At 39.4% G+C, this 101,790-nt stretch overlaps 3 protein-coding genes and 1 long non-coding RNA gene across 5 annotated transcripts; 2 read left to right on the top strand and 2 right to left on the bottom strand.

Moving 5' to 3' along the window:
- Positions 1–4,688: 4,688 nt before the first annotated feature.
- On the top strand, positions 4,689–28,085 carry podxl2 (podocalyxin-like 2). The gene is made up of 13 exons (XM_006782986.2): positions 4,689–5,005; positions 13,421–13,761; positions 14,302–14,644; positions 15,504–15,613; positions 15,772–15,964; positions 17,886–18,035; positions 18,190–18,446; positions 18,553–18,627; positions 20,546–20,702; positions 21,918–21,979; positions 22,815–22,994; positions 23,858–24,031; positions 24,202–28,085. The coding sequence occupies exons 1-13, from the start codon at positions 4,975–4,977 to the stop codon at positions 24,259–24,261; spliced, it is 2,133 nt and encodes a 710-aa protein (XP_006783049.1). The 5' UTR covers positions 4,689–4,974; the 3' UTR covers positions 24,262–28,085.
- LOC102777416 (uncharacterized) lies at positions 17,550–29,810 on the bottom strand. Its single transcript, XR_436643.3, has 4 exons — positions 29,575–29,810; positions 23,937–24,043; positions 22,807–22,977; positions 17,550–18,451 (listed from the first exon to the last, which is right to left on the bottom strand). It is a non-coding gene; the product is annotated as an uncharacterized LOC102777416 (long non-coding RNA).
- Positions 28,930–31,971, top strand: blcap (bladder cancer associated protein). Its single transcript, XM_006782985.3, has 2 exons — positions 28,930–29,053; positions 30,724–31,971. Exon 2 carries the CDS (start codon positions 30,908–30,910, stop codon positions 31,169–31,171), a length of 264 nt encoding a protein of 87 aa, XP_006783048.1. The 5' UTR covers positions 28,930–29,053; positions 30,724–30,907; the 3' UTR covers positions 31,172–31,971.
- Positions 31,972–34,340: 2,369 nt separating this feature from the next.
- On the bottom strand, positions 34,341–91,504 carry ripor3 (RIPOR family member 3). Of its 2 annotated transcripts, XM_006782988.3 has the most exons (27): positions 91,207–91,504; positions 77,809–77,901; positions 72,310–72,410; positions 62,421–62,519; positions 57,713–57,868; positions 57,184–57,262; positions 57,062–57,085; positions 56,881–56,934; positions 56,391–56,540; positions 52,813–52,876; positions 52,648–52,691; positions 51,212–51,337; positions 50,838–50,983; positions 49,176–49,302; positions 48,777–48,937; positions 48,244–48,480; positions 47,469–47,565; positions 46,418–46,672; positions 46,183–46,328; positions 45,939–46,104; positions 44,789–44,918; positions 44,431–44,595; positions 41,639–41,803; positions 39,426–39,628; positions 37,936–38,019; positions 37,716–37,806; positions 34,341–37,617 (listed from the first exon to the last, which is right to left on the bottom strand). In XM_006782988.3, exons 4-27 carry the CDS (start codon positions 62,516–62,518, stop codon positions 37,517–37,519), a joined length of 3,069 nt encoding a protein of 1,022 aa, XP_006783051.2. In that variant the 5' UTR covers position 62,519; positions 72,310–72,410; positions 77,809–77,901; positions 91,207–91,504; the 3' UTR covers positions 34,341–37,516. The 2 variants fall into 2 exon arrangements, with proteins under 2 accessions (XP_006783051.2, XP_006783050.2); XM_006782987.3 differs by lacking the exon at positions 72,310–72,410.
- Positions 91,505–101,790: the final 10,286 nt, after the last annotated feature.

Raw genomic sequence — 101,790 nt, 5'->3', positions numbered from 1 at the left:
TAGTCCCCCACAGTTATGGCAGGTCTGCACAAACAAATATTGCTTGGTGATCATTTAACCAATGATCTACATCCTCCCCATTTAGCTGGTAGCACCTAACAAAACTAATTTACTCACAAGTTTCTAAACAGTGCTTCTTAACACAACTTTAACTTAACAATGTTTTTTGCTCGGAGTAACCCCACACCTTAACATAACAGCAATTATGAAAAATGTGAATTGCCAGCAAGCATCATATTTCAACATACTGACAACAAACTGATTACACCTAAGGCATCCTAGTGTTTTCCATTTACATGTATCTTGGGTTGGGTCTGCAGATGCAACCTGCATGTGTAGTGTATGGTGTTTTGTTCACAATGTTCTGGCCAGGCACCTGCACAGCAGGTTGGGGCTGAGGAGAGGATGTGTTTTGTGAATCTTCGTTTGAGCGTGTGTGTGATTGCGGTGTGAGTGTGGAACTGTCCATTGTAGAATGGTTAGTGTCCTGGCACTCAGGGTCATAGTCGTGGAGTGGTGGCGGCGGCGGTTCTGCCACCGGGAGGATGTGGCGGCGATTCCTCCTGTAGGTTCTTCCATCGACCTGAATGATGTAGGATCGTGGCTCCTTGCTCTTCCTTTCCACAATTCCCAGCTTGTCATAGCCTTTCTCTGTCTGCACGCGGACCACTTGTCCTTCTTGCAACGGCTGTAGCGTGCGACTAGACTTATCATAGTGACGCTTCAGTCTGAGTCTTTTGTCGCGAAGTCGGTCACAGATCTGTCCTGTGTCTTTTGCAATGGGTGCCAACAGCTTGCTGCACACAGGAATGCCCGCACGTGTCTGACGAGACATGAGGCGTTCAGCAGGTGAGCCTAGTTGTGTGTCACGGGGAATGTTTCTAAGGTTTAGGAGGTCAAAAAACACGTCAGTTCCATCTCGGTGATATTTTTCCTTGAGCTGTTTTGCGCTTCGCACCGCTCTCTCAGCAAGACCATTTGACTGTGGAAACTCTGGGCTGCTGGTTGAATGGGTGAAGTCCCACTGTTTTGCGAAATCAATAAACTGTTGACTAGTGTATTGTCTGCCATTGTCAGTGAGGAGTGTGTGCGGTGTGCCATGAACTGAAAAGTGTCTCTTTAGCTTGGAGATGACTGCTGCTGTGGTCAAGTCACGGAGAAGGTCAATCTCAATCCATCCTGAATAGGAATCTACAAGGACCTGGTATTGTTTTCCATGCCAGGTAAAAATGTCAGCAGCCACCGTTGACCATGGGAGGTCTGGAACAGGGTGCAGTTGTAGCGGTTCTCTCTGCTGATGTGTCTTAGTGCTGTTACACTCAGTGCAAGAGAGCAGCTCTTCTGCGATGTCTTTTGACATTGCTGGCCAAAAAATGACACTCCTAGCTCTGCGCTTGGTTGCTTCGGTACCTGGATGGCCTTTGTGTACGATGTTGATGTACTCTTTGTGCAGGGACTGGGGAATGACAGTTTTGTGGCTTTTCATGATGATCCCATCCTCCATGCTGAGCTCATCTCTATATGGAAAAAAGGGCTCTTGAAAGGGTGTCGGCTAGATACATGTATTTCCCCTTTTTGTAGACCAGACTGATGTCGTAACTCTGTAGTCGCAGTAACATCCTCTGGAGCCGAGCAGGGGCGGCATGGATTGGCTTTTTCATTATGGTCACCAGGGGCTGGTGGTCGGTTTCAATGATTGTTGCTTTGCCATAGACATAATCTTTGAACTTCGTGCAGGCAAACACCACGGCGAGGAGCTCCTTCTCTATTTGAGCATAGAGAAGGTCAGTGAGAGCACGCGTCTCGGTGTCAGTGAGAGCACGCGAGGCGAAGGCTACCGGTCTGCCATTTTGCAAACACGTGGCACCCAGCCCATAGCATGATGCATCACATGTCAGTGTGACTGGCTGCTTGACGTTGTAATACGCCAATACTGGCAGGCTGGAGAGGCATGATTTGAGGTGGTCGAAAGCCTCCTGGTGCTGTGGGAACCAGCGGACGCCCAGCGTTTACGCTACGAAAACACGACCGAGTGTTTTAACCTGACAGCCTGAGGTGTTCTTCAGTAAACTGGACTACCCGACAGAAGGACCCGAGGCCCCGCTGCACTTTTTCGGTAAGTTAAACGTGTTTGTAAGCTAATCCGTAACTGCCGTCCTTAGCTAGCTCCTGAGACCTAGCTAGCTAAAATGAGCACTCGGCTGTCAGGGTTCGTTTAGCTGTGCAGGTGAATGAATTTACTAAAGAAATCAAGAGAAACGCCCCGGGCTGCTCAGTCACTAATTACTGTTACTGTACTTTTATTACAAGTATTATACTGTAAAAGCAACAGGCTGCACCCTGCTGCAGCTCCTGTGCAGAGCTGAATATTAAATATGTGCAAAAAACAGCATGTTTTCAGTCTCTTGCCACATCTGTAAAGACAGTAACAATTTTTTAAAAGCTTGTACTTCAGTAACTCCTCATTAATCAGGAACTATGGATTAAAGTACTCTAGTGTACTGTAATACTGAAAAAATGTAAGAGAAGAACTTCAGATCCTGAGTGTGTGAGGACAGAAGAATCAGCTTTATTTCAATATTGAGGGATAAAATTTATATCTGAGTTTGTGATGATTCTGTTGTCTTTGTGATTACAGGAGCTGCCCTCAGATTCAGAGCTCAGCCCCATCGAGTGACAGCAGACAGATCATCCAACATGTTCACATGTTAACTGCAAAATGAACTGATGAAAACAGTACAAAGGTTAAAGTACCACACGTGCTGTAGTGAAAGCTGCAGCTGTTTTATTGATAAAGTTAAAGACAAAAAAACAAAAGGATTAATCACTCATGTAACTGTGTCACTATATATCAGCATTAACAGGACCTCAGTTTGGTGTTTCACAAAGCTGCTGATCTCAGACCTGCACAGCTTCCGTTTTAAACACTTGATGTACTCAGCTGCATGAAGAGCATATGAGATTTTGTCTAACACAATTAAATAAAACCTGATGAAGGTCAAAGGTCGTCACTTGTATGTTGAACTACAAACTTGTCATCTGGAATTTATTCACAGTTTTTTTACACATAGTGTGTTATTTACCATAAAGTGATTCAGAGTTATTCATACCAGAGTAACCAGAGAGGATCACATATTTTTCAATATATAACTTTCTACAGGACTGAATATAATATCTTTATGTAAAAGTCCGGAGCCTCTGGGAGTATCTGAGTATTTATAACATTACACAAACCAAAGGTCTCATCACAGTGTTGATGAAATGCTGGGTTTATCCATCTCCTGGGGCGGGCCTACAGAGGAGTGCTGAAGATTTCCCTGTGAGGGAGCTGCTGGTGAAGATCATGAGTCCTGCTTGATCCATGCCATGAGCTTCAGTCTTCCTGTTGTTTCTTAAATGATGCCTCTTACAGCGGGTCAACAGAACTTATGGCACAGGACAGCTGTGATGAAAGAAAGGGAAGAAGTTTCTCCAAACCTCTGGACCCAGGAAACCCAGCTTGGTCCTGATGGTCTCCCTCACTAGTTTCTCTCCAGGGTGAATGTAGCTGTTGATATAATATGGACTATTATTCAATTAAAAGAACAAATTAGACTACACTACTGAAACGTTCTGCTGATGTTTTTAAAGTCTCCATGTTACCAGGCTGTAGAGGGCTCTGAAGATTTAAACAGTTTTAGATCCATTACACTCAGTCTTATGTTAAAATCTCACAGGACAGCATTATATTTTTGATATTAACAGTAACTCTGGGCCTCTGTAGAGTGTGCAGCTGATCTCATCGCTGTCTAAAAATGGATAAAAAAAAAACATAAGTGTTGAAGACTATTAAGAGTAGCAGGTGTGTAGCATCGCTAACTAGCTAGCAACAAGCCTCCAACACAGTGCGTATGCTAGCGGCTAATCTAACTAACGAATTAACAACAGAGTGATTTTAGAACTATAAGATGATAAGCTGTGTGTCTTTTTTATAACAGTGACATGGTTGTATTTACCTTAATTAAACGAGTCGTCAGTCGTGGTAAACCAGCACAAAAAAAACTCCAGCCGCTGGGCTACGTAAAAAGTGTAGAGGGGCGTGTTTGCGGTCACGTCCAGCGGGTGTGTGGGCGGGAGCGTTACACAGTCGCTCCACCTCAAGTCACTACTGCGCAGACTCTCGCTCCAAATTTGCAAGATGGCAGCCTCCACAAGCGGGGTATTTTGGCTTCATTTTTGCACAATGGTAGGTAGGAGGCGGGGTCGCGTCGTCCATGTTTTCTACAGTCAATGGTCTGCACAAACAAATATTGCTTGGTGATCATTTAACCAATGATCTACACAGTCTTTTTGTTCAACATACTGAATTAAAGCTGAAAGTCTGCACTTAAAATGCATCTGAGTTGTTTCGATTCAAATCCAATGTGGTAATGTACAGAACCAATATTTATATTTTTAAATATTTAGGGACCTAACTGTATATACAAACATGATTCATAAAGACACAGGCACAGAAACGGGTAACTGTATAAGAAAGCCTTTGTTGCATAAAACGCTGCTATTTTCACAACTTCGTTTTCTTTTAGTGGTTTAAAAACTGAACTTGACGCGCAATAAGCTGCAATAACTTTCTGAGCAGCACCTGAATGCAGCACTGAACCAGAACCCACTCCGTCTGCTGTAGCGGCATCTAGCGGTCAGAAGTTCGAACAGCAGTTAAACAGACAGACGGATAATCTCAGCGTCGTTGGTGCAGCGGATCAGATAGACTGACCGCAGCGCGCACATACAGACACACACAGAATCTGCCTGTCTGTCGTTCTGTCTGCACGGATCCGCAGACGGTCAGCTGGTGAGCCGCACACAGACAGGACACGAGGCGGCCATGAACGCAGCGTGTTTCTGACAGCCTCCATCCGCATCCAGAGCGCAGCCGCTGCTTGTATCAGAGCGATCTGTGCTTTCAAAACGGAGGAGGGGAGCACTGCAGCAGACATGCCGGGCCTGCTCCACATCACTCTGACCGGTGAGTCTCATTCTTTAATAATGTCTGATCTTTTTATTTCATGCAGCTATAATCACAGACCGCGACAGCATTTTGAGAACGGTGGATATCCTACAACAAACACCCTCAATGAAAATATGAGGCTGACAGAATTCTTGGGATACTTTGAAAACATCACAGACGAAGACGAAACTCACTACTGAGCGCCAAATGTGCGTTTTTTATTTAGTGCTGCAGGAAATGATGATGATAATAATAATAATAATAATAATAATAATAATAATAATAAATGAAAAAAGGGTGTAACCAGCAGCCTGGGCGCGATCTCCTTTAATGAATCGCTCAGGTTAAATCCTGCGAAGTGGATGCAGGCTGGCAGTGTGTAGGAGGCGCGCAGTGCACTTAAATCAGTGGACACACACTGCAGTGTTTGACACACACACACACAGAAGGCAGAACCAGCTGCACCAGACCAAAATCTCCTAGATATGTTTGAGTCAGTTATTAACATGATCATATCATTTGACAAAAAAATGACTTTGATCAAAGTCAATTTAGAAACAGAATAAATGTGAATTTAGAGTCACAATATAAACCCGAATTGTTATTTTGTGGTGGCAGCTGCAGAAGAACCCCTGCCCATGTTTGAATTTCCAATATTTTTGCTTTTGTTGGATTCATTTTTGTCAGAAGACACATTGCATCTTTTTTTTGTGTGAAATGTGGAGGTTCATCTTTGTGTCCGTGCTTAAAAAACTACAGGTATTATATGGCAGTTTGTTAAATAAGAAATAATTCTTTATGGGGTTGGAAAGATTTGTGGGGTGGGCACAGGTCTTATAAGCTGATCTAAAGCTTAAAGCACGGAGGTTGATGGCTTAAAGCCAATTCCCTGGGACATTATGTAGACTGTAGAGTAAAAATGTCCACTATTAGATTTTATCTGCCATGTCAACTTAAACTGATGGCATCCAGCAGTTTTAAAAAAGCGTAACAACAAAAGTAAATATGAAAAAATTTGCTTATATCTGTTCAAACATCCATAAATATGGATTGATGGAGTGAAATACTAAACCTCTATTCAAATTTTGAATCAAATTACACTAATTAGTTAAAGATAGTATGCATCTTGAGGAAACTGACTTATAGTAAGTTAATGTTTTCATAGTGACATATTCCCAGAGCTATAGTACTGCTTGGCCTGTTTGTATTATTGGCAACATACTTAATCACACAAACAAAAGTTAGATATTAGTAGATATGATTTATGGTCAGTCCTAGATAGTTGCTAGGCATGTACAATTACATTTTTGTAGATTTAAATGAGATCTCATTAAAAACTGTTAAAATGAAAACGACAAGATGCTTTCATAGGGTGTTATAGGTGCTTAAATGCTATTAAACCAGTCATATTAGATCCGTGGTGAGAAGAAGGGAACATAGATAAAGATTTTGTGTATTATAGAAAGATAACTCTAAGAATTAGCTTCCTAGATTGCAATGTAGATAAAGCTAAAAACAAAAACAACCCAGAAACCTAAAGGCCTAGTACCATAGTGTAAAACAATTCGTTCCTAAAATTCTGGCATGGAGCACAGCATTTTTATTTAGAAAAATGAATTTTAGTTATATATCATACTAGCATGCTAAGCTTTGATGAATTGTATCATTACAATTAATGTGGTACATTAGCATCTCAGTTGGCTATATTCTCCAAAATGTAAGAAACTGGTCAAATTTACTCACATAAACAATCATGTAATTGAAAATAAATTTCAGTTTATTGCTAACTTTGATATTATAAAAACTAAATAGGCATGAACATAACGTTAGTTTGACCTGGTGTTCACTGCATCAAGATCCGGCCTGTATAAAATAAATTAGGCCACAGCTGTAAATTCTTCTTTAGTACAGTTTTTGCCAGCTCACAGCCATCCCATCACTCTGCAGCTACAGCATTTTAACTCACACGATAACAAAGTCCTGCCCAGTTGTTGTCTTCAAATCACAGTGGGCATAGTTACAGGACATATATTTATTCACAGGATGAGTCATCAGAAACCTTTATTTTTGCTCTCACAGCTATGTTATCCTCAGAATGCAGCTGTTAAGACAAATGCCGTTCTCAACATTTCTTATTACACTAGAGTGATTTAAACAAATAATTGCACATCCTATCTATTTGTTATACTGTACCATGCAAGCTAAATGCGATATACATACTACACACAGCAATACCTGGATGGTTTCTTAGCTTTAGGTTTGCTACATTAATCAAGAATGATGGTTGGTAATTTCTCACATTCAGATTAACCTCTTGAGCCCCAAGCCTAACTGATCTCCTGCCTTTTGCCCTCGTATCAGGGGGCGTTGGGGCTTAAGAGGTTAAAAACTTAAAGTGTAAAATCAATATTACATGCATGAGATCACATGTAATATAATCTTTATATTTTTTCTTATTATTCTTTAATTAGACATATAACACTGCTCTATTTCTTTAATTGTGGTCTAAATATTTAAGTTGATCGTGTTGCATGTAATTTGGGATGAACTGATTGGAGTACTGCTCCACATTTTAAGGAGCCAACTGAAGTGGTGCAGGGATCTGACCAGGATGCTACCTGGTCAGGTAGCATCTGCCCAGGATGCTAGGATGCATCTGACCAGGATGCTACCTGGTCAGAAGCATGTTTTTCCGGCATGTCCTGCTGGTAGGAGCCTCTGAAGTAGACCCAGGGTACATTAGAAAGATTACATCTCTCAGCTTCCAGATGAGATGAGGAAGTGTCTGGAGACAGTGACGTCTAAACATCTCTCCTTAGTCTGCTACCCTTGTGACTTGGACTCAGATAAATAGATGGAGCAGTGACTGAACTCTTTGTATATACCTTTGGGTAAATGGACTACTAATGCAGTACCAGTGTGAAGTGAAAAACTTGCAAACAAAAGCTGAGGCTTAAGACCAAATACTGATCAAATATTGATCTCTTAGCTCATTATAATTCATGAGCAATGAGCCCTTGATGTCAGAGCATTCTTTTAGAAAGAAAAGAGTTGGTGCTTTAGAGCTTGCTCTTAGCTTCTCGACATGCAAACAGCTACTTTGTTTTGTGTTTCAGGGTTGGAAATGTGAAGGTGGTGCTGTAGGTCCTTAATTCTACTTGGTGGTTTAGCATTTGATTGTAAAAACACATCAGATTGAATAGAAATCTATCCGGTCTTTAAGTGATGACGTGACGAAACCTGCTTCCGGGCCTAAAGTAGTCTGCGTTTAATATGGCTTTTGTGTTGTTAACATGTTTAATGTTTTGTATTTTCTTCTATTTAATCTCAAAAAGCTCCTAAAAACAGTCAGTGATCACTGTTGGCCTCACTCGGCTCTTATTACCCCTAATCATTTTAAAGTTTAGTTTTTAAAACCTTACTATGTAACTACAGCCCAGCCCATGCAGCAGTGTATTAATGACTAACCTCGTATTGTGGATGGATTATCTCAGTTGTTCTCCTGGCTGAAGTTTGGTCCGTTTACAGCATCCTGCCATGCGATTACATTTGTTCCTGACCAACGAGAATCCTCACGTTAACTTTTATCGAGTGGAAAAAAGTTCGCGTGTTTATATTATGCTAACATAGCTGTGTCGCTAGCGGTCACATAGCACATCATTATATACCAGCTAGTCAAACTTCAGTAACCCTACAAACATCACTGCTGTTTAGTTTTCTGTCTTCATTTATGTTGGCAGTGATGGCAGAGCTGTACGTTTGAATTTGTTTCTAAAATCCCTCAGTCAGGACATGCTATATTGTATTTAGATGGAAGCTAGCGAGCTAACTTCCTGCTAATTTCTAACTCTGTTAAATGTCATAAATTCCATTTTCATGGATGCCTGGATGTTAATCTCAGTTGCTACACCTGGTAGAGCAGAACGCTGATCATTTTATTACAGATGAAAGACTTTAGACAGTTTTTCAACTCTCAGTGATGCCTTGATTTATGGACCTGCAGCGGAGTTTGAGCCCAGACACGGCTAGTGACGTCAGACTTAAAGACCGGATTGGAACGCTGCTCTTGATCAAGTGTGTTCATTTATAAATACTGGTTCCTTACATCAAAAGCGGCCTTTGATAGCTTTGAGTGGTATAAATATGTAAAATTGTGTTTTTTTTAAAAACCAAAGATACCTTTAAACATCAAATGCCAATTAATGTCCATTTATTAAAGGACAATAAAGCGTGGCGTGTGATCCCTCAGTCCTCTCAGTCACAACATGTAGTTACAAAATACCAAAGCATTCAGCTTGTGCCTAGTAGATGAATTCAAGGTGGTTACGTCCATGTTTTTATATGATCTGTAGGTGTAGCCACCTAGGAATATATCATGGTACCTATACTTATACACAGTTTATGATTTCAGCATTAAGTCTCTGTTGTTGTTAGAGGAGAGTTTAGTAGAAAGAACGTACTCTGATACTGACAGTGTTTGAGGTTTCAGTCATTGTGGCCTGAGGTTTTCACTTCTGCTGCATTAGCTCACTTGTACGATGTATATTCCTGTTGGGTATGTGGCATAATAATGCAGCATCTGTTCAGTAAGACTGAAAAGAACGCTGCATCAGTACCAACATAGCAAAATTTAAACTCACAAAGCACTGTTTTATATCTTTATGGCCAAATATTAATTGATCAGCAATGAATCAGGGAGTATCAGTTTTACATATGTTGTTTTTCTGCTGATTGTCTTAGGTTTTCCTGGAGAGCGTTAATTTTAACTAAATATACTGCAACTCACATTATCTCAGGATAAAATAAGGACTGTTTCCTGTTTGGATGCTTATGGATTCACCACAGTGTTGACTTGGGAATTTGGAAAGTACAAAGGAAAAATCCCAAAAGGTTGAATTTGTTCATCTGGACATAACGTTTTCAGTAGGAGAACGCTACGTTTTGTCACTCACCCAAGTGACTTCTTCAGTCACTTGGATTGCTTTAATAATAAGGAATTGCAGCGACAGAAACAGAGTTGTTCTCCTCATCTCTCCCTCCTTCTGTTCCTCCCATCCACCACCTCACCATCCTCTCTTGCATATTACCTCACTGTCCTTGGAGCTCTTCACTGGATCAGTAACTCACAGTGAGAAGGGGATTTCATGGTCCATTCTTTTGAAGCAAAGCGCTTTTTAAAATTGCAAAAAAAACCCAAACAAAATCTGCAGATAAAAAAAAACTAACTTCTTTTGTGACATTTTCTCATTTTTTCTAATGATATATTTTGTACTTATTCACAGAAACACATCATCATTAGTGTTCCAGTGTTTTTAAAATAATCACCATGGTTGCTTTGGAAGTGTATGGGCTCCAGTGAGTTTTGACTTTGCTGTACATTGTATGGTCATTGGGCTTACCTAAATTAAGCCCTGGGTTCCTCCATCCCTTCTCACTTAAACTAAGAAACATCTCAACATTGAATTCAATCTAAAGTTTGCACAGACATTTGGGGGCACCAGCAGGTCAGGTTTGTCGTATTCCTTCCAGTTTTACTTTGTGTTTAATATTAAATAGAAAAAAGTTTACTTTTCCTGCTGCACTGACGAAGGTAAATGTTGTAAACTTTATACCAGACAGCAGCAGTGTCTGAAGCATTCCCAGCTAAGAACAGATGCTCAGCAGCTTCACATTCAGAGACACAGACCTCTCCTAACAATGATTGCTGAAGGAGTCTGCATAAAACTTCAGCAGATGAAGTCCATCCCCTTTGTCAGAGCTGGAATGGACAAATCCAAGAAATCATCACCATCACACATCCTGACTTCAACAATTAGTGGACCTCAGATAGCAGCTGAAGTTCCTAAGTCACATTGCAGCCACCACCCTGCAATCAGCTTGAAATGGGCTTTTGGGGTATGACTATGCACTGAAGTACGAATTTGTCTGCTTATAATTTAAGTAGTAAGTCTGTGCCTTAAGTCTATTCACTTTCCTGTCATTTCTGGCCGTTAATCAAAATATGTTTGAGTACACCAAAGAAACAACATCTTTGTAGGCATGAAGGCGACCATCTTTCTATGCAGAAATAGCCCTGCACATTTAGTCATGGCCACAGTATACAAAGGAACATGAAGATCTCTGGAGATGGACTTGTAGACTTGTTGATATGTTTCCACAATTTTTGTTCTCAAGTCCTCAAACAATTTTCGGCTCTTCTTTCTGTTCTCCATGCTTAGTGTGGCTCACTCAGACACGCTACAGAAAGGTTGAGGGAAATTTTCTCCATTTTAGCTGGCTTCAGTTGTCATTGCTATATTGCCAGCACATGTTTCTTGCCAAAGGTAAGTTCAAATGAGCATCGTATGCTTGACATAAAACAATTTACCCACAATTTTAAAAAGGTGCCAATAATTTTGTCCAGCCCATTTTTGTGCGAAACACTTTCAAATCTGGCTTTTTTCTCTGTTTTTTGTGTTGATCCACTGCACATAAAGGAATTAAACATGTTTATACCGAAACATTTGTAATTTTAACAATTTCTTAGGAGAAATTGGGCATTTTCTGGAAAAATTCTGATAATTGCATACTGTACACGCACACACACACACTGAGTCCAGGCAGTGAGCATCCAATGTATCTGACTTTATACAATATTTATAATTGTTCAGTTGAACTAAAATGCATCACTGGGGTTGTTTTTTCTCTTTGGTCTGCACGTTTAAAGTTGGCTTGAGCCAGCAGGAGGGAACTGGCGGATCACGGGGTGGAGACTGTGGGGTTATGGTGTTGGGCTAGAGAGCTTAGCATGCTGCAGACATGTTTGAGATATGTTGTCTATGATATTGTAATCTGCTCACTTAGCCTTTGAGGTCAGACAGCCATCTGTGGTCTCAGACGGCTACATATGGGTGGTTACAGTGAGGGCTCCCCCTCCATTAGGGATTAGTGATGGATGCATAAGTGATGGATGCAGGAACTGGTCAATTTATATTAAAAAAAGACCGCTGGAGAAGTTAGCAATTAAACAACAAACGGATGAGCAGGTGATAGTAGCAACCCTAAATGATGAAAAGGCACAATAGGGGTGTGTAACACATTTGGCAGACTGCTGTGCCTTCATTCTAAAATTAATTTATGAGCTCCTTATTAGCAGTTGCAGCTATAAGCTTGAGTTTATCTATAAATACTTACTAATAGCCAGCTACAGATGACTAACTGTGAATTAAAAACAAGAAACCAAGACAGTATTGTAAAAAAAAGACACACAAACTAAACAGCTAAAATGTGTTCTTATTAACTGGTTCAGTATTGTGAAATAGTTACAACAATGGCTCTTGTTGCTGGACATCAATGTTCATCGGATTGGTCTCATGTACTGATCTGTGTTCATGTACACATTCTCTTTCCATTTCAGTTGTTTTTTAAAATTGTTTTCCATCACTGAAAGCTACCTTGCACAGTTTAGGCATCAGAACTGCTCGGTTACGGTTAGAAAACACAACTGTTGATGCTTTTTGTTCTCCTCTGAAGATTTTCTATAGTCATGCTGACTGTAAACAGGACAATCTGTCAAATTGCCTTTTTTCTGACTGCTTTACCAAAGCCATTCATGACAGCTTATATACCATTTATAAATAGTACAGTATTCTATTATGCAGGTAGTGATAAACTGTAATTAAGCCCTGCATTAATTAGTGAACACTCAAATGAATAGTGAATCAATTAGCAAATGAAGGAATTAGTGCAGTAAGATGTCATGGGAGTCCGATAAGATACTGAGAGAAATTTAAATACAAAATGAAAGAGCTGTCACTGACGTTCCAATATGATGAATATAACACTTCTTTGATTTGAGAATATTTAACAGTAAATGAAATCTCTTTAATGTGCAATACAGTCTATAGAGTGCTCCTATCTCTGCTCTGCCCCTGGACTGCTGTTCTTCAAAGTGTGCTGAGTAACAAAACAAGGAGTGCTGCAATTCTGCATCGGGAATTAGTTAAATGGATTTCATCTGTCAGTTCATTTAATTCTAATTATTTTTTTAATAGTTTTTACTTTATTTTTCCATTGTGAGCCACTGTAAGTTTTTTTTTTAAAAATTCAACATATAAGAGCAGATGGTGTCCAGATGTTCAGAGCAGAGGATCAACAGCTGACAAGCTGTAATTGCAGCAAAACCTTCATAACAAGTTTTATTCCATCTAAGCCAGAAATGTGAACTTCAAACATGTGAAAATCACACTTGTGTGTGTGTGTGTGTCTATCAGGAAAGCTTTATAGAGATTATGTTTGATTTGTTTCCTTAAATTCTGTTTTCTTTACACATTTTCTCAGTATGCTATTAATCAGTGGCAGTTAGTTTCAGGCTAAGCTACCGCTCCAGTGTGATTAACTGCAGTGGTACATTCTAGTATCAACTCCAGTGTTTTTTTGCTTTCTTCCCTGTAGCTCTTCTGGCCAGCTGTGATGCCTTCAGGCTGGGTTCTTCCCACCGTGTAATTCCCCTCAATGCTCCGGCGGCTCATCTCTTCAGGGATGAAAGTCCAGCCAAGTCAAGTTTCATCCTGGAGTTAGTGAGAACCAAACGTCATTTGGTCCAGGAGTTAGTGCGAGCCCAGCCTCATTTGGTTCATGACATGGGTTGGCCAGAGATACATGAAACGTCACGCTCACAGACCAAGATGGAGTCAGCTAACTCATCTCAGTTGAGCGCACCACCATCTGCGAGTCAGGTGGCAAGAGCTCATGCAGCTGTGGATGACAACCTGGATGTGGAAGATGAGATGGAGGTGAGGGCACATTGCTTTTGTGTTTTGTAACAGATTAACTGAAATCCTTTAGATGAATTACGGAGAGCTGAACTGGAAAATAACCACGCAATTTAGTTTGGCCGTTTTGTCTTTGCTTATGTGAAAAAAATCTCATCTTTTCATGACTTGCAGTATGTTTTTTAAGTCTTGCACAAATAGTTACAACATGAAAAACATGAAGGCACCGCTGCTGCCCTTTAAATTACACTCTGCAGGAGCAGAAATCGTGTAAATAACAACATGAAATAATGATGAGTCATTCCTTTGATCATTCTGAGCCCAGCTTTTTTATTTATTTATTTTAATGCCAGTTAATCATCATTATTAAACCTGATTTTTTTTTGGAATCAAGGAAGAGAGGCTGAAAGGATAAATAGTTTGGAAAAGCTCTGAAACAATGTTGTATCCTTGCTTTCATTTAAGAAATATTTATGCCTAGTTCTTGTCTAATTTCATCTGCTCATCATTTATTAGTTTGTCTCAGCGTGTCTGTATATCTGACCAAATATTTGCTTTCAGCGTATGGTTCATCTGGCAGTTCCACAAGATGCAGAAAGCTACACGGTAAATCCAGACTTCACTGACCCAGAGGCGGAGCCTCTCAGCGGGCCAGGAGCTGGCGATTCTTCCCAGGAAGCTTCTGGGTTCTATGGAACAGATATGGAGGACAGAGACAGAGGAGAAGAGGGCCCAGAGGACCGAGAGAGAAGAGGAGGAGAAGACGAGTGGGAGAAAGAGGCAGGGGAGGAAAACGAGAGCAAGGGGAAAAAGGAAGACGAGAAGGGAAGAGCGAGAGACGATCAACATGTTTTGGATGCCTTTGAGGTCAACCACACAACACCAGATCTCGATGCTCTGATTGGTTAGTAAAAATCGTTTCTCTTATTAAAAAACACATCCTCATGCAGCTTCTTTGTGTTTGGGATTTAGTTCTCTACCAAAGCCCACTGTCATTCAGCAGGAAGTTGCATCTTCAGAGACTTTATTGTTATTCCACAGATGTCTGGGACCAAATGTTTGCCTGGGAAAAAACAATTTTAAATCAACATTTTTACAGACTGTGCTGCTCCACTTTGGTGGGCAAACATTATGTCTGCATCTCAAGCTGTTGTGGGAAGTGAGTTATGATACTGGTTCTTAAATATTAATTTTTGCAAAGGGTAAACATTCAGTCTGGGTATATAGAAATGTGGGAAAGCACCTGAAGATATAACCAACTGCTGGAGAAGAAGAGATAAAAGCATAGACTGTATGTAAAAGATGGGCATATTTTCTGGGTCTGAAAGAGATTTTTTTTTCAGGTTTACTTCAGGTATTTCACAAAGAATTTGAGGACTAATGACTTCTTCCTCATATTCAAAGTCAAATTTGCACAGTTCTCATATATATATGTATATATATGTATATATATATATATATATATATATATATATATATATATATATATATATATATATATATATATATATATATATATATATATATATATATATATATATATATATATATATATATATATATAAACATATATATATATATATATATATATATAAACATATATATAAACATTTAACAACCGGCGTAATTAATTTTGTTCCTTTAACTGGTTCTGTATCTCCTGTGACTTTGTGTCTTTGATAAGCTGCCAAATCCTCAGCACTACAGCTAGCGGACTCAAAGAAACAACATATGTTTGTGACATGTCTCAATGTGTCACACAGGCTACAGTCCATCTTTCAACCCCTCCTCCTCCGAGCAGTCCAGCATCTCCATCCCAGCCGAGGGACCTGATTCTGGGCCAGAGGAGCATCGCGCATCCCCCGTTCTAAAGGTGAGGATAGAGAAATTAACCCATTTAACTGTATCTGTGTGAATGTAACTCAGACTGGTTATTAAGCTGGGTGGTTACCATAAACTTAATCATTTAACTGAACTTACAGATTCAGGAAAAGCAACAAAACAAGGACTAATGTGATATTTGCTATACAGGTGGGTCCTTTAGATAAAGAGCTGTGGGAAGCAGAGCAGGAAGAAGATGTCCTTTCTAGCGGATATGGAGGCCTTCGCTCCTCCATCACTACCACTACTAGCACATCAAGTGCTGCTGCAGATGCTGTAGGAACAGCCTCCCCAGAGACCGACACTGGCACAGACTTTGGGCTGCTGGGAAGTTATACAAAAGGTACACTAAAGCAGTTTCCTTGTTTTATGTTGTTCCCTGTTCCCCTGTGAGATATCAATGTTTGTTTTTGTAATGTTCTTTCATTTATGTACCCTTGTGCTTTGTATTTGCTGTTTACGTGGGATAAAATGTTTGTGCTACATCGGACATTTCGGGAAATCCAGTTATCGCCTGAAATTTTTGGATAGTGACGCTGTTTTTTATTCTTTTGTCTCTGTATGTTTATTGAGGCGTAACATTAATTAATAACAGATACAGATTTTCTGTATCTGTTCATGGTCCCGCCCACAGACCATCACATTACCAAAACCATATTTGCTGCTGATATGATGTTCACTGTTAGTTTTAAACCACATGTAACGGGACTCAAAGCTTTTTTCTTGTCAGTCCACAGAATATTTTCTCTTGGGTATTATCAGTATGTTTTGGGGTAAATGTGATGCGTTCAGCAGTGTTTTTTTTACCTTGGAACTGTCCCATGGATGCCATTTTTGCCCAGTCTCCTTCTTATTGTGAATCATGAACTTTGAGGCAGGTGAGGCCTGTGGTTCTTTAGATGTTGCTTTGGGTTCTTTTGAAGATAAGTCGTTGATGCACTATTGGAGTAATATTTGTAGGCCAGTCAATCCTGGGAAGCTTTCTCTGTTTTTCCAGTGGTTCAGTGGAGTCCCCAAGAATTACAAATACGTTTTAAACCCTTTCCTGAGATATACAGTCCTGATCAAAATTTTAAGACCACTTGGAAAATGGCAAAAAATCATACTTTGCATTGTTAAGTCTTAACAAGGTTTCAGGTAGAGCTTCAACATGCAACAAGAAGAAATGGGAGTGAGCCAAAACATTTTTTGAGCATGAAATTCATTGAAAACAACGCTTAAACTGAAATGGGCTGTTTTACAGCTGATTTAGGACCACACCTCCAAAAAAAAAAACAACCCAAAACAGAAATCAAAGTTTAAGCCTTGTTTTCAATAAATTGCATGCTCAAAAAATGCTTTGTCTCACTCCCATTTCTTCTTGTTGCATGTTGAAGGTCAACTTGGAACCTTTTTAAAATCCAACCATGCAAAATATGATTTTTTTTTGCCAATTTAATTCATTTTTCCTTTTTAAAGTTGGCAATTAAATGTGTGAATGACCTTGTGCAGCATTCAGTCAGTCATTCAGCAGAAAAGGTGTAAGCACAAGATAAGCTGTTAGCGGAGATTGTAAACTACCAATAGTTAGAAAACTGCCACAAGAAATAAAAACAAAAAAGATTTAATTTAAGGGATGATATTATTATTGTTATTAGTGATGTTTTCTGTCTGATCTTATATTTGTATTGAAACATTGTGTCTTAAAAGCCTAACCAGTTGACAGTTAACTTTGGTTAGAAGGGGTATAGACACTGCATGGTTACATTTTGTTTAAATGCATCAATGTTTGATAAACTGTCAAATCTTCTGTTTTATAAAAATATAAAATGCATACAAACTATAATCTTCTCAGGTCAGATGTTTGTGTGGACTAAATAAGAAGTATTCTGATCAACAGATGTTATTGCTTTAAGATGGAGCCAGGACAGATGTTTAGCCTTATGTTGAAGTGAGGTAACCATCTGCTGACTGGCATTAAAATGATATCAATTCTCTTAAGGCTAAGTAGATACACGTATTTCACAAAATCAAACTATTCCTTGTATCCAGCACTCAGCAGCTTTGCTCTGGTGTCATTTAATTTAGGATGTCTCTCATTTTTATTTGTTGTTCACTGTAATGACTAAAAGATGCAGCTTGTTCTAGAAGATTTGGTGAATTTGGCAGCAACATAAACCCAAATTGCACATTTAGATGATTGAAAAGGTGTTAAAATGCTTGAATGTAAACCACGGAGAAGCTTCTGTGTTTTTATCTCTGCTGCCCTGGTTTTGTTTCTGCAGGTGAGACAGAGGATGAAGAGGCTGAGAGAGAGGAAGAGGAAGAGGAGGAGATAGGCCTTGTACACATAGGTGTATTTACCCACAATCCCACTGTACCTGAGGTTGGCTTGGCTCCCAGCAGAGAGCCTCTGCAGCCTAGTGTGGAGAAAGGTGAGTGTCCAGTAATAATCAGTATAAAGCTTCTCTAAGCCCCTCCCCTTAGAAGGATTTGTTCAGTGATAGCACAGCAGGTCTGTCAGTTCTTCAGTGTTATGATCATAGCAAGCCTGACTAAAGCAGACAAATTGCCTCCTCTGTACTCAAGAATTTAGACCAAAAGACAGAAGTGACGAGGGGAAGGAGGAAAGATGGAAAAAGATGGAGCGTGAAGAAACAAGAATCAGACACATCATCCCACTCACTACTGATTCTTCCCCCACTATTGGGTTCACCGACCCATCCTGGAATTGGCTGGAAAAGACCACGCCTCTGGAGTCTCACAGGTCAGAGGTCAGGGGTGGTGGGGTCGCAGAGGTCCTACTACCAGACAGCGATCTCAAAGGAGTAGAGGTGACACACCAGGTAAACTTGCAGACAGTGGGAACAAACGACAAATATAAGTTATTTTTTCCGATCATAAAATTCTGGGATTTATAACGCTATTTCACTTTAAATCCAACTCTTTCAGGTAGTTTGTGTTGACTGGAGTGAGCTGACTGGACGAGGCTATGTCGTCCTCAACATGACACAAAACATCAACTGCGTGAGTACACCCAGTGTTGCCAACTTAGCGACTTTGTCGCTATATTTAGCGAGTTTTCAGACCCCCTAGCGACTTTTTTCCAAGAAAAGTCGCTAAAAAAAGACGTGAAAGCGCATATCGCTTTTACTCTCAACAAGCAGCGGGTGCTGTAACGCAGTCAGTTCTTCTTTTACTCTTATGCTGTTTTGTGGATCAGGTTTAAAACTACTTATAAACACACACACACACAAAGTAACTCCACCAGAGTGCCTATTTCGGGTCACTTTTGCCGGTCCAAGCCCGGATTGAGGAGCAGGGTTGGAATTGTGACATTAAAAAAAACAATAATTGCTAAAAGAAATTTAATTCGTAGTTCTAAATAAATTCTAAATGCATTTAGGATGTTTTTTGCTCACTTTATGTCTCGTCCACGATGTTATTTCTCTCTCCAGCAGCGTAGGTTACAATTACATTAGCATGACCAATTATGCAAATTAGGTGATGACGTCATTTAGCGACTTCTAGCGACTTTTAGGACAACCAATAGCGATTTTCCTTACTGAGGAGTTGGCAACACTGAGTACACCTCGACCTGACTTATGCATTAGTAGGAAATCATTTGATATGAGGTTTATGGTTATGGTTTCAGGGAAAGAAGTTTGGATGATGCCATGATCGCCTTTTGGAATCAGAAGTAACCAAATTTGGATGAAAGAGGATTGGGCTAATAAAACCCTAGAATTTTAATTGCAAAATGTGGAGCACAGACTCTTTGGACCATCTGGATCTCACAGAAGACTTTACTGTTTATTTCAAAATTCCATTTAAAATGCTTTACAAAACACCAACACCACAAAATGATTGACAGATGCAGTTTTGTGACTCAGTTCTCTTTTTGGAGCCAGCCTCATGTGGCCATTAGAGGAACTGCACCTGAAGCGGTTCCTCTAATGCCCCTTTGTTCAGTCAGGGGTCATTTTTAGGGGTTAACTGCCACGTCAGTGATGTTTATCAATCTGTTACAGTTTCTGAAAAACTACAGACACCGAAACATCCCTACAGTGGTTGGAACTGATCTGCAGTTATGCAATTGTATGAAGCTGAAATTAAAGTTTAGCTCGCTAAATTCACTTCATTACATGGCGACTTTGTACATCTGTAGTGGTTAGAGATGGATCTGAATCCTGTGCACACGATAAGTATAAACTTTATTTCATGACTGCTACTTAGAAAATGTCTAGTGTCTATTTGTCTATTAGTCTAACGTCTGGTTAGAAAAAGTCACATATAAGTTCACATTTCTAATAGAAATATTTAATATCAGAATATGCACTTGTAATTCTTTCAGTTCTTACTATTATAAGTTCATATAATACCAATTTTTTCAGCAGTCTGATTCTGTTTCAGCTAATTAATTTAAGAAAATTCAGTGCAGTTGATCTTGGAGATAGCTGTGACCAGCTGTGGTTTGGGCACACAGTTTTGCTTTTACACGACAATAAACCACTAAAATCTGCTTGCAAGCAGACCGAGACACTCATTCTCAGGTGGTCTGTTTGGTCTGAACCAGTCCAAACAGGTCAGATATATGAACACAATTTTGAAGCCAATTATTCATCCCAGAACCAGCACACGCAGCTGTGACGTGTCCTTCTTTGAAGAAGGAGCCAGACTTTTCTCTCCCACTGCAGTAGCAAACATCAGGTGAATGAGTGCTGTAGAGCTTTAAAACCCGGACTGCTGGGGGCTGCTTGTATTTGTGTGTGTCGGTGAACGAACATCTGTGTCCATGGCACCAACACACCCTCACCACCACTGCAGTACTTGTAGAAACAGGGATGGAGTCAAAGCTGAGCTACTGTAGTTTAACTCCTTTTATCCTGTTCCCTCACCTTTGTGTGTGTGTGTATGTCCGCGTGTGTGTGTCTGTGTGTTACAGGAGGATTTCCGTTTAGACCAGGGTGTGCGGTTGTTGACGACTATAGAGCGAGTGTTTGCTCGGAGAATGAGTAGCCCTGAGGGAACATGGGTAATCTACCTCAGCAAGCCTACACACCAGCAACACCAGCTGCTGATGAACGTGGCATCTGTGCATGGTACACCCACCTACACACGTACCCACACACACACACACGTACACATGTACCTTAAAATGCAGAGAAAATAGTAAAACACAATAAGTACAAACAAAAATGTTTTTAACTGTTAAACTGGAACACATAGCACACAGCATCAGCATCCCTATTTATAGCCAATAGGGGGAAGAAAGACTTGTTTCCTAGTCAACAAAATACAACATTAAAATTACAAAACAAAATTACAAAAAGTACAAAATCTAATGTAATTATAAAATAAACGTACTCACTGTGCTGTAAAATGTCATGTGTGACAGATATTATGTTAGCTTTAACTGCTTTATGCTGAATGAGGTGCATTAAAAAATTCTGGAGTCAAAAATCAAAAACGTCCCTGACTTCTATTTGGCCTGTTGTCCTTTAGGCTGTGTGTTTGTCACAGCTTCCAGCACTGCTGGATCAGGCCAAGTAAATCCTTTTTTTTGACGATTCGACCATGGGTATCAACTTCATGCTAACGACAACATCAAAATCTCTGTCAAACTGACCTGAACTTCCGGTTGGGGATTATCTGTGATGAATAGAGTTGGATCTCTGGCTACAACTCACAACAAGGGTCATAATTACAAACCTGAACAGGAGCATGCTTGTCATTTTTATATGCTCAAGCAAAAAAGTAGTTAGTCTGAGATATTAAACCCAACAGAGGATCCCTGTTACTGATTTGAGTGCACAAGCATATTAATATTCATCCACATAGCTTGTCCAGACTGCAGTGGCTGCTGGCAGCTGTGTGACAACAATGTGCAGACAGACATGAAACAATAAAAACAATCAGCACAAATAAAAATGTATCAACAGAAGTTATCCCAGTCTTCATACTTTAACTCTGAACCAACAGTGCACCTTGAAATATTCAGTTGTGATCAGGGGTCTCAAGCAGTTTCTTTGTTCTTTGGATAAAAATAGATGGTCTGCTGTCACATTAAGTTAATTTTTAGCCTCCTTCAGGGTGTGTTATCTGAAAGCCTTCACAAATATCAAACAGTTGCAAATGTCAGGCTTCAGTATCAGACAAAGAAACACGATATAAAGAGATCCTTTAAATGAGGCATTTGATTCAGTTCTGACCCAAAGAAGAGTTTAGGAGCTTCTCAGTAACACACATATTCAAGCACACACAGGCATTGTGTTGGCTCGAAGGACTGTGTCTGACAAGATATGTTTTTTATGCAGGAGTGATCCCGACCAAAGACATGCTGGGCATGCTGGCAGAGATCAAGACATGTCTGACTGAGGTACAACATCTAGAAACTTTTTAAATTTGTTGCAGCAGTCTCCAGCAAATCAGATTCAAACATTTCTGCTAAGATACTGAAGAGAACACAGTGAACGTGTGTGAAATGAAATGGAAAAAAATGCACCTCTTTCTGTGACTAATCGTCGGTATGTCACACTTTTGGCCACCCAACACGTCTCTTTGTTACGCGTTCGGAACCGTCAGGAAACATGAGAACCATTTGGAATGAATCTACACATGTACGTGGGTTACCGGTTCTATTGTATTCCATCCACAATCCTGCGTGGTTCATAGGTCCGCCTCGGGACTTGACAAATCATCGGTATGTTATGTGTCGGGAATGAGAACGGCCTGGTATTTCTTACAATATAAGCCCAAACATTCATGGTGACAGATTTCTTTTATTTAATACTATAGCATTTCTTTTCCAAGTGGTAAAACTGAGACATGCACTTCTTTTTCCTATATTAAACCCCTAAAGCCTGAAATCTGAAATAATTCTGCTCCATATATATTTGCTACATCTGGAATTTTGTTTAAATTGCTTAAAAATGTATTGTGCTTTTAGTTAGGTTTTTCAGGGGTAAAAAATCACACTGATCATGTAGAAGTCTCAAGAACTCACAGAAAATTGTATGTGTCAAATATGACACACTAGGCATTAAGGAGTTAAGATATCTCAGGGAGTAAATGTGCAGTTACACTGCTGTTTACTGACAAAAAAGGGGACTTTCACTGGTCCACTTAAGAGCAAGGTGAGCTGTCACAGTGTGAAACGGGTTTGACCTGAGTTTAAACTAATGGTTGATTGTTGTGCATGCGTACCTTTTCAGGTGGGCGTCCAGAACTACAGTGCTGCCAGCAACTGCCCGTCTCGGCCCAGTCACACACGCAGTGACTACGGCAAGCTGTTTGTGGTTCTGGTTATCATCGGCTCCATCTGCATGGTAATCATCACATCTGGATTCATATACATCTGCTGGCAGAGACGGCTCCCTGCAACGAAAACTGCGGTAAGCACAAACACAAACCATCGCCATGCGCTAACTGTGGCCCGTGCTGATGTGCAGCTGTGCTGTCAAGTGTTTAAGACCACAGATTTTTGTCAGTGTTTACAGTATATATATTATATCCTCTATACTTAAGTAACTTAACCTAATGTAATATGGTGTCTTGGAAGTTGAATTAACAAAGTCTGCAGACACGGTCAGCGGTAATCAACACCTTCCTTTTTTCTCATCCACACGAGAGAGAGAAGCGGCTTCAGCAGGGCGCTGGTACACAGTCTCTAAAGACGAATAGCACAGCACTTCTTTAAATACAGTTCAGACCAAATTAAAATAAAATGAATACATTTTAAAGGACATTAATTGAAATGTGCTTTCAGAAAGCTGATTTCAGTATATAATCTGATCCATTGGTGATGGTTTTTTATGTAGCGTGCAGGTTGTCCAAATCCAAATATAATATTACTAATAATATGAAAACATTATCATAATTGTATAGGTTTTAACAGTAAAATAACTATGTACTAATTTAAATGTATTAATTTGGTTAGCTGTCATATATTGTGACCAGAATGAAGGAGTTAGATCAAACATAAGATGTTGGGAACATGGATCATGGTTAGGGATGATATTCATCTTAGTTTAGGTTTTGTTAAATCCCTCTAGCCTGTGTTTAGGGCTGAGGTGTATCAGCGTTTCTTTGAGGTGTTTATACTTTGCCAGACTTTTCATTGGTTTCCTCTCATTCATTTTATTTTTTGCTGCTGAGTTCATGAGAGATGAAGGTATTCATGTCTTTGAGCTGCCAAACTGGATAAATGGACTTATATCACTCTTTATAAATCTTTTGCTCCTTCTTTTCCACACAGTTTCGTGCTGAGGAGCTTCACTTTGTGGTGAACGGTTGCCATGATAACCCAACACTGGATGTGACTAATGATGGCCAACCTGAGATGCAGGAAAAGAAGCCAAGTACCAATGGGCTTGCTGGAGGAGGAGGAGGAGGAGGAGACAGAGGTGGGGAGGACAGCAGTCGTTGGCAGGTGATTGGAAGACTAATTGAGGGATAAAAAAAAGATGAAGAGATGGATGAGTAAATAATGAGTAAATGAGTTACTGCTCAAGCTTCCTTTTTGAGAAAACTAAACTAAACAAAAATGCATTCTGCCTGGCAACAAGCATGAAGACACTAATCTTTTTTTTTTCTTTTTAGGTATTTGTCAATCAAGCAGCCACAGAGGAGGAGGAAGAAGAGCAGGACACACATCTCTGATTGATGAAGACGATTCTTTTATATACATCTGATGAGAGGAAGCCCCGAGGAAGGAAGAAGATAATGAAAGAGGATGGGGAGATGGTGGCAGAAGAAAAATAATACAAATGTTTTTGATGGAGAGAACAAAGAAAGAAAGGAGAAATAAGGGAGAGAAAAAGAAGACGCTGATGGGAATAAAGTGTTGCCCAGTCAGCTGAGCTAAGACTGAGGCTAGGAGGAAGTAGAGGAGGAGTCACTGACGTCATGTTTGAGATTAGACACTGAATTCACGTAGAGTCATGAGTCTCTCTGAGATCTTCAGCTTTTAAAACAATCAACAGAGTGTGATTGACAAAGCTGAAATTTCATTAAAAGATTAAACTCCTGTTGGATAGGTTAATAATGCCATCACGCCATAGAAATGCCTGTGTTTAGTGTGCCTTACGCTGCTACCTTTTTGTACAGTGGCTGCATGGGACAGATTAAAAGCAAACTCTGCACAAATCATAACTTAAAGCATCATTTTACAACCCTAATGTTTGAATGTCGACGCTGTGGCACCGTTTTGTGTCACAAATCATTAGACAGAGTGGCCCACTGTTTCCCTAACTGTGAAAGTAATCGAAATATTAAAGAAGAGGTGGTTTACTATGAATTGTGGTAAAACGGAATATATTTAGGTAAGTTACAGGTCAGTATTTTATATATAAGATGTAATGAGTTTATAAATATGATATATTAGTTCAGGGTAAAGTAACCAACAGTGTATGAAGTTGTCAAAATTACCACCAGTAGAAAAATGCCACTCCTCATATACTTTTTCCCCTTATTGTTTGTCATATCTGTAGAGACTGTCCATATTAAACAGAGCCGAAGTTTGAAATAATGAGCTCATAGTCTGAAGCTCAGGCTTTGACGGGCTTGAAACGCAAGTTTAACAAAAGGATTTTTTCCACTCTCTTGCCTTGCTGATGTCAGCACTGCACCGATGTCCTGGCACAACCAGAGCCACAGCCCGACCTCCTGTAGGAGGCGGGGCTTTGAAGTCTTTTTGCAGAAACCAGCTGATGACCAACCAATCAGAAAAATGAAAGCAATTAAAACAGGTTCACACAGAATTTTTCATAATGATAATATGTTTCATAATCTTCTAAGAGATATTGTGAATTAATTTAGGACTAGGGCTGATCGATATAACGATATATATTGGATGACGATATAAAAACGTCTATCGTTCCATTTTACACTATCGTTTGTTTCGTGGTGTCGCAAAATAAACTGTTTACAGCAATATTTTTTCATCGTTTTGATGGTCATTGTAGTGGCAATATTAATTTCTTAAAGTTCTCTCTTTCTCTTATATTTAATATAACCACACTACTGTTTTTATGCGTTTTGGTTAGCAACAACGACGGTAATACCATCGCGTGTCCCCTTGTTTATGTTCCACATAAACCTTTCACAATAAAGCTCAAGATCCTGTTGAGACTTTTCAAAATAAACTGAACCAAGTGAAAGAGCAGATTATTTACGGATGAGAATTAAAAAAGAGCCGCCAGGTGCTAAAAAATAAACCTTAGATTCAAACGTTAGAACAGGCTTTTCCCCGCAGCACGCCGTGTAATAAATACTCACAAAGAAAACGGCGGCCTTTACAACTTATGTCTAAAAATGTATAGTTTCATGCAACTGTTAAAACACTTGACTCCAGCTACATGAGGCGCAGCTGGAAACACTTCCCGCAAGTCGAGCTGCCCGAGATTCACAGAATTTACAGAAAATGTTACATTTTTGTGATTTATATCGTTATCGGACGATAGAATTCTTATATCGGGATATGAGATTTTGGTCATATTGCACAGCCCTATTTAGGACTTAGAATCACTATGGGTTACAGTTAGTGCTTGCTGTTAAACTCTATATTCGGACATCACTGACAGCAGAAAGAAAGTCCCAATACCAGTGCAGCCAATCAAATCATCAACAGTTAGATAATAAGGTGTGACTACAGTGACAGCAGCGACTCCTCTAAGCTACTCCTCTGGATTACTGATGAGAAAGTAAAGCCTGTAGCAACTTTGAAAGTGAGGTTTTGGCACTTTATTGATTCCTCTTGGAAGTAGTGACTATCATTGTTGAAATGCTGCATCATGTTAAACGTCTTACATACAGTGATTCAAATATCTCTATTTTGCTTATAGGAATGGTTGTAACTGCTGAGGATGTTTACTCTGCACTCTCAAACATGTCATGTGATCGCTGTACTTGTGTGCTACTAGCCTTATATGCTGTTTTTCTCCCCCAATAGTGCTCTAATGGCTGCTGTATGCTCCTGGCTAAGTCTTGAGGCTATGACACATGGGCAACATTTAGACGTCAAAAGCATGAAATATATAGATAGTTACAGTGTTAAAGTCGAGTCACCAGACCCAAGTCGAGCCCCAGGTGTTCAGTATTATGGTGTTAAACATTAAAGTCAGAGTTACGTTTAAGTCACAAAAGGAACGACTACAGTATACACAGGGCACACAGGAGTAACAGTTTGAGTTCCAACTCAGTAAAAACAGGTCTGCAGTGTTATCATCACTCCAAACTTGTCCCATTTACTTTATTCAGGGCTTATAAGATTGAGTTAGCATGGTCATTGTCTGACTTTCAAAGAGTCACCTCAATACACGTATGACTAACATTTAAGTTCAAATTCATTCATAAAGGATCAAAATTAGAATTAGCAGAGGTTACAAGTCCACGGCCCGATTAATAAAACACTGACCCGCTATCAAACTGTGATGACACATCAGACGGAACTAAAACATGCTCACTGACTCATTGCTGTAGTTGCCCATCTTAATTTTCATCAAGATGCTGCCTGTTTTATCTCTTACTCTGACTTTTCTTGATGCATCAGTACTGTACATGGCTTCACTCAAACCCACACGGATTAATATGCACCATGTCTTAAGCAGTATTTATGGAGCGCTGAGGACACATGCAGAGATGGAGAACGATCATGAATACATTAAATGGTTGCCCACAGTGTGGATTATGTGGTTGTCGAGCACAAGATAGCTAGGGTGGAGACTACCGAAAGCGTGCACTACACAGAAGAAATCCAAATGGAGCTTTATCATTCTGTTTAATATCAGGCAAAGCACAAAATACAGGCAGGCTCTTTGTTGTTATATAGATGAGCATGTAGCTTTCAGCCCTGCGGTAAGCATCAGAATAACAAAACATACAGCTGGCGTTGCTTTCGGTTGACGAATGAGAAACTTTAATCTAGACAAATTTTGTTGCTTGAAGTGATCGTTTAACAAATTCTGCTTCTTCACATTTTTGATTTTATACGTTTTTGTTTTTAGGTTCTGATGGTAAGCGTGTGGATAGTTAACAGTGCCAGCACAAGTTCAGTTGTAGCAAAAAACAAATGAGCCCTTAGTTTGTATAAAGAGTTTGTTGATATGATTTTAAATCAATATGTAAACTTTTTTTTTGTTTTACTTTTCATTCATTATTTTGAAATATTTTATTTTTAATTTAAAAAAGTTTTTTTTCTATGTCTGTTTGTTTGCATTTACACAAACATATGGTTTCACATTTTTGGTTGTCAGTGTAATAAGTGTGACAAATAAAGTTTGAAGAAGATGGATACTGTGGTTTGTCACCTCCCAATTGTAAGTAACTGTATGATATCACAGTTCATCGGATTTAATGCTTAGCTTAAACTAGATTCTTCCTCTTTTCAGCAGATGCATTAAATTACATGAATAAAGCCCGACAAGCACCCTAACCACTAACAAAAAAAAAACATGATTTATAAGCTATTGTTGATTTCAGTAAAGACCCTGAAAAAGTTAACTTAGAGTCTGGGTGGTTGACTCGCATGCCATAATCGCTACACATGTTCCTGTATACTATGCCAGCTACTTGGTGACGGCGTTCCATGTATGCCTTGCATGCTAGCATCTTGCACCCTGCTGTTATGTACTAGAATCGTCTCAGTGACATTTTTACACTGCTTGTATTTGGGGTCTTGCCTTGTATGGTATTTAAACGTCTCTAACTGTCCTCTAGCCGCTACTTAAGATCAGAGTCTAAAAATGAATCATGAATACATACTTTGGTTAAAACAGTGTCTCAACACCTGCATTTCTGATAATTTTCATTTAAATCAGAGTAAATATCATATTCTGGGGAGTTTATTTTCAGATGCGGATTTGGTAATCTAGTTATCCAGAAGCAGAGTGTGTGATCAAATCACAGACTACCATATTTGTTAGAAAATGTCAGCCAATGTGGCTTTGTGGCACAAGGAACAAGATATTTCAGGCCTGAGTGATTCTTAAATCACCGTCCACTGCACAGGGCTAATCGAATCTGTATAAGCTGTTCTGAGTTTTTTGTTTTTTCTCTTTATAGAGCAATTTTCAAATAAATAAATGGGTATTATTTTCAAATAATATTCATTAAATTATCCAAGCAGCAATGAATAACAGCACACAACACACAACAGATTTTATAAATACAGGAAAACTCTCCAGCAATCAAAATATTATTACAGAAGAATTCGAGAAGTTTATTCTATATTGACCAAGCTTAACGATATCATATTTGGTCCAAGTAAAGTTATCAACAGTAAGTTATTAAATATAATCAGGCACGTCACAGACACCTAAACTTCTTCGCTCTACCTCCACACGGGTCCTTTAAGCTAACGCTAATGCTAGTTAGCTACGTACGCAGTCGGTTGATGAAACGGAGATGACACCGGTGGTTTATTTTTGCTGAGAATGAGCTCAAAACATGTCAGGTTTGTTTCATAATAAGTTATAGTTGGATTGTAATACAGGTGCCCACCTTTACAGACTCTGGTTTTTCTCGATAGCGGAAGCAAACGTTTGTTTTCCAAGCTAACTTAGCTGGTTAGCCTCAGGTGCATGTTGTTGTTAATGGAGTCCTCCGTTCATAGCTAGCGCTACACGGGGGCCTGTCCCATTACTTACAGGGTGTCTACACCAAGACTCAAATATTGTCTTTTTTGGTACAAACAAATAGGACTTTTTCATTTTTTAATGGTTGTTTAAAAAGCAGCTTTTAGTTAACGAACGTTACCGCTCACTGCAATGTGTTTTCGCGGAACAGGTTAGCCGGATAAATCAATTTAATTACACTCTAATAAAAACAACTCGCTGCACGCACATTGTATCAAAAGCAAGAATATTTAGCCATGTTGTGGTCTACGCTTTTTCTCCCAGATTTGTCCTGCAACGTTAAATTGGTCCATTATTGTTTTTCAAATAGTCTGATTTGCCCTTTCCAGAGAAGTCTTACCTGGGGAGGATCACTGCATGAAAACTAAATTTCCTCTGTTAACCAGGTAGCAAAGCGTGAGAGCTGCCCTTGAATTCAACTAATGTTAATCAAAGCAGCAGGCATTTAAGCAGAGGGTTAACAGCAGCGACATTTATAACGTCGTAGGTATATTTTAAAGTTAGGTGGTCATGTGGCAGTCAGAGAGCGAGCAGCTGTCCCTGACAGTCAGCTAGTGGCAGCTGGTTTAGTTATTGAAAGAAAGCAGCCACTGTCGTGTTAAACGCAGCGCACGTTGATTTTTTCCCCCACATTAAATAAGTTAAATAAGTTTTGTTAATGTGCTTGGAGGCCTAAAGATAACCACGCAGGTACTTAACATTAGCCGAGCAGCTGATCTCGGTGTGTTAGGCCCTTTAAGGAAGTTGGCACACTAATAGTTGAGTAAATGTTTACTTTCGGGAGGCTTTAACAAGGGCTGGGTCACTGATTAGGATTTTGAGTGAGGCAAGTCTCACTCCTCACATTAGTGCTACACTTACCTGCCTGGTGTTTTGCACCCCAGTTTGCATGTTAGCTGTTTTGAATGCTATGTTTTTCTAATTTAACTTTAACTTGTGTCTTGGAGTGTTTGTGTACCCACGTTTAATATTTGCCAAACATGCAGGCATGTGAATATTACTAAAGAAGTGGTTCTAATAATATTACCATTCAAGAGTTGGCCTGAAGAGGAGGTGAGAAGGAAACTCAACTGTTGTCATGTTTTACGTAGGGAAAACACTTTATTTTTCTTCATATCTCCTGAATTATTTATTGACACAAAACAACAAATAGTTCCAAAACAGCATGTATAAAAAGTGTGAATTAAATAAAACTTTTTTTCTTTTTACATTTATTTGAAAATGAAAACAAAAGGTCCATCACAGTTATGCTGACATATAGAAAGATCATTTGTTTTATGTGGGCTTTGACATACTGAAACCTAAAATATGTTTTTCTTTATCAAGAAGCTGAAAATAACAGGAAACGTAAGATAAACAGACTCTGACTCTATGAAGCTAGATTGTCTCTTCACTCCCCAAAAGCCCGTTTTAAAATAGAGGAAGCTCAGATAGATATGTTTGCCCAGATTATGAGTCTTCTAACTTTTCTTTTTACCGTCCTGTGCAGGGATGATCTGATGGTAACATCTGGCTGCTTTGACATCTTTCTGCATCATCCCAGCTCTGTTGGATAGAGGAACGCTTCCACATCTGCGAAGAGCTGTTGTCATCCCCACTCTGAACCTATCAGAGACCCTTCATTCATAGATCTGAAACAGAAAACATCTTCTGCCTCCTTCCAAAAAGAGACAATGTATTGCCTTCAGTGGCTGCTCCCCGTGCTGCTCATCCCCAAGCCGCTGAACCCAGCTCTGTGGTTCAACCACTCCATGTTCATGGGGTTCTACCTGCTCAGCTTCCTGCTGGAGAGAAAGCCCTGCACCATCTGTGCCTTGGTCTTCCTGGCTGCCCTCTTTCTCATCTGCTACAGTTGCTGGGGCAACTGCTTCCTTTACCACTGCCAGGATGCTGCACTCCCGGATGCTGCCCACGACCCAGCCATTGTTGGGACCTAGGAGAAGAGGAGCAGCAGCACCAGGAAGTGGAGGTGGAGGGAGCAGGAGTATAAGGCAATGCTGAGAAATTATTGTAGAAAGATACTGCCATGCTTAGAGTGGTGAAAATTGCTGGAGGGGAATACCAAGAGTGTTCAGCCAAAGACAAACTAAAGAAGAAGAGCTGGTCTTGGAGGGTTATGAACGCTGTCTTTTCTTTTTTCTTTCTTAATGCTGTAAAGAAGAATTTGAGGAATGGGAAAGGGTGCCAGAGGTCACATTATGTGTCCTATTATCTAACAGGCAGCAAAGGCGAGGGATCCAAACTTGAAATGAAAAGGGAAGGACATGCATGAACTTGACTTGATGCTGAGGGAAAAATAATTTCACATTGACCAACTTTCATTCCAGCACATGAATGAAAAATAAAAAAAGTATACAGTATAAACTACATGTGACATTAACTTAAAGTCACAGGGGTGGGTGCTTTGCATTATGCTAACTTGTCTGTTCCTTGTGTCTTAGCTACTGTCAAACGGAGGATGGGAGAGAAAGCTGCTCAAAACCTCTGACTGAGGTTTTTATAGTGGGATGGAAAATCCTCCATGATGGCAGAGGAGGAAAGATTTCTGGGTGAAGGGAAGTGAGAGGATGCAAGGAAACGTATATTAGCATAATGAAAATCCCTCTCCAGTTCAGTGTTCCAATTTAAGAGATTTCACTTTCTCCCCAAACCCGATTGCTCATCTTTTTAAACTGAAAATACTTTGCTCCTTAAAACTGCCAAAATCACTTAACCCCTCTGAAAACTGCTATGGCTCTGAAAACTGCTATGGCTCAACAAACTTTTTACACCAGGTAGTGTTAAACTGTAGTCAAAAACAAGAGCGTCACACCTCTGACAGCCCTGGATGGCCAAACTGTCGCCACTTTGGCTCTGCACACGTAATGCTCCACAAGGCGAGGACACAGACACTGGACAATCAGTAACTACGCTGTGAATATGTCCCCCCTTTGCCGCACTTCTACTCAAACACACCTCAAACAGGTGAACTAGAGCTGAGGACCTACGATGTTATTACCCGCTGTGCTCTACAGCTGCTCCTCATCGTCCTGCCTCAGTGTGAACCTTCCCTACTGCCATCTGATCTTTTTTGTTTCTGTTCTTTTTATTTTGCAGTTTGCATGAGTTGCTCTAAGTTTTTTTGTTTTTTTTCCCCAAGCGTCAAGGTGACACCCAAATTTTTAACAAGTTAAAAACGCTGAAAGTTTCCAAAGGGTAGAAAAATCTGGATGTGTAGTTGAATGAAAGTTTCCTGTAATGTGCTATGGCTGTGCATTCTTTGTGGTCATGACATGCTGATCAGTGTAAAAATGTGGCAATACACAAGGAGACACAACGGCTATGGTCAGCATTTCCAGCAACAATGAGCAATACAGAGTGCAGGCTGAAGAACTGGTTTAAAAATTTCACAGGGGATTGGAGTTTCCACAGGTGTCACTGCTGTAAGTGTTAAGTTTAGCTGTCAGACACAGGCTAAAGTGTTTATACTCTGTACCTGTTGGAGTGTGTGTGTGTGTGTGTGCGCGTGTGTGTGTGGCCTCCTGTGGCAGTGCGCATTGCATTCACTGCAACATATTTGCTTTGGTTTTAATTTAAATAAAGTTTTCCCTCTTATGTGTTAAACTGTGAGGTTCTGTGTCAAACAAAAAAACGTATTTTGATTAAAAAATAAATGCAAGTAAGAGTTGTGCTTTGCATTTTGCTGTTTTTGTTTTGTTTGTTTGTTTCTGTAGGAAAATTGTGTTGCAAATTGTTTTTGCATATTTGTCACATTATTAAATGTAAGTATTAGACAAAGATGACACATTAAATCTAAAGTGCAGTTTTAAAATGATTCCATGTGTCAAGAGAAAAAAAGTGATCCAGATCTATCTGTAGTTGTAACGCTTTCCAAGATTCCAGGGACGAATCCGATATCTCTGTCCAGGAGAGTGCAGTCTTAGGACAGCTAAAATGCTGCGCAGGGTCCTCAGACTGCCGAGCTCGAGGAACACACATGCTCCAACTCACACCGACTGAGCAGGCTACCGGTTCAGTTGCTCAGTGCAATTATTGAATCAACCAATCACACGGCAGCAAGTCAGTGCATTTAGGCATGCAGACATGCTGAAGATGAACTCCTAAGAAACTCAGCACCAGAATGGTGAAGTAATTCAGAGTTGGTGATAGGATGAGCTACATGTTGGTGATATACTGGTGTTTCCCCACTCAACCATCTTTACAGTTTTCAGAGAATGGTGCAGAGAGGCCAAAATATTTAGTCCAATCCACATCATCGATGTTGGAGAATGACCAGACCGCTTTGAGCTGAAAGGGAGGCAACAGTAACTCATGTAACCACTCTTTACAATCAAGGTATGCAGAAGAGCATCTCTACAGCAGCAGAAGACCACACCAGGTGTTAGCTATTAACAGGACCCTGAATTCACAGGGATTCATCAGAAATGGACAGAAGATTGGAAAAATGTTGCCTGTTGCAACAGGCTGCGACATTTGGATAGTAGGATCAGAATTAATAACACAAGGGTGTGGATCTATCCTACCTTGTATCAGTAGCTCAGATTGGTAGAAGCGGAGTGATGGAATCAGGCATAATTAGTACAATTTGGCCTCTTAGTATCAACTGATCATTGATTAAACATCACAGCTTACCTGGGCGTTGTTGCTCACCATCTTCTCATGGTTGCTTCCTGCAGGAAGACTGTATTATGCTAATTGATTTTGGTCGTGATGCACCCTGCAAATAGCCTGTTTACTAAAAACACGTGTGACCAGTGGAAGCATGGTTTCATGTTATATGGAGCACTGTTGTACACGGTTCAAACAGGTTGACTAATGATGGGAAACTAGAACTGGAAGTGGTTTTCATATGATGATAATGATGCAACTGAACTGCAAGCAAAGCAAAGGATGTGCTCCTATCTCCCAAAGCAATTAGCATCAGCTTTCACCTCCTTTTCTGTTTTCCTGCTTCTGAAAGAGCTCAGAAAGTATCGCCTGTTTACAAATCAAACACTGATGCACAATGAATTCATAATTCTTCAAAGAAACTGGAGCTCCTGTATTTTTTTCAACATTTGTGATTTAAAAATGTGAGCGTTTCTCCATTGTATGCCACAAACTGGGTTTCTTTAAAAACACAATTGATTCTTGAAGATGAAAAGACATCTTCAAAGAAATCTTTTTTTTTATTACATAAAAAAATATTGTTTGTCATGTTTCCCAGGCCAGAGTGCAGCCTTTAAATTTACAACAGCAGAGCAAGTCCAAGTTAAAGTCAGACAACGTAAGTATCTTTCACAATCAGACCTACAGACCTCTGTGTTCATAAATCAGACTAAATACATGACCTACTGTCCATGATTGTACACATCAAAACTAACCAACCATTCCTTATTTGTTTTTAAATCATCTGTGGAGATGATGTAATTATTACTATTGCAGTTTTATTTTATTTGAACATATCTGCCATGCTGTATTTCTTCTAATTCTAGAAATGAACTTAAATTGTCACTTTTTAACTTTTTTATTGTAGAGGTTAATTTATATTATTTATATTTAATTTTTCATTTAGTGTTTGAAAAAGAGGGTGGGCCATTTTTTAAAAAAAATATTTCATATATTTCTCAGCACAGGAGGATGCTCATCCTTTGTTTCCACTTGTGTAAATATGGCACCAGAAAGTCTTAAATACATCTCAGTAACCCTTTATACACAGATGCAGTGCTGCTCTTCTTTTATGCTTGCTCCTGTTTCCTGTTTGTTCTCACCTGTCTCTGTCTTTTTCTTCCTCTCTGTGGGTACAGTCCACCAGATTAATCAACCTGCACACCTGAGCCTTATCCTTCCTAGCTCCTCCACTGGCTGTGATATAATTTAGTCACTCATGTCGTGACGATGCTTCGACCACCTTTCAGTCTTGTGGTTTTCCTGTGCTTTGAGTTTGCAGTAACTCATCTCTCCCTGTGCTTCAGGTTTTCCTGCTCAGCTGTGGTTAAATATTAATCTCAGATGCCCACACCAAGTTTTTGAACTGAATCTGTTTTTCCTGCTCCGCTGCCATCTCCAGATCGGCAAGTCTCCTCAGTTCATTCTTTAAGTGCAATAAATCTGACTCAAAATAAACTGAAATTCAGTTTCCATGTCCTGCTGTTAGTTCTGGGTACACAGTTCAAAGAAATTACCAAAGTCTGACACACAGATGGAAAAAATGAGATGATTTTCACGGCTGGAATCACCAATTTTAGGAACAAATAATTGCAAGTCTTAATTTTTATGCAGAGCAGCAAGTTTTCACTTTGTCTTGTGTGACATTTTGACCAGCACTATGTCTGCTCTTTCACTTTTGTGTTTATTCAACTTACTAAATTTTTTTTCTTTTTTTACAAATCTGCCATTCAAGGGATTGTTTGATATGACCATGGCTAAATTAACCTTTTCAGGCATCTGGGGGAAAAATTATGGTTGCTAACAGATAAATTGAGATGATTTTAGCACATGTCATAAATGTCAGCATGTTGCCTTGTTTGTTCACCTAGTGTAAGCACATTTATTCCTTCTGACCTTACTTCCTTTGCCCTCCTGCTTGTTTCCAAAGCTTTCTCAGCACATTGATTTTTCTCATTCTCAACCTTTTAAAAAGCAGCTTTGAAAACATTATGATTTCAAAGATTCAGCACCTGGAAAACTACCAAAGACCAGCAAATAACTGGTGTTCAGTCAGAGTTTTGCAAAAGAGGGGGCGAGGGTATGTTATCTGTGTACAAAGATGACTTTGAAATCTTTTCCTCTTGATTGTGTAAACTCTCCTGAAGTGCAAATCATGCACCATCTGGTTGTGTGGGAGGGGGCTAAAACAAAACACACAGAATTCAAACATGGTTAAAGCGCAGCTCTGCTTCTTACTGAAAACAGTTTTTAAGATTTTGTAGGATTTTTCTTTGTTTTAGGAAGCTAAACGATTCTGCATCCTATTATCAACAAAACAACAGAAACAAACACTGTGTTCAATCCATGAAGCAGATTCTTCAAACATGATTCCTTAAAATTGATGCAGAGTTCTCATGGACGCAATAAGGCTGAAGAAAAATGTCATTTTATGCCACAACTTAAACTGCTTTGCTGTCGGCAGCATCTTTCTTCCCACGGCCTCGCAAACAGTCTGGTCAGTGAGGTCCTAGGTCACTCTAACCACAGCCAAATCTATTCTGTGGCAGGCAAACGTCTCCTCGGGTCCCTCTCCAGCTCAGTATATGTGAACAGCCAGCAGAGGTCAGCAGCGGTCTCCGTTTCTGTGATGGCACAAAGGCAGCAGGCCAAACATTTTCCTTCACCAACGTGAACAATTTTGTCTAAACATCCATTTTGTCAAAGAAGAATTGGATAAAAGAGAATTTGGTATCATTTAAAACATTTGTATTTGTAGTATGAAAAAAAAAAACCCAAACAAACATCCTTCCTTGTTGGGATTTTGATAGAAAAGTCATGCTTCTCCTGTGAAAATGAAAAGGTCCACAGTCTATCCTGTGGACCTTTGCATGTGAAAATATATAAAAAAGAAATTATTCTGAATATAAAACCTGGAAGATTGCATTTGTTTTCAGATATATTTGATTTTTTTTTCTCAATTAAGCCTTAAAAAGGATTAGAAAAATGAGTAGTGTGACATAACTTGATTTGTAGACTCCTCTTGTTTAAAATTAATTCAAGACTCAGCGCTCACAGGCAGGAGAGGCTGTTAATGTGGATTTCATTAATCTGCCAGGGTTTAATATTCATGTGATGTTTTTTGTTTTATTGTAGCTGATTATTGCTCTAAACACACACACACTCACACACACTCACACACACACATACACGCTTGCAAGATTATGGAAAATAATATTATATTTATCCTTCATGTCCCAATAAGACAGTCATATCGACTGGTTGGTGAAATAACTCCCAGCACTAGAAAAAAGTCAGACTACAGCTGACGTCTTCTTTAAGAAGATATATCTAACAAAAATAAATTCAAATTCTGAGTAAAACAATACAGGAGAAATAAGAAGTCATTAATCAACATCAGTGAGTGAATGATCCATCCAGGGAAAGCTGAAGTCTCCATCATGAGATCTTCCTCTGCAGTTGTTTCTCTGGTAGCACACGCACCACAGATTCTTAAAAGAAAATTAAGTTTTCCCAGAAGGTGCGACGTCCTGACAGGTTTGTAAACTTTCTCCATTTTGACATAGGCTTTGTTTTAGTCTCTTGGCCACCATCATTACAACATTTGTGCCTATTCTTTGATCCAGATCTGTTTCCTATAAAATCGTAATCTCAGTCTCTTGGTTCTGGTAAGCCTCATCCTGCATCTCAGTGTCTAGCTGGTCCATCCTCTGGTAGGCCTGGTATCCCTTTTTACCTGCAGACAGATTGAAAGAAAAAGTAATAAAAGAAATAAAAATACAATATAGGTATATAAAAAAATAACCCTATGATGAAAAGGGATAACGCTTGTACCAAAGGAGAGGACAGTTTCTCTGGCAGCACTACGCAGATCTTCATCTGTTGATCTCCATAAATCTGCTATGTGGCCCACACTCTCTGTCGCCTGACAGAAGAACACAAAACAAAAACAAACAAACAAACAAACACTTATGCTAGCTGATAAAAACCAGAGAGTTCTGAAAACAGGACTTCCTAGTGTTGCTGTAACTGTGTAGAGTTGTGTTCTGCTTACCCGGAGGCATTTGAGAGCCAAACAGGAGCTCTGCTGGATTTTAATATCAATACTTTTCAGGCTTTCTGTGTAGTAAAGCACCGCCTGAAGAAGAAAGTACACACACACACACACACACACACACACACACACGAGGTGTTACTTATGCTGCTGGATTGGCTGTGGCCACTGTACCATAATCCACTGGTTTTGGATTAGTGATGTTGCTGCCACCATGTTTTTGTTGTTGTTGTTGGTTTTTTTGGAGCCAGAAGTTACCACATCTGGACAGGAGGGTGGAATGCTAACTTATCAGTTAATGCCAGCAAACTTATCAAGCTGCATTAATAAACTGAATGGTTGCAATACACGTAACTGTTAATTCTAACAGACTAAAAGCACTAACGATAACAGAAGCACATGTCTTTGTCGTACATCAAAGCAGACCACATTATATGTCAGATTACTCAATTGAAATAATTCAAAAGGCTCCAAACAGCACGTTAGATCTTTGGGAATCCAGTTCAGTGACTGGAATTAAAGGTGGAGATGGCTACAGCTCCCAATGCCAGTACAAATATGAGTACAAGCAACAATACCCCAACTTTAAGCCTTACCAGTATGCAAATTAGACATTTTATTAAAAAATCTAAACTTTTATATGTTGCTATAAAAGGAAGAATCACTGACAAAGGCTAAAATGTTCTTTTATACCAGGCTGTAAGCATGCTTTTTTTAATGCTGTAAAGTTAGACATTTTGACATGGAAGTCAATGGGGATTGACTCATTTTTGGAACAAGCCTCAAGTGGTCATAAGAGTAACTGCAGTATAGCTTAATTTTTCAGCTCCAAGCACCACAAACTGTCGATATAACAATATTAACTACAGCAAATTAAGGTTCATGCAATGCTAGTAAAAGGGACAGTTAGGCCTGTGATAAACTAAAGCACCTTACAAGCTGTCGAGTCCAAGTCTACCCCACCTCTCACTCTCACACATGGGATAAAGGCGCTGGTCATTTGTTTTATTGATATTCACACTGGTAGCCATAAACCAATGTTTTGGACCCCAAATCCTTCCCCAATATTAAGATGTGGATTTACATTGTAGCTGTCATATCAAAGACCAGTCAATAAAGTTCAAATCCTTCAGAGAGAATTATCCATTAAGTGGGCTATAAAACAATTTCCTTAGAACGTATTGACCCGAGTTCCTCCAGTGGAAATGCACAGAGAGCTCCTTCACTGGCTTGCTGTAAAATACCTCATTAGTTTTAAAATTCTGCTTCTTACTTTCAAGTCTCTCCATAACCTCGCACCTCTACATCTCTTTGATTTTCTGCATGTTGCCCTTCCTTCCTGTATTGAGTTTTGGTATTGTTATTATATCCATACTGTGATTTTAATATTTCATTGCTTGTAAGGTGCCTTTGAGTGTCTTGAAAGGCGCCTATAAATAAAATTTAGTATTATTATTAATCTCTGCAAAAGACGATTGTTTTGATGACACCTTGTTCCTGAAGGCCTTGCATCCAGCAGCTCTGGAGATGCAGTTGGTGGCAGCTTTGCAGACTTTGTGGTTGGAGTCGATCTGCAGGGAGGCGAGAGTCTGCAGGGTGCATCCCAGTGGAAGTAGCTCTGTGATCTTCCGGCCCCTCAGCTTATTTAAAGCCCGCCGCCGTTTGGGGCTACTCAGGGCTGAGAGGATGTACTCTGAAATGCACCAATGAATAATAATGAACAACAAAATAATAAACAACACACCACTGAGTGAGCTGAGTGAGGGGGCTCACATCCATTTAGCAGCTTTCATTCAAATCTCATGATCTTTATGAAACGTACTTATTACTGTTGGCTGAAAAGTTTTAAAGTTCACCCTTTATGGAAACCGGTCAGGAACAGGAGAGGAAAACGAGGACCGTTCATTTAATAATTATATTTTGTATTTTTGTTCCATTTCTTTGGAAGTTTAATTTATGTTCTAGTTCTTGAGTATGTTTTTTCTGAAGCTTCAAAGTTTGTCTATAGTTCTTGGTTTCTTAATTGACCAAGTTAGTTTCCTTTTGTGCTCAGTCTGTCTCAGCCTCATCTCTGCATTTTGTCACCCTTTTTGTCTCCTCAGTCATGTCCTCGTCTTTGTCTGGTCTCCCTTTGTCCCGTCTCCGCGGATGTCTAGTAAACATGTCTTCAGTCCCGGTCTCTGTGTTTATCCCTTCCTGTTCCCATTATGATCTCTCTGTGTTTCATCCTTTTGTCTCCACACTCAGTCATGTCTCTGGTCCCTGTGTCAAGTTTGCATTTCTTAGGCTGGGTCTCTGTGTGCATTACTTCCCATTTTATTTTGATAGTCCCCCATCTCGGGTGTGTGACGTTCAATTTTGGCTCCCCCGTCTCGTCAGATTCTGTTAAGCCCACTCTGCTCTCCCACTCTCTCCTCCTGTGGACATATCATCTGCCTCTCCCTTGTAGTGTGTGTAGCTTCCATCGGTCCATTTTGGCTCCCTATTCCTACCCAGCTCAGTTATTGTTTTTGTTTTCTTCACCCTTTATCAGCGTTAATAAAGCCGTGATTTTGAGTCAAGCATCCTGGGTCCACTCTCTGCTGGCCACATGCCCCGGTTCACAACATGCATAATATTATCATGGAACAGAATGTGCTTATATTTTATTTTTATTTATTTATTTACTTTATTACATACTAGAACTTTGTGTAATGTTTTTGCAGCAAAAAAAGTAAATGATGTTTTATCTAATCTCTCTAGCACTCTTTGTCTTTCGTAAACTCCACCCACTGAGATTTATTTCAGGAGTTATTTGTCCCCAAATGAACCAAGCATAGAAATGCTGTTGTTGTTTAAGCAGTTTTTTTTTCTCTTCAGTGCAGTGGTATGCAAACCAAATGCAGTTTAGCACTTCAATAAACAGAAGACATCTGTATACTGTAGTGAAATCTAGGAGATTGAACAAGGGGAGGTGGAGGAATGGAAAGAGCAAAGGGGAGGCGGAAAAGTTGTTGTGTGCTCATGTTTATAGTTTGACACCAGGAACTGTGTGTTTGTTCTTGAAATTTATTGAGCCTCTACAGAGGCATGTGTCCCCCTGAACTAAACACAAGTACTACTTCAAACTATTGACATCCTGCATTTCCAGGCTCCTTACCCCATCTGTGACAAATGCATTTCTAACGCAGACTCAATATTTCCTCATATTTTCCTCACACAGTCCTTTGAAGGTCTGCTTACTATTCTTCACTACTGAAGAAATATTCTCACAAGATGTAAACCTCAAAATATTTCTCATAAACAGGCATGCAAGAGAACACACCCTGTTTGTTTGGGGTGACCATTTGGCTGTAGAGTTAACAGATGGTCCAGATGCCTTTAGTGAGCTGGAATCTCTGGAAGCTTAGAAGTATAACACCATCCCATTACTGATACCTCCAAACACAGTCTTTGGACATGTCTCCCATGTATAACTTCTGTATAAATACTGTAAAGTTTCAAATATAAAACTATTAAAATGGGTTGATATGAAAATGAATATTCCATGTTTAATGTCTTACGGTGCTTTGTTATAAATTATAGTTATAAATACAATGTGGCTACTACTATTACTTACTGTGATATATGTTTATTTCACGGAAGGTTTTTAAACGAATAATAAGTTATGGTAGATAATAGTGATATATTTATCTGTTGACAGCTTTGTAAATTGAAGCTTTACCTTCTTTTGAGAGGCGGGAGATGTGCTCTCCAAGCTCCTGGAAATTCCAGCGCTTCAGGTAGACTGACAGCTGGAAGAGGGTGACTCTCTCCGGGCTGCAGACTGACCGAGAGCTGGGCACCACCCGGCAGGCCGCCTGAACCTGCTGCAGGAGCTGAGAAAACACTGCAGAGGAGGTAAAACACAAAAAATTTATACATCAAGGTGGTTTTGAGTCAACATTACATTAGAGCAGTGGTTCTTAACCTGGGTTCGATCGAACCCTAGGGGTTCGGTGAGTCGATCTCAGGGGTTCGGCAGAGCCTCCGCCGTGACATGCACGGCTCATTTTGTGCACCAGTAAAAAACATATATATGTCTTGAATTTGAAAAAAATCTTATTTTATTTTTCACTAAAGAGGGGTTCGGTGAATGTGCATATGAAAATGGTGGGGTTCGGTACCTCCAAAAAGGTTAAGAACCACTGCATTAGAGTAAACTGTTCTTTAGAATCCTGCTTTAAGTTGGCTTTATAGTTTTGGATATTATTGGATAAACACGCTGAAGATTGTCTGAGCTACAGTGAGACTTCATGATATCAGCTGAGAAATATGATTTTAAGTATAAGCAGGCGTCTATACTGCAGAAACGTACACAAAGTACACGAGCAGCGCAATTTCTAATTGAACAAATGTATCCAAATTGTGCTTTTCTCAAGTTGTTATTTTCCTGAACATTTTTCTCACTTTCTCAAAGAGTTATGAAGTTTACTGGGATATTTCCACATGGCTTACATTTCCATTTTTTACTTTTCTGCTGTTTCACACGTTTTTTATGATCTCATGCCAAAATTCTTTTCCATTTTCTCTCACAGTAACTGTTACAGTAGCTTTGTTTAGTTTTTTAAACTTTCTGGATCAGCTGCTGATCGGTTTCAGTAGATATCCACCCATCTTTTTTGACAAACTTTTCTTTTATTTGTGGCAATTTCCTTCATATTTTCTCAGGTCTGCAAACCTTGCCACTTTCTAGTGATTCATAATATGCAGCAGTAAAACATTAGCTGCACTTAATCTATGAGGACAGCATTCCTTGCTTTTTTTATAGCCACTGGATAAAAGCCTGACTTTTATTACAGTGTGGGGCACTGTGAGATAAAAATGCCATGCATTCTTTCATAAAGTGGGACACCTGATCACCCCACTCAGGAGAGTCTGTAAATACAGTCCCGGTCGAAAATTTAAGACCACTTAAAAAATTGCAAAATAATAATAATAATAAAAAAAAAGATCATATTTTGTATGGTTGGATCTTAACAAGGTTATAAGTAGAGCTTCAAAATGCAACAAGAAGAATGGGAGTGGGAAAAAACATCTTTTTGAGCATGCAATTTATCGAAAACAACGCTTAAACTGAAACAGGCTGTTTTACAGCTGATCCAAAGTTTAGGACCACACCTCCCAAAACCCTGTAAACCCAGTAATGAACTCAGTAATGAGTAGCTCCACCTCTTTTGTTGATAACTGCAGCGAGCTTGATGCAAGTGTTTCCATGAGGTGAGTGGAAAGATTTCTCCAAGTGGTGAAGACAGCCGAAAAAAGGTCATCTACTGTCTGGAACTGTTGTCCATTTTTGTAAACTACCCATCCCCAAAGCTTCTCAATTGGATTTCGATTGGGGAACGCACTGAATGGTCCAAAAGAGTGATGTTATTCTGTTATAAGAAGTCCCTTGTCCTGCAGGCATTGTGTACTCAAGCATTGTCCTGTTGGAAAACCCAGTCGTTACCACACAGGCTCTCCGCAACATCTGGACATAGCCAGCGGACGTTTGACGCCCCTGCACCTCCTGAAGCTCCATTGTTCCACTGAAGGAAAAAGCACCCAGACCATTATGGCGCCCCCTCCACGGTGGCGTGTAGAAAACATCTCAGGTGGGATCTGCTTGTCATGCCAGTATCGTTAGAAACTATCAGGACGACCAAGGTTGAATTTTTTTCTCATCACAGAATAAAACTTTCTTCCACCTTTTAATGTCCCATGTTTGGTACTCTCTTGCAAAGTCCAAACGGTCAGTTCTGTGGCGTTCAAGGAGACAAGGTTTTTAAAGCCCTTCAATTTCAGATGCTGTCTGATGGTTATGGGGCTGCAGTCGGCACCAGTAACGGCCTTAATTTGGGTCAAGGATCATCCAGTTTCTTGACAGACAGCCAACTGGCTCCTTCGGCTCAGTGTTGGTGAAATTTTTCTTGGGTTATCCAATTGACTTTTTTGTTGCATAACCCTCATCTTACTGTGTTCCACCTCAGCAGTGATAGAGCGCTGTGAGAGTCCCTGCTTATTCAGTTCAACAATCTGACCACGTTCAAAAAGGGAAAGTTTTTTGCCTTTGCTATCAGAATGTCATGACAGTGTGACTACCTGACAGAAAATGACGATGAAGCCACGGTTTGTTTGTTTGTTTGTTTGTTTGTTTTTACAGATTTGGCCTTTTAAAGGCATGTGGTCCTAAACTTTTGATCAGCTGTAAAACAACCTGTTTCAGTTTTGGCGTCGTTTCCTATAAATTGCATGCTCAAAAAAACATTTTGTCTCACTTGTTGCATGTTGAAGCTCTACTTGAACCTTGTTAAGATCCAACCGTGCAAAATATGATTTTTTGACATTTTTCAAGAGGTCTTAAACTTTTGATTGGGACTGGATGTCCCGTTGTCTTTTAATTAACACTCATGGTCACAGGGGCCACTGTGGAGCAAAAAAGGGGGTGAGACTTGTTCAAGCATTTGTAGTTAAGGCGATTAGGTGCTTTTGTACCTTTCTCTGATTGACCGGGCTGCTTGGCCTTCACCTTGTGTGTGTAACGCTTCTTCAGGGTCTTTGTGAAGCTGTCGATGTGGCAACAGAAAGGAGAGCTGTTGTCGTGCACACACTCCTCCCAGAACAACAGCACACCCCTCGTTCTCTGGGCCTTAGGAAGGACTGAGGATAAACAAAAGGAGAATCACTGTAAGAACCTGGACAAGGTTTTTATTGAAAATGTGAAATTGATAATTATAATAAAAAATCTCAATTTATTACTCATTTGCTTTAAAAATAATGTGAATAAAATAATGTGCCTTGTTTCATGCATTAACTGCAAATGTGGTTCTTAGATTACAGATTTTCCACTAACTGTCTCGTGTAGAGATGTTGTCATTCTTCTCCAGCAGCAGACAGCTGATTCTGTCCAGGACCTCAGCCTGGAGAGACATTTCCTCCAGCAGCTCCCCTTTAGACGGGGTGAAGTCGGTCGTTCTTACCATCTGAGGAAGCAGAGTTCACATTTGTTTGATTTAGAAAAGTAAGTTGGAGGTTTGACATAAATGCGAGTCAGGGATTTTGTAATCCAGTACACTGGAAGAAACAGATTACGGTGTAAGTGGTTGCCATCAGAATAAACAAGCAAATGCTGTCATGGTCACGAGGATTCAGTATTTGTTTTAGTTATTATAGACGTTTTGATTTAGTTTGTTCCCTTTTTGTGCTCTGTTTTGTGCCAGTGTTGTATCAGAGTTTGTCTTTCTATGCTCGCCTGTCCTGTTCAGCCCCCCCCCCCCCCCCCCCCCCCCTTGTGTTAACCCTACTCCTCTGCGCCGATGTTTTCTTGTATTAAGTGTTACTTTCCCAGTTTTATTTTGCTACTGTCTTCAGCTGTGTTTAAGTCCCACACGTCTTTCCTCTTCTCTCATCACCTCTTGCAAATATATCGCCTCAATCTTCCTTTGTTTTTTGTTGCGTCACCCCCATAGCTGTGTCCTCTAGCTCTGTTTAGCCTGTGCTTGTTTACATAAGGATTGTGGACTTTGAACTGTCTTTGGATTATTGGTTTTGACTTTTATTAATCTCTGGCTTCAACATTAAATAATCGCTTTGAATTCAACTTCAGTCTTCACATGTGTGCATTTGGGTCTGCTAAATTATCCACTATCCACACGGCACCACATGACAAATAGTCGCTTATGAGTGAAAAACCCCAACCCCCATATAATTGATTGATTACTAATTCCACTTTCTATTTGCCAGTTTTCTGCAGGTCATGTTTTAAGTACTAATAAACTATGAGTATGAGACATGGTTTACTGTAACAATGTTACTGTTGATTTATGTATTTATCTAAAAACTTACTACAAAAACATGAACAGCATTGTTCGGAAGAACTTGTTAAAGAGAGCAATGTGAAATGCTTAGGGGGAAAACGTTGGACCCCTTGTGTGCATCTCAGTATGAAATTTCAAGTAAAGTGAGCATGTATCTGAAAATAAAAGAGAATAAAGATTCTGTACCTGCAGCAGGATGCAACAGATATCCAGGTGAGTCTCCAGAGCGTGATCAAGACCCCAGTTTCCAGAGGTCAGAGGAGTGATGACTAGCTCTTCCTCAGAAGCCGACTGGCTGCCTTGAGAGAGAATTCCATGACTCCTCAGCGTGCTCTGCTGGAAAGAACTGATGCTAATGGGAAAAGAAAATATGTATAGATCAGGCTTTTTGCAGGTCGCTGCAGACTAAAGTTTATGTCTCTGAACTTACCCACTGTCCTTCAGTCTCAGGCTTCCCAAACAGGAGGCGTCATCATCTCCGTTCAGGTCGTTTGACAGAAAGTCAAAGCTACCCAGCACCTCCTCAACAGCCAGAGTCTCCTCTGATGATGAGCTTCTCAGCAGTGATAGGTCGTTCTGGTAAGACATGAGGAAAGAGAACGTTCACTCACAGCATGTGTGTTTACAGGCGTTTCTACAGTTTTTGTATAAATACACACAGCTACCTTCAGTATGGTGGCTAGATGCAGTATCTGGTGCTCCAGGGCTCTCAGCTCCTTGTCAGCACAGCTCTGATCCTGTAATATTTTCTCCAGCTCTGCAATAATGGCTCCCAGTCTGAGCGCCTGGGCATGACGTTGGACCCCGCTCACAGCCAGCCTCGGAGCAGCTGCTGCGGGGGAGGTTTGCAGTGCAGCTGGGGTTTGAGAAGGTGGTGTTGGCAAGGCTGTGACAGAGTATTCCTCACAATCTGTGGAGTCCTGGGACAAAGTAGGAAAAACTGAGTTTAAAAATGAGAAGACCAGACGAAAGAGACACGAGGTGACAAAACCGAGAAGGACACATTTTTAACAAGCTGTGACAGCGAGAGAAGAAAAGAGAGAAGCTGGAAAATAACACACACAAGCAGAAAGGAGATGACAAAAGCTGAAAAATGAAAAGGCCTCATGAAATGAGATAAAACTGCAAAAAGCGACTAAAAAAAATGCTTCATAATGTCTTATTGAAGGTTGAATAAATACATTTTTTCACCTCAATGAAAAACATGCAGTCAAGCATTTAGATGCACTCAGTTCTTTGTCTTCTTTTAAGAAAACTGGTCGAAATTTGTCTGACTCTGAAATATCTTTAACTCTAATTTGTTATAATTAGTTGCTTAAGCGAAACAGCAGTAAATCAATTGTTTTGTCTTTGCATTTAATGTTTTGTGCTGTTTCTCAGGGGTTCCCACAGCGTTCACGTCACCACTCGTGTATCATTCTTATATACAATTACAAAACACAGCAGCAGATCCAATTGAAACAAATCATCACTGAAACTGACACTGAAGGTACAGTCATTGTTAGATAGGATATATTAATAGGTTATTTTTAAAAGTGAAAACAAACCCCCTCAAGCCCACATTTAAATAGAACTCTGGAACAAGTAGAAAGCTAAGTCAAGGACATCAAAACAACAGGTAAAGCTGCTTTTTTGACTTTTAATTATCGTTCACCATTGCAGTGTGAAAGTGACTCTCAGCAAAGTGTTTCTATGACCCGAGTGTGGGCTCTTTACCTGCCCAGTGACTGTGTCCTGACTTGGGGCTACGCTGTGGGTCTCAGGCTCGGCTTCTCCACATGTGTTCTTTCTCAGGATGTCTGGAGTGCTCGACCTGCATTAAAGGTAAAAACATTATTATTACTGTCCAGAAGTACTGTGCTAGTCTATTTGTTCCTCTTCCACTGGTCAAGTTTAAGGCGTCTTTGCATCAAGCAACCGGGCTGGTACGGTCATAGTTCTTCCTCTGTTCTGACTTTCACCTGTGATTGTTAAAATGGATTTTTGCCATTCTTATTACACCAGAATAGATAACAAACAGATAAACAACAGGAAGGTTCCCGTTTTCCACACTAGAGGGCTCTTTTAGGAGCACCGCTTGTCATTGTTAATCATTGTCATTGTTAACTTTACATTTGAAGCTTTAACAAGTATTATCAATAAAGAAAGTATTGACTCAAAAAAAGAGATTCATCTCAAATTGTGGGGTTTTGCATCTTTAAAAAGGCTTTTTTTTCCCCTCTTGTAAGTTAAATATTGTATCCTGTATTGTAACTTCCTGTTTTGCTTTAAGCTTGTTGTACTTCTTGCCTTTGCTCCGTTTCCTCCTCATCTTCTGGTTGTCTCACAATCATTATATATCATTTTTCCCTCCATCTCAGTTACATGCTGTTTCACTCCTGTAGTTGTGGCCTGTATTCCTTGAATTGCTTTTCACATGTAACCAATTCTTTGCTTCTGGGAACCAATAAAAACATATTTAAACATTGTATTCTCTTGAGTGAATCCTCACCTCTGTAAGGTCATAAGGGAGTCTGTTTTACTTTCTTCTGGTAAGGATGGACTCTCTAACACAACTCCCCATTCCTCCTTCTCCTCGTCTACCTTCTTGTCCACCCTCTTCTTTGTCTCTGACTCCTCTGTTGAGATCTCCAGGGATTCTTCCTCTCCGAGCGACAGCTGAGTCCGACTTCCTCCCAGACTGGTGTCTCGACTCGGGCTGAAAGGGTAGCTGTGAGCCCTTGAGAGACTGTGGACAATTGACCAGAAAGCAGTCTTGACTAAAATAATTATGCTGGATAATTCCACCACATTCAAAGAAAACGGTGTAATAAAGCACAATGCCAGAATGGTTGCACTAACTTCTTACGCTTATTACTTACATCTGAAATAAGGTTTTTTATTCTGTACAGCAACAAGCCAAAAATGCTGCTAAACACTGCTTTATAGCTGATGAATACAAAACAGTTAATATTCCTAATACGTATTATCTCTGTAGCCACTGTGCTGTCTTCATTTGAACCCTTTTAACTTCACACATCATACCTCGGGGTGTATGGGCTCTGAGGACTGTGGCTTGATGCGATAGAGGTGTTTGAAGGGTTGGAGAGGTAGCTGAGCAGAGACATTCCTCCTCTGTTGGGATGACTTTTGGGTACCAGAGATGGAAGAGAACCTTCCTGATCCCGCAGCTCACGCACCATAGACTGAAAAACGTAATAGGATAAACAGTCTTCTGAGTGTGCTATGAATTTGAGTTATTTACATAAAAACGTAAGCAAAACTCATTGGTAATATCACAATAAACAAATTTGGCAATATAACAAAACAGGGAATAAAAACAGAACTGACATGAAAAGGCTGATGCTGAATCCTGCTACCAGTACATGTGCTTTGCATTAATAAAACCTCTGAGTGTGTGCATGTGTGTGCACATATACGTACAATAAAGTATTTCTCAGTGAAGGAGGGGGTGCTCGGTGCCGTCCAGCTGTACACTGAACTCTTTCTGCTGGACACTGACTGCTTGTTTCCAGACAGCGGCCTCAGCTTCTCAGTGCCGTCAAATGGACTGCAGGTGTTAGCACACAGAAGGTTATACACTGCACAGCAAACTGTATGATATAAAACATATGTTTTTATCTATTTGGCATTAAACTGGTCGTCATCATTGGCCCTCTGTTCAATGAGTTACTTTTCAGAGTTGTGCAAAGTTTTATGCTGTTGTGGGCTTTTTGGTTACCTTTCCTCACATTTAGAAGCCTTTTACAAAGTGAAGCGCTAACTGCTACTGTAATTTTCATGGCCTGTTTTATTTAGAGAAAATAATTATTAGTGGGTGGTTTTCTCAGAAAGTGCAACTATTATCATAGTTGATATGATAATATGCTAAAGCTATCATTCTGACTTTTATTTAACAAAAACGTGATCATTAACAATCAAAAAGATGTGATTAAAAAAAAGTGATTTGGAGCATGAATGGTTTTTATTTTAAAAAACATTCGACTTGCTAAAAATTGTTTCTCTTCTTAATCTGAGCTTTCAATGAATCATTTTCTTTCCATCTTTTTGTATTTGCTGAACCCATTTTTTCACATTATTACATTTTATATGCATAAGAGAAACGAAGGGAAAGCAGTGAAATGTTACTTATTTTTGAGCTTAACAGAGGTGCATAGTGGGCGTATGTGTGCGTATGGCCACAGCAGCCTTTTGTTTGTGTGTGTGTCTGGCAGCCTTGTACAGCTTTGTGTGATTTTTCCATCTCTCCAGGGGAAGGATCTGTGAAACGTCCTCCACCTGGCCCCTCTAAAGCCTGAAATGTGATCTGTCATGGTGCAAGGGCACAGCGGAGTGCGTCTGCGTGTGTTACTGTGTATGTGTGTGTGAGTAAAATGTTCATTCTGTATTCAATCAGCTGCTCAGCAACAGCTGGCTCAGGTTAGAGGTGCGGCAGAGACTGAGGCTGAGAATGAAGAAAACAGCAGCTACAGCAGCTACAGCTTCAGCAGGACGAGTGGATGTGAATCTGTAACATCATTTGTTGTTGCCTGCTTTGTTCTATTTGATATTTTCTCTGGTTTTACAGCTTTGAGCATCTGGAAAAGTAATTATTTAAAAAAATGAAAGAAAGGAAGAAATTACGTTGGCTGAGAAATAAATGGAAAAAACATGATTTGTTATCCAGTAGTAAAATCTGTCATCTCTTCTTTCCACCTTTCATTGAAAAAAGGAACATTTCTGATGCGGTCGCGTGGACCAGCTGCACACATGATATCTACACCAGCAGCAGGACAAAAAGTGGAGCCATGATGGAGAGGTCAGGACAAAAGTTCAGATAAAACTTTCATATTTTTTTATGCTACAGATTAAAATTTCTTACACAGCTGCCCACACCTAGTTCCTCAATCTGTCATCCAATTATTCTCATTTCCTTTTTGGAATTTTGGTTATTCCCACTTCACCCTTTATCACCTCCTCTTAAATCCTAGCAGAGGAAATACCAGCATTTCAGAGTTGTCATCATCGTCATCACCTCATCGGTTAGTTTCAAATCAGATCTTTATCTTGTTTTCATGTGTGTGTGTAAGAAGTCTGCGTTCGTACTTCCAGGTCACTTCCAGCTGCAGTTTGATGGTTCCCAACTCTGTGATGTCCACCAACATCACCTGAGGCCTTGCCACAAAGAAGTCTGCGCTTGCACACGTTACCATGCCAACCAGCAGCCAGCTTAAACCCTTTGCTTCCGTCACCTAAAACAAAGGATGCCATTGGTTAAAGATACACACAGAAAGTTTTTTTTCCCCTACACAAACAGTAAAACAAACACAGAGTGGGAAGAAATTACAGCCCAAAGGAATACAGGTCACTGTAATAGCAAAATTCCTAAAACACAAAAAAGATGAAGTATTCAAATTTCTGGAATAAAAATATGGAATAGGTGTTTACACTGCTGTACACCTGCAGACATGTCTGCTTACCTTTATCTCAAAGTTGTGGTGAATGTGTGGGAGGAAGACCATCTCCTCCTCATCCCATGACTGACTATCATCTGATTCAATCCTCCCTCTGATCTTCCATCGCTGGCGGCCCAGTCGTACTAACACCTGTCAATGTGACATCATTAAGACACGACGTCATCATCCAGAAACCATAAAACACCAACCAAGTCAGTAATTTTGGTCTAAGAGTCCAAAGGTTCAGTTCACAGTTTATTTGTTTTTCGTGACAGTGCAGGTAGTTTGTGGAGGATTTCTGACAAATTTGGCACGTTATAGTTTGAAATGTTAATTTAAATACAAGTACAAATAAAAATACAAAGTACAAACAAACAAAAAGAACCTAAGTGATAGTTGTTGCATTTCAGATTAAATTGATAAAGTCTTCACGGCATTATTTTTTAAAATGTTTGCTTTATTTTTTCCATTTCTTAAACTTTTGCACAGCAAAAATAAACGAACTTATAAAGAGAGATCTTATTTTATTTAATTTTTTTTTAGTTTTTTTTAAAATGTCAAAATGTCCTTTAATTATCTTCTAAATAAAGGTGTTTTTTTAAATGGTTTTTTTAGTACTTTGGGGGACTTCAAAGTAACATTTCTGGATGAGAACCAGAAGTTGTTGTAAAAAAAAAAAAAAAAAAATTATGTTGACATTATTGTTGGTTGGTGTTAGAAAAACAAAACATCCCCCCAGGACAGAGATTCAGATTTCAAAATGATTCAATTCTATCTTACTCTACTTCATAAATGTTATACTTTCATCCATCCATTCGCTTCCGCTTATCCTTTTCAGGGTTGCGAGGGGTGCTGGAGCATATCCCAGCTGTCATAGGGCTAGAGACGGGGTACACCCTGGACAGGTTGCCAGTCTGTCGCAGGGTTAACACACAGAGACAGACAACCATTTGCGCTCACATTCACACCCGCATTCACACCTATGGGCAATTTGCATTGATCAATTAACCTCTCCCCACAAGCTGCATGTCTTTGGATGGTGGGAGGAGGAACCCACGCAAACACGGGGAGAACATGCAAACTCCACACAGAAAGACCCCGGCTTGATGGTGGGATTGAACTCAGGACCTTCTTGCTGTGCGGCAACAGTGCTAACCACTGTGCTTACTTACTTTTTAAGCCTAAATATATTTAACTTACAAAATATATGAGCAGTTTATAAAACATCATTAAGTCACTTGTATGCATGTATCTGTTTACATTTTTCAGACATCTAAATCAGGCTGCTAATGATATTCATCAACACTAAAAGAACTTTCAGCTGTACATTTAAAATGTAAATATTAAAAGCTTGATTGAAGGAACGAGACAGTAGATGGTGTTTCTTTCACTTGTCCTGCACATTAAGTTATTTGCGTCCAAATGCTGAAAATTCTTGATTTTTAAATAGAAAATCCAACCTCGTACTGGTCTCCTGGACAAAGTCGAGCGAAGCCGATGAGACCTGCAAGTGAAAGCAGACGTTAGATGTCTGGGAGATAGTGTGTCACTGATAACCTGTAAATTGCTCAGGGCTCTGAAGGCAGCGTGTGTCCATGTGTGCGTGTGTGTGTGTGTGTTCGCACCCTTCATTTTAATGTGTAGCTCTCCCAGCAGGATTTCTAACTCTCCTTCCATTGTTGACATGTCCTGCAGAGAAGTGTAAACACACAGAGAAAAAGAAGATCTTCTCTAACAGTTCTTTGTCTATTTTCTCAGAAGATTGCATGACTCACAGTTCATCAGGTTATGGTTCAGCTTTCCCAGTCATCCACTCTCTGAAACCTGGTCTAGCTGTTTTAGCTCCTTACCTTTTGATTTGCTGTTCCTCACAAACAGAAGGTTTGACTGTGCTCACAGCTCACAGCGAGCTGGAAACGACCATTTTAAGGATAGCCAATATTTATTTCAGCAATAAAAGCCAAAAGCAAATCTCTTTAGAATGTTTGGAAAGGTTTATGCACTTCATTACTAAGAAATAACCATCAGCAATCCTCAGTATCTTTTTACTCTTAACATCTAACACAGGTGATCTGTCCAGAGGTAAAAATGTCTCATTTCTTTTTTTTTTTCCCAATTTTTTTTTTAAAGAGATCTCAATAAAGTTGACACACTTTGCAACATGCAAACAGAACACCATAAATGTCCTGGTTCTTGTACAGCACTTTTCTGTTCTACTGGAGCAGTCAAAGCGTTTTATACAACATGCCTCATTCACACCTGTTCATTCAATCACTTTTTCACACATTTTCTTATATAAATAAATATAATAATTACATTAAATGTTATTGTCATCTGTGTCTTCATCTGTCTAGCTTCCATTTATTAATTATTAACCACAGTTACAGTAGCAATGAGTTATGTCTAAATAATAACAACAACTATAATTGAACTTAAAGGGAAGAAACAAACTGTAAAAGAAACAGTGACCCCAGTAAACAACAGTGTGCTCATTTAATGATTTATTCTGGCTCTCTCTATGGAAACCTTTAAAGGATTATTATGCTTTTGCATTTTAATGATGACTTTCTGGCTAAGAGCTGGACTTCACCACAAAGAAGAGCAGATGAAGCAGCATGTGTCGAGCAGACTTTTGTCATCTGTGTGGGCTGAAACTGCAGGAGGTTGCATAGCACAGACCAAAACTGAGGACCAAGTGGCCAATTTCTCAGTAGTGAAGACTTTATAACATCATTCCTAATATACATGCATGCCTGCCCATATTAAATATGGTCAGTTTTAAATAATGAGGCCAGTATATATACAAGTAACATGCAACAGATCGTTTAACCAGATCTGCATTTATTATGGTCACATTGTTTCTCATGTGTCTGTCTGATTGCATGGTGGGCATGTTTGGATGTTTAAAAGCTGATCAAATGAAGGAAAACCCCAATCACCACAATCCAAACACAACAAGAAACAAAATGTAAAATGTTTATGGCTACAGAATCTCACTAATTTCATTTACTATTGTGTTACGCTACCAAAGAGGCTTCTTAGTATTGGGAAAAAGAAAAGAAAGAGAGTTAGTATTGTGCCGGGTATTTTTAGTTCTTGATTTGACTTGAAAAGTGAAGTTACACAGCCTTAAGTTCACTCTTATTTTATTATGGAAACAAGGTCTTCTTAGAAAACAGTGACCTGCATGCAAGCATTAATTACAAGCGTGCAGTTTCAGCTTCAGTTTATCATTTAACTCCTTCAATCCACTTAAACTTCAGTCCATTTTCTTAATCTTAACCTCCTAAGACCTGAACTCTTCCAAAGCATGCATTTTTAATTTCTCTTTGATATTTGGGCATATTGGGCGTATTTAAGAAAAATAAGAGCCACATATGAGGATATTCGTTTAAAATTTTGATAGAACAGTAGCAGTATAATGTCCTCATAAGTGGATATCAGGCCCATGTAGAGCAAAATTGAGTATTTTGGTCTAAATAACCCAAAATGTGATGTCCACATATGTGGACGCCAAGTCCTAGGAGGTTAAGACAAACACCCAGATTTTTGCAATTGTAATAAAACAACACTTTAATCTTTCCTATGAGAAGTTGACTTTATCCTTAAAAACTGTCTTTCTTCTCACTCCGTCAAGACCTTATATGCCAGGATAGTAGAAACTGTGTGTGCAGAAGAACAATTCTCCAGTGGCTGCTGATATTAAAAAGAAAGAAAAAAAAAACGAAAGCTCTTCTACGTTGCTTCTGTTCACCTGCGAAAATCACAATGGCAGATGCAGTAAAATGGTTTGTGATGCTGTGGTGCCCTTAATACCTACAGAAAAGTATCTTGTTACATCTGAAAACTGTATTTATTAACTCAGCCTCTACTATCAGAGAAAACATGAGAACATTTAACCAAAGAAATTTACATGTTGTGCTAACTGTATTTTGAAATTGACTCCTAAGCACAAGAAGTCCTGAATCATCCCAGAAGTGGGAATGATTGTTACTTTAATAATCTCGTTGTTGTTGTTGTTTTTATTGTATTTGACTTGATTAGGCATCTGTTCCTATAATACCCCCAAATTTAAGTAAGCTTGTGGATGATGATGATTATTGGAGAAAAGAACATCAGTGGATGCCTAAGAGCTGCACAATTCATGTAAAAGATTATCAGTAAACGAGGTTATTCAAGCTTTGTAGGATTAAGTCAAGGTGAGCTTTAAGTTATCACCTCTCATCCAAGGAGAGTGTTCAGGTCTGAAAGCAGAGGTCAGAGATTTTAACTTTAAAGAAACTTCAGACTCTGAACATCTTTTGTTGAGTGCAGGTCAAATAGAAGAAGTAAGAACGTACATGCTGTACAGTACATAGTCATGCATGCAACCATGTATACAAACAAATGATGAGCACACCATTCATATATAAGTTAATCTTTATAAGATCTGGTGTGTGTGTGTGTGTGTGTGTGTGTGTGTGTGTGTGTGTGTGTGTGTGTGTGTGTGTGTGTGTGTGTGTGTGTGTGTGTGTGTGTAAGACCAGAGGAGAGTTTTTTTTTTTTTTAAAAAAAGATGTGATATCAAAAACACTGAGGGCGAAATGATGAAAAGAAAAAACTGATCACAGGAAAGTAAGAAAAGTTTGTGAGGAGTTCAGAAAAAGAAGATGTGGGCACATGTTTGAAGCTGAGTCTATGAAAAAGAGAAACCACAGATCGACAGAGGGCATGAATGAGTCAACAGCTGTCTTTTAATGGCCCTTATCCTGCTGCTGCAACCAGAAGAATCACTGCAGTACCATCACTCACATGTCAGAATATTTGATTTGGAAACTTTATGACCATTCAAAGGCTTATTTTGCCACTGCGCTCCTCGGACATGATGGATATGTGGTTGCCACTTTGGCTGTGAGTACGTCTCAAAAACAGTCTACAGTTTACAGATTCTCTCTGGGAGGTTTGAAGGCACATGGTAAGCTAGACTGCTGCCTACAGTAAGGTGCCAGAGAGGAAGAATAAATATTATCTGGTGTAATAAAAAAAGAAATCTACACACAACGTGCCTACAACATCAACTGTCAAAACAAACAAACAAACGAGGCATGAATTCCCTTTTTTGTGCAACATCATCTCCAGCTAGTTTGAACTTTTAGAAACTTCAAAGACCATATGTGATTTTCCAAAAATACTTTTCCAAATTGTCACTGATCACTGATCCTACCTGCAGGCTGTGTCTGTGGTTGCGGTTGAGCTCCAGCAGACTCTCTCTGGAGGCTCTGGTGGACTGGGACAGTGAAAAGGCTCTCTTCATGTTGACCGCTCCCTGACACAATCTCCACTGAATACAATATGTCTCATACAGCTCCTCTACCTGCAGAGGCATGGAACAGATGAAGAGTAACAACAGCAACAAACATCATCATCAACATTTTTTCCCCTCTTTTACATAACGGATTAGACTGGTGGTTAATCAGTGTGCAGCACAAAGTGTCTCCCTGTGCGACAGGGGTGGCTCATCTGCTGCTTTTAAAAGCTTTTGAGTAATAGTTTAGTGAATTCATACCATAGAAATACATCTGAGTAACTGACAGAAAGATAATCACCAGGCTTGCATGGAGTTAGACTCTTTTCTACAAAACAAATGCTTGAGTAGATTTTTCATTAACCTCAACTACAGCCGAGAAAAACCAGTCTAAAATCCAAAATTTTACCTTACTGATTTGAAATTCTAATCGTCGTATATATCTCTCCAAAGACCTGATCTCCTGTAAAAAACAGAAAAAAACATATTGAATTTTGAAAGCTTGAGAAACATTTATTATCACTTATCCATTCAAATTAAATAATTTAAAATAAGATCTTGCTTAAAAGGAAAAAATGAAAACACATTACCTTCTCCAGATCATAAAGAAAGGCCTGAAAATACAGAAAAGTATAATTATCATCAGCACTGTTGTCATCACCAGGCGCACACATTTTGTACACACAGACTTTCTTCCTCTCTCCCTCCTCACCAGTCTCGAGTTTCTTTTCGTCTCTCTCTGCTGTGAAGACAGGAAGTCCATCTCAGCTTGGTGACCCTCCAGGTAGTTCCTGAAGAGAGAAACACGCAATTAAAAGTAACATTTTATGAAGATGAACAAACTTTACCTGCCAGAAATCAGCTGAGAAATTCCAGCTCGGGACTACCAAACATCTACTGCATGTAGCAGCAGATACAAGTACAATGTAAAATATTCTTTGCAAAAATTAAACTAAATATCAAAAATCAACCAATTTTACTCTGTTAAAGGATCATTAATCATAAATGTGACTGCCTCCTATTCATCTTGTGGACTTTTGAAGGGTCAAACCACAGATTTGGAACCACTCAAGTAACTAAATGTAAAGAGGTGGAAACAAGCCTCGCCCTGACCAGCTGCAACACTAAAATACTACAGAGACATGGACAAGTTTAATATTATAGCACTGGATACTTCACGGCCTGTTTGTAGTTTAATGTTTAGTGGGATACTTGTTTAAGTTCAGCAGTGCTACACATACTTGAGTCCTTTGCGTAGTGCCTGAAAAACCCTGTCGACCTGCTCCGGCTGCAGAGACCAGATAGAGCCTGAACTTCTGCGGGGGGAGACGGGCACCCTGCTGGCTTTATTTCCCGTCATGGCTTTGACGCGAAGAGAATTACGAACAGAAGACGTCCTAAAAACAGAGAAAGTGAATGAATAGTCATAACAACATTTTTACAGGGTAAATCAGAATCTGTAGTTACATAAATTGTTATCAAAAAAAGAGCTTGTTGGAGTTTTTCTTTTTCCTACCTCTTTATTTTCAACTGTGCTCATCAGTATAACCTGTTCCCATGTAATTCCCTGTATATTAACAGTCCTGTCTTTGGTCCAAATCTAATCCAGCCCCTACAATCCACATTAAGTGTGGATCCCAAGCAGGTAGCCTTTAGTGGAAGTGTGTTATAAGGCCCTCCAGCATAAAGTCTGAACCAGTGTAGGTTTACCACCTGTTTTTTGTCTGATATGGAGGAAACCCCACACACTCAAATGTGGTCCATATGATTCAGGACTGTCTGTGCAATAAATAAAATGTCAAGTTTGTGCATGAACATGAACATGGTAACAAGAAAACACACCCACTTTCAAGTCTAAGGTTTTTATATATCAGGACATAATAAATAGTAATCTTAGCCGGTCTTAGAATTAAGTAAATACAAGCCTCAAAGCATGACATATTACACCGTGTCATTATTTATTTAATAAAAACTTGGGCGCAGCAGTGTGTGAAAAAGGACACCCTTACAGGTTGCATAGGAATTAGAAGGTTAAGTAGTGATCCAAGTGTGAGTGAATACAATACCAAGGAGGATAGATCAACACTGATCTTAAATAAGAAGCAACTGTTTCAGTCCATCATTCTGGAAAAGGATTACATCTATTTCCAAACACTTTGAAGTTCATCATTGTACTGTGAGAAAGAAAGCATTCAAGACAGGAATGGATGTCCCAGTAAATTCACCCCAAAGTCAGACCGTGCAATGCTCAGGGAAGAGCTACGTTAACATAGCTTTGCAAAGCTGCAGCCGACCGAATCACAGAGACATCAGGATCAATGTTCTTTGGATAGATGTGACTAACAGATGTTTGGCCATAATCCACAGCACCATGATTGGCAAAAACCAAATACAGCATATCAGTGCAACTGCTTCATACCAACAATCAGGCACAGTGATGGACAGTGGATGATTCTGACTTGTTTTCCAGGCACAGGACCTGCGCATATTACAGTCTCAAAGTCGACAGCCAAGTCCTCTGTATATTAAACTATTTCAGAGTCAAATGAAGGGCCATTTGTCTCAGGCTAAAGCTTAGCTGCAACAGGGCCATGCAACAGGACAATGACCAAAAGTACAGCAGCAAATCTACAACATAATGACTGGGGGGGGAAAAAAAGAATCAAGGTTTAATCCATAATTCAGAAATGAACATATGCACCCATCCAGCCGACATCTTTTCAGGCAGGCTTTTCATGCTTCAGGAAGACAATCGCCAACAAACTGCATACAGCATGACTCCGCAGAATAAGAGCCTAGGTGCTGAACTGGGCTGCCTGCAGTCTAGACTGTTCACGAACCGAGAACAGATCCACCAGTGTTGAGCAGAAAGAAACATCTATCAGACCAGATGGGCGCCATTCCTCTCCACCAGCTGGTCTCCTCAGTTCCCACACATTTATAGACTGTTGTTAAAAGAAGATGGGATGCTACACAGCAGTAAACATGGCTATTTTTTTAGGGTCCAATTTCTCAATTTAAACATTTGATATGTTTGCTGTGCACTATGGTGAATACAAAAAAAGATTTATGGAGAATCGGATGGGGGATGTGTGTTTAGGATGGAAAAATGTGTGGATGTTTGTGTTGTGTGTATAGAGTATAAACATCCACACACACACACGGGGAAGTGGAATGCTGGTTGCTTTCTTTTTTTAACACAACATTTTGTTCTCAGCCTCTCTCGGGGGACTGACAGTTTTCATCTGGGTGTTTATCACTCCGTCTTCTTTCATTCGCAAATAACATCTGAAAGTCTGTGGTGCTTTCACTGCCTGCCCATCAGCGGAGAACAGACTTGTCTGAGGGTGAAGGGAATTCCCTCCACACACCGTGACGGTTTTTATTTTCTCTCATTCATTGTTTCACTATATGGAGAAAAACAGTTCAACAGAGGGATGATTTATAACATGATCACAGTATCAAAGTTAATATCTGTAAAATCACAAAGTTAAAATTCCTTTTCTTCCCATTTATCCTGACAGCTACGAGAATCTAAACAATTCCTCAGACATTTTTCTCCCAACAAACTTCTGTTTGTTTTGTTTTAGACAGTGGCACGTTTGTCTTTTATAGAGATTCAGACTCAGTGTTTCACATAATGAGATCAGTATCTGTACAAGTCAAAAAACACTGCTGACATTCGGTTTTATAAATCTTTTTCTACCTAACGTGATCCTCGTCACACTCACTTAATGTCTAAATTTTATTGATAAACCATTATTTCATAATGCAATGTCAGGATTTTCCCCCCTGACTGAGGATTTCTTTACATCAATTCATAATGATACAGTGAATGTTGATAATGGCACCACTGGTGTTTCCATAATTCCGTCTGCTGCTTGACATGAAGTCTCCCGAGAAAACGAGCTGGCTGCTGGCAGGGAAGAAAATATGGAGACTCTTCCCAGAGGAGGACGAGACAAGAAGACCAACAGGGAGGGAGAGAGAGACCAAAAGTAAAACAAGCGAGTCCTGAAACAGACTTGTTGTCCTTTGCCACTTTAAGCTGCCTTATGGCTGGCTATTTATCGTTAAACCAAATAAATACTTACACTGATGAGCTCAACGCATGCTAATAAACATGAGGCACAAACCAGGGCTGGTTAAAGTGGCCAAACTACTCGTAACCAGTGTTGGGGAGTAACGGAATACATGTACCGCCGTTACGTATTTAAAATACAAAATATGAGTAACTGTATTCCGTTACAGTTACCGTTTAAAAAGGTGCTATTTAGAATACAGTTACTTTATTGAAATAAATGGATTACACGGCGGTACTTCCCTGTTTCATATTGTCGCGTTTAGGACTGTTTGGGTTTTGTTTGACAGCGTTCTGTCGTTCCAGGTGGCAGCGTTACGGTTGCCATGGTTACAGGGTGACGCTCTTGCTCTGTGTGTTTCCTGGGTGAGAGAGGCCTTGTTGTTGTTGTGCTAAGCTAATAGGCAGAATGCTACCGGTATAGCTCTAAAGAATGTAGCATCATAGGCAGTGTAGTCCGTGCTGCAGGGAGAATGGACTGCCATACCCGTTATGTGTCTGTGAGCGAGGGAGGGAGAAAAAGGAAAAGTACGAGCTGTCATCCAGCAAAAACCGGAGCTGGAAGCATGTAAATATAATAATAACCACTGCAGCCAAGAAAAGTGCCTGACGAGCCCAGTTGTAAGTAAGCTATTAAGACTCGACTGTACACCGTGTTCGTGTTTTCCTCCAAAAACAATAAGTTCAGTTGGAGCAGCCTTTCAACGCCTCTCTCTGTCTCTCGCTAGCAAAGTTGACCCAGACAACAAAGTAAAGCTAGTTTTTGGCTACGAGCCCGACACAGAACCCACCGTATTAGCCAGAGGTCCCTTTACTACGGTTCGGAGCCGCAGACCTTCAGTAACAGTAATAAACCACACAGCAATAGTACATTCATGTAGTTGTAAACAGCATGATAATATATTAAGTAATCCAAAGTATTCAGAATACGTTACTCTCATTGAGTAACGTAACGGAATACGTTACAGAATACATTTTGGGGCATGTATTCTGTATTCTGTAATGGAATACATTTTAAAAGTAACCTTCCCAACACTGCTCGTAACATTCACAAAATGTGCACCTGTAGCATCCACTTGCTCGTCCTTCTGTCTATTGTCATCTCTGTAACCACACCCTTCCCTCAATTTTCCCATCTCTATTCTTACATCTGTGCTTCCTTTCAACAGTTGTGGCTTTCTACTGGCGCTGCAGACACACCTGAAGACAATCGACTAATCACTTGCTGCATTCAAACACCAGCTCTCCCACCCACCCTTCACCAGATTGTCTGACATTTAAAGATTGCCTTCTCTGCCAGTCTCACCCCGTTTTCTCCCTGTGCTCCAGATAGTCTTTCTTCTGATGCCCAGCTACGTCCTTGATCTGTCACTGCATCTTTTGACCTTCCTGCTAAACAGTGTGATTCTCTCAGTATTCAGCACCAATACCTCTACATGACACTTAACAGAGTTTAGACGCCTCTGTGGTTTTTGCTCTTTAAAAAAAATAACACTAATTACACACTGTCTGCCCATAATATGTAGCTACACCACACATTTGTTGACTTGTTCCCTGCCAGTCAAACCCAGACAGACACACCCCTGCAGCCAGATGAGAGAGAAAATGGAGCATTTCTGATATCTTTACCAAAAACCTTTTCTTTTGTTAAATAAACAGTTGCTAACTTCTTTAAAACTGGCATACATATCTGAGAGTGAGCGAATGTTTTGGACATCCTTTTCAACATTTTGAAGATCCACTTAGATAACAGGACCCAATTAGTTCTTACTAGTTGTTTCTTTAAGACTAAATTGTAAACCAGTGTTAGTCGTTATTACATAGATTTCTTTCTTATTGGTTGAAACAATAAGAAAAGTGTCATTCACCTCTGTCGACCAGTCAGAGAAGAGAATCCAGTGAAGGAGCGGCTTCTGTGGATCAGGCCTCCATCTGAAGGAGAGTCAAATCGCAGCTTCACTGACATCCTGCAGAGTAAATAAGAGGTGTTTTAACCAATGAGGAGACACGGGCTAACAAAAGATATCCCAAACCCTCAAATATTACCACTTTATATTTCCAAGTTAATCCTAAATAATGGTGAGTCACAAAATCAATCACATGAGGTCTACGATACAAGAAATCAACCACGCTAATGTTGGACCAGTAGAATTATAACAGAAATGATTGAAAACATGATCAAACCAAACAAGTGACAAGAGCTGAGACCAAACAGACTTTTGCTTGAGAAAGGATCTGTCACTGTTTACTCTTTGTATTAGTAACTGGATGTGTAAGACTGTTTGTTAAAGCCAAAAAATTGAATATCTTAAGTCACTTGAATTAAAAAGAAATATTTCCTCCTTTTTCTTTGTTAATTTTAAATTGATGTTCTTTATTTCCACAGTCACTCACGCGAACATTTAAATCCACAAGACCACCCTTACTCTCAGACAATCCAAAACAGGAAACAGAGCACCGACATCTGTGGGACAAATTAACCAAAGAACATCTTGAACAGGACCCACAAATATGTGCACAAACTGCAGATGGAGGATGCTTATGTATTCACTATACTCCGAGTATGGCAGCGTTGGTCTGTTGGCTCGCCCACACACCGTAGATTCAGGTTGAACAATCTCAGAAAATGGAAATAAAATCAATAACTTACAGTGTGCACCATTCAATATAAGGTTTATGCCACAATGGCGTTAAATTAACATTAGTACATTTTAAATGCAATGTTTTATGAAAAAAAAAGCAGAAAAAAACAAAACAATTATTTTGTTTTGGTTAAAATGCCAAATTAATTTTTTTTGTTTTGAACTCCTGACAGAAAAATTCGTTTTAGTGTGTGAAGTGTGAATCAATGCTTAAAGTCCTGCTGGCTTAAATACGGGTATAAAAATATTCAGTTTGTTACTTGGCTGATAAATAATCTTATTTTGTGTTTGATTTATAAAGTATTTTGTCTTCTTGTTTTTGTGAGAGGTGGTCTAATATACGTGTTAAGTAATTTAATAATAGTTAAACAATTAAATGACAAAAACGTACCTGTTTTTCCACTATCTGCTATAGAAATGTCTGCTTCTATAGTAGACAGAATAAAAGGATGACCAAAAATTTATAAAAAGCATAAAAAGTATCTTTTCCTCTTTCAGCTGTCTCAATCTGTTGTTAAAGTTTAAAATGATTTTAAAATGGTTATGATGAGGAAAGTGTTCATTCAGTTTTTGTGTTTGCATGAGCTTCGTTCTCATTCCCTCTGCTCAGCTGCAGCGACTTTGCTAATGAACCCAGTCAGTGCACATATACACCAAACAGCAGCCTGCAGAGCTGAGAAATGAAGCAGTTCCTCTAAAGGCCTCTTGTTACTGGCTCCAAAGGCATAAAAAGCATATTTATACCCTGATACAGGAAAGGCTTTGTTCCTGTTCATTTAGGGGTGTGAACATGTTGATTGACAGGTTTATACTGCCTGTGATATACACAGAAATCCCTTGACCTCTCCAAGTGTCTTGTAGAGTGGGCTTTGGTTTTTCAATGCCTTTTTTTGTTTTGATCCTGATTGTTTTTTGTCAGGGTCCTGGGTTTTTGATTGAAGTGTTTTGAGTTTCCTGTGGGGTGTGTGTTTGTTTGGTTGGTTGGGGTTTTTTTTGTCACTTTGTATTGTGAATTGTGTTCTCATCGTTGGTCTTTTGTTACTCCCTCAAGTCTAGTTTCTTGTGTTCCATGCTTAGTATTTCTGTGTATTATTTATCATCTCTAGTCTTTTGGTTATTAGAGTTCTCTGCCGTATGGTTACATCTGTGTTTCTTAGTTGCTCTGTCTCCACCATGTTAAGTTCGCGTCTCACTATTATACTTCGTGTTTTACTTTGTAGGTCTGTGTCTCATGTGAGTGTATCCTGCTTTGCTTCCTTGTCTCGTCAGTTCTGATTTCCCCCAGCTGTGCTCTCCTTCTGTGTCTCATTCCCTCGTTATTCCCCAGTGTATCTAAGCCCTGTTTTTCTCTGTGTCAGTGTCGCGTTGTCCCTCATTGCTGTGTGTTACTCTCTCTCCCTGTGTTTCCTTATGAACTTAGATTTCCCAGTGTAGTTTTGTTTTGTATGCTTTCCCCTGCCAGCAAATAAAGCTAAGTTTTTTGAGTTTAAACCTTGTGTCTGAGAGCCTGCATTTTGGGTCCAACTCCTGTCTGCCACACAGCGCTTCTAGACATTTTTTTGACTCTACTTCTGGTTTCAGGTTTTGTCTAAGCATTTTTTTTTATTCTTAGTTAAAACTCCTTAATTTTCTTTCTTAGGTCCCTCATTTGGATAACTATGATAGTGTGAGTTGTAGATGATTGCTAATGTCTATGAAAATGTTTATAGCTGCATCACCAGGAAATAAGAAAGAGGCAAAATAAGATTATTTTGCTAAGTTACCAAAAGAGCATTTCCTTTACGGCAGTAAAGAGAAAACAATAACAGAACGCAATAAAGGCTGACAAAGTGAAACGGTCAGTGGGTTTTATAGAAAAGTACTGTGTGTAAACACACACAGTCTGGATGCCATCTGCTCAGGCTCTTTCATGTGGTTCAAATGGCGAGTCGAGTTAAAGCTAAAACCACAACATGACTATATTTTTGCCATTAGCTGTTTCTTCTAAACAGCCTTTATGCAATGATCTGTGCATGATTGTGCAAACCTCCTTATTCAGCATGTTAATAAACCACAAAGATGTTTGGCTGAACTTTATTATTACCAACAACCCAAATTTGCTAAGGTAGAGCTGAATTGCCCCTTTTATCCGATTTTGCTGAACTGATATGTTGAACGTTATCATGTTTTCTTTTTTTCAGTTTTAGATGAAGATTTACATTCAGCCTAATTTTTGAGTCATAGTTGCTTCAGTCACACAAACATGTATTTATACACTCTTTTACTTTATATACACACACACACACACACACACACACACACACACACTACTATTATTATGATACTATTATCATAAAATGCTGGATCTTATGCATGTGCTAATGTGATTATCTCAAAAAATTATTCTTCATCCCTCAAAAACATGAAGCCATAGTTTTGAGTCAAATGCAGCTTTAGGTTTATTTATTCAAATAATTAATCATGGAAGAAAACCTGCTCACTAGAAACTGAATGTATGATATAATTAAAGTACTTAAAGTCAGCATTTGTGGGTGAATACTGAATATTTTTTGAATGTTTTTATACTTCAGCCTCTTTGGTGGCCCTGAGAGGTCGAGTACACACTGCAGCCAGAAAACGCCAGAAAGTAGAAAAACTCTGCAAAAGATAAAGGAAAAAAAATTACAAACACAACAGAAGTGTTTTTGTTAACTGCTTTCTTCCATTTGCTCAACATCTCTAAAGTTAGAAATATCCTGTCTCAGATTGATGCTGAAAAACTAGTTCATGCATTTATTACTTCCAGGCTGGACTACTGCAATTCATTATTATCAGGATGTCCTAAAAACTCGCTGAAAAGTCTTCAGCTAATCCAAAATGCTGCAGCAAGAGTACTGACAGGGACTAGAAAGAGAGAGCATATTTCTCCTGTTTTGGCTTCCCTTCATTGGCTTCCTGTTAAATCCAGAATTGAATTCAAAATCCTGCTCCTCACATACAAGGTCTTAAATAATCAGGCCCCATCTTATCTTAATGACCTTGTAGTACCATATCACCCTATTAGAGCACTTCGCTCTCGCTCTGCAGGCCTACTTGTTGTTCCTAGAGTATTTAAAGTAAAATGGGAGGGAGAGCCTTCAGTTTTCAGGCCCCTCTTCTGTGGAACCAGCTTCCAGTTTGGATTCGGGAGACAGACACTATCTCTACTTTTAAGATTAGGCTTAAAACTTCCTTTTTGCTAAAGCATATAGTTAGGCCTTAGTTATGCTGCAATAGACGTAGGCTGCCGGGGATTCCCATGATGCATTGAGTTTTTCCTTTCCAGTCACCTTTCTCACTCACTATGTGTTGATAGACCTCTCTGCATCGAATCATATCTGTTATTAATCTCTGTCTCTCTTCCACAGCATGTCTTTTATCCTGTCTTCCTTCTCTCACCCCAACCGGTCGCAGCAGATGGCCCCGCCCCTCCCTGAGCCTGGTTCTGCCGGAGGTTTCTTCCTGTTAAAAGGGAGTTTTTCCTTCTCACTGTCGCCAAAGTGGTTGCTATGAAGCGCCATGAGGCGAATTTTGTTGTGATTTGGCACTATATAAATAAAATTGAATTGAGTTAACACAAAAATGTGACAGAACACCTGCGAAAGTGACACCCTAGCAATAAACGGCTAATGACAAACATGTATCTACAGTATTATATGAATCACGTGATTAAAGCACAGTGACCTGCGTCTTTTTCTTCCTCACAACACAGATGAACCCTCCACTTCATTTCAGTCTGTCTCAGTTACAGTCTCTTCACGTTTTCTGTCACTTCTCTCACTGACCCGCCCTTTTATTGTGTCCCCACGAGCTCTACTATTTTCTTGTATCATTTTTTTTCTTCTTTTTTTTTTGGCTTAAAAAAATCATTCTGTTGTGTTTTGGGTGCTTCTGCAGGACAAGTGCACTTGTCCTCTCGGGGCCACCATATAAGCAGGAGTATCAATTTTAAATGTTTCATGCATTTAAAACACTTGGAAAAGAGCACGTGCAACAATACTGGAGGTATGGGAGATCAAAACTTCATAAAACGAAATCAAGGTCATCCACACTAAGTTTGGCACCCTGTGGCAAGGGTTTGAACCAATAGTATGGTAGAAATACTGAACCCTGCCAATGTAAGTAGTTCAGAATAACTCACTTTGGAGTCCTGACCCAGAATGTGAAACTCACACTGTGGTCCTGATGCCAAAATCAACAGAGTCACCGAGCAACCAAACTTAACAGATGGGGATAGGAAATCCAGGTCTGATCATTATGAACCAAAGTTAGCCAAGACACACACACACACATACATGCACACACACATATATATATGTACACACACTCGGTTTTTCCCTGTAGAGGAAGTTGAAGTGTCTTTTGTTTTACAAGGATAATATTTTTCAGTACATGTTTCTAGCCTCTTAAATCTAAATCTGTCCTTAAGGTAATCCTCAAGGTTAGACAGCTCAACAACATGCAGCGGCTTGAAGTGGGCCAATTATGCTTATTATAGTTCTTGTTTTGTCCTTGGACTCTACTAAAGCAGATTTGAATGCTTCATTATTTAAAACTTTCGGCATGTTTGATTTGATCATTCAACACTATGATGAGATAGATATGACAGAAAATAAAGAAAAGTATAAAAGATCGGCTTTAAACAGAAGTATTAATTTGTTTTACAAATGAGCTTCATGTCACGGCTGCCGCAGCAGTCGTGTGGTGTTTGTGTGAAAGGACCCAAAATGCAGGCACTTGCTGTGATGCGAGGGAGCTTTATTGGAGAAGGTGAAAATAACAAAGGCGAGGACAGAACTAAACATAAACCTAAACTAGGAAAACTAGTAACAAACAAAACCCGAAACCATAACTCACAGAACAACATGCAGTAAAAAAACATAAGGAGGTGACACAGGGGATGAGGAGTGGAGAATGAAGAGCAGCGAGACACCAAGTCACACAAATGGAGCGACGACGAACGGAGGCAAACAGTCTGGGGTTAAAACTGAAGCAAAAAGAACATGAAAGCAATGATTTGATCTAAAACATCATTTCCCCCTTCATTTGTGAGGTGGAAACACTCCACTCCACTTCGCTGTTGTTTGAGAAACAGTCAGGTGGGTCATTTCATTGCAGAAGCAAACAGATCACTCGTTGGTTCAAGTTTTCAGAAGTGAGTGTGGCACAGAGCTTAACAGAAGAGCAGCAGAGGTGAAAGAAAGTAAATAAACACGAACACTTATCTAGTAGGCACATACAGTTCATATCTGTGAATAAACTGACCAACAGGAAAGCAAAGGAGCAAAGAAAAGCAATACACAATGCCTACGAAGCCTTTAAAGACTGTTTAAGTTGTTAACAAATATGCAATAACTGCTGAAATAAATGAGTTGGAAAAGATGTACTACATGAAGTAGGAAGATATGCACGTGCACATTATTTTTGGTGGATTTTTGACACTGTATGCATGTAAAAAAAAATAAAAATTGCTGCTAAGCTAAGACACTACATTATCATTCGAAGGGCCATATTGCACTGCTGTACAGTTACTATAAACCGAAGCTTTGTTCTTCTTTCCATTTTTAAAGCTCATTTTAAGAAACAGACAGCTGAGTGGATGCTTTAAGAAATGACAAATGGAGAGTGTTTGTCATTTCTCAGTTTGAAGCAGAATTATATACTCTGGCTGAATGCCACATTAACCAGCTGTTAGAGGCAAAGAATGTGACACACACCGAGCATAAGCATAAAGTTTGTTTCAGTAGTCACATACTACACCTGTCTCCACCTGTCTGCTCTGTTACAGCAGCTGGCTGAGCACGCAACATTAGAAAAGAGCACAGAAATCATCTTTAAAAACCTTCAGATTAGTCTGATTAAACTGCATTTTTACTTTTTCTAAACTTTAAATTTGATCTCCTTCGAACCACCAAACATCAACCACATGTGCAGCAGAAAAAGACAGACTTACAGAGGGGAGGACGCAGGGTTGTGATAGTAAAAGATAATGCACAGTGAAGCATAATGAAACTTAAACAAGAAACAAAAACGGAATATTAGATCATTGTTGGAAAAAGAAAACTACAGGCCAAAGAAGAGTTATAATTCTAAACAGCGTATATAATATGATACATCCCAACAAAACCAGTTAAATGCTGAACATCTGTGGAGAATATAAAAATCACACAGACAAGAAATGTCCCAGATCCCCTTTAACAATGTTTAAAATCCTGACACACCCTGAACTTCTGTAAATGTGCTGCTTAAAGGGATCCGGGTTGCACTGACATGAACAGCTGAGGCTGCTGGATGTTGTAACTGCCAGTTTAAGCGATACATAGACTCTAAGTGTTTACAGTGAGAAAGAGCCTAAGTAGAGCCAGAGTAGAAGAAGAGTGAGAAGCTACATCTGACCGTCTGGCCTACTTCATATGCACTGACTGCACATGTTATTCTTAATTTTAAAACTTATTTCGAGCCTGAGATTTACCCTTAGATGCCTGAAAGTGGCCCGTTTGACAAACAGAAATCTTGCATACTGAGAGCGATGTTAGACAGTAATTCTACATTCCACATGACAATAAAACTGCATTTTTATTGGACATCCACGAGAAGACTTTTAAAGTTTTTGGAAAAAGTTCAGATGCAGTGTGTGGAAACAAAATGTGACACATAAAACTGTGCAGATTCATGACCAAAGCTGAGACAGAAATATGAATGCGCATTCTTCCTGTCTGATTTATAAGGCTGCATGTGCACCTTGCTGTGCTTTTTAGTCAGTACTAATTGTGAGTATGGGCCAACCTGTTAGGTCCTTATTTTTCACCTCTACTTCCTACTTTAACAGCAAGAGGAACAAGAAAGACATGCAGGTCTCTGACAGGCAAAATGCGGCCACCCGACAGGGCAAATGTTCAACTCCATTAAGGACGTAGACACAGGCTGGGCATTATATGTAGTAACTACTTTCTAGCAGAACCTCTCGCTGAATCATTTCTCTACAGTTGTTGCTCCCATGTGGACACATAAAACACATTCACCCATAAAAATTAGTATTTTCTTGTAAAATACTTTCCTGCAACAAAAGATCGCTATAGCAGGTAGCTTCACATGTTTGTTTTGGCAGAGGTTTATGCTGAAGGATTTGTGTCTCCAGCTGGAGTCAAACCAACAACCTTTCACTTCAACCAAATGTGTTAACCACGACACATCTGTAATTAGCACATAAAATAAATCAAACAAAAAACTGATTCAGATTAAACGAAACTGAACATTTTGCTCTACAGCTTAAAATATGTAAAAACTAATTTACAGATTAAAAATAATGAGGCATTCATTTGTGTGCTTGACCACCTTTGTTACTTGTACGTTCACGACCGCTGTTCCAAAACAAAAAGTTTTAATGTTGAAGCAGAGGTTTAATTAAAACATTAAAAATAATAATATTATAGCCAGTTAGTTAATGGCAGCACGGTACCGGTTAGCACTGTTGCCTCACAGAAAGAAGATCCTGAGTTCAATTCAGCACAAGGCCGGCGCCTTTCTGTGTGGAGTGTTCAAAGATATGCAGTTAGTGTTAGGTTAACTGATGATTCTACGTGTGAATGGTCATCTCTATGTGTTCACCCCATGATAGACCGGTGACCTGTCCAGTGTGTACCCTGCCTCTTGCCCTAAGACAGATAAAGATCGGCTGCAGCCCCCCGCATCCCTGAATTGGATAAGCAGTAGAGATTAAATGGATATTCTAGTTGGTTTATTATTATCAGTTTGCTACTGTGATCCAATCTGCTTGAAACTTAAACTCAAATGTTAATTATACTTTATTGTGTTTGGATAGCTGTGTTCATGTAGCTGCGGTAAATGAGCTGCATCAAACCTGAAATACAAAGTGACTGACCTGCGTCACAAGGAGCTGCGTGCGACAACAACCTCGCTGTTTTTTTTCTTATCTCTTGGGTAAACTATAGATTTTTTTCCCAGTGTATGATTTTCTAATCACTTTTGCTCCTACAGAATATAAATACAATGTCCATGAACGTGTGAAACCCAAGTTGTTATCAAGTTAGCTAATCAGCCTCGCCCACGTTATTCTTTTGTAAAAAACACAAACAAGCCCAATTTATTTCTCATCTGTAGTTTTTATTCATGAAATTACATTATTTGCACTCATATTTTGTTTATTTATTTTATGATCAGTTTTAAATCCTTTCTGTTTCCATTCAGCCAGGCCTCACACCAGTGATTTCTCCAATGATTAATTAGCTGCTTGTTAGCTGGAGGCGGTGCAGGCCACTGACTGCAGCTGCTGGAGCTGTTGTTGGGAATCAAAATCTACACGTTTCACTGTGATTGAAAAATAAATTATTGGAACAACTTGAGCAAATGAAACTAAGAACAGTGAAAAATTATATTAATCAAATAAAAAAGAAAATGCTGTAATTAAAGGTTTGGGTTTTGTTTTTGTTTTTACTGAAGAAAAGAATAAAGAATAAATTATGTCTGGAATGTGATTTGAATGAGAAATGAGGGAGACACATTCCTCAAGAGATAAGACAATTTGAAGGGGAACAAAGGGGGAGAAATGTGTGTGTGTGTGTGTGTGTGTGCGTGTGTGTGTGTGTGTTTGTGTGTGTGTGGTATCTGAGCATATCTGACCAGGCTGGGGTGCCATCTGGTCTTAAAAAGTTTGCTGTGACCTGCAAGTGATTTACTGGGTCCCATGCAGTGTGGAGGTGGGAGGTTGGGGCCTTCGTATGTTTTGTATGTTTTTAAGTGTGTGTGTGGATGTGAACACATAAGTGTCTGAAATGTGTCTGCTTGTGTGTATATGTGCATGTTTTCTACCACACATGATGTGCAGGCCCCTTGTGAGGGTCTGCTGCAAGCTAACAGCTCTGTGACCATGCCAAACACACACACACACACACACACACACACACACACACACACACACACACACACACACACACACACACACACACACACACACACACACACACACAGAGTTCCAAACTGCATGCAAACCTCAGAAGGATTTAATTTCCTTCTTTCTCTTCCTCCCCTGCAGGGTGTGGTTGTTTGACAGCGTGTTTTAAATGTGGTTGGTGCTCACTGGTAATCACTCTCATTCTGGTCGGCGTAATTGAGCTCATTTCCACTTCCACATTCACTCGGGTTTGGCTTTGTAGTCTTCTGTTACTTTTGTCGATCACACTGAAAAAAGCGAGAGCCATCGATGAGACACGTTTGTAAGGGATGTATAGGAAATCCTGAAGAGTTATGGGACCATAGGCATGTCTCATCCTATGAACACATTCTTTCTCAGGAGGCCTAAAAAGGGAATTTGAATTGCATTTGCTAATTTTTTGCAACCATCACTTACAGTTGCAGGATGTCGGTGTGCATGCGGTATTAGAGGAGGTTCTCTGGCAGAACCTCTTCTGTAGCTCCATAGATTTTGCAACACATGACATGGACATACTTCTATCCCAGCACTGAGACGATGCAATATCTGTTATTAAAATGCACCCTCTGGCATTTAGAGATTTCTGACTGTGGTGCTGAATTTTGTTGAGATGCTGACTCACTGTGTCAGAATCTCAACAAACTTTTTGATTTAGAGTAACCGAGGGCCTTTCGAGTTTACTTTGGTCGAGTGATGAGGACAAGGGGAGCGATTCCATGGCAAACTGTCTTTTAGCCACATTAGCCAAATTTTATTTAGAAAAGGTAAATAAACAAACAAACTTATAGTTTTTGACAATTCCTTATTCAAACACAACAAAATAAGTTCTCGGTGTTTTCCAGAATGACTTTTGAACACAGATGAGGTGCATACCTACTATAACCTACAAGAAGCCACAAATGCACATCACTGCAAACACTGCAGTTATTCACATTAGTCTTTCACCGAATTGAATCTTACCTTTGCAAAACTTTAAGCCTTTTGTTTAGAGACCTCTTTCTGGTTAGTTTCCATCTCACTGCTGCCCTTTCATTAATTTTCTAAGAAGAAATATTAACAGTCACTTTAAACTTGTTAAAGACTCTGGCCCGTGGGCCTCCTAACTCCTTTGAATCCTGGGTCTGTGCCTGGAAGTCTCTGTCAGTAATTCCTCTGAGTGTGCGAGTTTCTGTTTTCTCCTGTTCAGTCCTTGTCTTGTCTCTTGTGCATTAGTCATTAGAGAAAACATGTTTTCTAGTTTCAATCTTCCATTCTGCCGTCTTTATTTTGTTTAGCTTTATTTATTTATTTCTATTTCTAATTGTCTTTCTTATATAGAAATATATATTTCCATAATTTTCCCCGCCCTCTGCTAACTCCCAACAGTCTCTGGCTCAGATATAATCCGTGATAATTAGAGGAGAGCTTTAAATTACTTTGAATGCTCCTCAGGGATTTTCACCCAATTTCCAAGTAAACAAGAACCACAAAGAATCATTTATCTTCTCGAGAGCAAACCTACGAATCTGTGAATGTTGTGTTAGTGTAGTTAGTTGCGATAAATCAGCAGATGAAAGAGATTCTTCAGCAAGATGAGAAAAAAGATAGTGTGAAGGGATTTGAAACATTTAATTATCTTCAATTTAAATTGAAACATTTGCTAATACTTAAGCTGTTTATGTCTGGTTTTAGATCATCACTGACACTGGTTGACACTTCTGGCTCATTTCCAGCTGAAATGTAATTGGCCGGCTCTTTTTGAAGGGGTCAGAGGTCAGAGATGACTCATGTCCCCCAGGGTGAAGAACTATGTTGTTCTGGATGGAGGTGCACATGCGTACACACTGTTAGCTCATGACATTCCTAAAATAGCAAGCGTAGCTGCTGGGTGTTTAACCTACTCTGTCTTCTGTAAGCTTCAGTAATGTAATGAGTGCTGTGCTGCTGCGGACTGCTGCAGCTCCTCGAACATCTACACCGTGCTGTGGCAAAGTATGTGCTCACATCCCCAGTGGTCTGATACTGGGGATGTGAGCATGAATGATTGTCTGACTCCTTGTGTTTTCCCTGTGATGGAGTGGTGAACTGGATGTTAGAGAATAAAGATGTTAGAGAATAAAAACAAAATGAAGCATTTGTCCCACATCCACTTGGGGAAAATGTTTTTTTTCTGTAAAGAAAAAAGAACCCAGCCACCAACGGGCAAAGCAAACTAGCACAGTATAAACACAATATCCCCCACTGTTTATCTTTCTGTGCTCTTCGCAAAACATTATGGGTACACACTGATGCCAAGCATGGTCCTATGGTTTCAGGAGAAAGAGGAAGCACTAAACTATCACAATAATCTGTCCTCACAGAAAAAATGATCATATCTTTTACTGGTTTCCACACACAGATGGGTGTGTCTACACTTCAGATAACTGATCAGATAAACCGGCGGAGTGCTCTGGTTTGCTGTAGGTATAAAAACTACCTGATCAGGTTTAGTTTTGCAAATATTCACACATTAGAAAACTTAATGCTCCATGGGTGCCGAGTTCCCCTCCATCTACAGCATACATTTTACAGGCAATGATTCCCATTCCCATTAGAAACCACCTAATTGTGAACTTAATCATCGAGTCTTGAGTAATTCCTGCTTGCAGAGTCGACTTATCTGGTTGTTTTCTGGCCGGCTCATCCACATGGGGAATTTTTGGCTTGAGACATCATAAATTCTCCCATTATAATCAGAGGGTGGAGAACAAAGGAAGAGAGAATTATGTCAGGGTAAATATGTCACACTTTTCTGTTTTGGTGTGTAGCCATTTCCCTGCTGAAGAGTCTGAATAACATAAACATCTAAAAGCATCGCAGTGCTACGATCCCCGGTGACTAATGTTCTAATCATTTAGCAGAATCAGTCCCTCGTGTCCAAACCACATGCTGAGGTTTCTGTTTTCAGGTCATTTGAACCATTGTTTTTAAAAGTGAGTGAATTAGCACGGAGCTGGACATCAGCTAACAATCTGCTCTGTCAAAGTGTCAAATTGTTTAGAGTTAGAGAGTCTGCAGAGCAGAGGAGGGATGGGCATGTTAGGAAAGAGAGATGGTGACACATGTTAACGAGGGGGTCAGTGGGGGTAAAATACTCAGATGGGAAATACTAGTAGAAAGTCTTGACAACATTTTGCCTTATTTACCCTGCATTTTCCTGCTAATTTATCTACAAGCATTGCTCTTGATTGAATGTTTTGGATTTAACTGTAAACTACAACTTATACCTAAGAACGTGAAACACAATTTACAATAAAAAAAATTGGTTGTTGAGTATTTTTCACACATCCCATTTCACAAAGTCTCTTTTTTTGTCCCCATTAAAAACTGAAATTCAACTAGAAAGTTCGTAATTCTTTTAATTAGAAAGTACATTAAACTTTTTAAAACATTGAATTTATTACATATTGACATAAAAAATACCAGCTAATTATTAAAAAACAACCTTTCAGGAAGATAGTTCAAAAATATGTTGCTTATGAAATAAAGGTTTGAAGACAATGTTTGTTTCCACAGTGCAGTAAAACATGGGCAAAAAATTATTTTGAAACCCAGTGATCTGTTGTATTTCAGATGTTTTCATATGGAAATGATTAATCAATAGGAGACAACTAAATCCAGCCTAAATACATTATATATTTCATTTGAGGCAACACCCTGGGCACAGTCTGCCAATCTAACAAGCATGTCTTTGGACTGCGGGAGGAAACCCACAGACTCCAGGAGAACATAAAAACACCACACAGATGTATCATCTAGCCGCTACACTTAAACCCAGAACTGTCCCGTTGAGAGGAGGCAACTAATTACTGCATTACTGCCACGCCTGACACAGTAACATCCACCCATCCATTTTCTTCCACTGGAAGAGGCCGGAGCCTATCCCGCCTCCTGCAGGGGGAGAGGTTGGGTACACTCTGGACAGGTCACCACAGTAACATGTTTGATCAAACAAAATATCACATAATGGTCCTTTAGATTCGAAATCGGCCACAGGCATGAATATGAGTGTCTCTCAACATGCATTAACCCTGTGACAGACCGGTGATCTGGGATATGCTCCAATCTCCCAGTGACCCTGAACTGGATAAATGGAAGAGGATGGATGGATGCATAGAGTTTTAAGCTTTGCCTTACTCTTTTTCTCTCCTCTCCACTTGTTTCCTTATTCACTCCCTTTTGTTTTCAGGTGCTGTTTTGGAGATTATGTATCGGAATTTAAGGAGCGAGACCACGCCTCCAAACACGCTCCTTCCGGTTGTCATCTATATAGGTTTCCCAGTTCTGCAAAGTGTTCATTCTCGTTTACGTGCCCCACCCTCCCTCACTCCTTGTTCTCAGTTCTTTAACTTCTTCACTCCTATTTAGTACATGGGGATCTGCCAGGCCCGGGAGCTGTCGCCAGTCCCCCTCGAGGCCTTCCCCAAACCGCAGCTTAATTCATATCCAAGCATTCACCTAGTAGGTAATACTATAAACACTGTCAAACCTAAAATGAGGACGTGGGCCCGGCTAGTGAATTTAATGTTTCTTCTTTTGTCTTTCTGAAGATGGATGTTATCTCTTTTTTTGTACCTTTGTTGGATAGTTTGGCATCCTATCTCTATGATGCAGTTACAGTGTCTGCTTGAGTTTCTCTTTTGTTTACATTTTCACTGTGACAAGTAAAAATACAGTTATATTTATTTGCTGCAGGAGTGCAGTAAGAACAGAAATCTGATTGTAGTGTTCTTTCTTTAAAAAACAAAACTACACTACCAAGAAGACAGATGAAGACACACAACTTCTATATCAGGAAATAATATAAAATATTGACACTGGTAACTTTTAGGAATATTTCCCATTTTCCTTTTGTCTGCTGACTTGTCCTCCACCTCATTCTGTGGACCTCCCTAAGTCCTCTCTTGCTGCCTGTCGCTTAACCCCAGCCCTCTCTCCCTGCTGTGTGTTGTGTTATGTGGTAATATCCAGGGTTCCTGTGTGTTTAGACCGAGATAGGGCAAAGATTAAAAGACTCTGAAGTAATTTAATCTCTTAAATCTATTGACATAAACTCTTTCGCACACAGCGTACATCTCTATTTTCCTGTGGAGATACAAACATCTGGACTCACGTCCATGTACACGAGCACACACGCACGCACGCACACACACTCGCACACACACACACACGCACACACACACACGCACACTTGCCTGGTTTCTCTACATCCTCAAAGATACAAACATCTGTACTTTCCAGCACACACATACACAACCCTGCCAAAGACAAAGGCATGCTTGCGTGCACATTTGACTTGATCTTCAAAAGATGAAAAACATCTGTCTGGCCCAACACACTTGTACAGATGTGCACACACACAGTGACTGTTTACATCAGTGTGCACCGGCCAGTTGATGAACATAAACCTTATCTGATTATGTTCATCAATAAACAGCTTGGTGTGGAACTATGTGAGCAATGGCGATGATAACTTTGGCATCCAGATGTGGATTATACTTAAATCCAAGCTGTTTATGTTTATCAGGCTAACTTCCAGTTATTCATGGGAGCAGCAGGATCCAGAGAGAAGAAGGATTTATCGTGAACTGACAAAACATGCGCCAGTTTGCCACTTTCTGTTCTTACTTTGTTGTCCTGTTTTGTCTGTTTTGGAGACGTCCAAGCTGTAAAGCTGTCAGGGCTCAGTTCCAGCTGCTGTCACTGCATCTTCATACAACACTGAAACAATAAGAAAATGAAAAAAGGTTGGAGTCTGCCGTAAAGTGTAGAATGAAAATGAAACTGTTATGCTTTAAAAGCACTGCTGTTTTCATGCATGATCAACAATCCACAAATGCCTATTTCTGATCACAGTAGCTGCGTAAATTTTTAAGCTGACCTAAACCTCAGAAAAGGCAGAATCTGTTTGAAAAATAAAATGAACCACTTCAGTTCTTTCAACACAAACACTGAAATCAACTCAATAGATGTCGTTTAAGTTTATATTTCTTTATCTCCAACATAGAACTCTCAGAGCACTTCACTTGGCCTGGTCAGTTGTTGCAATGTTATACATAATCTCCTTGTGCTGAACATATTAATTTGTTTTGTTTGCTGTCATATATGTAACTAAAGCTTTGTATGGTCTACAATTAAACTGTATGCAGTATATTATAATAAGATTGCCAAAGGTAGCATGCATAAATAAAAAGCATTGGTCCTAGACCAGAACCCTGTGGAACTCAATGACTTGTTTTTGTGTGTGTGTAAAACTTACCATTGATGTGAATAAACTAGAATCTACTGTATAAATATAACTTAAACCAGGGCAGTGGGTTCCTTTGACCCAACGATATCTTTGGTGTCAAATTCAGCACAAGGCTAGAGCTTTTTTCTTAAGATGATATGCCAAGTGTTATAATAAACTGTAAATCTTGAATGAAACTTTAATCTGAACTTTGCTGTATGATTTGCAAATCGTTAAATTTCTTTTTAGAAATATAGGGGAGGTTGACTTCAGGTCTTTAATGCTCTCTCAGATGTGTGTCTTGTCTTGGTTTAATGCACAAAGACTCACAGTAAGTTTGTTTTAGGTGAGTGGAAAGCAAGAGGGAATCCATATTTAGTCTATATGGACTAAACTAAGAGTGAAATGTAACTATTTCCATTTTTCTGCACTCTTATTTCCTAGTTTGTGTCTCTCTGTCGTTCTTTTCACATTTTTTGATCTTTGATGAGAGGGACACAAAAAGAAAGAAATGGATATGAGAGGAAGAGGAGGACAAGATGTGGAAAAGCTCTGGGTTTGTAATCATACAAACTCCCCACAGTATTCCTCTTTGATTAAACTGGCTGTCTACACCACCTAAACTGAGCTCCAAGCATGCTGAACAACACACCGCACAAATGTAGAGTTTCAATTTTTATGCAAAATCACACGTTTTTCTATCTCTTTTTCCAGTACAAACATAATGTGGATTATTTTTTCTTCTCCAGTTCAAGTATAAATTTATGTTTGCATACTGTATGTTAACCCTTTGTGCGTGTTTCTGCCTCTATATAACAGCTACTTCAGAACAAATGAAATTCTTATCAGCTGTTGTATTTTATCTTTAGAGATAAATTTGACTCTGTGTTGAGTCTACTGCCTCTGTAGGTTTTAGCTTTCCATATGCTGCAGACACTGGTTTTTTTTGATTTAAGACACTAATAGATTCAACAAAACATGGAAGGAAAGATGCTCACAGCAGATGTATTATATGATACCGGAGGGTCCTGTGGCAGGAGACTGAGATTTACCTCAACTACTGGTGGAAGCTTGTTAGAATTTAAAGCTGTGATATATCACACTGTTTTAATGACAAGACCAGTCCTGCTTTTCAGTGCTGAGTTAAGACAAAATCTGTAATTCAAATCTGTACATGTAAAAAGCACATATGAACCCAGCACCTGCATTCAAACTTATGTTTGTGCCATCATGCAATTATTTAATGAAAGGAGCTGTTTCCTTATTTTGTATTCTTGGACTCTATGAATGTAGCTTTGGAATTAAATTGTGAAACTTGAACAATCTTAGTGAGACTTGCTCTCTCTGACATCACACAGAACCAAAAGCAGAAAAAGACAATGTAGGTATTTAAAAAATATATATATATATTTTAGGGTTTGTAGCCTACAGAATAAAGCACCTTGAGCTGATGGCTTTATAAGTAAAATTAAACTGAATTTTCTGAACTCGAGTTTTTAATTCAATGCAAACTGATTCTGCAAATGCACAGAATCGAGGACTGTTCAGGGCAGTGTATGTGGCACATGGCATGTGAGTGTATTCATGTTTGTTTTTCTAGGCTTTATGGAAATCCACGTCAGTTCTACTCCTGGATTTGAGCAATGCTCTCAAATGTGGTCAGTAGAAAGAAACCATCTCTTAAATCTGTGTTGATTTGATAAATAAGTAACCAAGTGTAAACGGGATCTTTCCGTGTTTTCCTGCTGCCTTTTCAGACTTGCATTTGGTGAATTCAGATTGCCAAAAACATAAGACAGAAGCAGTAGCTGTGTCCTTTTAGTCATTTTAAATGTGCCCTCCTCTATCTGCTTGGTTTCAACAGCATCACAAAATTAAAGCTGTTTTAACAGTTCTTGCAGAAGCTTTGTTTGAATTTGCAGCTTAAAAATCCACAGAGTCTGATGATTTTAGCAGAGGATGGGGAAGGAAGCACTTTGCATGAGATTACGGCACCAAAGGGTCTCACAGATGTTACTGTGGTTTAAGATTCAATAACTTTAAACCACTGACTTAAAGTTAGCAATAGGCTTCTAGAGATCAGCCTTAAAAGTTAAACAAGTTTGGTTTCTGCTACATTAACAAAGATTTATTTCACTTAACATGTTAATTAAAATGACAAATGGCTGCATTAAGGCTGTACTTTCCAGTTTATTTGACCAATTAAAGTGCAAATACAAATCATTATTAGCCTTATTCATGCAGTACTGAAAACACACACACACACACACACACACACACACACACACACACACACACACATACAAATGAAAATAAGAATAAGGATCACAGTGGGAACTTGTTGTGTCGTATTTGATACCCAGTGGCCCTGCAGGGAGTGAGGCCAGCGAGTTCAGTCCAGCAGGGAGCAACTTCTGCTAGAAAACACGACTCACACACACACACACACACACAAACACGCACACACTCATACATACATACAGACAGCAGGTGGAGACTTGAACTCTTCTTTTTAAATGCTCAAAACTTGTGTAATGACTAATTGGCTGTTATTTAATACAATGACATTCTCTGTTGGCGTCCACTCCACTCATCAGTTCATTTTCAGGTTTGAAGGTTCAGGTACGGCAACCCGTAATTTTATTTTATTGACTGCTCTGAACTAAATGGTGATCATAATTTCTTAATGAATCCAAATGGAGGCTTTGCATGGGTTCGTCTAACCATGAGAATATTTCCCTAGCATTAGCCTCTTCTAATAATCCTACAGAAACACCTTCAACACTAGCCATACGCTAGCTACTGTAAATAAGAGAAACTAACCCTACGCATTAATCTGAGTGTGGCGGGGCGTGGCCTGCGGTGCCGTGCAGAGGAGGCGGGCGCACCTGTACGGCATCGCAGGCCACGCCCCGCCACACTGAGCTTATGTTTGCGCTATCATGTCACTGTCACTTCCAGTTCCTCTATTACACATGGAGGTAAATGTCTAAAGAAATCAGGAATTTCAGATTTTATATTCAGATCTGATACATATAGGAAGGTTTTTAGTAGAGTTTTTCCTTTCAAATGATTGATTTCACTTGTCATAATGTGAGCTATTGAAAGGGCCCTGTGGTGTAAGCTTGGCCAATCTGGAACTTCAGCCAAGCATGAAATGGAAATTCCTGTTCTGCCTCCTGAGGCTGTAAGCATTTCACTCAGACAAACGGGACTTGCGGGGGGCATCGAGGCTCCCAATCCACCCTAAAACACAACACTTGTTATTCATTTAACCTCAGATCAGCTGTAATTTGTATCTCCGAGTCAAGCAAGAGCAAAGAGATGTTTTCACTCTGACTCTTTTCTCCTCAGCAGGTACAACAAAACACACCGATGCTTTCTTATCTATGTGCAGTCATGACCAGGTTTCTGAAAGGCTGCTATAGTGAGCACACGTGCCTAATTGACTGGCACACAATCACAGAGAACAGAGATGCATGAAATAAAAAGTATAGGTGTCATTTGCAGAGGTAGTTCACATGCTGTTTTTTAAGAAAAGGTGAAAAAAGCTTACTACGTGCTGTGGTTGTTAGTGCTGCCATGTGATTCTGTAACCTCCATAATGGAAAAAAAGCATGACATTTTTTAACTTCTAGCTTCACTTAGATTTAATATGAATTCTGCAGACGCTGTATGCCCAAGCAGCTTCGAGAAGCAGGTTTACTGAGTCGTCTGGATAAATTTGCTGAGTACACCATGCATCGCTGTGCAAGTTTTGTCCATCTGCCTAACACAGAGGCACACGTTATCATCTATCAACAGCAAACAGAAAAGCCTCCATGCCATATGCTTAGAAATGATTAAAATAAAACATGCCCCTCCATATGGACACAAAAGATCACAAAGATATTATGATCATATCGTCAGTGTTAGGCGTAGTGCCGTGAAAACACGGAACACACACTCTACTTAGCATGAGACTGACCTTTACATTTATCTTCATAGCCACTGTGTATTTGGAATGCTTTTAAAACTGCTGACCTGTCAAGGAGAATATCATCATTTTGACCTGAGTGGTTGTCTGTGCTGAAGGAGGTGGGCAGTTGCAGTGTGTTTTGTTATAATAGACTCGTGGGGCTTGAAGATTATTGTAAAACCTTTAAAAACAACCAACCAAGTCTGAGGCAAGCGTGAAAGCATCATGTCTGTGTAGTTAAAGACATAACATAATTACAGTATTTGTACAGGCATCAAATCCTGGTTTAAATGTTTGTAAAGCTCTGGTGTTGAAGAAACAATACAAATGCATGCAGACCAATTTGTTGGTCTCTTACTTCATTTTTTTGTAGCTTACTAACATCCTGACAGCATTCTTGAAAGCACTAGAACAATTTAATTTGGATGTTTTCAGCTGCAACATGAAGTTTATAGATTTTTTTTTATTTTGTTGTAAGAATAAAAATTGACATCCACTCACAGCTCTGCTTGTTTCTTTGAAATTGTGCATGAGTGTGCAAGACAGGTTTATGGCAGCATTAGCACCCAAACTGCTGTGCTGTACTGTGACTATAATGTAAGGTACAATGTGTGCTTTGTTCAGCACTGTGGCCATTATACAGCTGTTACCGACGTATATGCTCAGCTCTAAAAGCTTTCTGTAAATGTGGGAACATAAAAATGAGTGAAAAGAAGGGTTACTGACTAATTACATAGATTTCCTGCAATAATTTCCAACCTAAAAAAGTCATAAAACGCGTCTTATTGGGCTTTTTTATTATTATTGTTATTCACATTTTAAAACTTTAAAACTGAGGACAGTTAAAGAGAAGTAAAACACTCAAGAAAGTGTTAAAAATCACACCTGAAAAAACACATTTTCTTTATGTATAATATCTATCTTGTCTGAGCAGTGAGGTAATTTTGTAGCTCTGAACTCTGGTAAAATAATAAAAGTTGCTGTGGAGTCGAACGTCAGAGTTAGTTATTGCTTCACAGCTTATTCTACAGTTGCAATTTTTAAGAGGTCGTGGAATCAGACTGATGAGCGCCATCTTGCTAGACTGGACCCCAGATGACTGTAATTCACCGAGCAAGCTGTCAGGTCCATGTACGCTAAGTTGTTTTTACACATGAACTGCAACCCCGAATCTTTCTAGACATCACGCGACATGTGAGAATGCAGATTAGATATTAACTGGTCCAGGTAGCTCCCTCACCTGAACCACAGGCTCCCCGCTTTTCCTGCTGCATCTCTAACAAAAATATCCAGAACTGATTCCAGCAGGTTGTCCAGAGTTTATGAGTGAAAAAAGCATATTAATGTCTTTCTGTGTGCAGGAGAAATAAGCTCTATAAAACTTTAAACAAAAACAAAAGACTCACTATTCATACCTAAAAGTATGAATGATGCTCAGCTTAGAGCAACGAGATTCAGCTAAGTGGTTCCCAAAGCAAAGATCAGGCCTCTCCAAAAGTTCTTCAGATAAATGTGACAGTTTTTGATGATTAAAGGGAAAATGGAGACACAAATATGTTGGCTCTTTCTGTGTGGAACAGTACTAGTATTAATATAATAATACCATAGTATAATGGTGTTTGACTGTAGTTTAAAATTAAACCATTAAAGTTTAAATTATAACTTTTTCTTTGGAGCAACTGCTTAAAACTCACAAACAAATGCAACAAAAGTGTCCCAACTTGACATTAATGTTGTTTGTAAGGGGTCACAAATACTGATACGAGTTCTTAAATCTTCAACATTATGTTATTTTCTACAACCTCATCATATGTTTTAATGTAACCTACTAGAACCTTAGTGAACCTTAGTGTCATTGAATCAGCAATCACTAACACTGTTGTGTATCTCAAAACTGTATCCGAGTAATGCACGTACAGTAATGATGCTAAAAAAGTGCTTGAACTGGAGTGTGAATGTTAGAAAGCACATAGATGTAAAAAAAAAAGTGATTACATTAATAAATGGGTGAATAAGACATCCTGTATGAAATAACTTCCCTTTTTATAGCCCCAACAGCACTCTTGCTTCCAAATTACGGATTAATTGAAATGAGATTCCTCACATTTTACGAGTTTTAATCAGAAACTTCATTATTACTAATAAATTAAGAAGTGTAGTAAATAAGAGTTCTCCCTGAGTGCAGCAATAGATGCCTGACTATCAATAAAAACACTATTAGCCTTGGGGACATAAATAGAGGGCTTATTTTTAAAGATTTGAAGCATTCTTGGTTTATTATTTAGCGCTGCGCAGTGACTTGTGACAGGAAATATGGCAGAGCTGGTTAACAGTTAAAAAATCCACAGTGGGCCAAGTGTGTGTGTGAGCCTGACTGTTCAGGACGCCTAAATATACGACACATCAAAATGATTTTCTACACATTGTTCTCACAGGCAAGATTTACCAGCTGGGTTTAAACAAACAGTTTTATCTGAAGACAAAAAAGCCATACTGGAACTACGTTGCCATGACAATGAAAAATAATTGCTTTTCTGACAATGAACACATGCAGAGTACTTGTTGCTGAAAAACCTGTTCGACCACAGCCACCAGGTCAAAACTCGACACATTCCAGTCATCGTCGGGGTATTTCGCTGTAGTTAACATGAGTTATGTAACGGGATGGCGTACTGACAGTAAGAGCTACAGATCTGTTTATACATGCACAGTACACCTGACCAAAACCAGTTAAGAGACCAGTTTAGCTGAGCTGAAACCACTAAGTGACTGAGTGGGTAGTTTTTTTACACAAGTTTCTACAAAAGTCCCTTTATGTATTGAGACAAAAAAAGTCTGTGTTTGTCTTCACTCCCACTAAAATAAAGACATATGAGCAGTCATGGAACAATGGAAATATTCCCTTCCAATAATCTGATATCCACCATTGCAAAAGAAATCACTCCTACTCTTGAATTATTTCCCCCATTAATTCAAAGCACATTTTAGTCCTGAAAAAGATTTTGTGAAGGTCCTAACCGCAAATACAGATGTTTTGAGATAAGAACAAACACTGTTCTAAATGGTAATTTGATTTAAGCCTATCTGTTATTGTTCTTTCTCAAAACATTTATAATTATAAACTGAAGCTTACAGCATGATAACATGTACAGCACGAGCTTGCCAATCATTTGTGGGGATCCCAGAGGTTTTGTTTTGTAATTTTAGAGTTAGATACCACTCATTCAGGGCTTTGATTTTATCAGGTCATTATGTGTCAGTCACTGATGATAGTCACTGTGGCTATTTCTATTACTATTTCTTCTCTTTCCACAGACTGTATATAAAAAAAGAGATGTATCTTCCAGGTCTCAAAAGTGAAGCCAGTACAGTCCTTTAAGCCTTCTTTTTTCTTATTGTGAGCAGGACCTGAGAACCACTCTTCAGCACTCTCGCTCTGTGGCCTCAGTAAACATTTCCTGATGAACTTATGTTCCCAATCACCTGCTTTAAGTCTAATTAAAAACATTATCACATTTATTTCATAGATTAGAGTCGAACATCAAAATAATGCAGAGTATGCTTCAGGGGGATATGAAAGTGTATTTATAGTGTGCCTGAGTGTCCCATTCAGATCCTGCATTTGCTGATGACATCTGCTGAAAACAGTTAATGACCAACGTGTGATGCTGTGTTGGTTACATTGTATTTATACAGACTTCCTCATTTCCAGTGTTAATGCAAAGCTGAGCAGCAAGCTTCTAATTTAGCACATCTCTGACCACTAAATGTTTTCTAACTCTCATGAGAAGAATAGTGTTGTTCTCTAGTGGCTCATTCCATGTCAACTGACCAAATTTAAGAAAAAGCTTGACCATCTCTCACTTCCCTGAAAAACTTTCCAAGGTGATGATGCACTTGTCAAGGAAAACTACCAAATTTTAGCTTACTGCTGTTACCTGTTTGGACATAAAAATATTTTGGTGATGAATTTAGGGGAATGGTCAAACCTCTCTTCTTTTCACTTAACTCTACTTTCTCCTGAGCACAGGATTCTTCATCCTCATATCGGCTTTGAACTTTTTTTTTTTTTTTTACAGTGGGACAGCCCAGTGGAAGAACATGCTGCTCAGAAAAGATGGCTCAGAAATGCCCCTAACTTCATTACAAAAATATTTTTGTGAGCAAACTAATAACATTAGAAAGCTAAAATAAGATGTGTGTCATCACCCTGGAAATCAGAGCTGGTCAGGCTGTGAGCATTTGGTCAGTTGACATGAAATGACCTCAGTCTGTTAATACATAGTCACTCACTATGTATTAACAGACCTCTCTGTATTGAATCATATCTGTTATTAATCTCTGTCTCTCTTCCACAGCATGTCTTTTATCCCGTCTTCCTTCTCTCACCCCAACCGGTCGCAGCAGATGGCCGCCCCTCCCTGAGCCTGGTTCTGCCGGAGGTTTCTTCCTGTTAAAAGGGAGTTTTTCCTTCCCACTGTCGCCAAAGTGCTTGCTCATAGGGGGTCATATGATTGTTGGGCTTTTCTCTGTATCTATGAAGCGCCTTGAGGCGACATTTGTTGTGATTTGGCGCTATATAAATAAAATTGAATTGAATTGAATTGAACTCAGTGTGTCTCAAGATTTCACTTGATTTGGTGCATAGTTTGGCAATGAGCGTGGCATGTACATTGGGTTTTACATAAAAAACATACTGGGTTTTAAAACTGGTAACAACATTTTGAGAACAGCAGGAGGGACCCAAAGCAATAAAGTGTAGCCGCAGAGCTAATAAATGAGCTGAAACTCTTTTTACAATACTGAAGGGAGCAACAGATTAACTGTAGGTTAATGACATCTTCTGACATTAGACACTTTAAATGCACACATGCCTGCTGGATAAATATTGCATTCATTTTTCTCTATTTTTCACTTTCCTTTTTACTCACAGATGACAAATCTCAAATCAACCCCAACAAATTTTCACAAGATAAAACAAGCTTTGCATAGATCTGCTAGCCAAAGCTAGTCCATCGCATCCAGAAATGTTTCTAGAAAGAATCTAACATGTCACTGTGGTGTAATTAATCAGGCTCAGTGTAGTGCTTCCATCTGCTCTTCTGGATTACTTCCCTCAATTGACACTTAATTTATTTGCTAGCAAATAAACAGCTTTGTGGGGCTTTCATTTGGCACATAAAAAGATCATGTTCTGAACAAAACATTTTCATGTGGGGCAGGAGGAATAGATTTCTTCAAGCTGTGGATTTTTTTTTCAGTTCATCATTTTCTCCAGAGGGGTCATGGACCTAACCTGGAGGTCACAGAGCATGGGTCAAGATAAGCTTTCAGTGAGTCTGTGCTCACGTGGGTCCCGTAAAAGCATCTGGTGGGTGATGTCATGATGTTAGTGTTACTAATGTGCTCAGAGGCAAAGCAAAAGTGGAGTGATCAGACAGTTTTAGCTGTACGTCTGCACACATGTCACACGCATGCAGCATTTACCTCAGATTTGTACATGTAAACACCAACGCATACACACATATGGCGCACAAACTTCAAATGTTCCTCAAAAGTCCAGTGTCAAATTTTGAAATACCAAAGAGCGTGATCAGCATCTCACTCCGAATTTAAGTAGCTTCTTCTTTTTCCCATGCATCACAAAAAAAAATGGCACAGAAAACATATCCCAACCTTCACCCCTCACGTGCGTGGAAGAATTAAACCCAGTATGTTTTTATATTTATATCTGATCCAATCACACAAACACAGTTAATTTCTTTCCTAGACTGTTGTGCGCTGGAGTGGTTAGAAACTAAGTGACTGCAATCGTGTATATATAAAACTGATCTTCTTCGCTCCGTGAGTTTACACTTGTTTATCTCAGGTTAGGTATTTTTTATGTACATTATTTCTTTAAATTAAAAAAAATGTCTGCAGATTATGTAATTTATGTTGTTTTAGTGTTGTCATGTCATACCTCTTCATTGCTTTCTTTTCAGCAAGCAAAACTAAACCATGCATCGCTGCAATCGTTTGGTAAAGCGTGAGACAAACACATCTACACAATTGACTTGCAGGCTGAAAATGACTTCATCAGCTGTCAGCTGCTTAATCCACCGTTCAGTCTCCCCTCTGCCACCCATCCTTTCAAAACCAACTAGATAAAGTCTCCTCAAACACAGCAATCAATGTAAATCTGACTGATAACAAAACAGTGACGACAACGACACCAAATAGCTGCATGCTTCATTAAATCATAAAGAAAAATGCTAGTCTGCGTCCCCACCACTACTGTTGCCATTGTTCAGAAGTCTGAGCCAATTAGTGTGGAACCAGCAAATGTGGAAGAGTGACCGACACAGACAGCCCAACCACCTTCTTTATTGTTAAGTGTCTCTTGATCCCCCTCAGGCGCATTTTCCTCAGTGACAAGTGTTAGCATTTAATTCAACCACAATGGAACCACTGACCTCCTACTGCGTCGATCTAATGATCCGTGTAGCCAAAGCCACACACAACACACCACATGAACTTAACAAAACCAGGGAAGACTTGGACTAAGAAAATCCCCCGAAAATCAAAGGAGCCAGGAAATAGATGGTGAGAGAGAAAAGAAAGAGACATAAATACTGTGCAGGAGAATAAAATGAGAAGGACAGAGGGGAGGGAGTGGGAGGAAGGGGTGGAGTGAGGGTACGCGAGCAGCAGATTCTGACCCGGCTTGTTGTGTTGATATTTTCTCTGGCAGCTTGTCAGTTTGAGCTGCACTTGCTGAGGGGGTTCATGAGAAACTGAAAGTCTATGAGAGCAAATACCCTTTATGTATTTGAAGGAACGGAAAAGGTGGAGAGGAGGAGAAGTATGAGGATACAGGGCGGGACAGAATACAAAAGAGCAGAGGGGGGGAAACATTTGGAGATGTTTTAATTTAAAACTGAAACGGAAAAAAGAAAATCATTGATGCAAGATGTAAGGTCACAAACTGTGTCACTGATACCTTGAACAGATGCCAGGCTTTGTCTGAAAATATGCTCAAGAATGAAGCGGATACTGAATTACTGCCAGATTACTTATACATTGTCACAGTAAACAGGATATTGTATTAGAACTAGTAGTAAGTAGCTATATTTGACCACACAAACACCCAGTTACAGTACTAGGCTGAAGAAAGATCAAGAAACAAAGAAGGAGGCTGCAAACACCATGTATGTGCTTCTCTTTGCTTTAGGAGGGTGAGGAACAGTGAAGTTAAATACTAACTACTCAGTTTAATGCATCACTACTTGAGCGTGTGTAAAAATAGATAATAAAATAGCTAGTGATGACCTGGGAAGGAGGATCAGGTACTAACCCCTGGTAGTAGCTGATCTTTATCTATATTATTGAGGAGTTGGGAAAGTGGGTTAAGTGTGAGGATATATAATACAATGGATTTGCACAATAAAACTGATAAGTGGGAGTGATAAGGTTCCCTTTGATGTTGGTGCCGTGACCCGCTGGTTGCAATTGGTGAGACTGGTCTCCCAGTTTGCCACATATTTACTTTTCAGGATCCCACTGGGTGTCTTTAAGCATCATTTTCAGTGTTTAGGTTAGGAAGCAAAAGTTATGAAGGGGTGTAAACCACAAAACCAAATCATTTCCTAATACTAACCAAGTAGTTTTGGGCCTCAATTCAGGTAAACAGCAAAAGAGGAAGTGCGAAATACAAAGATGGCACGATAGTGGGTGACATTCTTGTGACTTTTACACTATTCCTTTAAGCAGGACTGTCTGCTCTCTCCATCTGATATGGTTGCCCAACATCATGGCAAAGTGTTACATGTTTTGCTGTGGTACTGGGTTGGATATTCTCACGGCAGGTGTGTCAGGGCACCAGTGCCAAAGGATGCCTGTGGCTTCAAAACTACAGCAATTGAGATGACACCGTGCAAGTATACAGTAAAGTGCATCTGGTGATCAACATTTCAGAAATACCTCGCTGACCTTGACAGTTAAAATAAAAGTGTAGAAGGTTTTTTTTATTTTCTGTAAAGATGTTTATAAGAAACATAAAATCTGAAACTGCACAGCAACAATTCTGCAAAGACTGGAGGAAAGAAGTCTGTAAAATCATTGGATTAATGCAGATGTCACTGTAATACTAACACAGACTGACGCAGAATTCAGATGATACTGTGACTGAGACCAACAATATCCGGCCACTCCGGGCTGCTAAACCTGGAATACCTGCATCCCTGCCCTGTTCTGTGTATGTTCTAAGGAGACCTTTTATCCTCTAAGCCGGGTGGAACCAGGCACAGTCATGATCACCTGCCCAATTTACACTGTATTTTTCCACACTTTGAAACGCTTAAAACAAACAGCATGAAAAACAAATCTTTTTTTGGTTCTAAATATCATGGAAAACACTCAAACTCAAACTCAAAAAGTTTTAGCTTAAAAAAAAAACTCTAATCAGGCAACATGGAGCTACACAAGCAGAGAATCTTCCTTACTGTGGCAAAAAAAAAAAAAAAAAAAAAAAAAGATTTTGCATTTTGATACAAATATTGATACAAATAGTTTCTGATTTCCCTTAAAAGACCAGATTCCAAATGTTTTTTGTTGGGATATCAAATATCAGATATGGAAATATGTTAACTCTAATGAATGTTTTAAGTCGGCTGGTAGAAATTAACCAGAGATCAACAACGAGAAAAGGCAAAAAAAGAGACACTTTTCCTGGACTAATTTTGCAAGAATAACGCATTCAGCTTTCACATTAATGCTTCGTTAATGCTCAGAAACACAAGCTATCACTAATATAAGTCCACACGATATAATATAATCTTGAAAGTCATATTAAACCTACCTGACAGGACGAAGAAACCAGTTATTCCCAACTGTCACTCCAAGTCCACCACACCAAACCGCCTCAGCGGACGAGTCATATCCATTTGTGTGTGCATGTGTGTGCATGTGAGTCTGTGTGTGTGTGTGTGTGTGTGTGGGTTTGGCGGCTGCCTGCTCGGGACTGATAGCGTTCAGTCATGCAGCAGCAGCGCAGCTCAAGAGGGTTTCACAGCAGTGTGAGAGGCTGGCTGGAAACACAATGCTGAATTAGGTTCTTTTCTCAGGTCTCCTCACTCCTTCTCATATCTGCTCTCTCTTCTTCTGTCACACACTGTTTTCCAGCTCTGCCTCTACTCCTCTCTTCTCCCCCTCGGTTCCCTCTCCACTCCCTCTTCTGTCTTTCTCTCCTCCTCTTTCAGGGCTTCCCACACTTAAAATCTGCCCTTTTTCCCTTTGTCAGATTCAGTTAATGCAGCTAAAGTTTCCTCCTGCTCTTCATCACCCCTTCCTCTCCCATCCTTGATTTTTGTTAAACAAATTTCTTTTCTTGAACCACTTTGGTTCTTTCTCCCTCTCTGAGCTTGTCTCTGGCATTCAGCCTGCCTCCCCTCTTCAGAACTTTCAACACTTGTCCTTCGGTATCTTTCTTTTCATGCCTCCTCCTTCAATCAACTGTTTCCACTTTTCCCAGCTTCCCGTTTTCTCCTCTCCTCTTTTCCAGTCATTGTTTAGATGCTTCATCTCTTCTTTCTGCCATCTCTGATCTGTCATTTTCCTTGCTTCCTTCCATTTGACTCTGTAATACTTTCTCTCGTAAACTCTCCCTACTTTGATTATTTTATGACCTCAAAATCTCTCGTTTTCCTTCTGCTCTCCTTTGGGTGATATGTGCTCTCCCTTTCTAACTGTCCTCTAATCTTAAGCTCTTCTTTTAACTTCCCTGTTACTTCCCTTTGCTTTTACTTTCTTTGCCTTTTCTGAGTTGCAAATGAAAATGTTTTAGAAGATCCCCTCCTCCTCCTTCTTCCCCATTCCCTCTTTTTCTTCCCCTTCCCCCAGCTGCGCTTGGCAAGTATCATGTTTGGCTTTAAACTAAGGAACTTGGCTCCAGCGCAGACCACATACATCAGTGCTGACTGATGGCCATGCATTCAGAAAAATAAACATTGAACACTGCAAGCAGAGTCGTCACATCTATACGCTTGGATGTAAATGTAGAGTGGAGAGAGCGAACCTCCAGACTGAGTGAAGGCGAGAAAAGACAACAAACCCCTAACAACTTATAACCTGGGAGGGGTTTGCTTTAAATCACATACTTGTATATAAATATATAAATCTTCAGTGTTGCTGATTTTTTGTGTTGATTCTTTTTCACTTTCACATCTTACTTATGCAACAAAGCAAACAAAAAAACAACTCAAAACCTTTAAAAGAAGGAAACAGCAACCTGTCTACAAGTTGCATACGGCATACGGTTTGTTATTACACACTTTTACTGGTTTGACCCACTTGAATTTAAATTACTCTAATTAAAAATAAATCTCTGTCTCACTCAGATATTCTTTAGATTTCAGGCGATCACAATTTGGCCAAAGTGCAGATAATTCCCCTTTGATGGCACCAGAAAACATTAAAAATGAACACAAAAAGAAGGAGATGAAATGTAAAGCTGAACCCAGTGCAAGTAAACTGCTTGCCTTGCAGCTCATTTTAGTCTCAGATTCTTATGTTGTTTTTGTTGTTGTTATTTGTGTTATTAGCATGCCCACATTAGAGGCTGACAGAGCCATCAGACAGAAATGTGCAGTCTGTAAACACAAATTGAAAAATGTTGGGTTGTTTAAAGTTTTGTCTTGTTGCTGTGTGAAAACCTCAGAAGACATCTCACTCTGACCAAAGCCCTTGAAGTTGCAATTAAACTAAAAGCTGTTGTGTGAAATTCTCCAAATCAGCCTGGTGGCTGAAGCCCTGATGTAGGAGCACTGACACCACCGAGTGTTTAGTCTTAGTTTGCCTTTTTGGCATTTTTATGGAAGCTGCTTCAGTACACAGTGTTGCTGTTGTTAATTACGCCACTGGTATTGAAGATAATCTGTCCAGCTGAATTACAATGAAGCACTAATGATGCACATTATGATAAATTAATTATTTCTAAATCTATTTTTAACAAACAACAGAGAAATTCTGATAGTCAAATACATTTTGATCTTCAGTATCGGAAAACATAAATGATTCAAGCTTTCAAATTATTAAAAAATACAGATGAATATGTCCTACTCCATATTTTCATATTTTGGCTGATTTGTTTTAAGTTAATAAAACTTTATTAAGTGCTTCATGGGTTTGGGCTTGGGGGTCAGTTACCAGTATTTGATATACATATGGCAGATATTAATGCACCCACCCAAAAACACACCCACTAAGGTTTAAAATACAAAAATGTTTCTGTCATAGCTCAATAAGATGCATGTACAGACACACACGAACACACACACACACACACACACACACACACACATATATATATATATAATGCACATACTGTGAACAGCTACACTTGTGATCAGCTGCCTGCTTGCTCAGAAATATAGTCTGATATTTACTTCAGCTGGCTCATACACACACACACACACACACACACACACACACACACACACACACACACACACACACACACACACACACACACACGCTACCGCATGGTAGGCAGAGATAAGGGAGAAGAGCCGCCATCCTGAGTATCTGGAGGCCTCGGCTTCTCCACTCCCTCATCACACACTCTCTGTAACAGCTGACTGTGCATTTGTGTGTGTCTTTGTGTGTGTGTGTCTGTGTGTGTGTGTCTGCATGCTGCTACTTTCATCTTTGTTAGGACCAACTGCAGTTTATTCAAGGACAGTTTTGGATAGTATAGACTGTTGGACCATCATTTAATTAGTGTGCTGTTTTAATGTGAAACTAAGATAACAGTACATTAAGGTTAGTAGGACGAATACCATGAAAACAAATGAAATTAAATAATAATAACATTTGTCAATGGCATTTATATTTAGATCACTTTTTCAAGCTATTCAAAGATAATACAAGATAACTACACATCTTGCTGTCAGATCGATCCAAAACTCAATATTTCAATATGTCCTTGAAGATTCAAATGAAACTCAAACGTGGGTATTTTTTTAGGTTGTGTGTGTGTGTGTGTGTGTGTGTGTGCGTGTGTGTCTGTGTGCGTGTGTGTGTGTGTGTGTGTGTGCATGTGTGTCTGTGTGTGTGTGTGGTTGACAGTCCTTTCTATGTTTGCGATTCAAAAAAAGATCTATAACAAGTTAAATTTGATCCATTACTTAGATGGGTTATAAAACATGAGCTTTGTCTACAGCTCTGAAAGTTTCAGCATCTTAAACTTGAATTCTTTCTGTTTGCGTCTGATAAGAAAATCATACTTTTCACTTGCTTTATGTACTCAGTAATACTTTAGTTTTTGACCACCGGTACTGAGCCTTCTTCGATAAGGCATGGTGCATTTTTTGTAAGCAATGTTCAAATTTAGAGAAAACTAGATGATAACACCAGGTATGTTTTGGGGTAGTACTATGTGATTTATTGACGTGCAATGTGTCCTCTCATTGTAAATCTGATCCATCCTTCAGTCAAGACATTCATTAAAGCAACACCCATCTTTTAGGTACAGTCTGTAACCCATCTTTGATGTCCAGACATGTCGCTTGTGAGCAAGAGAGACATCTGATCATGTGACAGACTTCCAAACCTTCCATCCTGATGAGTCAAACATGGCAACACAAGAGTAAGATGGTTTAAAAGCTATAATTGTCTGTGAACCACACTGTGATGGGAACAGAAAGGTAAAATCCTAGATCGTCCATCTGTACAACCTAAAAATACATTATTGCATTTTCATTTTTATTGTAGAGTTGAAGTTAACTTTGTCTGAATCTTTTGTGTTAATTTTTAGAACAGATGTTTAAGTGAGAAAAAAACATGGTCATTTAGTGCACTGATTTTTCAAGGACATGAAAAATGATCCAGAGGTTTGTCTAGAATAAGTACTTTTGAGACAAGCACATGCAGAACACTGATAACTGAATCACCGGGTAAATCTCCTCAATTATCGAAGCACAAACTGTGCTAAAGTATTTTGACTCTGAAGCGCCAATCATAGTAAAACAGCAAGTCAAATATGTTTTGTGCTTTTTGCCCAGTTCATATTCTGTGTGCACTCTTGAACTTTAACTGAAGTTATCAGAGATGTCCTTTAGCATTGTAGCATGATGCCCTCTGCTGTTAATACGATGCTACTAAGTGAAAAGCATTGACTTCTTTTACATCCCAAGTTTTACATGGACAGGAAGCGTACTTTAAACATCTGGTGCACCGCATAACCTTCTGAACTTTTGTCGCCACATTTTTCATGTCCAACCTTTTAAAGAGTGAAATAAAAAAACACAGAAGATGAACTTATTCAGTGTCTAAACCTATTCTGAACTGAATCACAAATTGCTTGGCAGTGTGTTTAGAGAAGCTCAAACTAAATTCCCAGCTCCATTAAACTAGAGCCAAACTTTAGTAACTTTTCACACGGCTTCATCACGCATTGGTTCATGTGAAATTCGTTTTTTAAAAATGATCTCAGCTGTCTGCGGGTCAGAGTTCACTATTTCCGTGAGAAAGCAGTTGTTGCCTGATCATTTTGCTGCTCTTGTTGCAAATATGTTGCAACGTCCTTCGCAGAAGTGCCAGGGCGAGATGCCCAACACTCAGCAGATCAGCATCAGTTACTATAGCAACAGCCATGGACCAGACCGTGGAGTCAACATGGCTGCCAAAGGGGAACTGCAGCAGCCAAGCTGCGTCTGTGTGTGTGGCTTCACACATGAGCGACAACCACAACATCTTGGCAGTCGCTTATAATCCTCCTGTCTTCGGGGAAACCCTGTTTTCAAGGAACACATTTGTGTCATCTACATGCAGACTGTTTATTTTCTGCTTCTGAAGAATCTATGAGGGTTATTGTCTTCTTGTTTACATTAATTTACACACCTACCTCACACAAAGCATGCAATGGCTTCCCCAGAAAAAACAACTGTGAAGTGCAAAATCCTCAGTGTCAGAGGATCTTGTTGGTTAGATCAATCGAAGAACATGGCTTACACTGAAAATAAGTATTTCTACATTTGCACTAATAATTTAACAAAGAGAGTTCACATTTTCTGACTTCTGAATTTAAAAAAAAAATCACAAAATTCCATATCTTATTGCAATGGGCATCTTTGACGTGCTTGAGAACATCAAACAGATCTTAGATTAAACTTTCTCAGTAGAAAAATATTATAAAAGTAGTTCATGTTCTAAATCAAGCTGAAGCAAATGTAAGTGCGAGCCCCCATATTTAAATCTGAGTCGTAACTACAAATAAAGTAGGACATGCGAGTGATGCTTGGAGCTCAAGCAGCTATCTAAAAATACATGCTGTGTACCTTGGGTGCTTACAATTTTAGCATGTGAATGTGAGAGCTCATCATTGCAGTGCTAGCATGTTAGCTCCATGCTCTACATAACAGGACAAGAACTGACAGGAAGACCAAGACCTTAAATCTCGCAGGCTCTGTGTTTTGCTTTACCTTCACACGTTTTTACAGGGAACCTAAATACATTTCAGAGAATAAAGCCAAATCCTCAAAGCGCTCAATTATTTCTTAATTCTCTGCCGTACTCCCTCAAACGAAGCACAAAATATCTATTTAATGACTCCTTAGCTTTGAGAAAGGCAAATTCTTTATAATCATTTATGTTAATTGACATTGACGTTGAGGAACAATTGTCTAGAAAAGCCTGCTGGGATGCAACTCCCCCATCGCTCTCTTGAAATATCACTAATCTGCTGTGACACTTGAAGTCAAAACATGACTTAATCAGCTTACACTTTCGAAAGGAACGGGTTGTTTTTCCACGGCATCCAATCTAGTTTTGGACTCCACGTAGCTGAAGAAGATAAGACTTTTAGCCTTAGTCACAATCACTGCTTCACCTACAGAACTCAAAGAAAAATTAAATTAACCATAAATGTATATGAAAAATGGATTTAGGGAGACATTAAACAATTTCCTGTCATCAACAACAAACAGAAAAGAAAACTGTTAATCCAGTGGGAGAGAGAAGCAAAGAGGTGAGGTTGTGGGCTGTGCATGAACAGCCAAGGGAGAGGAAAAGGTATCAGGATGGCTCGTGGTCGAGCAGCAAGAAACTTGAGAGAAAAAAGAGGGGAGGGAGAGAGAACACAGGTTACAAAGATGCTGTTGTTTTCAAGTTTACAGCGATCTCGCTGGCAGCACAGACATGGACTTTACCACAAACTGACGCCGTAGATTCAACAAGACCAAGATCGCCCCACCAGGATGGTAACAGTTATAAAAACAAAGAGAATAAACTTAAGTGAAAATAAGAATAAATGCGCCAAAAGGATTCAGCAAGGTCAGGATCTCAACAGGGAGACATAGCACGGAGAGTAAGGGATGGACTATGAGGTTTACGGAGATTAGACAGGTATGATGGTGCATGTACATCAATAGAAACATCTTCAAGTCTCACAGGGACATGAAGCAAATAAGGGAAATGGTGATATAATGGGACTGAAATGACCAAATGATTGTGTTTTATACAGGAAAACTTCTCTTGTTTGTTTCCTTTAACTATGACCGATATCACAAAATAGATATATTTGCGGCTCTTAGTCATTATTATGCAGACAGAATAGAAAAAACAAATACAGACAAAATTACAAATAATAAAGCAGTATGGCAGTATCATTTAACACCAAACAATACATGAGCTGGTAACTCAATAAAACTTCAATCAAACACAAATTATAATAATATCGTCGCAATCAAAGTGATTTTTGCATCTATTCTTCTGATTAAAACAAACATATGCAAACACCTGGTCTGTAGGTGTGTAATATTCATTTACTGAATTGTGCAGAGACGATCAAAATCAAGGCTCCTGCAGCAGTAACTGTAGCTGCTCTGGTTCTGCCAGCTATAGTTCACTGTACTGTACTGATGCAATGCACTGATTAAAACTGGAAAGTGAGCGGAAAATTCCACGTGGCAAATTCATGGTAGATGACATAGTCACTATCAATGAGATCGCATCAGCATATGTAAGTATATGGGTGAGGTCAAACCAGAAAGAATGGTGAGAAGTACAAACGTCAAGCTAATATGTTGCTGAGGTTTTTCCTTTGACTGTATTTATGTAGTTTGATTTTGATTTTAAACATAAACTGCCAATTTGTTCAGTTTAATTGTTGACTTATTTTACAGCTAAAATGAATGCAGACTGTACTAACAGCCTCACTGTTGATAACAAACGCTATCCCACCCTCCACACCCAGCCCCTGCCCACCCATCTCCCCAATCTGACTCATGGTCTGAGTAACCCTCATCACTCAGGCCACTCACATACGGACTCACATACTCAGAACAAATCCTTTGCACTGCTTCCAAGCACTATGCCCTCCATTGTGTGCCTTTCTCTTTCTTTGTATATATTCCTCTAGACTCTATATATCTCTTGTGTATGATATTTATTCCTGTGGTCTTTAGAATTCATATATATCGTTTTACTTTTGCACAATTGGTATGGAGCACCCATAATTTCGCTGTGCATCTACATTGACAATAAAGGGCTATTCTATTCTATTCTATTCTATAACAGAGTTGCATTTTGCTGCAAGTGAAGTTTTATGTGTCTTTAGAGGATTTGGTTTGTGGCCTATTGAAATGTGTTGCACATACTGGGTCTGCAGTTACTTTGTTGGAAACAAGCAAATATATGGGTGTTTTAATTTTTCAAGTGCACCTGAACTTGTTGATTGGTTACATTTCACTGATATATTTGACAATCTCTTGCCTCCTCTTTTTAGTCTCCAGTTGACTTTTCTTGTTGTGAATCATTTGATTTGTTATTGAGTTGAATACATATGTGTACACCTATGTGTATTTGCAGCAGAGCAGAACTGACAAATACCAGATAAGGATGATGTGATGTGATGGGAAACGTGACACGTAGAGAAGGCATACTATAGGTTTACCGCTGAGAGATGGATTATTGGGAAATGTGTGCATTGTACCATGCATGTGGCATACTCAGTGGCTCCGTGGGAAGGGAAGCGAGAGAGTTCACAGGCCTTTGACACCACATACAAAGATGCAGCAGCTGGAGTGTGTTGTAGCTTATTTCCTTTGGTGTTTAGTTTGAGTTATCACGAGTTAGCTCCATGAGAAGAAGGAAATTCAGAAGGAAACCAACACATTTGGGTAACAAAAACGCACAGGATCTGAACATTATTTTTGTTTGGAGGGCGGGGAGTGGGGTTGGGGGAGGTGGGAGCGGAGGGGGAAGCAAAAAGTCTGTTCCTTCTTCCAGTTCTCTCTGGGCTCAGGGCCAAGTGACTGGAGGAAGGAAGGAGGGTGAAGAGGAGAAGAGGAGGAGGAGGGATGAAGAGCAGAGGGAGGGAGGAAAAGCAGGAGAAAGCAGACAGGATCTATGGGGATTGCAGGGGTGCGTGGAACAGATGCCGAATATTTTAACTCTTCCTTGGCCAAACATTGTCCAACTCAGTGGACTCTGCATTCAGCTCTCTGGATTAAAAAGAGTTTAAGCTTTATTCCAGACAGAGAGATGCACTTACTTACATACTTATTCTTCACAATGCTAGTAGGTTGGTTAAAGAAATACATGTAAAAAGTAATTCTAATAGAACATGTGATACATTAGGTAAACAGGCAGACTTAGACCACTGAGAAACACAAAAGAAAGGGCTCTTTTCTCCACCTTTTTCCTGTAAGCTTTGCATTTTTCTACTTGATGCATGATAGCAGTGAGACCAGCTATGAAGAGGTGAAACTGAGGAAAAGATGCTGAAATCTAGGAGTGGCATGGATGTACAGCAGGTAAGGGCTGGATAATTCAAAGACCAAGAGAAAGAGGTACGACTGAGCTAGTTTGGGAATGTGCAGAGGTAAGATACTGGCTGGGAGATGGATTTTGAAGATGGCACTCCCAAGCTCTGATTAAGTGAGGCTGTCGTAGTCTAACTTCAGCCAAAAGAAGACGATCACTCCTTGTGGGTGTACAGCTTTGTCGCTAAACACCTGTTTGGCTGAAAAGTTTTATTTACCTGGTGAGTCCATTCCAGCCTGTCAAGGAAATCCAATAGCCAATGACAGGCCAAATCATAATCAAATCATAGTCAAACCAATTTCATGCTTTCTTTCTAACATGCCATGGGCAGATTTCTGCATGCCTGGCATTGAATACCAAACTGCCAATATAAAAATCCCATGAACTCCCTTATCTCCAGTCCAAGTAGTGGATTAATACATATCTGAGTTTTGAATTTCATTATGCCTTTTCATCTCCAAATCCTTTAATAAATGATAGACTGCAGTGGCTGTTTCAGCATGAGTGCAGGTTAGGTGAAGGAGGAGATTTTCTGTTGCTCTCTCTTGCTACCATCTAGAACATGAAGAAATGCAGTGATTACCATTTACACCTACATTTAACCATACCAGAAATGTCAGTTTTTACATGCATGATACAACCGCTGCACTCATCCCTCCACCCCCAGGAGAGATATCGTTTCGAAAATGCTGGATAGACAGTCAGGTAAATATCTACAATGGCAGGCACGCTAATTATGTATGCATGGATGCTTGTCTGCCAGAATCATTTGCTGCACTGTGACTGCGCCATGGAGTATACAGTACAGCTACTGCACATTTAACCTTGGCATGTCAGAGTAGGATGCATGATCAGCTGTGGTTAGAAGCCTTTACGGCCTACTTTCATTAAACAGTCATTTTTCCTTAATCCAGAAGTGTTTCTACAGGATGCACACAATAAAGTGACTCAGATTTTCCAGCTTTCATTGACTCAGTCAACAAAATAATTTCACAAATGGAAATAATCAGATCTTCTCTATGTATGGGTTGGAGTTCAGTCGTGTCCTTTTGTTGTGTGTTTTCTGTTTATCTGTGTAAGAAAACATTGTTGACAGCAGTTGTCCATCATCTTACAGAGGATTCTTTTCCCCCAACATGCTAGAGGTTTTATTTTTAGGCTTTGACTAACTGTTCCTGCTTGATCTCTTTGTTGCATCATGCTGTCAGAGCTGTGATGCTAATTTTTGCTGTGGTATAACTTATTCATATTATGGCGACATAGGCAACATGTAAGATTTATTGTACCAGCAACTCCAATTTGATTCACTTGTTGTCGTATTATTAAGTGTTTGCAGATCTATTCTTTGTTTGCTTACAAATGTCAAACAGTGGTAGAGAAAAATATGAAAAGCAGCAACAGTGACACTTTTATTGCACAAAAACAACACAGTTCTGATAATATGAGTGATTACATGCTTGACTTTAGTTTATAAGAGTGCTCCAGCTTTTTCCACCTGAGTCCAAACAAGGCAAAAATAGAGAAGCACAGTTCCTACTGATTCCTTCAAGATGCAGTACAGAGACAGAGGAAGAGCTGAATTACACCGATAAGACTGTGAGTTAAACTACTTAATTACTGT

The sequence above is a fragment of the Neolamprologus brichardi genome, chromosome 5 (genome assembly GCF_056152115.1).
Source record: "Neolamprologus brichardi isolate AB-2024 chromosome 5, ASM5615211v1, whole genome shotgun sequence".
Classification (NCBI taxonomy): domain Eukaryota; kingdom Metazoa; phylum Chordata; class Actinopteri; order Cichliformes; family Cichlidae; genus Neolamprologus; species Neolamprologus brichardi.
Note: the sequence above shows the minus strand (reverse complement) of the source record. Positions and strands in the feature narration are given on the sequence as shown.

What these genes read in the sequence shown, in the direction of transcription:
- podxl2 (XM_006782986.2), top strand. Translation starts at nt 4,975, where the DNA reads ATGCCGGGCCTGCTCCACATCACTCTGACCG. An exon ending in GCTCCACATCACTCTGACCG is followed by an intron (nt 5,006 to 13,420) that starts GTGAGTCTCATT and finishes TCTTCCCTGTAG; the next exon opens with CTCTTCTGGCCAGCTGTGAT. An exon ending in GAACGTGGCATCTGTGCATG is followed by an intron (nt 20,703 to 21,917) that starts GTACACCCACCT and finishes TTTTTTATGCAG; the next exon opens with GAGTGATCCCGACCAAAGAC.
- blcap (XM_006782985.3), top strand. Translation starts at nt 30,908, where the DNA reads ATGTATTGCCTTCAGTGGCTGCTCCCCGTGCTGCTCATCCCCAAGCCG.
- ripor3 (XM_006782988.3), bottom strand. Translation starts at nt 62,518, where the DNA reads ATGTCAGTGAAGCTGCGATTTGACTCTCCTTCAGATGGAGGCCTGATC. An exon ending in CAGCTGGAAGTGACCTGGAA is followed by an intron (nt 49,303 to 50,837) that starts GTACGAACGCAG and finishes TAACACCTGCAG; the next exon opens with TCCATTTGACGGCACTGAGA. An exon ending in TCACTGAGAAATACTTTATT is followed by an intron (nt 48,938 to 49,175) that starts GTACGTATATGT and finishes TACGTTTTTCAG; the next exon opens with TCTATGGTGCGTGAGCTGCG.